Source organism: Prunus avium, chromosome 1 (genome assembly GCF_965620075.1).
Source record: "Prunus avium chromosome 1, drPruAviu1.hap1.1, whole genome shotgun sequence".
NCBI lineage: Eukaryota > Viridiplantae > Streptophyta > Magnoliopsida > Rosales > Rosaceae > Prunus > Prunus avium.
In genome coordinates this window covers 47561526-47694655 of record NC_142284.1, presented here as the reverse complement: position 1 = coordinate 47694655, position 133130 = coordinate 47561526, and the positions used below count along the sequence as shown (strand labels likewise).

Below are 133130 nucleotides of genomic sequence, written 5' to 3'. Positions count from 1 at the left end.
AAATCGAGTTTAGGAAAATCCTACATCCATGACAGATACAACTTCTATAGATATAAACGTGTCATCAATCTAATAGGGAGAAATATAATAGCCAGAATATTTTCCAACAAGTGATGTGAACACCACAGTGAATTTTAAGAAGATTACCCAGAACTGCAAGTATCCTCCATTGAACAAAAAGTCCAAGCAGATAAGCCAGCATTATCCCAATGGTTACAGAGAGCTACAGAACAAGGATTAAAGTTTAAATCATCTGATGAGAGATATATGTTAGTAACTACTAACAGAAACTCATGATAAAAATAAGCTACTAAACAAGGCCAACCTGATTGACTGAACCCAAAGCACCTCTTAAGTTTTGGGGTGCTATCTCAGCTATATATACAGGCACCTAGCAATGATCAACCAAGTCAGTACTCTCACAGTTACTCACCACACATAATTCCAAAGACATCACTGAAATAACTCAACACTACCGTGTACGAGATTATTCCCACGCCAAATCCTTCCAACAGTCTTCCCATGTAGAGAAAAGAAGAATCCTACAAAAAGAATTAAAGTTGATGTAAGACAGCATATTCCTGACTGCATTCTGTTCATGTCTAGATTCCTATAAACCGGTACAGTCATGAAAACTCACTTTGGCAAATGATATAGCAAGCCAGCCGATAACATTAGGAATGGCAGCAATCATTAAAGACTGCAATGAATAAAACCCAGTCTTAGAATTAAACAAAAGAACGTTAGTCAAAGATGCTACGCTTAATAAGGAATAGAATTAGTGATCAAATCCTACCCCTTTGCGACCAATATACTCAGCAATCTGACCGCTGGCTATAGCTCCTACCATGGCACCCACATTCGATAAAGAACCAAAAAGAGAATACTGACCCAGATGATAATAGTTAGAAACTAAAACCAATCAAAAAAACAAATCCAGTATGCAAATACACATTAAAAAAAGCTGAGATTCAAACCTCTGACACTGTGAGTCCAAGATCCTTGGTGATTGCTGATTGGGTCGGAGAAGAATATCCAGACTGCAGGAACGAAAAATGTGATTCGTAAACAGATATGAATAGAGGGAAAGTATAATCAAGCTCAATATTCTCATTTCTTGAGCTCTCTGCAATCAAAAAGCTCAACTTGTCCAAAACTCAATCAGCTCAGGCTCTCTAATTACGAAAAAAACAAATTGAAGAAGAAGAAGAAGAGCGAGCTATGCTTACGGTGAAGCCGAATTGGATAGGACCCAAAGCGACAATCATAACACAAGCCACCACAGAAATGGAGCTATCTCGAATGACCTGGGACGAGCCCATCATACTGGATTGCCTGGAACCCATGCGGTACCAGCTCCCAGTGTGCAGGAAGGGCTTCCTGAGATCTCTCCCCTCTTCATTGTCTTCCCTGAAACTCATTGTGGCCTCTGCGATCAGAGAAACAGAGAAAGTTCACTGCGCGCAAAACGCCCCAGAGAAGAGAAGACGGTAAATAGAAGATGAATAAGGGAGCCTACAGGCTTACTCTATGATTATAGTGTCCAATCGTCCGTTTATCGTGTCCTGCACTGCTGGCCTGTAAGTCCAGCTCCGCACCTTGCCGTTACCAACAGATTCGTGCTGTGACTGTGCAACCGAGCTCACCTTCTGCCACGTCGGCACCACATATTATAATTCGTGTGGATTAATATTATAGTTCATGCGTGTTCTTATCTTATGATTGTCTATCTGTAACTTTCTATTTTTTTGATGAAGTCTATCTGTAACTTTCACCAATGAGTTGTTTTAATGTTTTTTTTTTTTTCAATACAAGCGATAGTTTAAATTTTAAATTAATTTAATTTACAAAGAGAATAACTCAAATTTGAATGTAAAGGCACATGTCTATTGTTATGACTAACTGACTTAACTTAAATATGTCTTTTTAATAGTTTTAAGTAGACGTCAATTATATAGTCTTATGCTTTTTTAAGAAGGATTATGATTTTTATGTATAAAGATTAGGTTTTTATATGCTAATTAAATGAATATGTTGTTAGCATGTTACTAGTGTGTGTGGTTGTAGGTAGGCTCGTGGGTCTCGTTAGCCACTATCACCATCCGTCCTTTGAGTTTGGACAACTTGTACATGGTGGTAGAATAGTAATCAATGATAAGTAGTACCGTCCTCTTTTTTCAAAAAAACTTACTTATAATGAGAATAACACTATTTTGCTATATTCGGTCAATAACACAATGACACGTGCAAAATTTATTCTATGTATTATTACATTATTAACCAGAGATATCTCATCGAATGAGAGTTTCTCTCCTCCTCTCCTCCTCTCCCCCTCTTTCTCTAGTATTGTTATTGTGGACAATTCTTCTTCAATAATTATTTAGGCTTTTGTTTGTACCAGCTTTCAGTTCCTTTTGCTTTATTGACCACCTACCTACCAATTGGTCCAATTCAATCAAAACTGAACAAAAAAAAACCCACGTGATTTTGGACGGTTTTAGATTATCTACTAATTTCAACCTAATTGTTGTTTGCTTTATCAGAAATCTCAACACACCCAACTTTTAACTTATTGACAAATAATACATCTACTATAATAAGATGCCTGCTATCCCTTAAAAGAAAAATGAAAAAAGCAGTTGTATATATACCTAACAGTCCTTAATCAGTTTTAGTCGCAAACACCATTTGTTCAGAATCGCAATCACAAGTCTTGTTGAAAACTTTGAACTCTGTCTCGTCATCCTCCGAGGTCAATCACTCAGTATCTTTTCTTTCATGTTTATGATTAAGGGTTTTTCATATCTAAGGACTCAGTGCTATTAGTTGTGTAATTATTCATTATATGTTGCAATTTATTTAGTTAGGTTTAAAACCATTAAAAAGACCAATTTGGGTTGGGTCTGTTGATATCTCGTAATCTTTTTATGTTTTGTTACTGAATTGGAACCATGATGAATTGAACCCATCTTGGGTTGGGTAAGCGATGATCTAAGAATTGGGAGAGGCCCAGACCGATACATACTTCATCAGGCAAACTTTCAGTTTATACTGGGCTTTACAAGGCCCAGTCAATAACTTTATTGCGTCATGTTTTGTTCTGCCAAACACGTTATAACGGGCCTCAGGCCCAAAACACAAAATAGAAGAAGAAGAAGAAAATAATAATAATTAATGTTGTACTGCAACTGGAGTAAAGGTGTCAAACAGGCCGTGCTGGGCCGGTCCGTCCCATTTAAACTCGTGCTTTTAACATTTTCGTGCCGTGTTGGGTCGGCTCATTTAATTTATCGGGCCGTGCCGTGCCGGCCCATTTAATAAAATCATTGATCCCGGCCCGGCCCAAAGCCCATGTCCACATTGAAATGGGGCGAGCCGGGCTCGTGCTGTGCCCGTGCTCGGGCCATACTCGGGCCTAATAACAAACCCATTTAATTTGAATTTTTTTCTCTTGATTTTTTTTTCCACTAGATAATTCAAATTATAAACATTAAAAATATAATTAGAGGCAAGAAATGATGAACTATTTGAAAATATTACTCAATCCAAAATCCAAACAATATGAAGGGACGGAGGGCAAAAAGTGTCCAACTCCACAAAGTCCACTTCAACTTTTCATCTTTAAACAACTTATTATTTTATATGTGAAGAAATGTCTTGCTTTGATTATAAGAGGAGCGTATATGTCATATTTATTGATTAGATATCAAGTCCAATGTTGTTTAATTGTTTAATTAATTTGTAGTTGATATGTTTAATTAATTAAGGACCCAAATAATTTCCCTAAAATAAAAGACATCAAATATATGTTTATGATTTTTTTTAAAAACATATAAACAATGACATTATATGTCAAATTATTGTATTTTGACTTTTTGAGAAGAAAAAAAAATGCTAAATGAGCCGGGCTTGGGCCATGCTTGGGCTCGTGCCGTGCTTGAAGCGGGCTGGGGCCAAGCTCAGGCTATGTCAAGCCATGAGCCCGCCCGATCCATTGGACCTATTTTTTGATTCCGACCCGGCCCAAATTTTTGTGTCGTGCCGAGCACGGCCCATTAATATTCGTGCTCGTGCTCGTGCTCGTGCCTTGCTGGGCCGGCCTGTCCCGTTTGACACCTCTAAACTGGAGGAAGAAAGAACACAATGATGAGTCACGCGCTAAAATGGAGCGTGAAGCATAAAAATCCCTAATTGGATTTCATTTATTTGGTTTTTATTCCATGAGAGGAGGATGATGAACTTTTTGGTTACCGGAGGAGGAGAAAACGGAAGCCACCTGTTACTTTATTAAAGGACTCTCGCACTCGCAGTGAGAGAGAAAGAGAGAAAGAGAGAAAAATAAATTTATTTATATAAAAAAAAAAAAAAAAAAAGACATACGAGAGATATTGATTAAGAATGGAGAGTGAGTTTGTCCCTTAAACTCAATAAAACTTTTGTTTCCCAGTCAATTTCGTAAAGAAACTTCAAACTACAGTTCCTTCTTCTCTCTTTCTGCACACAAACACTACCAATTTCCGATGGCTTCAATTCAATACTTCTCGTAACCCACCTCCCTCTCCGCCACCGCCACCGCGCATCCCCACAACCACCCATATTTACACTCAAGCCACCCATTGAATTTGAAATTGATACACACTCCTCCACTCCACATATGGGCGAGCAAACCCAGGTCCAGACCCAAACCCAAACCCAGCCCCATACTCCGACTCCGACCCAACCGCCGCACCATGACTCCATCGACGACACCACAATCGCAGAAGTGAGCCCCACACCCACCCAACTCACCAATGCTCCCTCCCAAACCTCATCGCCCCCTTCCAAAATCCCCTTCCGCCCCCGAAAGATCCGCAAGTTATCGCCCGACACCTCCGACCCCAATTCCTCCCAACAAATCGTCGCCTTACCCGACAACCCCAAACCCCTTCCCGCCGCCGCCAAGTCCGCCAAGTCCAAGGCCGTCCAGCAACGCACCCTTTCGGCCCCGAAAATCGCAGCGCGGCCGCTTTCCTGCGAAGGCGAGGTCGAGGCGGCAATCCGCCATCTCCGAAACGCCGATCCGCTCCTGGCTCCGTTGATCGACCTCCACCAGCGGCCGACCTTTGACACCTTCCAGACCCCCTTCCTTGCCCTAACCCGTAGCATTCTCTACCAGCAACTCGCATACAAGGCCGGCAATTCGATCTATACGCGCTTCGTCGGTCTGTGTGGCGGCGAGGCCTGTGTCGTCCCTGAGACGGTCCTCGCCCAAACGCCTCAGCAGCTCCGCCAAATCGGGGTTTCGGGCCGTAAAGCCAGCTACCTCCACGACTTGGCCAGAAAGTACCAGAACGGGATTCTATCGGACGCGGCGATTGTAAATATGGACGACAAGTCGCTGTTCACAATGCTGACGATGGTCAATGGGATCGGCTCTTGGTCTGTGCACATGTTCATGATTTTCTCGCTTCACAGGCCAGACGTGCTTCCGATCAACGACCTCAGCATGCGCAAAGGCGTTCAGCTTCTCTACAATCTTGACGAGTTGCCTCGGCCGTCTCAGATGGAGCATTTGTGTGAGAAGTGGCGGCCGTACCGGTCCGTCGCGGCTTGTTATATGTGGAGATTTAGTGAATCCAAAGGAGCTCCTTCGAGTGCCGCGGCCGTGGCGGCTGGTGCGACTCTACCGCCACAGCAGCAGCAGGAGGAGCAGCAACAACAGCATCCGCAGCACCCTCAGCAACAGCAGCTTATGGATTCACTCAGCAGTCTTATTAATATTGGGTATAAATTTCAATCCCTTTCACTTAAATTCAATTATTGGTTTATGGGCAATTCCATTGAGTATCCGTTTGTAGTTTAATTGCAAATGCCGCTACAAGATGATAGCTTTGTGAATATTTCTTTTGTTTATGTGAATTTTGGTTTTTCTAGATTAGAAGCAGTCTATCTGTGCCTGAATGTTTAAACCCTTGTAGTTTGCTTAGTTCATTTCTTGTTTTGGTCGTTTGTATATACACTCTTGTTTAGTGTTTAGAATGGCATTTCAAATGCCCTCTGACTGTTATTCTTCTTATTGAAAGCTGGGTTTGTTTGCTTGAGATGCTGTTCTTACTGAAATTGATATCCCCTTTGTTGACATAGTGCTTCCTTTCTCTGACGTGTGTCGTCCTGTGTGGAAGGATGCTCTGTGCATGTTTTTTCCTTAACGTGTTTTTATACTTGCATGTTATTCTTTCTAACATTGTGCTGAATCACAGAGTTAAAGGAAAATTTCTTCCATTGAAATAGAAGATAAACATGCCCTGTTACATAATGATAAATATAAGAAGAAACTAAGCACTCTTAAACCTTTTCCTATTGAGACCCCGAACCTTTTCCTCCACCATTAGTCTCTTAATATGTTGTCTCTTCATCTTAATCTTAGAACACCCAAAGAGCATACATAGGTTGTTTCCCAATCTGTCCATGTCTGCTTAGTTGCTCAGAGTTCTTCCCAGGCTATGTAATTAAGAAATATGTTTGTAATTTCCAATCAGAGCTTTAGTCATCCAAAGCAGTAAGTGTATAGGAGTAGTAGGCTAGGTGGTGTTCCATGACACTTCCACAGCTGACTCACTTAAGTGCTACCAGGTAAAGCCATCACTACTGCCAGCAGATCTTTGTAATTTTTCTCTGCTTTTGATGTTTTTATGCTTCTGACTAAGATAAAGATATGGTATAGTTGTGCAGCTCTCCAGTTTTCTTTTTTACTATTGGTTTGTTTCTGAATAAATTTCTGAGACCCCAAAGAGTTTTTTGTGTTGGTATATTCTCCTTACCGTTAAAGGCCACAAGGTGAACACGAAAGTTGCTCTAGCTTAGGTTTAGGTAATGGTGAGGAAGCTGGATGATACCAGCCTCCAGGCACAATAGGAAACATTATGTTTACCATTGATTGTTGGGGTCTTGTTTTGTTCAAATTTAAATCTAAGCAAAAATGTCTTTGTTTATCCCTTTATCTGGTCAGCAAGTAGTAGTGGTAGATTTTTCTTGAATCAATATTACATAATAAACCATATATTTGCAGTTTTTCACTGGGTATGAAGAGATGAGCTTTTTGGTTGCTTACTGGATATTTGATTGTAGTGACCATCAATTTCTGTCATTGTTGGAGTTATGGAATATGTTATTTTGAGTATGAGCTTTGGATTAGTTTAGTAGTAGATCCGGGTGAGAACTAAATAATTAATTTGTGGTCTTATTTCAGCAAATCTTGGGAGCTCATATATCATAAATTAATACTATTTAACTTTTTGATAAAATAAATGTTATATGTAAGAGTTTTAATGGTTTTGGCTTTTTATGGAAGGAATGGTGCCTGCATTCATGGTGAACTATCCTTTTCCATGTCATGTGATACAGGGCCTGTACCTGGGGACCTTGATCGGGAATGGAATTGAGAAGTTAGTCCTTCAGTCATGTTTATTTACTCAGCTTGAGCAAGTTCAAGAATGGTTCCTGTGTGGAAATCTTGCTGCTAAAAGCTCTGGCATGCAACCCTTCAAGGATGAGACTGTATTGAACCCTATTCAGTAATTATTATGCTTTGGGATTAAATAAACAGTGTCTATGCAATGCTCTAGTTTTATTGTCTTCAATTTAGAAAACATCGATAAGTTGGCGATGAGATTTCTTATAGGACTTGAGAGAATGCAATGCTTCAATGCCTTTACCCGTAGATTGAGTAACCGTAGCGTAGAGGGAAGCCCTTCACCTTCGGATGTGGCTAGCACTCTTGGTGAGTGTGGTTCTAATATTTGAAACCATATTTAGCTGATTTTGATTGCCCTAGTACCAGACAGCCTTCCTGCGTTTTTGTTCTTTATGCATTATGTACAATTAAATTTCAAATCATAAGCTTAAAGGGGTTTTTGCAGTCTGCTTCTTTGTTTCATATGATCTTCAGTGAGGAGTCTCTTTTGGATTCAGGCTTCTGACCTTGCCAGTTTTAAAATTGGAGGACGATCTCAATGAGCCTTTTGAGCCATTTTTTTATTTTTATTTATTCGATTTTTTGATGATATCTTTGGTTATTTTCCTTAAACTGCCACTGTGCCCAACTGTCAGCACTCAGCAGCAGGGACCTAGTCACTAAATCAGCCAAGTTTAAATGGAGATGAAGCCCAAGCTCATCATTTTGTTAAATCACGGACCAGATATAGGAAGTTTATTTGGGCCACCCTTTTCAGAAAAAGGTTCTTGTTGTAAGGGTTGCTGGGCTGACACTGCGATTTTTTTTTAATTTCTACTCAACATCTCCCATAATCCCAATTTTTATTTTTTTTTTATAAAAAAAAAAAAAAACCTAACATCACATGTCCATTACCTTCTCTCTACTTCTTCTTTTTCTTTTTTCGAATGTGAGATCCTCGAGGGGCTTTTGATCTGCAGATAACATGGAAGTACTTTCTGTATTTACGTTGGATTTTAGAAGCTGAGGTACATTGGAGCAAGAAGAGGCCGTCGGTCGAGAGTATTATTGTAACGGAAAAATACACGTGTATGATGTTGTGGTGTTATTAGATTAGTGATTGATTCGCATGTAAAGTATAAAGTGGAAACTATTGTAAATTACGTGAAAATTTGAGGCATATTTGCCAAATTTCATTCAATAATACTTCCTAGTATCAGCCTGCTATAATCATCACAACAAATGACAAATCTAGCCTTTTCAATTTTATTTGTCAACAATAAATGATTTCCTCGTCTTGATGACATGATCAATGGATAAAGCCAGAATCTTTGCAATCATCGGCAACCAACCAGCAGTGTCTTGGAGCCGCAACATACACATATGCGAAACAAAATATCTGCCACTCTCATGCATGCAATGTTTTTTTTTTTTTTTTTTTCTCGTTCTAATTCTTTATGTCGCCCATTCTAATCCTTTTTAGGAATTTATTATATCATGGATCAAGCCAGCCATCAAAACGTTAATCCAAATGTATATTCCTCCTCCGATGGGATATTCATTTAGGGGGCGGCAGATTATATGCTTGAAGTAAAGTTAATTAATTCAGAAACCACAGTTCACAGACAGCACCATGAAAAAATAAACATGAACTTCCACATCAACTATGGGATCTGCGAGTCTTTTCTTATTACAGTTGTAGCTCCAGAATGTGGGATATCCTAACGAATATCTCTTATTCTCGATTTAATTTCGTCGTTTTATGCACCACGCCCAACATCAAAATGCCTCATCTCTAAATCATTATACCAATATAAAATGGTCTCAAAATGCAGAAACTTGGTAAAACAGCACAAACCCAAAACCGAAAACACACCACCATGATGAACTACGAGAACTATGATCCTTCCTATCCCGACCAGCCTGTGGTGGACCTCTACCTACAAGTTTGGGCTAATCTCCCGGCCTTCCGGTCCAAGCCAGCCTTCGTTTGGGTCGAAGACAGCGCCGCCATTGATGCTAAGTCAACCCTCACGTATTCTCAGCTCAATGACTCGGTGCAGTGCATTGCTTCTCAATTGCTCATCCCACTTCAAAGAGGTGACACTGTCGTCATCCTCTGCTCACCTGGGCTTGAACTGGTCGAGACCATTTTCGGGTGCCAAAGGGCTGGCCTTTTGAGCGTGCCCATTTCCCCACCTGACCCTTCTTTCACTAATCAAAACTTCCACCACCTTATAAGAGCCCTCTCCCAAACAAAGCCTAAAGCTGCCATAGCTCACCCCACTTACATCACAAGCATTAACCACTACATATCCTCCTCATCCTCCAACAAAAAGCTTGTTCATATGTTGCAAAGTCTCCACTGGATTTCCACTGTTGACATCAAAGCTAAAGATAGAAAGTTACAACATTCCCAATTGGGTCCTAAATTTTCACCATACAAAGGCTGCAGAGCAGAGGATGTGTATCTGGTTCAGTACACTTCAGGAGCAACTGGGATCCCAAAGCCAGTGCTTGTCACAGCAGGTTCAGCTGCTCACAATGTTAGGACAGCCAGGAAGGCCTACGATCTTCACCCGAATAGCGTGATTGTTTCGTGGTTGCCTCAGTACCATGATTGTGGCCTCATGTTTCTGCTGTTAACAATTGTGTCTGGTGCAACAAGCGTCTTGACATCACCAGCTGCGTTTGTTAATAGGCCAAGGCTGTGGCTCGAGCTAATAACACAGTTCAAAGCTACTTGCACTCCTGTTCCATCGTTCGCGCTGCCGTTAGTTGTCAAGCGAGGTGGGATTGACAAAGGCACCTCGCCTATACATCTATGGAGTTTACAGAATCTCATTATTATAAACGAGCCGATTTACAGGGACGCGGTTGAGCAATTTGTAAATGTGTTTAGGACTTTTGGGTTGAACCCATCGTCCATTTCTCCTTCTTATGGCTTGGCAGAGAACTGCACGTTTGTTTCAACAGCTTGGAGGAGACCATGCAGCAATCACGTTCCCAACATGCCATCATACAACAAGCTCTTGCCAAGTGCAAGGCTCGGGCAAAATGACGACGAACTGGTGGACATGGATATCATTGTCGTGAACGACGAGACGCATGAAGCAGTTGAGGATGGGATTGAAGGAGAGATTTGGGTTTCGTCTCCCAGCAATGCCTCTGGTTACTTAGGCCACCCTACAATGACTCGTGAGGTGTATTATGGAAGACTTAAGAACAAGGTCAGTCGGTCCTTTTTACGAACAGGTGATAGGGGTGTTGTGAAAGGAGACGAAAGGTATCTTTTTGTGATGGGTCGATGTGCGGACGTGATCAAACGTCAAAACCATGAAGAAATCCATCCACATTATATAGAAGCAGCTGCTTATAATAGCAGTCCGTGGTTTCTGAGAGCGGGGTGTTCGGCTGCGTTTGAGATTTCAAACACAGTTGTGGTGGTTGTGGAGATGCAGAGGAATGAGAAAGAGATTGGGGTTTTGAGGAAGATATGTGAAGGAGTGAGAAAAGGTGTGGCTGAAGAGGAGAGAGTTGAAGTTGGGATGGTGGTTCTGGTTAGAAGTGGGAGTGTGCCTAAAACTACTTCAGGTAAAATACAAAGATGGGCAACCAAAGACAAGCTCATTGGAGGCAAAATGAGCGTTTTGATGGAGATGCGGTTTGGTGATTATGGTGACTCTTTTTCAAGTTTTGGGATAATAATTGGTGAAAGTGAGGGGAAAGGTGATTACGGGAGAGGAAGAGGAGGAGGGAAGACAAAAGTGGTGGTAGGTGAGGAGAGAGAGGACATCTTTCTCTCATTCTCATCAAACGGTCCACTTCGTCCCTCATTGCTCTCTTTTTTGTGAGAAAGTGAAACCCATTTACATCCGAATGATAAAGTTTGATGAACCAACTAAGAGGTTGATGATCAGTTTGAATAAGTTCAAAGTAGTATATATATAATTACAACAATTGTAATGTATTTATCTTGTATTTGGGTACGTAGAGACGTTCCTAGGAATTATATATACACCATGTCAAGTGTCATAAATAAATTTCTCTTTCCAAATGAGAGTAACAAATTTCAAACCAACAAAAGAGAGTAAAAAGTCAGTAATCCTAATATTAGCAGTGCGTCTGTAACTCAAATGGTTAATAATATTTACTCATAAATATGAGATTTTGTGTTTTTCTTATATATAAAATATTCTCATATTTTCTCCACACACACACAAAAACACTTGGAATATTGGGTGTGATGTGAATAAGGAAGCCCTTTTTAAAAATACATCATTATCAATTGAAAGGCTATAACCTATAGTGAGGAGTTTAGAGTGAGGAGCTTATTTGAGGGATTCAATCCGATCATTAACAAATTGTGAGGAAATCAACAGACTTAAACATTTTAAATGGTTTGGTAGTGGGATTGAACCCCTCAACTCCTCCTGCCCTGTTTGGTGGGCTAGACTGATTGAGATATCTCCGATTAAAATGAACATGAATCCTAACCATTATTTGATGGGCTTAAATATATTCCAGACGTGGGTTAAGAATGAAGGCTATGTCGTCACTTTCAGCCTTCTTCCCATTCCATCCCATCTGGTTTGACTTTGACATGAGATTATTATTTTTTTTTCCTGTGTTTTTAATCTTGATATGAGTTTGATTTTGGGTTTGATGTTATGAGTTCTCTTCTCCATTTGATTTTGTGAGTTCTCTTCTCACTGAGAGAGGATGCTACAATTTTGTAACAATGGTGGCTCTTTTTACTATTGTTAATAAATAAATAAATATATTGATATATTTTTTTTAAAGGAAGAAGTTAATTATTATTTGTTGTTTGGCGCAAGAATGAACGTTACTGGACTCAAAACCTAGGGCCTGTTTGGGAGTGCTTATGAAAGGGCCAAAAGCGTTTTCTGATAACTAAAAGCGCTTTTGACAGCGTTTGGCAGAAAAGTTTAGAAGTGCTTCTGGGTCATAGAACGCTTCCTGGAGAAGCACCTGCTATGTACTTCTTCAGAAAGCACTCCCAAGTGCTTTTCCACAAAGCACTTTAATTTTTTTATGAAAATTCAAGATTTTTATAATAAAAGCGCTTTTGTTAGAATCGCTTATGAGCAGAAGTACTTCCTAGAGAAGCAGTCCCAAACGAGCCCGTAGTTAATTCAAGCCAACCCAATTCAATACTTTAAAGCCCATCTTATTCAGTTCAAGCCAACAAGTCAACCCACCAAACGAGATCTCATTGGGCTCAGTTGATGTTGTATCTCCCAGGTTGACGGGGATGGAAGGATGGGCCGTTGACCCCAGATAACCTTTGAAAAATCTAGATGATGCATTACAGCTTTTGTTTAACCAGATGAGTTGAGTTGGGCTTTAGCATTTTTAAATATCGCGGGCCACAGTTGTAGGACCCCTACCCTACCCATTCACTGTCAGAACTACGAGGCCCCCAAAACGTTGTGGTTTGTACGGTCGTATTGCGCAACTCCCATTTGAACTTAAAGACGTGCCTGACCTGTAATGGAACCTACGTATATTACGATGTCATCTCTGGTCTCACAATTCTCATTTCTAACCCAACCGCAACCACCAAATAAATTGGAGTTATATATTCACGGACTCTCATGCTTGCAACTTGCAAGTACGCTATTATTAGGGTTTTTTTTTCATGTCCTTTTTTTTGTATTTAAATAATCACAATTCTAACATGCCTAGCATAATGGGATAAAGCTTCTCTTCTCTTTAAAAAAAAAAAAGCATTGACTTCTGGACACCTGGAGCTAACCCACTGATAAAAGAGTGAGACAAAAAAAAAACTTAGAATTAAGATATGTCATGCAAATGTTTCAAAAATGTTGAATTTCGGAAATAAATGTGACACACTTATAGCACATTATTCTTGGGGGGATTGAATTAATATATAGTTCTGAAAATTTAAAATGCCATGTGGTATAATGTTATTGGGTATACGAAATTATTCATTTATCCCGGAGGAGGTGCATACATGCAGGATTAATTTTTTTTATTTATTTCTGTGTGTTTGGGTAAAAATGAAATGAAAATAAGCAGAAATTGGTTGAAGGTGGAATATAATTGGTGGAAGGAAGCTGTAGACTGTAGAAAGAAAGTGATGAAGAAGAAGGCAAGAGAGAGAAAGAAAGGGCATCGATTGCATGACACAGAAAGGTACCAAGCAAGCAAAGACTCTTTGATTTGGTTGGGGCAAGCAAGCAAAGCAAGCAAGCAAGCGTGATTTGTCTCAGAGGGTGTGCAGAAGCCGCACGTTAGCCCTTTCCTTTCCTTTCGTTTCTTTTCCCTCTGATGCAGCAACAGCAGCAGCATCAGCACAGCAGCATCATATATATGAAATTAAATCAATGAATTAGATGAGATGAGAGACACACACAGAAGAAATAAAAAGTTAAAAAAAAGAAGAAAAGAAGCAACACGACAAGGCCACTACTGTGGACCATCAACTTTTCACTTTTACCCATCTTTGTTAAGTCATTTTTGCATGGATTCGAATTAAGAATAGTTAACCTAAATTACCCTTAATTAAATTGAGTGAATCTCCTGACTTAGAGATTAGGGGTACGTAAGTCTAGTTTTGTTGGTATATGCGTAGGATTAAGGAAGCAAAAGCGCTATAGCTAGCCAGCTACGTCGCATCAAAGGAGTAGTAGTACTGAGAATGGGGTATGTATGTATGTGTTGGGTGGTTTATGGGGAGAAGGGTGTTGAGATAAGAAATGGAAAGGGGCAATAATGAAGGGTGAGGGGGATGGGACCCACTTGGCAGGGCGTGGGAGAGGTCTGAACATGACGTTGTCGGTTGTTTTGTAATCTGCAAACTTGCAATTGCATAGAAAAGCAGAGAGAGAGAGAGAGAGAGTTATAGTGTGTGTGACCAGTGTAGTGTACTACGAACCCCCCCTCGTCATTAACCTCTCTCTCTCTCTCTCTCTCTCTCTCTCTCTTTGCACTACTTACTTGGTTGGACTCTTATCCTTCCCGCTGGCCTCACCACAAGCAACCAACCTGTCTCTTGTTGGAAGCACAGAAGCACAGAAGCACAGAAAGCACCAATATCCCAAAGGACCCAACCCAACCCATCTCTCTCTCTCTCTCTCTCTCTCTTTTTCTGCTTATTATGCTTTTGATTTTTACCTGTCTGGAGGCCATTAGAGACGTTCAGGCAGTGATGTTTAAGGTGCTCTTTCAGCTACTTAAGTCTTTCTCTCTCTGTCTCTTTCTTACAACTGTGAGTTAATTGGTTTCATTTTAGTTTTAATCTCTCCTTTGTTTTGTATTTTGAGACTCATATGCAATTTCGTTTCTCTCTCTCTCTCTCTCACAGAGCTTGGGTTTTTAACAGCAACTGTTGAAGATTACGACATGGGGTTTTGGTGGGATTAGCACCCTAATATATGTATATGCTCGAATCAGATATCTGAAACTGGTTGGGGACAATACTAGGAATACGATATTAAAAGTTTAGCTCTACCTTCTTTTGTCATCTGTATTATTTAAACATTTTCTTTCCTTTCTTTTTTTTTTGGGAAATTAATTAGAGGAGAGCTTAGCTAGAGAGAAGCCTCAGAACCCCAAGAAAGTACAAGACTGGGTTGAGATCAATGAGATGCTTTTTGCCAGCTTTCCATATTAAATAACATTTTTGTATGCATCAGTTATGGATTTTAGAGCACAACCCCAAGATAACGAAATGAGGACGTCAGGCTCTTTGAGCTACGCTTCTTCTGCTCATCATTTAAGTACCAAAGAATCATCACCCGCAGCAGCAGCAGCAGCAGCAGATCATCATAAGAGAAGGGTTGGGATTCACAATGGCAACAACACTTACGCTACCAGCCCCCATCAAACCCTAGACCACCACATTCAACACCCACACCCACCTTTGCAACCCCTCATCCGAGACCCAGATCCAGATCGAGCCCTAACCGGAACCCCAGTTCCACCAACTGTACTCGCCAGTGGTGGGCCCAAGTCGACTTCAAAGATCATCCGCTACAGAGAGTGCCTCAAGAACCACGCCGCCAACATAGGCGGCAATGTGTTTGATGGGTGCGGCGAGTTCATGCCAAGCGGTGAGGAAGGAACACTGGAAGCTCTGAAATGCGCCGCATGTGATTGCCACCGCAACTTCCACCGAAAGGAGGTGGACGGGGAAACGACGGCGTTCAGCCCCGGGTCCAGACGCTCAAGCATAATGCTGAGCCCTCTCCAACTCCCCCCGCCTCTGCCGTCTCCTTCGTCGGCTCTCCACCATCACCACCACCACCACCAGAAATTCTCAATGGCTCCGATTATCCAGCCGATGAATGTGGCATTCGGGAGCGGTGGAGGAGGGACGGAGTCTTCGAGCGAGGATCTGAACGTGTTCCAGTCGAACAATGCGGAAGGGGGATTGCCAATGCCGCCGTTTGCGATGTCGAAGAAGCGGTTTCGGACAAAGTTCACGCAGGAGCAGAAGGAAAGGATGATGGAGTTTGCAGAGAAGGTGGGGTGGAGGATTCAGAAGCAAGATGAGGAGGAGGTGGAGAGGTTTTGCGCGGAGGTGGGCGTGAAGAGGCAGGTGCTGAGGGTTTGGATGCATAACAACAAGAACAGTGCCAAGAAGCAGAGTGATATTCTGACCACCCCCACAACAACAAGTCTGTCTTTTGAGAATGTTGAAGCTGAAGAAGAAGGAGGAGGGGAGGGAGGGAGGGACAACAGCTGAAGATACAGATCAATGGATGATTTGATGATAAATTAATGGTTTGATTGGCACTTAATTGGTAGGGGATGAAGGGTGAGTGAGATTTTGTATAAATGAAATGAAGAGGCCTAGCATAGCTAGATCAGATCAGATATTTGCATGATTATTATTATCATTATTACTATTATTATTATTCTTCAGTGAAGAAGAGACACCTTCAGTTATTGTTTTGAATATTCAGCTTTATTTTCTTCTTTAACAGGAATATCCTGTGCTAGTTTTCCCATGCCAAGGAATTGTGTTGAAACCTTGAAATGGTGATTATGAGTATGCATTGCCAGAAGTTTGGTAGGGCCCAGTCTTCTGCGTTTTCTGTAATACTTGGCGTGTTGACTTTAGACATGGTTTTATTTATTGGTCCTTTCATTGAATTTTACAGGTCCAATATGAGTTTAGAGATACATGACCGAATGAGGCCTGGCCTTCTTTTCTTCGTTGGGCTATTTCCTCCTCCTCTGCATAATATTTGTTACATTTCCAACTTTGCCCTCTACACATAAACACTAAAACAAGATTAAATAGGGGAAAAAAAAAACAAAACATCCGTTAATATTTTTCTGGTAAATACTAAATATCTTTCTGGTAAATACTAAATATCTCGAGGTGTCTCCACACTTGAAAAGTAGAATCCCCCATTCGGAGTTCAGTTTGCTTTTGACTACAAAATGCTTCCAACGGATTATTCTTTAATATTTTTCTCTTTGTAGCATCATACTTAAATAACTAATTAAAGTGGATAAAACTAGTTGGTCAAGAAGACTCCGAATCTGTGCCCCTTCACACCTAAGCTCGAATCGAATCCCCATTATCTGATTTACTGTTCTCTGTGGCAATTTTTTATAAAAAGAATATCATTTGATTGCTGCCCAAGGAAAATGTGGAAAATGTTAAATGGATGGGAAAACCAAGAAAAGGAAAAAAGGCAACGTCATTTTCTAGATTTTTCCTTTCTCAACCAAACCATCCTTAAGTTAAACCCAACAAATCCCATTTTCGCCCTGTGAACCCATCATCTATCCACCACTACTATTGCAGCCGCTCAATCTTTGTGTCTCTTTTAATGGCTGCCTCTGTTAACAACATTGCAGCTACATTTGCAACAGTACCAAAAACATCCTCTAGTTCATCGTCGTCTTCTTCAAATCCTCACCAAACAAAGTTCTCTTTTTCACTATCCCACAAATCCGTCTCAACCTCTTGGAACCTACACAAAACCCTCCCTAGGTCCCAAAGATCCTCCCTTCTTAATCTCTATGGCCCACCGGGCCCACCCCCGAATGGCTCCATCTCCACCGTCCATCCCCGCCCCCTGATTATCACCCCAAAACCAAGCAAACCCTTCTCAGTTTGCATAGGCGATAAGCTCCCAAACGTAACCCTCTCTTACCTCGACCCAAACGACGGGGCCAAGCTCATCTCTCTCTCAACCCTCTGCAGAGGCAAGAGAGTCGTTTTGGTGGGTGTTTCGGCGCCGTTCTCTCCGCGTTGCACTCGGTTCGTGAAACGCGTTGAATCGGCGAGAGGTAAGAGCTCGGATTTGATCGCCTGCGTCGCGGCCAGCGACGTGTTTGTGATGAGGGCGTGGGGTGAGAATCTTGCCGTTGGTGGTAGGGTCATGATGTTATCCGACGGACGTGGAGAGTTGGGCAATGCACTTGGTGTCTCTCTCAATCTCAACACGACCACTAACGCTTGTTTGGTTACCTTTAACGGTGTGATCAAAAGCGTTGAGTTTGACAAAGAAGAAGGTAGTCTCGTTGCTACCAAATCCATGGCCCACTGAGAGCTTGTGGGCCTGAGCCCAAAAAGGCAAAATTTTGTGGCAGCGTTAATCTTTGGGCCCTTCGCGCCACGTTTTTCGGGGATTCATCAATTGTCATTGTGTAGAATTTAATTTTGACGCATTAATCCGAATTGCGGAGAGAAAAACTTGAATTATTGGACAACAAATTTAGAACCTCGTGATTCGTGAGTTGCATATATGCATTCTTTAATTACAAAATAATTCAATCTTTGTTTTACAGAGAATAATACATGGAATCTACTTTCTCTAGCCTCAACCCATCTCATGTGAGGCCTGTGTCCAAATAGCATTACTCTTAAATTTAATATTTCACCCCATGCGAAACAACGTTAAAAAAAACAAAAAAAAGTAGTAATTTCGGGTTAAACAATATTTTTAGATTATTCTGATTCGGGTGCCTTTGCGTGACCTGTGTCGTCTCGATCATCATCCTTGATACCCATATCCCTAAAACGACAAGCACCCGCAATTAGTAGCCATTAAATAGAGACAATTATAACTATAAATGTTTTGTATAAATAAATAAGACACCAGAAACTTACTTGAGTTTGCCGTTAAACCAATCAGTCCATGTTGATGTGGTCTCCCTAGCTTCCTTGAAGGCATCAGAAGTAGATTCTGATAAGCCTTCTGCTGCGTCCTTTGCCGCTGAAGCAGCATCGGTGATACGATCCTTGGCATTTTCCATGAAGTTGTCATCACCCAACACCGTATGGATTGACAGAAGCACCACCATTGCAAAAATCAACACAAACACGGTCTTCTTTCCCATGTTTTTTCTGTTTTCTTTTTGTTTTCTGTTTTTTTATTTTTTTTGTTTTGTTTTTGTTTTCCTAGTTCCTCCAAACAAAAAGTTTTATGAAGATTAGGGTAGAAATGGTCCTTTTTTATACTTTAAGGTGACGGATCCTGAGGCTTATCTTCAGTCAATGTTTACGGAGAAAGTGATCAGAAATGCTAAATTTAGGCTGGCACCAAACGGAAAAGCTCCCATTTTAGAAGTGAATTGTAAGAAAGCCGATAAACTCGAGTGGGGCGTTGTTGGAGAAAAACTTACCTATATTGAGGATACTACTATGATGCTATTCCGAGCCAATTATTCATTGCCGTGTATTTTAATTTGATATTTTCTATTTAAACCTCACACTTCTCTTAGTTCACCCTATGTTCTAAGTTCACCCCATCTTTTAATTTAAATTTTCACAATTTCTAAGAAAACCCCACTATCTTCCTAAATTATCCTTAAATACACCCCAAACTTAAAAAATAAGAAATAAAAGAGATTTTATATTTAAACCCCACAATTTTCTTTGTTCCTAGCCAAAAAAACACAAACAAATAGAACCCTAAACCCAAAAATTAATACTTTCTAGAGAAAGAACAACTTTACCTCTCTCCAATAACTGTAACTGGAATTCCAACACTTAGGTAAGCCTTTCCATCAACTCCCACATATATTTAAAGAGGTAGGCTCGTCTATTTTCTATGTCTTTAAAAGAGAAGAGTAATCAAACAATAGGATGTAGAGGAGTTTGTATTTTTCTAAAACTTGATATGAAGAGTGGTGGGGTATGTGTATAGATGTACTAGGGTTAATTATTAAGTTGGATGACCTTTTTTGTCTTTTTACACAATGATAAAACTTACAGCTTAATGATTTAAGTATTGAGGTGAACAAAGAGAAGTACGGGTTTAAATAGAAAATCGCTTTTAATTTTTCGATATGACAATGCATGATAGACCCGGCATCCCCGTTACACATAAGTTTTCTTTGGGTTACATTAAACAGCATTGGTGGGTCTGGTGGGCCCAGCCCAAAATAATATGGTAAGGACGGCCCATTAACTTTTACTGCTTTTGTATTTTTACAATTTTGTTTTCACGCTCCTCAGCATCTGGGGATGTAGCTCAGATGGTAGAGCGCTCGCTTAGCATGCGAGAGGTACAGGGATCGATACCCCGCATCTCCATTATTTCTTTTTTCATGAATAAAAGCGAAGTAGACGACAGTAGTAATGCTGTCGTTTTTCTTTTATGAATCTCTCAACTCCCTATTCTTGAATTTCATCGTTTCAAATTTTCAAGCCAAAATAGACGGCCTCGATCGCTGTATTTAATAAGCAACAATTAAATCGATGGTTCGACTTTCAGACATCGTAGTGCCAGATTTTTTAATATCCAAACCCAAAACGAATTGTTTTCCCGCCTTTCCTTGAGCCGATCTGATCGTACATCTCTTAAAAGGAAACCGGATCGAGCTGGCGATTCAAACCTAATTGCTCTCTTTCTTGCCGCCGTTCCTCTCCGAAATTTCAAAATGATTTTGTTTTTCTCTCTAGATCGCCGACTATCTCAGTCACCACTTCTTTCTTACATGCTATTGGAACAATTGAACTTTCTTGATAGCATGCGTTGCAGTCTTCCAAAGGACCAGAGGTCAGTGGACGAAGCTCGCACTTTGATATTATTGCCGATTATGCATTTGATTATGATATATTGCAGATAAACTTATCTTATTATTTGCTTAATCATATTTAATCCATTAGTTAAATCGAAAATTTTAAATTTCCTACAATGCGTACAATCTTATCGAGGAATTGCTTGACCGATGCATTGTCTGTGGATGTGTTAATTAATAATTTGTTGTTTTACTTTTCTCTCTCTGGGGTCGGATTGTTGTTTTTAGAAAATCAAGCACAGCATACAAAACAAAACACATAATATATATATTTCCTTGCAGAAAATCATTACAATAAGTAAACATTTGAAGTAGGAGCAGAGAAACACATCCAAACTTGGTACTTGGTAGGTAGGAAGGCAGAATAACAGAGCAATCCATTTTGTCTTTTTACAAGTCTTCTGGGCCGTCGCATCAGATCTTTAGGTTTTTCATAAGCCTGAATGGATTACAAGGAATTAGCATTAGAAGTTTAGAAAATTCTCAATTACCAAGTAAGCATAGAAAATCGTGTAGATAATATGAAAGTCCTAGTTGCTTTTGCAACAATTAGCATCTTTTAAGTTTGACGTAGTCTATTAGATTATCCCAAGACACCATTATCTCGCTAATCGCACCCATTTAGACATAATTAGCCTCTTTATGGTGGGAGCTTCATTTTGAAGGAAGATGCCCTATTTTTAAAAATATCTGCCGACGAAATACATTGGTTACTGTAGTGTGTAATTGTGTGTGATATAAAATTATAAATATATGATGAACTACAAAAGCTGCCAAGAGGTTTAGCTAGATCCAACAGTCACTGTCGACTGCGAGCAAGCCCTTGGGATTAATGAAAGAATGTGATAAGTAATTAAAAACAAGAGTTCGGCGTCACACAAACACAATGATCCTCATCTACATGTAGGAAGAACCGGGTGACTATATTCAATTACTTTAATCATAGGGCCATGTGCATATGAGATCCAAAACAAGTAAGGATTAGATTCCATGTGGGCTTTTTCTTAGGAATTGAAGTTGAATATAGTATGGGATAATGGATAGATATACAAAAGAATTAGAGGAAACATATAAAATTTCTTGGGGAGGAGACTCAACAGTGTCTTAATTTAGAACTGTCGATCCCAAAAGAGGAAAAGCTGGTTAATGATATTATGGAAAGGATACGGTGGGACTTGTTACCAGCCGTTTAGATATTTCAGCTAATAGTGCTAGAATTTAACTTAATATTCTGCTCTTCTTTGGCTTTTTAGCAGCTCCTATCAGTACCATTGGTTTAAGCTTTTCATGCATTGCCATTTTTTGCCAGTTTTGCCATTTCCATCACTACATGCAATTGTACCTGGCTCTAATATTCATGTAAGTTTGTAAAACAGATTCATACTTGGACATCTCTTCTGGGTTCCTAATTTATTTATTTATAAGTCTTGGACCTTACTGATTGATAACTTGGTAGTTGACAATGTGACCGTGAAGAATCCCCCAACACGTTTTCTAAACTAGGATGTCCTAGATACCACCGAAGGGAGAGACAGCATGGATTACCTTTGAATGCTTAGAAGTAAAGATAATTGCTAAAACATGAAAACATTATTCTTACCTTTGCTCATCACCAATTCCTCTGCTGCTGCTGCTTCCAGAGCCCTTATAATTGGGTATTGGGACTTGGCCAGATTCTATATGCATGAGATCCTGCACCAGAATCTCATAGTGCCTCTTTACTTCCTCTACAGATTTTCCACCCACAGCCTTGGCCACATTATGCCAGCGGTCTTGTGTGTCCTTGTCATACACAGCCAGAGCCTTCTCAAATAATTTGTTCTGCTTTGGTGTCCAGGAGGAGTTCCTTGAGGAAGAGAGAGATGCCATTATTCAATCTACTCTTAGGGGAAGATATGAACCAAAATTTTGAACTGGTAAGGTCACTGAGCTGCTCTCAGAGGAGCTAAGCCAGAAGATGAAGAGGAAAAAGTATGGTGAGAGTGGATAACGTGTATGGCGTTTGGAGTCAAGTTAGAAGACTGAAGTCAAGGCGATGATGGTATGGGCAAGAGGTTGCCATGCTCCTTATAAGCAGGAGGAGAGACTCGTGGGGCTGTGCAAGTTGGCGAATATTATAGGGACAAAACAAGATGTGATTCGCTTCCTTGATCAACGCTAAGAAGGACAATAAGCGAAAGGAGCTTATATATTTCACAAGCTCATTATATTATCTCATCATCAGAAAGTGGAACTTTTTGAGAATTTACAGCCTGGTGGGGATTAGATCCCAATTCTAAGTCTACCCATTAACGTAGATGCGCTTACAACATGAACCTCCACCCTTCGTTTGAAACCCGCAACAAAACAGGCACGTAAGAAGATACTCTGTCTTCTCTTAGACTTAGTTAATATAATGATATTATTGTTTATTTGCTAGAAATAAATAGACATGGAAAGATGGTAAGTAGGCATGGCATCTAGAAATGTGCTACGAGTTTAGCTTTCATCTCATAAGAAGTAGACAACAAAGATGACGAATATGATTTGAATGAAAACAAGAAGAAGAACATCATCGTCATGTGCATGAAGGAAATTGCTGAATTTTTTTTCTTTGTCAATTGCTTGTTACATTTACTCTTCCATATCTTTTAACATGTCAGAATCGAAGAGCAAGTTTCAAAAAAGCAGTAGTGCCTCACGGGAGGTGGGGCCTCCTATTAGGTAACATAGAAAATAAAGGAGAGTGAGATTTGTACGTAATTGAATATTGGAACTTGGAAAATCTTGTTTCAAAACACCTTCTGAGCAACATTCCAAAATTGTATTTTGCGGGGTGGACAGCTGAGAATCACCACCAGGGTCAACCAAGTGTTGCTCTTTAGATCCTGTGTCAGTTTTGTGTAGGAGGGGCAGTTTACTAAGTAACTTCCTGCAATAGTCAATGTCAATGATCTATGCAATCTTTACTTTTTTCCCTGGACAAGTTTTCTTGCCTTTACTATACGCATTTAATAGTGGGGGTCTTAGAAACAAGTGGTCTGGTCTGGTCCACTTTTATCTCTCATTGCCACATCTCATATATCAAATACCCGATCTACCCTTAAGTGTTAGCAAAACAAAATGTAGAAAAGCGTACTTTTCTTCTCAGCCAACCCACCAAAACAGCATCTCCTCTAAATTTCTCAGCCTTTGTCTAACAATTTTATGTGTTAATTAATAATTAGTTACAATTATTGATGTAACTAATACACTTTAACAGTCGCACATTCCAATGAAAAATGTGATTCCTCTGACATTACTTATTTTCAATTACTTCTTCAACTTCTTCACCTACTTTCTCCTAACTCCTTGCATAAACACCAATCTAATGTAAGTTATAATTGAGATTTTAGTTATTCCTACTTCACTTTCTTTTGATTTTAGCACCTAATGTTGTGTTTGTCAAAAAGAGGTAGACATCCAATCACCACCGATTTAAATTTAACGTGTGTGCGCTTTTTGGGGTTCAAACTCTTCAACATGAGGGAGTTTTGTTTTTTTACTTTTCTTAGCCGCATCAACATAGTGGACTCTAATCAATGTTAGGCGCAGGCCCTAAATCATTGTTGGAGTTGGAAAAGTTGCAACGAATCAATCTAATGACTTGCATGTTTTTCTGCTAATGGTTATGGGGGCTTCTGTATTTTGTGTTTGACTTGGTTTGCATTATGAACATGGTGCAACAGGTTATTAATCAGCAGCAGGGGTCTAATGAGGTTTCTTCCATTTAGACAACTTGCTCGGATTCTCGGCTTGAGATGCTGCAAGCATCAAGGAGGGGCCCGGCCAAGGGATAACAACATATTCAGGTAAATGTGCTTGAAATCTTTATACTAAAAAAACCACCAAATCTCTTGATACTTTGAATTTTTATTATCTCAAGTCCACTTCAGCGAAAGTTGTGATTCTTCTTAATTCTTGTGGAATCTCTATTCTTAGTTTTCTCCCCACCTCTCCAAATTGTTTGACTAGTACAGTAGGGTCTCCCCCTAGCTCTAAGAAATGTGCAAAAATAGATAGTTTCTTTTTCACTCTCTAATTTTTTATGTTACACTTCAAAATCAATATATTATCATGTTAAAGAACTCGCAAAAAGGATGAAGGATTAAAAATTACACTCGAATTGTCATCTTGCACTTCAAAATCATGTAATTTGCGGAAAGAATGAAGGATGACAAAGTGAGAATGGGAATAACATTTCTCTATAAATATATAGAAAGCAAATGTTCCTTTCACAGTCCATGACTTTTGAGGACCAAACTTTTGACATCTTAATGTTATAGTTTGGTCTGAGGACTAGGACCTAGCCGAACAAGAACCAATGACTTTTCAGGAATTGGAATCCAGCTTCCCCACACAAGGTCCAATCATCTACCACCAAAAAGCTTTGAGCATGGAGGACCACTCTAAGAGGGGAATTTTTGAATAAAATCCAGAGGTCATTTGATTGCTGAATCTACTTGGAGAAAGAATCCCGTGTTGATAGAAAGTTCGTAAAGATAAGGAGTGGACGCTAGGTTCATTTGCCAGCCAATAGGAATTGTGCAATCTTGTGATTGACAGAGGTGATGATATATGCTTTATGGCATGCCGAACATAATCAGTCTGACCCTAAGGAATTGAAATTGAATCTACAACTTATCTATGGTTTTATACCAGATAGAGTATATAATGAAATGTTGCTTTCGAAATTGGAGGCAAATGGGATCATGAATATTGTTTTTGTGCACTTATATTCACTGTTTTTATTCCGTGGCCCGACTTCTTGTCGAAGACAATGTTGTGACACTTACTGTTTTTTGTCTTCCCGGATGGTGACTGCGACTTACTAGCAGGTTCTTCAAAATCACTGGGCTCATTGATATTGAACTTGGGCTTCGCTTTGAAGTCTGGCCAGTGATTTTTCAAATTTGTATTGATGTTGTGTTACAATAATTTGATGAACATAAAAACTTAGATAGATCATAGGTTCTAATAGTATTTTCCTCTTATGTACTCGTTCAGTTGCTTTAATTCCCCAGTTTGCTGCTCCACTACTGCTCGAACTACATCTTTGATTGAAATCATGCCAACTATCTTCCCATCTATAACTGGAACATGCCTTATTTGATTCTCTGTGACATAAAAAATTGTCATTTATTTTCACTTCAATTTCTATTGGTAGTTCTTACAGAATAGAAATTGCGGCCTCGGTTGCTTTACCTGTCATAAGCTGCATTGCTTGGAGAATGTTTGTGTCAGATGTCACTGTTATTAATTTGTTCTGTTAAAAGGTAAACAGTTTGGTTGAATTTAGAATGAAAATGGTTGGTCAAGGCGTCCAAGTAGAGTAATTAGTCTGTAAGTTAAACTTAAACTGACCTCATTAGTCATAATTTCGCCAACTCTAGTGTGGTTGGGCGACCTTTCCTGTGCAATTATCTTCCTCAAATAGTCTGCTTGGTTTATGCCACCATCAATAGAATAGAAGAATCAGATTAACTTTGATTTTATTGTTGAATCAGAGAATTTGATCCAAGTTTCTGTAAATAATTTTACCTCTTTCTGTGATGATCCCTGCAATGTATTGTTGCTCTCCTGGCTTCAGTACCACTAATGACCCGACATTGTTTTTAGCCATCTGCAATTTCACTCTCATATTTAGTTAACTTTAAAATGAAATTCATATTACAGATACATTCTCAGGGAGGGCGTACATTTTTGACGGCATCAATTACAATGTCGTTTGTGTGGCACCAGAGCCAAGGTCCAGTTTGTTCACCTTTTGTCATCAGAACATCTGCCACAGTCACATTCTCTAATCCTTTCTGCTGTGCAGGTGGAGAGGTAACCCATTTTAAACTTGAAACTATCTTTTCAATTCCAGCAATTTCTCTCCCCTGCGCATGCTGTAAAATTGCAGCCTTGAGTATTTCCTGGCAAGATCGAACGGCTCTGGAAATTCCTTGCATTATAATTCCTGTTTAAGGAAAAATTGTATTTAAAAAAGAAGAAAAATTTCATGAAAACTTCGAAGTACATGTGGAAAATTATTGATACAGACCTTGGTGGGCAGATGAGAAAGCTACCTCAGAATTGATTGGAAGCTCTGCTTATGATGGAGCAAAGGGTATGGAGCTGCCTCATGTATAGGAATTCACTGTAGCAGCAGAAGATGTTGATGTACGTAATCTCTTCCTTGAAAATGTGTTTTCATCGTATTCTTTTCTTGAATGGCTGCATGAAGGAAACTTTGTTTTATTTTTTAAAATTATTTTACTTCATTTTCAGGTTACTTGCCCAGGTGATTTGGAAAGCCAGCTCCCTCAGCAATGCCTATAGTAAGAATTCTTCATCTCAATTTTATCAAGGCACCGATAGTTTTTTGTTTTTTGTTTTTCATTCCAACTTGAGTTCAAGAAGACGAACTCACTGCCCTTGCCCTCTGGTCTAACTCGCATTTGCTAGCAAGTATCACGTGGACTGCGACTTTGCTCTTTAAAACGGCAAGCATATATACTTTGCATTCCCTTTTGGGGAGATCTGCCCAAAAGTGGAGTGAGATTCCAGTCCTACTAGAGGAGGAAAATCTGCCCAGGGAAATTGCATATTTCCAATAAATCGTAACTAAATATTTGTAAGAGAGGTAAGGTAAAGAAGCAAAAAATTGGAGAAGGCATAAACCAAAATTAAACAAGTCCCAGAAAGTTTCCAAGGTATCAGATACAATTTCAATATATACCAGCCCCTGCCTTCATCTTCTTCAACAAAGCCAATCCTCTCCTTCCAAACCATACATGGCAGACAAAAGCAAACCGTCTCGCTTTAGGTTCCCTTGGCGTAAGCGTGGTTCTCAGCGTGGTTCTCAAGTAGAACCAGAGTCACGTCCGGTGGCTAAAGCCCAAAACCCTGCCCAGACAACCACCAATGTCCCTGTTGAGCGACCGCCATTTCGGCCTGCAGGAATTGCCCCTGTGAAGCCCTCTCCTTCCCAAGCTGAGGCACCATCAAGAACCGAGCATCCTCCACCATCACCATCTCCATCTCGTGCGAATGAGTCCCGAAAACTATCTGGTTCAACAACTGAAACTCAAATTCAGGTTGAATCTTCTCCACCATCACCATCTCGTGTAGCTTCTCAACCCTCCCAAGCAGCATCACAAGTATCATCCCCTCAGACTCAACCGCAGCCCATCGTTCCAGAGACCTCTTGGCTGCCTTCCTTTTCTGCTCAACCCCCATCACCTGCCTCTCAAGCAGAACCAAAGGAAGCAATACCTCAACCAAATGCAGAAATCGTTACGTCTGAAACTATTTCCAATGCTCCAAGAGAAATCACTGTTCAAACTCATCCAGCTTTGGCAGAAGCAGAAACAATTGCTTCACCTGAGAAGGTTGATCCTGATACCATTGGTGTAGATCAAAAGCAGCTTCCAGAATCAGAGACAGAGTCAAAAGAGGATAAAAAGGAGACGAAAGTAGTGCACGTGCTGACCAAAGAAGAAAAGACCAACGATCCAGGTTATGGAGAACCAATGCAAGAAGCAGTCATTCAACTTCATGCTGCAGTAACAGGCTCAGGAGAGCACACTCAAGGGCCAGTTGGAGTTGCATCGCAAGCAGAGGAACAGCACGAGAAGCAAGAAACTTCAGAGAGAACGGAGACTTTTGCCACCACCAGCTCCAGTTCGAAACCGATCAAAACTCCAAAAGACAGAAGCACCTCAAGGAAGTCTTTTCAAACGATAGTTTCGTCAACTGCAGAACAAGCTCCCCCACATAAAGAAATCGGAGAAGATGCTTGCAAACTTCATAAGCAGGCCACTGGGAACCAAATGCTTGAAAATCTAGTTAGCGTCATCACCCTAACTGGTGAAAACAGGGGAGCATCAATACACTCAAGCTCAGAACCAGCCAAAGAAGAAGAATCCGTTCACATACGCCGCAGTTATAAGAGCAATCCAGATGACAGCCTTGAATCCACTACTGATGAAGAGGTAAACAACAAGGATAGAAGTTTCGAGGACGGGACGAGTCAAGATGATCAACAAACGAGTGCATATATCAACAGCAATGTACAGAGCATCAATAACGCTATTGTGTTCAATAGTTTTGTCACAGAAGGGAACCCCGGTGTTGAGGCGGTTTTTCCTCAAAACCCTGCAGAATCACACAACGCTCAATTCACCAAAACTCCTTCTGAGAAGCTTACTCATGAATCCACCGTCAGACGGCGATGCCTTAGAGGGCTCTTCTTGGAACCAAGTGACTCAGACCCAGATAACCCTGAGAAGCCTCGACGTCATGGCTGCCGCTATAGTTGCGGGGGAAAGAGAACAGATACTGAGATTGGGATTCTCTAACCATGTAATATCACCTTTATAAGATCTATATTTTAAGATTGAAAAAAATTTGGGGGGGTGGGGAAGAGTAATGTTTACATGCTTGGAGAAAGTTGCAAAAAAGTGCTTTTGTGCATATAAATAAATTGGCAACTTACATTATGCTTTATGGGTTACTGCCATTACACAAACTAGTGCGACTTCAATGAAGGCACTTTCTGATGGACCAAAAGGCACAACCTAAAGTGCTTTGTTTCACGAAGTATATTTACAGTCAAATCTAAGGGAAGACGAACATGATAGTCACATGATGTGAATAGACAGTAAATCATTCACAGGCTGGTTTCGTGTCAAAGCTGCTCAAGCAAATTGCGAAGGCTTGGAAAGCAGAGAGAGGGTAGCGATAATCCATAGTGAAAATGTCTTTACCGATCTTCCCGAATTGCAGGATTACTTTCTCTTGTTCAGCCAATGAAACATTATGGCAAGGCTCTGCAGAAGCCACCAGCTGGAAATTCTTCACGGATGCCACTGTAACACGACCCTTAAAGTTTAGACACCAACACTGCAGCTGTTCATGCCATCGAGGAGATTTATTTTTCAAAATGAGCGGATCCTTCATGCCATGTTCCAAATCCGGCGTGGGGCTACTAGAGCCCAAGTTAGCAAGTGGCTTCTTCCCTTGCGAAATGGACGATGGAGGGCATTTCTGGTTTAAGCAAGTTGATAACTCTGTTGGAGTTGGAGCAAAGCCCCCTTCTTGAATTGCTGTTATGGGGATTGATTGCATGGTGCATTGCATTCTCCTTGGGCCCCTTGTTCGGAGGATATTGAGTTCATAAGATACAGAAGCAACACTAAAACAGCCGGCAGGTAACCTTGGAGATACCTGCTTTGAATTGATTCTGCGATGTGACCCACAATTTGTTTGGATTACTGGGTTTTGTGGAGGCTGACTGTCATAAATGGTAAACTTGGACCCCAGAAAATTAGACCTGTTCAGCATTTGCCAATAGATTGAATGAAGAAAGAATGAGTCATGGCTGTAACAACCAAGACCAAAAAACAAAAGGAAGAAAAAGAACGAATCATGGCAATGATAAAGATCCATTTAGGTAAAGCTTGCCTTAGTTTTCCAACATAGGTATTGCTTGCTCGAGAAAATTCATCTGCAACCAAGGATATCACAAAACCTGTACTAGTTGCCCGTCTGATCTTTCTCGCTGCCAGCAATAGCTTACTCATATCCCCAGACAGAGCTGTAGATTCATAAGAGATCATTAGTAACCGGTTTACAAAATTCAAGGATACCCTCATGGTGGAATTAGTATAACTGAACTATTAAAATCACACTAATTTCTAAAACACAACTAAGGGGAGAAGCAGCCAAACATTTACCGGGGCTTAGACCAAGATACAGTCGATATGTCGAGGTTTCTCTTTCCCTCTTAATAAAGCACTGGATCGGAGCATCTCTTGGACCCGGCTAGTAGATATACGCAAGTAATATGGAAAGTAAATAATCTTCAGTCAGTTCGTGATAGAATGTAAGAACCTGAAAGGAATCTAGTTTTATGAGAAAAATACCTGCTTCAGTGAGATAGGGAAGGTAAGCCAGCCACATTGCTCTGGAGTCTTGACTATCTCTTTTGTAATCTCCCTCCATGACCTGCAAACCAAAGCACAGGCAACGACATCTCTCCGAGCAGGCCAGGAGGTCTCGCTCGCTTCCAAGCGTTGAATTATGTCAAGAAGCAACTCGGGGGGCAAGTTTGCCCATTGGCTCTGTTGAACCAATTCAGGTGATGGCAATGAAGATAACGAGTGTTCAGGGGCAATGTGTGATTTTGCTCGGCGACGCGTTTGCTTTCTCTCTGCCCTTCTTGATTTTTTCCCCATGTCATCTCTGAGCTCCAGTAGCTCGTGAAATATTTTTTTGAGTGACATCACTGACCGGACTAATAGTAACACCACAAGGAAAAATTTGGTTTGAAAAATGTCACTACAATTATGACCAGAATTCAAATGTTGAAGCTGATATATTGTTTGTAAGTTTGGCAGATCTAAGTATAGAAATTACCTGGAAGATCGGCTTCAGAGTTTAAAATGTAGTGGAACGTTGTCTTCTTCAAAAATCACAATGGAAGGACTGCAAGTTTGGAACTTTACTGTTGCAGCACAACAATCACTCGTTTAGAAGGGGGAAAAAAAAGGAATTTGATCGATGGCAATGCTAGCAATTAAAGTCGACATTTTCTAAGCGTGAGGAATGCAAACAATGCACATCAGAAACACAATGAAAATCAATGGCGACAGCGCCAATAGCAAATGTTTCACAATCCTAGCCTCAAATCACAAGAAGAATGCTGGTAACAACACCGAAACTGCAAACATTCGAGATCAGAAAAAGCACGAAAAATCCCTTTATCTCATCAAAACTCAAAATACTTGAGAGAGAGAGAGAGGGAAATGGTACGTACCAAAAGTGGGGGCAAATGCGTGTGGAATTTTTGGAGGTTTCTAGGAAATCACCAATGTCTCGGACAAAAACAACCGGAGAGAGAGAGAGAGAGAGAGAGAGAGCATATGCTATATACTAAATGGCCATATGGGCAAGGCCAAAGAAGCACAATGCTAAAGAAGCTGATTGTGATTTAGGAATTTTATATTGATTAAATCCAAAGGAAAAGAAACGAAACGAAAGCCTCTCTTTTTAATTGCATTGAATTGAATTGTCGTGGATTTGGCGATCGGAAACAGAGTTGGTTGCAGCAGCAAGCGCGCCCTTGCCACTACAACCATCACCACCTGAGCCACCGCTGTCCGGCCACTCTCCTCACCCCTGCCTCTCCCACGCAACAACAACAAAAGCTCTCTTTACCTCTTTACTTAGATGAGGAGGCCTTCCTCGTCTATTAAAACGCCTATTTTCTTAACCACCTCCTCTTTTTTCTTTTTTCTTTTTTTTCTTTAGCCGCTTAAACTACTGGGGCCGATTTCCGTGGATGCGTTCTAAAAAAAATTATTTGGAGAGCATAATGCATCCTCTTATTGAAAGTGATGATAATATATTAAATTCACACGAATTACACGGATGTTAAGGCTCGAACTTAGAACTTTTACTAAAGGAGCAATTGTTCCAAACCATTATAATAGTGAATCTCTCTAATCTTAAAAAGGAGAAATTGAGTTTTTTTTTTTTCCTTAAAAAAAAATGGAAGAGAAAGTGAGGTTAAGATATCTTGAATCATTTTTAAGACATGAAGTGAAAGTAAACCTTACGTCGAGAATAAATAAACTGTTCACTATCAATTCAGGTTGTTAAATTGTCATAAGCAAAAGTGATTATGTTTTTTCTTTTTTGATGGAAGGAAAAGTGATTATGTTAAAGTCAGGATAAGAACATCAATCAAACCTTATTATTATTTCATTTATCTTTTTTAAAGAAGAAGAAGAATAGTAATCAATTGAAATGGCCAAGAAGAAGAGCCGGGCCTCAAAGGTGTCGACAAAGAGCCGAAAGTACACCTGTCACCCACACGTGCGAGCAGTGCACGTGGTGAAGTGGGGACCAGGAAGACCATGTAATCTTAGATTTATAGTCATAACAATAAAAAATAAAAGATAGATCTTCGGCTTATTTTCTACATTTTTTTTCTTAGATACGATGAGTTTGACGCACAAGCTTTATGTGGTGTTGATAGTACTCAGTTTAGGATTTTGCTTCACGAGAATAACTTGTATTGGATATCATTGTTTTGTTATTCCCAGTAATTATATTCTGTCGTAGATAATAAAATATAATTGCATAGAAATAATACTATGCTATCCCCGTGACATGCAACTCTTTCTCCTCACCCACCCAACCCTAAGTGTGAGTTTGATGGAGACTAATCAATATAACAAGCAACGAGGAACAATACTGGGGAATTGTGAAATTTGTGAACCCAGAAATTGTTGAGAGACGAGTCGGTGTCAGGCTGTCAGCAAGTCACACTTGCACGTGCTTATGCCTGAATCTCTTCGCCCTTTTTACTTGATTCTAGACTTTCATTTCATGCATCAATTTTCTAAATACACTGAATGTTTCTCATCAAACTGACTCCCTATGCTTTCAGCTTCGAGTAGGCAAATTAAATATAAATAAATACTTAAAGAGCAACAGGTCTTGTCTTTCACTTTCAGATAAGATAGTCCTAATAGAATGTTAATGGGATCTAATCTAATCTAACTTCTTGTGTTGGTGGAACGCATAATTGGGCATGGTCCACTCACCTAACTCATTTATTAATTTCAGTTTAAGCAGTGCAATTATGATAACATGTATTATTAAGCTTGTTAATCAAACATTTGTAATTAGTAAAGTGGAAAACAAGGAGATATGACAAAAAAGTTTTTGAGTCGTACCTAAAAGGCCTCCAACTATATGACCAAATTTGTTTTGATTAATGTGAAATAAGATCAGACCAGTGACCACAATTATATCCGATCACATGGATTTGAAATGTGTGGAGCCCTTATGCATGCCTATATGTTAATTATTTTTTAATGCTAGCCATGATTGTTGGACTTTGACAAGCCCAAGCTGGTTCATATCTGGACCGATTTTAAATGAATTGATTGGCATCTTTCGACATGGATAAGGTTTGCCCATGCACCCATGCCCCCCCTCCTTCCCTGTGTTCCATAACATCTAGTACCACATTTGGAACATCAAGGAGCAATGCCAGCTAAATGTGTTGTAACGTGTTATGTTTTTTCTTTTCTTTTTGGACACGAGTGATATTAGACGAGGGAGAATCTAAATCATGTAAATGAATAGCTACTTTTAATAACTTGAGTTACAAGCCACTCGAGTTTCATCTAAATAATGAATTGAACTCACCCTTTGTGTTCTGAATCCAGATAATGAATTAGACCAGGCCATCGTCTCAAATATTTGTTTCTTCATTCTCCTAGCTTTGTTATGGCCCAAAAGACAGAAAGAAACGAGGTCAGAATGGCTCACCTGACCTGAGGACCAATATTTAAGCGCCTCTGAGCGACAAAGTTATTGGAGCCATCAGATTGATCCAATGGGTGAGAATCTTAATAATAGTTTCTAACCCATAAGACCCGTGGCACCTTCTACAGTGCACCAGGTGCACCCATGCACCATTTGTCCTTTATGATGCTCCCATATTTTTTTAAAAATTGGTTACCGGTTATACAAGTTATCAAGTTTCCACTTTTTGAAAATGTAATTGCATAAGGGTCATGCAATTATGCCCTTCCTGTTTGGCAATTGGCATATGATTGGATAGTGATTTACAGTAGTTTGGATATGAGAGTACCATAACATTGTAAGAGGATCCTAAAACTTATAAGTTACAAGATTTGGGCAGCTGTTTACAAGTTTTTGAACTATGATTACAACATTAGGGTTCACCTAATTCATAGTATTGTAAACATCCCAGTTTACAAGTATAAGGACCCAGTTTACCATCCGAATGTTCCTATTTACCCTAATATTGTACTACATGTCTTTATCTTTGTAAATTACGATGTTACAAGATTAAGGATGAGTTTTACAATGTTCTGGAATATAACTATCCATAAAAGAGTAATAAAAGACCTTAGTATTGTAAACATCCGAGTTTACAAGTATAAGGACCCAATTTACCATCCGAATGTTCCCATTTACCCTAATATTGTACTACATGTCTTTATCTTTGTAAATTACTATATTACAAGATTAAGGATGCATTTTACAATCAAATGGAACATAACTATCCAAAACCGAGTAAAACAAGACCTTAATATAGTAAAAGTTTGTGTTTACACATATAAGGACTCAATTTACTTTCCTAATGTCCCTAGTTACCTTAATATTGTACTAAACGTCATTCTCTTTGTAAATTACGATATTACAAGATTAAGGATGGGTTTTACAATGTTCTGGAACATAACTATCCATAAAAGAGTAATACAAGACCTTAGTATTGTAAACATCCGAGTTTACAAGTATAAGGACCCAATTTACCATCCGAATGTTCCCATTTACCCTAATATTGTACTACATGTCTTTATTTTTGTAAATTTCGATATTACAAGATTAAGGATGCATTTTACAATCACATGGAACATAACTGTCCAAAACCGAGTAAAACAAGACCTTAATATAGTAAACGTTTGTGTTTACACGTATAAGGACCCAATTTACTTTCTCAATGTCCCTAGTTACCTTAATATTGTAATACATGTCCATCTCTTTGTAAATTACGAAATTACCATAATAAGGATGGGTTTTACAATCTCCTGGAACATAACTATCCTAAATAGAGTAATACGAGACCTTAATATTGTAAACATTCATGTTTACAATACTAAGGACCCAATTTACCTTCCGAATGTTCCCCTTGACCCTAATGTTGTACTACATGTCTTTATATTTGTAAAGTTCGATATTACAAGATTAATGATGCATTTTACAATCATATGGAACATACCTGTCCAAAACGGAGTAAAACAAGACCTTAATATAGTAAACGTTTGTGTTTACACGTATAAGGACCCAATTTACTTTCTCAATGTCCCTAGTTACCTTAATATTGTAATACATGTCCATCTCTTTGTAAATTATGAAATTACCATAATAAGGATGGGTTTTACCATCTCTTGGAACATAACTATCCTAAATAGAGTAATACGGGACCTTAATATTGTAAACATTCATGTTTATAATACTAAGGACCCAATTTACCTTCCGAATGTTCCCCTTGACCCTAATGTTGTACTACATGTCTTTATATTTGTAAAGTACGATATTACAAGATTAATGATGCATTTTACAATCATATGGAACATACCTGTCCAAAACGGAGTAAAACAAGACCTTAATATAGTAAACCTTTGTGTTTACACGTATAAGGACCCAATTAACTTTCTCAATGTCCCTAGTTACCTTAATATTGTAATACATGTCCATCTCTTTGTAAATTACGAAATTACCATAATAAGGATGAGTTTTACAATCTCCTGGAACATAACTATCCTAAATAGAGTAATACGAGACCTTAATATTGTAAACATCCATGTTTACAATACTAAGGACCCAATTTACCTTCCGAATGTTCCCATTTACCCTAATATTGTACTACATGTCTTTATCTTTGTAAATTACGATATTACAAGATTAAGGACGCATTTTACAATCATATGGAACATAACTGTCCAAAACCGAGTAAAACAAGACCTTAATATAGTAAACGTTTGTGTTTACACGTATAAGGACTCAATTTACTGTCCTAATGTCCCTAGTTACCTTAATATTGTACTAGATGTCTTTATCCTTGTAAATTACAATATTACAAGATTACGGATAGGTTTTACAATTCTATGGAACAATTTACAACGAATTGTTTGTCAATTGCATTATTCGTTTGCAATTTCCAACTAACTGTTTGTCAATTGCATTATTCCTTTGCATTTTCGATCTAACTGTTTGTCAATTACATTATTACCTTTTCATCTTAGGTGAGGCAATCTATCAGTGCCCTTTCCATCTTATGGTCACTTCCTTTGGAATTAACTAATTGAACCCATTGAGATAGAACAATACACCAAAATGAATATATATATATATATTCCTCATGCATCCCCATAATGTTGTAAATCACCATTTTACAAGGTTATGGATCCTAAAGCCTAAAGCCACTTGGAAAAGCCATCACACCAACTTGCAATCTCGTATAAATTTCCTTATTTTGCTACAACATATCCATATTCAAAACAATAAAACTTGGGTATCTTTATATAAATCCGAATAGTTTTAACCCAAAAAAAAAAAATTTAAGAAGAAAAAGCGCTTAACTTTATTTATGTCTATCCATTATAGCTTGTAATTGCGCAATTGGAATGTAAATGAGACTGCTTTGTTTGTCATTTGCAAGACACGAATGCAAATGACACTACCTATTTGTCAGTTGCATTGACAAATCACATAATGTATTTCCATTCTCAAAATTGAAAAAGCTGCCAATAACATAAAGACTTGGGCTTTTTCGCTGTTTTACTGTCTCTGCTTTGTTTGTTCTTGCTAGTTCTTTTTGTCTTTTCCCTTAGATTGTATTTAAAAGTGAAATCAGAGTTAGGTAATGGGAAGGATGGTGTACCATTTGCTTAGGGATATTTGAGATGGGATTCTGATAAGCATTCTGTTACTAGCCCAATAACTGTTATCTTTGCCAACAAGTGAAATTAAAATAGGATCCCAGTAGAAGTTGTCACAAGCTTGCAGAGAATAACAGAAACAACTCAAGCCCCCAAAACATCATCACTACATGAAAGTTTATGATTCCAGGAAAAAGAAAACAACTAAACAGCCAAAATATAAGTCCTATGGACCATGACAACTTCAAACTAAAATCTAAGTGCGTATCAAGGAAAAGAAAATCAAGATCAAAGTAATAAAACCGAAAGCTTGTTTCTAGTGCCAACGAAGGGAAGGACTTTGGTAGCATATATCAATTATTTAGTAGACCGAAACCTAAATAACAATAGAAATAGAAAGAAAAAAAATTTAACTACATTCCACCACATTAAAAAGGACTGGGACTTAACCACATCACTCTCATCTTCAATTTAGCCCATGCCTTACGTCACCAAGCTCATACAAAATTCCTTTATTTTGCTACAGCACAGCCACATCATGTTGGCAATTGACAAACATGCACTATGTAATTGCCATTATGTTCTTTCCTTTAAAAAAAAATGAATATGTAAGTGCCATTCTAATTTGCGGAAGCCGGTCGTCTAAGTGGTAATTGCCAAACGACCACTGTCATTTAATTTAGCTTCTCTTCCATGATTTAAGTACCTAAAAGTAAAAACAATAGAATTTAGCATATCAATTAACTTTTACTTTCATTGCAAGTGTTAATAACTTAGTGACAAGTAAATAACAAACATTGTTGGACACAAGGTAATTGAAAAGCAATTGTATTTACAAAAATCAAATTGACAGACAGGAAGCAGGTAATTGAATATGTGAAATCCAATTGTATCAGTGGAATTCACAAAAACAAATTGAGAAAACTAAACATACTCTCAACAATCAATCAAATGGGCAAGAATTTACTTAGCACACAACTGGATTAATGGAACATAAAAACAAAATGATGCATATTATGCAAACTTGAAACGTAGTTGGATTTACAAATATCCAATTAGTAGACATGAAATAGGTAATTGACAAATAGAAACAAGGGCATCAAAAAAGGCATCAAAAAAGGCCCTCCAACCCATTTAAAGATATAAATTTTGAAAATAAAAGTCATTTCTAGTTAATTGACAAATACTGACAATGATAAACTGATAGAAGAGTTGGTTCCAAAAACACAACCCAAAACTACTCAGATATTCAACCCAAAGAAGATAATTAAAACCCAATTATCACAGTTCAAACCCAAAACACAAAGGTTGGCTGCTTATTCATGAAATTATAAACCAAATTCGAAATTCGAAATACAGCTGAAAAATTCAAACATAACATCATTTTAAATTTTAGTGTATCTCCTCATCAACATATATATGTGCTGTGTACAAAAGTTCTCAACTTCTCATAATTTCTCTGGGCATATATGAAGTAAATCCTACAAAATTCTCACCCAATAACAAGGATTTTTCTTTTTCGATAACATAATTCAATTCTCATCATGTCGCACAATTCAATTAAGTGCGTCAAAGGTTGGCCATGTTTTTTTACAGTGACTTGAAGTCTCAAAAATTAGAGCTCCGGTGTGACCATGAAAAAGAATATTAAAGTCCAAAGTGGTCTAAGAAGATGAATAACATAAAGTCTCAACCATCTGTGTAAAAAAACTTAATCACAGAATCCATATGTATCAACACATCAAGCACAACAAGGGGAGCAAGTTTATACCTTGGCTCAAAGTCCAATTCGATCAGGAAGTGGCCAGATTTTGAGGAAAACCCATACTGACTTCCTTATTTCACAATGAAAGGAATCACAACTTTGTTAGATTCAGACACCCACATCCACAAACAAGAAACCTCAAACTAGATATTGTCTTTATATAATTTCAACACAGCCATTAAACTGGACTTACAGCAAAAAATTTGAATATCTTTCTAATCATTTTTTCTCCTTTAAGACTTACTTTTTTTTTTCTCTTTCTGTTTTCCTAAGAGACTAAAGTGCAAATATGATCAAGTTTTCATACAAATGTGGCTATTTACTATTGAAAGAATATTAATCTAAAATGACCAACTATGAAATTTAATATACAATAAAAGTCATAAAGGCATAACTAAAATTGAATTGCCTTAACCTTGAAATTTTTACAACAAAAACCATAATGGCAGCTTCAACAATTACGCAGCTTCTCCTATTAAAAACACTAATTACTTTATACAAAGGGAAAATGTAATCTTATAAAAAGAAAAGATTAAAAAGTGATAAAAACTCTAAAATATGAAATGAAAGCTGACACAAGAAAAGAATTCACATTAATCTTTTAGAAAAATAAAGATAGTCATCAAGCTAATAATTGTCAAGATATATGAACTCAACAACACTATAATTTTTAACAAATAAAACCATGTAAAGAATACACACCAAGAACGAGATACGGTAGAGCATGCGCCATGACCTTGCCCCAAACATCGAATAAAAATTAGTTTCAATCTCCATCACCCACCCAAAAAAAACTCAGTTCTAACACAAATAGGCACTAGATCTAACATTAAAACCTTCAATGACCCATAAATTGCAGCCATATATGACAGAAATACTGATGAAATTGATAAAATCTTACCTTTTCTAATGAATTTCAGTTTTGGAAAGGGATTTAGGTGTCTAGGATTAGGGTTTTATGTTGGAGATTTGGGGGTTTTGGTATGAGAGAAGCAGAATGAACCCAGAGAGGTAGCGCTTGACAAGAGGGAGAGAGAGAGAGAGAGAGAGAGAGAGAGGGAGAAAGAGAGATGGGTTTTGAGAGGGCTAGCCAAGAAAAAGAGGCAAAAGAAGGAAATTTTCAGAGCGCTAGCCAGCGAAGGAGAGAACGAGAGATGGGGTAAAGAGCAGGTGAAGCTTGCCATCATCGTCGTCGTCGTTGGTTGCTTGCTGGATGCTAGAAGAAGATGAAGGGAGTGAAAGAGGGGGCTCAGTTTTTACGGGTTGGGGATTTTCCTTCAACCTGCTGAGAAGGTTTTCAAGTTATATCATTTAATGGTGTAGATCTATCCTTATTGTTTTGCCTAAATCTAACGGTCAATATCTATTGGCGCATGGATGCGCCAGGTCCACCGTAGAATTTTCCTAAGACCCGTTTCAGTAATCTTTCAATTCTTTTCAGACCAAAAAAACAAAATAAAAGCAAATAGGCTTTGAGCCAATTCTTTTCTTGCAGCAGAAGGCACAAATCGATGAGTGAGAAGTCAAAGCAAACAGGTGCTCATTGGTCCTCAAAAATGGAAAGTTCCCATGGAGAGGCTGAATCCCAATTAAATGGGGAAAAACATAATGTTTCAACTTTTTCTAAATCCAGAAAGTTTTAGCTACTTGAACTCCTAGCTCTGCATGGATAGCAACCCTATATATACCTAAACTATGACATGCAAAATTCAACGAAATCTTATTATTGGACATATATGGCCATGCTCTTCTTCTATGCTTTCATGGTGGTGGGTGTGCTCTCTCAAGCACACCCAACCCCACCAATTTCTCTCACCGTTGATCAGTCCGGCAAAGGTGACTACACCAAAATACAAGACGCCATTGACGCCGTGCCGTCTAACAACGTCGCGCCTGTGTCGATTTGGGTTCGACCTGGTGTCTACCAAGAAAAAGTTTACGTGCCTGCAGACAAACCCTTTATAAAAATGAGTGGCACAAACGCAGAGCAGACCATAGTAACATGGAACCAAGCTGGATGGATAAATCAAACCGCAGTCTTTGCTGTGTGGGCTTCTGATTTTACAGGACGCCAACTCACAATACAGGTATATATACATTTCTCTTCTATTGAGGAAACCAAACTGTATTGTTTTCAAGTTTATGCATAATTTTTTTATAAACTACGAATTATATATATATATATATATATATATATATATATATATATATAGTTTTAAAACATATAATTAATTTTACTTAATTTGAATTGGTGGGTGCAGAATACATACGGAACCGGTGACAAAACAGTGGCACTAAGAGTATCAGGAGACAGAGCAGCATTCTATGGGTGCAAAATTTTGTCTCATCAAGATGCCTTATTTGACGAGATTGGCAAGCACTACTACAAGGGCTGCTATATTCAAGGAGACACTGATTTTATATTTGGAAGTGCTGATTCTCTATATGAGGTATATATCTACGTAACAGTTAATTAATTAAATATTAATTAGTATATATGTAGAATAACTAACTTATTAATTTGCAGAATTGTCACTTGCATACACTTTCGGGTCAAAACGGAGCTATAACGGCCCAACGACGAACTTCTCCTTCAGAGGAATCTGGGTTCACCTTTTTGTGGTGCAACATCACCGGCGTCAAAACGGCACTCCTGGGAAGGCCATGGGGACCATATGCCAGAGTCGTATTTGCCTACACTCAAATGTCAAATGTGATTCTGCCACAAGGTTGGGACAGTTGGGGGCTATCACCCTACGACTTAAGGTATATATTTTTGAGTACTTAATTTTTTAATTACTCTATTTTATTTTATTTTTTGATATGTTTTGTAATTTGGTTTTAATTTAATGTGTACATGCGCATGCAGTAACGTTTTCTATGGGGAATACAACTGTTTTGGACCGGGAGCCGTGACAACACAAAGAGTTAATTGGGCACACAAGCTTACCACCAGAGAATTTGCGCACTTCATGGCTCAGGCTAGTGCCCTTCGGCGTACAATTATTGGTAGCGACGGAGGAGGAGGGCAACATGGAGCTTCCACTCCCATTGGAGGAGAAGGAAACAAAGCCCAGGAGAATGAGAGAAATAGACAAGGCGCTCCACCTCAAGCTCTCATTGCCACCGCCGCTTCCACTCCTATTGGAAGAGGAGAAGGAGAAGGAGACGGAAACAAAGAGACAGAGAATGGGAGAAAGAGCCCAGAGCAGGCTCCCGCTTCAGCTGCAGGGCTCACCTTTGAGTAGTGGTTCTCGAGCGGGTGCGGCGCCTATAGTTATACGAAGATTCTTATATTCAATGGATTTGTACAAACTTTTTTGTAAAGCCCTTTTTTTAATAAACTCAACAGGTTTAGGAACTGACTTGGTCAAGTTTCATTCGTTGCGATTATGAGAATTATGAATTAGACCAGTTCCATATAGCCCTAATATTTTTAGGCGGCGGCAACTGAGCCGCCTGCTCGCTCAATAACGTAATGTGCCATTAACAATAAAATTTCACACAAATGACCTACTTAATCTACGTCTTAAGCTACCTCAAGACTTGTGTAACATCAATAATTCAATACGCCGCCATTATAAGATTTTCATATTACTGTTTATATATATATATTATCTGATCAACTTCACCACCTCACTCCTTTTTTTTTCAAACATTTGTTTCTTCAGTCTCAAGTAAAAATCTCCTGCTGCCGGCTTACTTCTTCTATCACTGGCCGTGGAAATTCCTTGTAATTATCTTCCTCCTCCTGGCCTCCACTCGTTCCTTGCAAAAGTGGTTCTAATTCATCAGACTTTATTGCCAAGGAAACGGCCCCACCTTCCTTGGCATTCACCTATATAATCAGGAGCAACCATATTCTTCAATTCATCCATTCATTCATTCATTCATTCTATAATTAATTATCGACCTATCTACGCAGAGATAATTAATTTTCATACACCTTTTGATCAAAGCAGATATAGTCTCTAATGGCGACCACGATGATGATCAAGTGCTTCTTTGCCATAATATTGCATGCTTTTGTGGCTTTTTCTCAAGCAGAAGCAGACACAACCCAGGGGTCAACAGCAATTCTCATCACGGTTGATCAGTCGGGCAAAGGAGATTACAAGAAAATACAAGATGCCATTGATGCCGTGCCGATTAATAACGTGGATCTTGTGTTTATTAGGGTTAGGCCTGGAGTGTACGAAGAAAAAATTAGTGTGCCCGCTGACAAACCCTTCATTACAGTAAGTGGCACCAAGGCAAACGACACCATAATAACATGGAACGACGGTGGAGATATATTTGAATCTCCAACTTTCTCTGTTTTGGCTTCTGATTTTATAGGCCGGTATCTCACAATTCAGGTATATTTAAAACGCATGCTCATGTTGTTGTATGAAATTATATCAGATAGTCTTTTTTTTTTCTTGGTAACATCGACGACACGAAGGAATTTTTTATATTGAATCTAATAATGTTTAATTGTTCAATATTCATTGCAGAACACTTATGGAGCGGTTGGCAAAGCAGTGGCGCTAAGGGTGTCGGGAGATAGAGCAGCATTTTATGGGTGCAGAATATTGTCTTATCAGGACACCCTACTTGACGATACCGGCAGACACTACTACAACAGCTGTTATATTGAAGGAGCTACTGATTTTATATGTGGAAATGCTGCTTCTTTTTTTGAGGTAATTAACAATATATATATATATATATATTTGGAGTTAATTTGGTAAAGGATTAGTATATAATTTCGTTTAAATTAAATTTGCAGAGGTGTCATTTGCATTCAATTTCGGGAGGAGCAGGAGCCATAACAGCTCAACGAAGGATGTCCCCTTCGGAGGACACAGGGTTCACCTTCTTCAGCTGCAAAATCAGTGGCGTCAAAACGGCAGTGTTAGGAAGACCGTGGGGTGGCTATTCAAGAGTCGTCTTTGCCTTCACTTACATGTCCAATGCCATACTTCCACAAGGTTGGGACGACTGGGGAAACTCACTCGACCAAAGGTATTTTTATTTTTGTTTTTAGTTACGGTTTTAATTAATCCTTAATTTCTTACTCAAACGAACTCACTCTTCCTAATTTGGTTTTAATTTGATGATGTGTACGTACATAGTACGGTTTACTATGGGCAATATAGATGTTCTGGAGCTGGAGCTGCAACATCAAAAAGAGTTGAATGGGCACGTAACCTTACGAGTGAAGAAGCTGCACCCTTCTTAACCAAGGACTCCATCGATGGCAAAGCTTGGATAAGATCAGCCCCAACCAGCTTCAAGAAGAAAGCATTTTCTACTAAGACTTAATTCAATTCCCAATTGTGTGGAAATGTGTGTTTAGTTTTATAAACAAATTATTTATTTGTAAAGTTATCTTATTATCTCATATGTATGTATGTATGTATATTGAAATTCATTCATTCATTTGTTGACTCGAACATGTTATAGTGAAAATTCGTTACTTATGTTGGGGACATTCCTACTTCCTGCAAATCACATCTTAACGTATATACGAAAATAATTTATCAAAAACACAAAAAAGAAAAATCTCTACACACATATCAAACTGTGATTAGCAAGAAAATAGGAGTTCCTACTTTCAAAAAAGGAGGCAAGTATTTTCCTTACATGAGCGTCCTGTTTGTTTTATTGAAAGAAATAAAAAATTGCCAACTTTTCTTTTTCTGTCCCCTTGGATTGGGTTGGAATTTGAATGGATATATATGTTATTTATTCCATCCAAACTCCGAAATTAGAAATGACCATACCGACACATACAAAAAAAAGAAAAAAAAGAAAGGGAAATAGGATTAATCTTGCTCAATCTTCAAAAAATAGTGACGGGACGCCTTTATTATATGCGAAACTGTGGGCTGATGCTGTACATCAATTGGCGTCTAGCTAAGCTGATACCAAAATATTCATTTTCTTGGGGATAAGAACAGAGTAAAAGATATACATGGTCCCAACCATGAGCAAGACAGCTGCAGTCACCTTCAAAGTCTCAAGTCACATACACATTTTGTTTCTGTATATATAAGACTAATTTGTGAATAAATTAATTTACAGCAAGTGAGGAAGTGCTGATTATTCACAGGAAGAAGAGTAGAAAGTCATTTGTGTTTAGTTTTAAAGCAATCGGAGGAAATAAATATATATCATCCATGGGTTCACTCATGGCAGGATGGGACTCACCCGTTCTAAATTCCAAACCAGGTAATCTCAATTTGTAATTAACTTAATTTTGAATTAATCCATGGTATATGTATTGTGTTTTTCAATTCATTCACTCAAGCTTTCTTTCTATTTCTATTTCTATTTCTATTTATATTTCTGTTTCTTCAGATGTGTGCAAGAGGAATCAATCACTCACCAAGGACGAGATTGAAGCTTACTGGAGAGCCAACAATGAATTACATCATACCACCACTATTCAGGTTTATGTCAATTTTCGCTTCTTTTTTCTTTTCTTTTTTGTGTAAAAATAGATAACAAAAAGCTGGGTGCTTACTCATGCATGATTACATATACAGGAAATCAAAGCTGATGCTGAATCGGGAAGAAAATTACAGAAATCAAACTCTTTTCCTGTAGCCAAAACTAAGGAGACAGATATTGATGAAACAAAGGCTCGCAAAATCAGAAACAACAATGGCTGGTAAGCTCATCAACTTCTTAACCCACCCAATTATTTAATTAAAGAACAATTAGTAATTTTATGCTTCCTTCCTTCCATGGTGATGGTAGTACAGGTGGACTTTAAGCAATTGGGCATTTCTGAATGAACCCCCTCTGTTGGAAGGCACTTCCAACACGTACGCTTCACAGTTCCACGTACCCAACTGGGCCCCCAAATCAGACACTTCCGACCAAATTACTACTTGATCTGTTCCTACCAGGCTCAAGTCTGCAAGCCCATATTATTCATGGGCTCCTATGCCACTAGCTTTGATCCGTCACCTTTTTTCTTTTTCTTTTTTCGTATATGAGATATGAGTTTGTTTGTTGTCAACTTGTCACGGTTGGTCGGTTGAGTGTTTCTATGGCTTGTACAAATTTTGAGATGATACTTTCATGTAAGCTGTGTTTTATTTAGTTCTTTTATTGTTGTGTTTTTCTGGAATTTGCTTTCCGTTAAGAACTTCATATTTATGCAATGTGTTATTAATTAGAGCTTCTGTGTTTGAATCTCTCTCTCGTCCTATTTATGCTGGATTGCGGCGTTGTAAATGATTTTTGAGGCCCAACAGACCTTTTGCCTGAACTAGGCTGCCGGTTGGATATACTCTTACATTATTTGGTTTGAGTGAGCTTGAAGGTCTTTTTTTTTAATTTATCAAAGAAATGATTGTTTTGTAAGTAGTTGAATGCAAACAAACATGATCATCAAGGCATTCTTAGCCTTCACACTATAATCATTTGCAAGTGGTATGATAAAAATTGTGATCTTTATTGAATAAAAATATCACTCCAAAAAAGGAGCTGGGTCCTATTTTACACAATGATAATTTAATTCAATCCCTATTAATAAAAAAATTATGAACGTTTACCATGTCACCGGCAGGATTCATTCTAGAATGATAAAATGGAAAGAGTCCAGGTTTTGCCCTCCACCAACCCCCATTTTGAACAGATATAAGTGGGTAATGATGACTTTTCACGTAGCATTGTTGGCTTCTAAATGAAGAAAAATTATAGAGGACATGGATATCTCAACCAAAGTAGTTGATGGTGGGGGAGGATAATAATTCTCCCAAAGTCGAATTAAAAAAGTGGTGAACAGTCACTCCCACCGTACGACTTCCACCTAGAAAGCATGATAGGTTATTATATAATTTCCTCCATAAATTCTGCTCATGCGCAGCCTCTGTTTAGATCATAACTTGAAAACACAAAATTTTATAAAAGAAGAAGAAGAAGAAGAAGAAGAAGAAGAAGAAGAAGAATTTGATCATTCTAATTTGCAATGGCTGAGAAGAGCAAGGTTTTGATCATTGGAGGCACAGGCTACATTGGCAAGTTCATTGTTGAAGCCAGCGCAAAGGCTGGCCACCCAACCTTTGCTCTTGTCAGAGAGGCCACGGCCAACGACCCTGCCAAGTCCACCCTCATTCGCAATTTCAACAACTTGGGTGTCACTCTGCTCTACGTACGTTTATATTATTTTATACATCACTCTATGTTTGTGCTTAATTATGTTTAGTCACTTAATTATATATGGTAACTAATTTCATAGCTGAGTTTGTTGTGGAATTTGTGTGCAGGGGGATCTTTATGACCATGAGAGCTTGGTGAAGGCGATCAAACAGGTGGACGTGGTGATATCAACTGTAGGTCACTTGGTACTTGCTGACCAGACCAAGATCATTGCTGCCATTAAAGAAGCTGGAAATGTCAAGGTTGGTTGGTGCCTGCCTCTAAATTCTAATTGCAACTACTCAATGCTCTCACATATGCCTTACATTAGTTAGTCAAGACAATGAGTCCGTCCATTTGCATTCAAGTTTGAATGCCGGTTGATTTAATTAGAATTTGATTGATAAATATATATGTTTTTTTTATGCAGAGATTTTTTCCGTCGGAGTTTGGAAACGATGTGGACCGTGTGCATGCAGTGGAGCCAGCTAAGTCTGCATTTGCAACCAAAGCCCAAATCCGGCGTGCCATAGAGGCGGAGGGCATCCCCTACACTTACGTGTCCAGCAACTGCTTTGCTGGCTATTTTCTGCCCACTTTGGCACAGCCAGGCGTCAGTTCTCCACCCAGAGACAAAGTCATTATCTTAGGGGATGGAAATCCAAAGGGTGATTATCTCAAATTCCAATTGCATTCACAAATTTTGACACTCTTTCTCTCATTTAATTTTCTTTCTAATTTTTGTTTTTGTTGCTGCAGCTGTCTTCAACAAGGAAGAGGACATTGGAACTTATACCATCAGGGCCGTTGATGACCCAAGAACATTGAACAAGATTGTCTACATCAAGCCACCCGGAAACATTTACTCATTCAATGAGCTTGTTGCCTTGTGGGAGAAGAAGATTGGCAAAGTCCTTGAAAAGGTCTATGTTCCAGAGGACAAGCTTCTCCAGGACATCCAAGGTCAGTAATTTAAGGCAATGTTTGAAAACAATGAAAAGTTTGCTGCCATTGGTGTTAGTTAATCTGTGATTAAATATTGTTGCAGAGGCCCCAATTCCAATCAATGTGATATTAGCAATCAACCACTCAGTGTTCGTGAAGGGAGATCATACCAACTTCGAGATCGAGCCATCGTTCGGAGTGGAGGCTTCTGATCTGTACCCTGATGTCAAGTACACCCCTGTGGAAGACTACCTCGACCAATTTGTTTAGAAACTACTAAGACACTGCTGCTAAGCTGTTTACTGAATTATCTCAGAACAATAATAATTTAATTTTAAGTACGTGATTGTTGTTTGAGCGAAATAGAAAGTGTTTGTGCCGTACGAGTTTCCTGTCTTCTTAATATCAACACGAACCTGGATGGAGTTTGTTTGTGATGAAACATAAATCTACTTCTACATCAACAAAGTGTTTTATGCATTTACATTTGTGGTTGGTTCTGGTTTTTTGAGAGATGCCAAGCACCGTCATTGCAATTTTTCGATGAAACCGGAACACCGTGACTTGGACACAGAACAGAACACCAATCACAAGCACAGAGATGGTTGTGGCATGGGTGGTCGCATTTTCATTACTGCACTATCCCTTATATTAGAAGCCTATTTACATTTGGTAGTTCGAATTGCAGCAAATTATGATACCAAGTACCAACACAATTAATTGAGCCTTTTGTCTTGCTTAGGAGACAGCCCCAGTGTCAGGAACTCCCAACTTACACAATGACAAAAACATCCATTATTCAATGTCTTTGCTCACATCACCAATGTTGTTTGGTCAGCTAAATTATGCTTTAATTTTCCTTGTACAACCTAACATCCCAGAAAACGAAATAAACAACATTATACTTGAAAAACCAGTGCACTTTTTTTCCTTGCATTGACATGTCACATTTACATTGTTTCTCCGGGAGATAACCGGAGATCCTCAAACCGAAAAGTCATGAGCTCTGTCTCGGAAGCAGCTTTCATGCATCAAGAAAAATCTAAACTAAAAATACTCTGGTCTTGAATTTTGTATAGTTTGGACATTTAGTATGATGCACTCACGTTAACTTGAACTTGGTATTTTTGATCACCAATCTCAAAGATTCTAACAAGCCCTTTCCAAGATTGGTTTCTCTAGTCTCCAAAGCTGGTTTCAGGTCTGAAGTTGGAGTTGGTGCAGGTGCTTCTGTGGGTGCTCTGCTTCTTTGATATCTCATGATTTCTATCATTCTTCTAGCCTTGATTCCTTCAATTTTCTCACCTGCCAAACATGAAGCAGAAGAGAAAGAGGTTACAAAAATCATTTCAAAGTGTCAAGAAATCAGAGCACAACTACAACAATAAAACAAAATTTTCCATCTCTGGCACTATATCTTACCATTTGAATCCAAGTAGGGTTTTGAAGTCTCTGAGAGGAAAATGAGTGTGGGGGTGATGAGAGTGAGGGCAGCCCAGAAGAAGAATATCACAACGTAGGTTCTCCCACTCATTTGTTGCCCGTTTGGGGTGGAGGAAAAGCTGGTGGTTTAGTGGGAGGAAAATATTATGTTTTGAGGGTTTTAATGGAATGATTGGAAGTCAGAAAGAGGAAGAGAGAGGGAGAGAGAGAAAGACAAGAGGAGGGGAGAAGACCCGAAATCATTAGCTGGCCATGCCCAAATAATTTTGAGATTATAAAATACAAAACTTATTTTCACATGAATTGTTTGATAAAACAAAGTCAAGTCAGAACAAATTAACAACTACACTTGCACTTGTGATTTCGTTGTTCAGTTGTTGGAGGGTTGTTACACCAATTAGGTGTATGAATTGGACATCTATCTGGCATCTCAAAGCCTAAGTAGTCAGAATCTCCCACAACCCACCTGGAAATGGTTTTCCTAATCACAAGCACAACCCCCTTGCTTACAACCTCCATTTAATACCATGATAATAATATATGCTCAGAATCGCCATTCACTATAGCTCATGTAAAATTCTCAATTGCAAACATTTTTCTGTAATAAAAAGAGGGGTCTGCTAGAATAGATCACCCGAATTTTGTTTCGTCAGCAAGCAAAGCAGAAGAAGAATGAAAATACAGGAAAATATCACGACAACACATTAAATCCTATTAGTATTAGTAAGCAAAATTCAACATGTCAACGAACTTTGCCGAGTGTTAACTGTTAGTATGAAATTGTGTTGGCATTTCCTAGAACTTAGTATAGGTTTGGAAGTGTCATTTAGCTAGATGGTTGAAGCAAAATTGTTGTACCTGATTTCCAGAAACTGCAGGATGGAAACAGCTCAGCAATCCCGAAATTCCAGAATTGTGACTTAACACGTATGCGACATTTGATTTGAAGGGTAAGACATGTCATTTTTTATGCACTCATAATAAGAACCTTTTTTGGAATCTAATATGATTTTATTCCCCTTATCTTCCTTGATTTTAATAAATTAGAATCCATTTAGGAGTGCATCTCATTAAGGCATATTTTGCAATATCTTTTAGGGCTTCTTAGATATAGGTCCATTTTCATCAAGATATAATGGATGTAGTCCACATGCTCTCTCTTTTTAATTGCAGTCCAGTCTCACCAATTAAGCAATTAGTATGTCCATAATTTTTTAAAAATTTACAAGATATGCCACTATCATAAATGGAATTTTATGAAAACATTCCTAAAATTCAGTGTTTCCTTATATATATGTGTATGTGTATGCATTTCCTTATATATATATATATATATAATGCATTTTCCTTGTATATATATGTACCTGCCTTACAGGTAAGTGTTTTTTTCTTGGGTTTTCTTAAGCAATTTTTTCTAGAGCTTCATATTTATATACATACGTACATGTCTTCCATGTAATAGTGTTTTTTTTTTTTCCAAAGAAATTTTGTATGGATTTTTATCTCAATTGAGTTTAAAGATCCATACCAAGATATTATATGAGTTCAATTACCTGGGCTAGAGGGTATAACCGTATAACTACTTAGACTAGAGGTAATTTATGGATTTAATTACCTGGACCAGAGATAATTTATGGATTTAATTACCTGCATACTGCATATGAGGTGTATGCATAGGTACCTTACCTATTGTTAAGGTATGAAGTTTTTATAAACTCTTATTACAAATTCTGATGTTAGTATACCTTGGGAAAATTTCAGAATTCAATAAATAGATTTGCAATTAAATTCAAATCAAATATGATAATTAATGTTCTACAAATCAATAACTTACCAGTTTTACGAATTCATAATTTACCTTATTTATGTTTTAGGTGCATAACTGGAACAAAAAATAAAAAAGAAATAAAACTAAATATCAATAAATTGAAAAATGCATGTAATCTTATGTGGCGCAAAAGTCAAAGGACTTGGATCAACAACAATTTCTGCGTGGATTGCACCCAATATCTCTCCTCATAATTGGACTTATGCCAAATTTTCTATATCTTTTTATTTATTATTTCTTTCTTTCATGAATAAATCATTACTTATATTTTAAGTAACTTGCTTGGAAATCATGTTTTTAATTATATCACATTATTAAAGGTGGTGTTATAATATTCTTGGTAACATGGAAAGTGTTCACAAAAACTTAAAACATTTGAACACTGCACTTTTCCTAAAAGCTGGTACCACCTAGTTTCAGTCTGTTGCGGCAGGCTTCTTCCGTGTACAGATACAAGCGCACTTTAGTTCATATATGCATCTGCACACTGCACAACAAACAATGTGTTTGTGACTGACTATTCTCAAATCAACAAAGAACCATCTTCACTACTCAAGTTATTTTCCATTCAGCTCTATCATGCGGCCATGCCTTTGCCTTTCCCCACACAATATATTTGGTCACTCTGTTCTTACTTTAGATCATACCCAAAATAAAAACCCGAGAGCAAAAAAGGAAGTAAAACAATTCCTATATAATATAGGACTAGCTTTGACAAAAGACGATCAAACATTCTGCTAATCACAAAAGACGATTTTTGTTATGGAAAATAAAACAGATTACGAAGGTAGGTTTCATATCTAAATTCTAAGCGGATCTGTGCAAATTTCTAAACTCATTTACTAGTTGAGATCGAAGCGATTTGTTCGTGTTTATCTGTTTCTGAATCCCAATTAAAAGAGGAAAAATATTCATTGTTTAAACTCTTAGCTCTGCGTGGAAACTTTTCCTAAATCCATAAGGGAGTTGAAAGGAGTAACTTGGCCAAAGCTTTAGCTACTTGAACTCCTAGCCCTGCATGGATAGCAACTCTATATATTCCTTACCTAGGACGTGCAAAATCCTACGTATTATTATTATTCGACTTATATGACTAGTGGTATCAAGCTCTCTTCTGCCATGCTCTTCTTCTTGTTCTATGCTTTTATGGTGACGGGTGTGCTCTCTCAAGCACACCCAACCCCACCAATTTCTCTAACCGTAGATCAGTCCGGCAATGGTGACTACACTAAAATACAAGACGCCATTGATGCCGTGCCGTCTAACAATGCCGCTCGTGTGTCTATTTGGGTTCGACCTGGTGTCTACCAAGAAAAAGTTAATGTGCCTGTAGACAAACCCTTTATAACAATGAGTGGCACAAACACAGAGCATACCATAATAACATGGAACCAAGCAGGATGGATAAATCAAACCTCAGTCTTCACTGTGTGGGCTTCTGATTTCAGAGGGCGCCAACTCACAATTCAGGTATATATATAGAGTCTTGATTTTATAGAATACGAATTTTATATATATATATATATATATATTGTTTGAACACATAATTAATTTTACTTAATTTGAATTGGTGAGTGTAGAATACATATGGAACCGGTGACAAAACAGTGGCACTAAGAGTATCAGGAGACAGAGCAGCATTCTATGGGTGCAGAATTTTGTCTCATCAAGATGCCTTGTTCGATGAGATTGGCAAGCACTACTACAAAGACTGCTACATTCAAGGAGACACTGATTTTATATTTGGAAGCGCTGATTCTTTATATGAGGTATTCATCTACGTATTCATTCGTAATTAAATATTAATTAGTATATATGGAGATTAACTAATTGATTCATTTGCAGAATTGTCACTTGCATACACTTTCGGGTCAAAACGGCGCTATAACGGCCCAACGGCGGACTTCTCCCTTAGAGGAATCTGGGTTCACCTTTTTGTGGTGCAACATAACCGGCGTCAAAACGGCACTCCTGGGAAGGCCGTGGGGACCATATGCCAGAGTCGTATTTGCCTACACTCAAATGTCAAATGTAATTCTGCCACAAGGTTGGGACAGTTGGCGGCTATCACCCTACGACTTAAGGTATATATTTTTGAGTGCTTAATTTTTTAATTACTCTATTTTATTTTAATCTTTGATCGGTTTTGTAATTTGGTTTTAATTTGATGTGTACGTGCTCATGCAGTAAGGTTTTCTATGGGGAATACAACTGTTTTGGACCGGGAGCCGTGACAACCCAAAGAGTTAATTGGGCACACAAGCTTACCACCAGAGAATTTGCACCCTTCATGGCTCAGGCTAGTGCCCTTCGGCGTACGATTCTTGGTCGTGACGGAGGAAGAGGGCAACATGTAGCTCCCACTATGGTTCGTCCCGGCAGCGGAGGAGGTGGAGGACAGCAACATGGAGCATCCACCACTCCCATTGGAAGAGAAGGAAACAAAGCGAAGGAGAATGAGAGAAATAGACAAGGCGCTCCACCTCGAGCTCTCACTACCACGCCCGCTCCCATTGGAGGAGAAGCCGCTCCACCTCGAGCTCTCACTGCCCCGCCCCCTCCCATTGGAGGAGAAGGCACTCCACCTCTGGTTCTCACTGCCCCGCCCCCTCCCATTGGAGGAGAAGCCGCTCCACCTAGAGCGCTCACTGTCCCGCCCCCTCCCATTGGAGGAGAAGGCACTCCACCTCTAGTTCTCACTGCCACGCCCCCTCCCATTGGAGGAGAAGGCACTCCACCTCCATCTCTCACTGCCATGCCTCCTCCCATTGGAGGAGATGGCACTCCACCTCTAGTTCTCACTGCCACGCCCCCTCCCATTGGAGGAGAAGGCACTCCACCTCCATCTCTCACTGCTACGCCTCCTCCCATTGGAGGAGAAGGCACTCCACCTCCATCTCTCACTGCCACGCCTCCTCCCATTGGAGGAGAAGGAGAAGGAGAGGGAAACAAAGAGAAGGAGAATGGGAGAAATAGCCCAGAGCAGGCTCCCGCTTCCGCTGCATGGCTCATCATAGAGGGGTCGAATAATGATGTGGAACGGAGTAGTGGTTCTCCTCGAGTGAGTGCAGCCCCTCTAGGTCTTCTTGGGGCCTTTTCTCTTTATATTTTTACAAGGTTCTAATATTCTAGATTTGTACAAACTTGTTTGTAAAGCCTTTTTTTAATAAACTCAACAGGTTTAGAAATTGAGTTTTTTTTAGTTTTCTCTTCCATTGACCGAAGAAAAATCTTGTAATTTCTTGGACCACTGTGTTTTTATATGGTGCCTGTGTGTCGCTTTATACTAGTAGTTTCATTCGTTGCGATGATTTCTATCATTCTTCTAGCCTTGCTTCCTTCAGTTTTCTCACCTGCCAAACATAGCAGAAGAGAAGAGGTTACAATAATTTCAAAGTGTCAAGAAATCACAGCACAACAACACGGTGAATCCAAGTAGGGTTTTGAAGTCTCTGAGAGGAAAATGAGTGTGGGGGTGATGAGAGTGAGGACAGCCCAGAAGAAGAATATCACAACGTAGGTTCGCCCACTCATTTGTTGCCCGTTTGGTGGGAGGCAAATATTATGGTCTGAGGGTTTTAATGGAGAGAGAGAGAGAGAGAGAGAGAGAGAGAGAGAGAGGAGGGGAGAAGACCTGAAATCATTAGCTGGCCATGGCCAAATAATTTTGAGATTATAAAATACAAAACTTATTTTCACATGAATTGTTTGATAAAACAAAGTCAAGTAATAACAAATTAACAACTACACTTGCACTTGTGATTTCGTTGTTCAGTTGTTGGAGGGTTGTTATACCAATTAGGTGTATGATTTGGACATCTAGACCATCTGGCATCTCAACTGGGAATTTTTTATCAAGTGGTTTCGTCAGCAAGTAAAGCAGAAGAAGAACGAAAATACAGGAAAATATCACGAAAACACAGATTCATGAAGAGTGAGAATATATATTTATGCAAGATAAGTTGCCACTGCACATTAATCCTAATAGTAAGCAAAATTCAACATATCTATGGATATTCCTGAGTGTTAACATGGAAAGTGTTCAGAAAAACTAGAAACACTTGAACACTGCACTTCTCTCGTTCACTTTTCCTAAAAGTTGGTACCACCAAGTTTCAGTCTGAACCACCACTACTTGTAGCAGGCTTCTTCCCTGTATACCTCTGTAAGAACCACCAAAGGGAACAAGTAAATATGTTGCACTTACAGAAACTCTCAAATAAAAAATAAAAATTTCAACCACAAATTTCGTTTCAAAAGGCGTCGGCGGAGGGGAGGAGATGGTTTAGGTGATCAACGGGTAATGGTGGCTGTTCAACATTCTAGAGCTCTCACCTGCTTCCCAATGCTGAATGGTATATATTTGTACTTAATCATGTGCAGAATTTGGCGCTTCATTGTAAGAACAAAAAGAACAATCCAATAACAGAGGAGAATAGGCCAGAAAACAGGGACATCAAATATGGAAAAGAAGGTCATCAGAAATGCCACACAGAAAGCCTTTGTAATGGAATACCTGAAACCACATAAGCAAAAGAATAAATCCTCGATTCTCTATTAGTAGCCGTAAAAACCCACCAAACACATACCAACAAACACATACACGCACACTTTAGTTGCATACATGTATGCGCACACTGCACAGCAAACAATGTGTTTGTGCAATGACTATCCTCAAATCAACAAAGAACCATCTTCACTACTGAAGTCATTCCATGCCTTAACCCACAAAATATATTTGGTCATTCTGTTGTTCCTGAGGTGCAATCAGCTGAATGTAAACGATCACGTTGACTTATCAGGCTTCCTACTAAGTTCACACTTCTTCCATTCTATATAAGTAAACACTTTTTAAATACGTACACATAAGTAACCAAACATTTTAAATTAGCTATAACACCCACTTTAGATCATACCCACACACACACACACAAAAAAAAAAAAACCAGTGCAAAAAAGGAAGTAAAACAATTCCTTATATAACTAGCTTTGACAAGGGAAGTTCTTCAATTACCAGAACTTGAACTCGGGTAGCCGGCGGATGAATGGCTTAAACTCATCTGAACCTCTTGTTGGCAGTGAAGCCCCATCCAAGGCTTCAAGCTCTAGATCAACCTTTGGTGAGAGAAACCCAATCAATAGATTCAAGATATAGATTCCCAGGCCGTATGACACAATGTAAAACCCTTGAACATAGAAAACTCGGAGCACATAAATGGCTGCTACAGCAAGAGTCCCCAGCCACCTATGGACAGGGTTAGGAGTCGAACGGTCCAAATAGTACTGAAATGTCCTTGAAAATTCGTCTCTCCACTTGGCAAACGGCGCCACAGCAGAGCCAGCATCAACCCCCACTCCTTCCATGAAATATTACCCTCTAATTTCCTGAGAATCCAAACGAAGCAATAGTTTAATTTAAAAGATTACACTTGGTCTGGTTTCTAAAAATCAATTGTGTATGCAAAAACCAGATTGATTGCAAGGCCAAACAGTTCAACTCACGCATATATTAATGGAAAATCTCACCCAGCTCCCAAGTAAATAAATAATTTCTGGAACATAATTAATTCGGAAAACAAAACCCTAACTAATATCTCAAACCCATTCTGTGATCAAACATTTTTCTAATCACAAAAGACGATTTCTTCATAGAAAATAAAAGATATTACAAAGGTAGGTTTGATTACTATGTCTAAATTCGAGGGAGGGAGAGATAGAAGACAGCTTTACCTCGAAGAAAAGCGAAGTACCAGATGAGAGAATCTACTTTTTATATCTAAATTCTAAGCGGATCTGTGTAAATTTCTAAACTTATTAACTAGTTGAGGGCGAAGCGATTTGTTCGTGTTTATCTGTTTCTGTTTTTCCAGAAACGGAGGAAAACCAGGAAGGGGAAGAACCTCGCACGCAGTCTCCAATTGCGCCCGCGCGGTTAAAGGCGCCGAAACGCACCGCATAGTGCCCTACTCATTAACCGCTTCGTGCCTGACTCATTAACCGCTTCGTGCCTGACTCATTAACCGCGTCTTTGAAAGGCCATTTGGTTTAGCGGCTAATTCAATGGAAACACGGGGATGTTTTAGTAATTTCGAAACCGGGAGTATGAAAATCCCATTCTACCCTCCCAAGGCTTCGGGATATTCTACCCTACGCCTTCCAATTTGGCCATTTCCTTGTTTCTCCGGCCTGCTTCACATCAGACATACACAGAGACTCAGAGAGAGTGGCAGTGAGTGGAGCTGTTGGTAGCTGGTGGAAGTGACAAGAAGATGGGGACTTTAGGAAGAGCAATATACACCGTCGGATTCTGGATTAGGGAGACAGGTCAGGCAGTTGATCGCCTCGGCAGCCGCCTCCAAGGCAGCTACTACTTCAAAGAGCAGCGTACGTCTCGCCTTTCCCTAACCCTAGATCCATCTTTTATGTTAACCTTTGAATTTCGGATTGAATTTTTCTTTACTAATTTATGGTCTGTTTGGTTCTCTTTTCGGGTTGATTTAAACATCGCAGCTGTAGAATTAGTATAAAGTCTGTGGCTTTGCTTTCAGTTTTACGTGATTGTTTTACATTGCCAATTTCCTTCTAGTTCCTGGACTATTGTTCGTCGGTTACGGATATTGTCTTAAATGTAAGAATGTGTGTCACTGCCCACTAGTGGATTACTATCAAGCGAGTATTAATTTAAAAATTAGTTCAATGGGCATTCGTGGAATCGTGAAATATTTATCATTTTTGTAAAATCAAGAAAGGGGAGGAACTAAAAGAATGAAAATGGACAAATTTATAATCTGCATCGGTAGTTTAGCTCACCTATTTTGAAAAGCTAATATGTTGTAGCATAACATGTCCTTCGTTTGTTTACATGTAAGATTCAGGGTTCTCTGGTTTTGCTTTCTTTTTTCCATGCAAGAGGGTAGTGATTATGTTCTTTCCTGTAGTGTCTCGGCATCGGACTCTGATGAACATATTCGATAAAGCTCCTGTGGTTGACAAGGATGTATTTGTGGCCCCAAGTGCCTCCATCATTGGCGATGTTCAAGTGGGAAGAGGGTCTTCTATTTGGTATGGATGTGTTTTGAGAGGTAAGAACTCCTTTTGAGGCACAGTAATAAACGGCTCATGCATGATTTTCTAATTACTGTGGGACTTTTGGAAAACAAAAGTACATTCTTCCTATGCTGCCTTTTTTTTTGGTCGATGAGCTGATGATCTGGGCATCATATGTAGAACCTCTTTATTCATTTTCATTTGTTAGGTTATACATACATTTTTTGCTGATAACCTCTTTGCATGCTCGTTTAAATTGTTACTGATGCACTTTGCATAATCCGTGGATTTTTATATCAAATGATCTTCAGGCAAGACGATCAATTTGGAGATGAAACTAGAAATAGGCTTCAGCTTACTACTTACCTTTTATTGGGGAAATATGCAGTGTCAGCTGTTCTTGTTTGTCTTTCTCATAGTTTAAACTTTATACATTTGTGTCCTGTTTCTCATTTTATATGGAGGTTAGCAATGATAAGAGTAGTGCCTGCCTTTGAAATTGTCTACTTAAAGTTACTGAACTAGTTTACCATGTAGTTTGGTAGTTTTATAGCATGGTAACTGGTTAGATATAGGACTTCACCAACATGTAGTCGATTGATTGTCTGTGGAAAATTCTGGTTTGTTGTCCATTTAGGTAGATGGATATAAGTTGTTTTGGTCTATGGAATATTTATAGTGGATTTTGGTGGTAATTTGTAAAATTTATTTGCACGCAGGTGATGTGAACAACATCGTTGTTGGATCTGGAACTAACATACAGGACAACTCCCTAGTCCATGTGGCTAAGTCTAATTTAAGTGGGAAGGTGTTACCAACCATTATTGGGGACAATGTTACTGTAGGTGAGTTAATATGCTGTCGGAGATATGTTTTATGTGAATTAGCCTGATGGTAGTCTGATTAATTTTCTATAAATTGTGAAACAAAAATTTGCATTGAGCAGGTCACAGTGCTGTTATACATGGCTGTACTGTTGAGGATGAGGCCTTTGTTGGTATGGGAGCCACACTGCTTGATGGTGTTGTTGTTGAGAAACATGCCATGGTCGCGGCTGGAGCCCTGGTGAGACAGAATACAAGGATCCCCAGTGGAGAGGTATGTTTAAAATCCCTTCTACTGACCCTCTTTATCTATGTATTTGCAAAGGATATTGGAAGTCTTAACAAGCATGCAAAAGAAGTAGCTGAGAATTTGGATCTATTGCAGTTATCACTATCCATATCACTGACCCTGAACATGTTTTACTTTGTTTTCAAAAGAATAAACAAAAAAATGTGAAATTCTATGAGTTATGATTGTGCCTGGACACAGTTAAGAATTCCATACGGCCTTACTTCTATCAACATGGCCTTGTTATATTCTAACATCTAGTTAAGAACTCTATTGAATGCACAAGCTTAACCCAATTATACCATGTTCAAGGAGGGTGACATAAAGTGATACAGGGATGAGTGGTGTGGGAGTCTTATGTTCTTTTTTTTAACCATTCTCATGACCTGCCGCCACTGATCAAAATTTCAAAGTTTGATCTACTGTATTGATACCCAAGTGCTTCTCATTTGATTTTTGTGGGGGTTTCAAATTTTACAGATTCTGGTTAAAGAAGTTGAGTTATACTAGCAAAATTTCTGTTCTTTGATGTCCATTTTAGAAATAAATGGGGAGGTATATAAATTATTTTGATATCTGGCGGTTGAGCAATCCTGCGTAAAAACAAAACCCTTATTAATGTTTTTACCGAGCTGGAAATAGTATGTTACGATTTCAGATTCAGCTTTCTCCAGCCAGGCTAAAGTTGGGCTTTCCTTTCTGGCAGCTAATTGAAAGCAATAAAATACATTTGTGAAATATATATTGCAGGTATGGGGAGGTAATCCAGCAAAATACCTGAGGAAGCTCACAGATGAGGAAAAAGCCTTCATCTCCCAGTCAGCCACCAATTATACCAACCTTGCACAAGTCCATGCAGCTGAGAATGGGAAGTCCTTTGATGAGATCGAGTTTGAGAAGGTCCTCCGCAAGAAGTTTGCTCGAAAGGATGAGGAGTATGACTCAATGCTGGGTGTTGTTCGTGAAATTCCCCCAGAACTTATTCTTCCAGATAATGTATTACCAGATAAAGCACCAAAGGACCAAAAATGATTTCGTTAGTTGTTTTGTTTTTCCTCCTTCAACTCAAATCTTGAGAGATTTGGCGTCAAGGAATATTTGTTGTTAAGTGCAAATACATGGAAAAGGTATCATTTCCTTTCCCAATAATACCCGACATGTTTTAGGGGCAGAACTATGAGTCTTTTCTAGCCATTGGATCAACTCTTTCCGCGTATTTTTTGTTCGGAAACAATATTTTCTGCTTTGGCAGTTTGTATGTTGATGATGTTTTTAACTTCATTCTTGTATCCAAGGTACCTAGTTTCTCGATGACTTGGTTGATTTGCACATCCATCTATCTAGTAATGACTCATATTAAGGCATAACATGACACATCTCTTCCTGCAAGCTAACATTTGGCGCAGCTATTTTGTTTCTTGGTCATTCTAATGTCCTCGCATGAAATGAAACATTATACTCAAATAGACGACACAAGAGAAGATGAAATAACAGAGTTGTGGTTGAGCCTCTTGTAAAAGCAAGTTATTCCATCCAACAGCAACCTCTCAGATGTATAAGTTGACCAGCTAAAACCCTAATCCCAAGCCTACTAGCCTAGGCACTAAGGCAGCCACACACATGCATGATTATATTATTTTTTTTGGGTTTGTGCAGGAAGGAATGGTGTCGAAGCAAAACTTGAGCCATTAATTTTGCATAAAAATTAACGGATAAAGAGATGTAGATGACACGGTAATAATGCAGATTGCAGATAAAGTTCTGGGTATATTGTATTGTATTGTATTGTTTATGGTCCATTATCGAATCTTTTTGGAAACAATTATTGGCTGATCGGAATCTCAGAAAGCTGAAATCCGTGATTTCAGTTCAAAGTGAAAGAAAAAGCTGTCTCACCAATCATTCAATTGAATTAAGGGCGCCCGAGATAAATGAGGAATCCGTCCAAACTGCTGTTTGTTTCTTCGTTTTCAATTTGGAAATTAAAGAAGAAAAAAAACAGACGCAATGGATAATCAAAGTTCGTTTCTTTCGTTGTTGGTGCCCGTGTTGCTTGTGATATAATAAAGTAGAGAAAAATTCAATTGGATCTGGCCAGTTGCTTCAAGCCTCACCATTAGCTAATTTAGTTTATACCTCCTAGTACATACTATTGAAAGTTTGTTTGCGTGTATACACAAACGCACGAATACAAACCATACACTTTTTCTCCTTAAAGCCACATAGAAAGGTGTATAAAACATGTCACATGGAAGTTTTACTCGCTCCGGAAACTAAGCCGGATTTATGATGTGATGTAACATCTGTCATTTGGATGGGTGGTGGTGTAGGGAAGCTCCGCGCCTATTAAAACAAAACAACCAGTACGTATGATTTGATTTTTTACTATTTTTAGTTTCGTTTTGGATTCTTTTTGAATGATACGTTGCTATTCTAGTCTAGTATTAGAGAAACTCAGGTCTTTCTGAAAATGGGGTACGTCTCTTCTCAACTCTAGTTCATGAATTATGAACATTACCATATACAAGAGTAGAAACTTGAAATATATAATGCTTTTGGCTTCCAGACTTTCAGTACAGGAACATCATGATCAGAGGGACTTCAAATCTTTATGTGGAAATTTTTTTAGTTTTTTTTTTAATGTGGAATTTCTTTTAGTTAAGAACAATATAATACAGAATCTCCACCATGATGATAGACCCTACCCTCCGTATAAAAAAAAAGATAGACCCTGCCCTACTCTTTCCGTCCAAGGAATAATAAAGGGCCCACTTTGTATAGAAATAAAAGCTAATAATATGTTAATGAAAAATTAGGATATGTTAATGAAAAAGTTTAACAACTTTAATTTTATAGATCTCTGTTATAATTAAGAAGTGCTGCTATTTCCACTCATTTGTCCTATTTTCCCATTCATCTTGTTTTCAAAATTTTAAAGACAAATTTACCTCTTTGCAAAATAATTTATATAAATTATAGCTCCTAAAGTATCTCTACTATTGGAACATCGTGTTAAAAGATGGTAATTCTAAATTCTAATATAAGGCCGGTTTCTTTTAGGTGTATCGCTCAGGTGGTCATTTGGAAACTAAAGAGATGGAGGGTGCTAAAATATGTTAGGTTCTTCTTTTATTCTTTTCCATAAGGAGGTATATATAAGAGTTTACATGAGAGCTTTACAAGGAATTAGATCCAGTAAAGGATTAGGAAAATAAATCCCCTAATTAATCAAAGGAAATAAATCTATAAAATAGGAAAGTAAATCCCCTAATTAATCAAGGAAATAAATCTCCTTGATTAATTAGGAGACTCACTTCAACACTCCTCCTCAAGTTGGTGCATATACGTCACAAATTCCCAACTTGGTAAGTGAGTCAAGAAATTTGTAGCACCCAAGTCGATAATCCATGCAATTCAGGCGGAGTCTTTGGCGACCGGTCGATAATCCATGCAATTCAGGCAGAGTCTTTGGCGACCGGTCGTTTGCTTCAGGTGTCCGGTCGTTTGCTTCGGGCGACCGGTTGTTTTGAGTCTGCAATAAGAGAAGTAAAAAAAAGTGATATGAGAATGTGATGGATTTTGATTGGAGGAATTGATTTGAGGAGTTTGATGTATGAATTTGATGTAGGAATTGGATTTGAGAGGTATGTGTATAAGATTTGAGGAATTTGATTTGAGTATGATTTGATTATGAGAAATTTGAGATAAGGCATTTGAGGACTTTAGATTTGAGGAATTTGGATTTGGGAGAATTTGGAAACGATATCCATGGCAGCGGAATGATTGAAGAATAAAAGAAAAAAGATGTGTTTAGGGTTTCGGGATAAAAGTATATGAGGATTCGGGTTTAGGCCTGAATCTGAAACTGGAAATACGAGGAATACGATATGAGGGATGTGATTTTGGGTAAGAGGAAGACGATATGAGGAATTCGATTTAGGATACAAGGATACGATACGAGGATATGAGGAATTTAAAGAACACATAAACCCTGTGAACACGGCTAAGAACACAGAAACCCTGTGAATTCGGTTAAAGGACACAGAAACCCTGTGAACACGGCTAAGGAACACAGAAACCCTGTGAACACGGCTAAAGGACACAGAAACCCTGTGAACACGGCTAAGGAACACAGAAACCCTGTGAACACGGCTAAAGGACACAGAAACCCTGTGAACACGGCTTAAGAACATAGAAACTTCTCTTCAATTCTCTTCTCCCCCTGAAGAGAAGGGTATGTCGGAGTCAAGAAAGAGGCAAAATCTCCATGAGAATAAGAAACATATCCTTTTACACTCCCCCTCCCCCCTTGAAGAGGAGGGGAGGAGAAATTTTGATATGAGAATTTAGAGACAACCGAGGATCGATTGCTCTGATACCATGCTAAAATATGTTAGGTTCTTCTTTTATTCTTCTCCATAAGGAGGTATATATAAGAGTTTACATGAGAGCTTTACAAGGAATTAGATCCAGTAAAGGATTAGGAAAATAAATCCCCTAATTAATCAAAGGAAATAAATCTATAAAATAGGAAAGTAAATCCCCTAATTAATCAAGGAAATAAATCTCCTTGATTAATTAGGAGACTCACTTCAACAGAGGGAACATCATTTTATCGCAAAGGTACAAATTGCATTGGATTATTTCTATTTATTATCATGGAAGTGGAATTCCTAGATGAAAAAAATAATGATACATTAAATAATGCTTCTGTTTTTTGCAATCGTTAACAGCATCAAGTCAAGGAAAATGGAGGATCTTAATGCATTAATGCATGCAAATGGGGTTGAAGGCTTGAAGCATGCTTTGAATGAAAGCAAGGGGCATGCTGTATGGACATGGGACTAAAGGGGGTGTCTTTTGGGATTTTATCTGGAATTGTGATTGAAGAAGAAGAATAGGAAGAGGTTGTTGGGTTGGTTTGGGTTATTTTTTTAATTTTTTGCTTTATTTTTTAGTTTTGTTTGAATTAATAATTAAATTGTATTTTAAAAATAATATTGTGCGGAAATATAGGAATTTGTGTTTTTTCAAATGTATATGGTGAGTGGAAATAACATCACTGTAATTAAAAAAGATAACAACAAAATACGAAAAACAAAAATTCGTCAATATATATAAACTTGTAAAAATAATGAAAGAAGTCCTGAATTTGAGGGCAATTTAGGGAGTTAAAAAAAACAAGAACAAGAACAAGGGTGTAGGCCCCGCTCAAGCTTTGGACTGCAACCTTGCAACTTGCAAACGGCGCCTCCCCTGCTTTGGTTGCAGAGTCTATAAATACATGAGATCGACAAAACTTCAAGTGTGAAGAGAGAGCGAGAGCAAAGTCCCAATTCCCAAAGACCAGAGCCAGAGGGCCGAAAATGGGAGCAGAAGCCTTGCCCGTCACCGCCAACTACAACAACTACTGCAGCGGAGGCGAGGCTCCTCTGGTATTGGGACTACAGGCATCCGCCCTCGTCGACCATGTGGCCCGCGTCGATTGGTCCTTGCTCGATCAACTCCCAGGCGAGCGCGGTGGCTCCATTCCTGTAACCCCTTTATGACTTTATAGCTTCTGTCTTCTTTTTTCTTGTTTTTAGCTACTTGGGTTTTGCCAATTTTGGATGGTTTATTGCTTTTATGCCCAATTTGGAATTCACGGGTTTCTTAGTTAGCTAGTACATAGCATTCATTGATGTCAAATGAGTTTGGTGGTGGGTATTTAATGTTGCTCTGTATTCTCTGTGCAAGCAAAAAGTTAAGACTTTAGCTTTTGTCACATACTGTATGGTGTAGGTTGCAATTGAAGAGCTTGAGCACATACTGGATGAGGTGAAGACCCATATTATCTCATCCCCTGATGATTCCTTGCCCATGAAAACAATAGCCGGGGGCAGTGTAGCCAATACTATCAGAGGGCTGAGTGCTGGGTTTGGAATCTCCTGTGGAATAATTGGTGCCTGTGGGGATGATGAGCAAGGCCAGTTATTTGTCAGTAACATGAGCTCTCATGCTGTGAGCCTCTCAAGATTGAGGATGAAAAAAGGACCCACAGCTCAGGTTTAGCTAAATATCGTATTTTTTTTGGCATTTGAACATTTAGCTCATAGATGTTAGGTGCTGAAGCATTGTAAGTAAATGATGTCATACAGTGCGTTTGCTTGGTTGATGTCTTGGGCAATCGTACAATGCGTCCCTGTCTCTCAAGTGCTGTGAAACTTCACCCTCAGGTGCATGACTCTTTCTATGTCCGTATATGCATGCATATCTGCATGTCTGTGTGCATGCTTGTGTGTGTGCGTGTGTGGTGTGTGCCTGAGCTCTTTGACAATTTCTTCGAATGAGCTTACAAAGAATTATTAGAATTATGTTATTCAGGCAGATGACTTGACAAGAGCGGATTTTAAGGGCTGTAAGGTTAGTTTCTTCTCTACTCGCTAAAATTTAAAGTTTTACTCCAACAAAGTGTAATACCATAATGCGCTTTAGACACACAATCATGTGTGAAACTTTGACCTCGGAATCAGTAATAGAGTTCTTGCCATAAACTTGAATTGTTTGGCAAATTTGTAGCCCTGTAGATACAACTGTTGATATCTCTTTTTTCTTGTAGTGGCTGTTGTTGAGGTATGGTATTATCCATTTGGAAGTGATTCAAGCTGCTATACTGATTGCCAAACAAGAGGGTCTTTTTGTGTCCATGGACTTGGCCAGCTTTGAGGTATGAGTTTTTCTTTTCTTTGGTTGAGATTCTTTCATTTGGAACAACGGACTTCTCCAAATTTGCTTTTGAAACTAGTTAAGTTTGAGAATGAATAATTTAAACCTGTATGATAAGAGTATATTTTCCTGCTACGTTCTTTTTTTTTTCTTTTTTGGGATAAAGCCCAATCATCCAACAAACAAGAAACTAACAGAGAATACCGGTCTAGAAAACCCTATACAAATGGGGCTATCTAAGATAGTACAGCCAAGATCGAAGTCCATTCCAGTGCTAGCTAAAGCATCTGCTACAATAGTTATCTCCCTGTAAATATACTTAAGGCCACACGACCCATCCCTTTAAAGAAACTCCTGCTACATTTGATGTGATATCAAACTCGTTTCTTAAATCTCAATCCTGCTGCAACAGCATTGATGTAGAATCTCGTGTTTGCTAGCAAAGTGAAAACGCATTTTTCTGTTTGGCCTTTAACCTTTCTTTTTCTTTTCTTTTTTCCTTCTTGAGGCTGTTTAATATCAAATTTTAGGTCTCTGTCTATTATCTTATATAGTCTTTAACATTACCCAGATGGTTCGCAACTTTAGATCACCTCTTCTGCAGTTGCTGGAGTCAGGGGGCATAGACCTCTGCTTTGCCAATGAGGATGAAGCAACAGAGTTGCTAAGGTGGCTTTCATTTGGTTGGAATTGTAACATGTTGAACTGTTCACCCAGTTTTGATGAAATAAAGTTGACTCTACTAAGACTGGAGGAAAAATGTTTTACTTTTCTTCTACCATTAGGCACCAATTTGGCAGATGTTCTCTTTTCTATTTTTCTTTTTTGGGAGCCGAAGTTGTAATATGGTGTTTAATTTCTCTTATAGAGGCACTGAGGGTGAACAAAAAGCTGATCCTGAGGCTGCACTTGAGTTTCTGGCAAAACATTGCCGGTGGGCAGTGGTGACGTTAGGCCCCAATGGATGCATTGCAAAGCACGGAAAAGAGGTCAGTCACTTAGTAACAATTATCTCAGTGTTATATTGATAAAGTTGATTAACAAGGGTATGTTATAAAAATTTTGGTTTAATATGTCAGATTGTGAGAGTTCCAGCCATAGGGAAAGCCAATGCCGTGGATGCCACAGGAGCAGGAGACCTGTTTGCAAGTGGATTTTTGTATGGATTGGTGAAGGGACTATCTCTGGAGGAATGCTGCAAAGTGGGATCATGCAGTGGCGGATCTGTTATTCGCTCTCTTGGGGGCGAGGTCACCCCTGAGAATTGGCAATGGATGTACAAGCAGATGCAGACCAAGGGCCTCACTCTTCCTGATATCCCCAAATGATTTTTTAAAATTTTTGTTATTTTATCAGAGAAGTGATTATTTTGAATTCCATGGCCACTAGCCCTCTATATATCTTTTAAAAACAAGGGGCAGCTATGGTTGCGTTCTGAGGCTGACTGGACCACCGCATACGATAGAGAATATGAGGAGTGGATCCTGAATAGTTCGAGGCTTTATGCTCTTGAATGGTTTGTGTTGGTTTGCTATGTTTAGTGATTTTGCAAATTTTTAACCGTTATCATAATGTTGCCTTCTCTTTCTTCTTTTTTCTGTTTTTCTCTACCCGGGGTTGAACAAGTGTCGAACGACCACTTAAAATTTCAATAATGGAATTTGAAATCAATTGTAATAGCATTATAATTAAATGGTTCAATTTAAAATTGAAAGTAAAGCAAAGAGCGTTTACCTCTACACCAAACTTTATATGTTTGACTCTCTCACCCTACACCTCTTGTATAAAAAAAAATTTATTGAAAAACAGAACTTGAAAAGTAAAGGTAATACCACATTTCTTCTCTTAAAATCTCAGTCACAAATAATGCTAACGAGTAAACTACCGCTACTAGGTGAAGTGAGAAGCAGCTACTTGAGAACGGAACTTCACTAGTGTGACAAATGCTACGTAGATCGAGTCAAATGTTTTTGTGTAGCTCAAAAACCTGCACGAAATATAAATTGTTTGCGGATGAACTTAAGTTGCAGAGCTCGCAAGATTTTTATCTGTTATAACATTAAGATACCCCAAGCATCAGTGTTATGTTAAGCCCATACACGGGTGCATCCAGAAGTAAACCATTCAAAAACAAACAGTGTATAACAAGGTTGGGCATAATCGATAAGTTCAATATATCTCAACGGTAGCTATTGAATGTAAAGTTCATCTAACCAGAGGCCACCGTCAAAATGTTCTTGCTAATGAGGCAGGTAACTTGCATAACCTCGTAAAGTTGTAAGAGAAAAGAAAAAGAAAGGGCAAAGGTTCAACAATAAATTGTTATCTTCCACAATACCATCCATACTCTTAAGAAACATATGCTAGAAAACCTCACTGAAAGGGTGGAAAGACAACAGATTCTAGCATCCTCAAATATCCATTGGAGCTACATCTGGTTCAGCAACAGCACCCTGGCCAGCACCATCACCAGCACCATCACCAGCACCAGCTCCCTCTTCTGCAGCTGCTCCAGGCTCAGTAGCAACATCGGGTTCAGCAGCAGGAGGCTCGTCCTGCCCCACGATCTCAAATGCATCAATCAACTTCTGAACAGTGTCCTGATCCAATATATGGAAAGGCTCCTCGACTCCTACCACAGCAATTGTGCATATGGAACTTCTCAGCTTTTCTCCCTGCAAGGTTTCCCTTGTCGCAATGAGGGCATCCTTGATCAGATCCTCCCGTGAAGAGTTCGTGAAGTTCTCAAACCTGCGTTCCAAGTATGTCTTAGCAGCTTGTGAGCGAGATCCTATTGCAAAAGCCTGGTATTCAAAGTAGTTTCCACTCGGGCAGTTATAATATAGGTGTGCTCCAGACTCATCCAAACCACCTACTAGTAGTCCAACACCATATGGCCGTTTCCATGAGCGTTGAGTACAGACCTGAGATGAGGAAACATCTCTAAATGGACATATAAACAGTGGTATACATGTAGAAGATAATTGATTAGAAAGACCAAACATAAATATTGAACAGACATTAACCAAACATTAAGATTGAAGAGACATCAACCAAATGATAAAATTGAAGAGATATCAATAAGATTGGTGGCTCTTTTTGTGGCAGTTCTGCACAGTTTTGCCTCAAATCAGTAGGATTCAAGGGACAAATAGATTCAGCATATAATAATACCAAAAGACCAATATTCAAGCTAACACAACTGATTTCAAAACACAGCAAAATTAAAATTTGTCAATTCCTGAAGAATCTCAGGGTTGCCCGTAGTTCAACTTCAACTTACTAAGAGGTCACTGAAATGCAAATTGTGATGAACTTGACATTATATTATCATTTAATATGCAAAATATGCCAACTAACATGATAATACCACCATTCTACTGAATTCATCAATTTGTACTCTTGTGGACATGATCATATCATTTATATTATCAATTTGTACTCTTGTGGACCATCCACATTAGAATACCACAAAGTTAAAGCTTAGGAGATTTGAGCGGAACTCACGTTTTGTATGTTTCATAAAGCTGTGCGATGAAGGCAGAAAATCTAACTACAATATTCAAAAATTGTAATATAGAAGATACATGTGCCCACGTGAATACATGCACCACAGAGCGCGCACGCGCGAGAGAGAGAGAGAGAGAGTTCTTATCTCAGTATACAGTGTGCAACGCAAATAAAATACACCTTTTTGATAAGTTGTATTAATAGATTATTATAAATAAACCCAATCCTAGACATGTATTTATAAAAAAACCCACGCACTATTTAAACATAGAAACACACCCAAAATCAACCCCAAAATCAACAATTGTATATTTTTTGGGTGTGTTTATAAATGGGTTTTAAGTGTGTGTAATGATGGGTTTTGGGTGTGTTTATAAAGTGTTTTGGGTGTTGGGTTTTTTTATAATTTCAGCCCCCATTTTGGGTGTTTTAGTGAAACTCCCTTGTATTAATGCACAATACACAGAAATAAAATTTCAAAAGTTCACCAAGCCTACTGACCTACAAACAATAGCTATAACTCTAAAAAAACAAGCCTACTTATTAATTATTGGCAAAATGGGATCCAGAAACAAATAAGACTATGGAATATGTATATTAACTATTCAATCCAAACTCTTCCACACATACATTTCCCAGGCAAGTCCGTTCTACACCTTTCCAGTAAATCCTCAATTTCTTTTTCCTTTCTCGCTCAAGTTAATTTACTTTGCTTGGGTAATTTACTGACAGAAGCAACTAGAGTGTGTCAATTATTTCCTAAAGGTTCTGAAATACCAGCACTCAATGAAAGAAAAGAAAACAATTTGAAGTCACATTAACAACACAATCTAAACCCCAATAGCTTATCCTATCCACCCCTCCCCCAAAAAAACCTCACTTCAACATATGCTACTCAAAGAAATTTGATCTTTAACTTCGCATGATTGATACCCAAGGAGACCTATGACACAAGGGAACCGTAAGTAGCTAACTATATTGTTAAAACCCTAGCCCAACCACTCATTTCCTTTGAGCAATCCTAGGGTTCTAAATCTTTGGTTTCCCAGTAAACTCATCCCTCAACTTAGACTAAAGCGCCATACTTGATTTAGTTGAAAGGAAGTCTACAATTCTACTGGAAATGAAACACCAAATTCATATACCAATTTCCCTCCTTTAAGTCTCAATTTCCCAGAAACCCTGAGAAAAGGAATAAATTTCCCACAGCCCCACCTCCAGCAAAGCCCTAACCCCCAATTCCCCGATCCAACACCCAAGTCACAAACCCACTCAAACAAAACCAAAAATTTACAGAAATGAGCAACAGAAACAGATTCAAAATTAGGGCTTGAGTACGCAACACACCTGAGCCTTATCGGCAAGCTGAACGACCAGTCGTCCGACGGGGAGCGGAGATTCATAAGTGTAGTTGTAGTTGATGCACTCCGATCGCATATATCGAGAGAGGACACGACCGTCGGCGGTAAGGCCGGCAATGGCGACGCCGATGTGGTCGTCGACCTTGAAAATCTTCTTCTGATGAGAAGAAAGCTCGGAGTTGGCCTTGTTGACGCAGGCAAGCACCACGTGGGTCTTGGATCGGAGCCCAATGGCCGCCGAGCCTTGCTTCACGGCCTCCATCGCGTACTCCACCTGGAAAAGCCGCCCGGCTGGGCTCCATGTCGTCACATCTGTGTCGTACTGGTTTCTGAACATCTTTACGGCGTCGTTTCTTCTCTCTTGACGGCTCAAATAAACAGAGACTGCTCTTAACTTGCTGAAAACCTCTGGGTTTTTTATCGAGCTTTTCTTTTTGTTCAAGGCAAGTGAGACTGTGACTTTCCTCTGGTGGACAAAGCGAAAGAGGGGTTTTTGTGTTTTCTTTTCTCTTGCTCCTACTTGGTTAAAACATAACAAATAATAATGAAAATGAAAATGAAACAAAATGAACAGAAGCCCAGCTGGCTGATTGGGCGTTAAGCCCAAAATTGGGGTTGGGTTGACAATAAAGCTAGGTGATAAATCTAGCCCAGGAATAATGTCTAGTCCAGTTAAGCCCAAAATGTAAAGTAAGTCCATGGGCTACCAGTCCCATTAGGCCTTATTTGGTGGCCCATCTTGAATTTGATTGGAATTGAGTCCAAGCCATTCTTTATGAGTCTCAAATAATTCTATAGTGATGGCCTTATATATGGCCCTTAGATGATGCTCTATTTTTTAGCCGTTCGATCAAATTGGTTAGTCTGATCAAACGGTTAAGAGATAAGACATTACCTAGGAACCATATATAAGACCCTCACTATAGAATGACTCGTTGAGTTTCACCTCTCTATGTGGGACTTGTAAAGAACAATATGTCAGATCATGTCCAATTTAATGAGCCCACTTCTAGCATACCAAATAACGGCCACATGTTTGTCGTATTTTAATTGAAATAGTCCAGTTTCATTCACCAAACATGACTTTAATGAATTAGGAAGGCGTCGTTTTGGTTTCATTACATTTCCTCCAGCATAGGGGATTTTGTTTTTTATTTGTGAAATTCCATCAACCAAGCCTGCTCTACCGAGTTGGGAGTCACTAAGCTAAAAGCAAAAGCGAAAGGGGAAAAGACACAGAATATCTAAGCTAATACTAATGGAGAGCCTTATGATAATCACATGCTTTATGCTTTTGTGTGTCCTGCTGCATTATTCAAGTTATGACTGATCTAAGATTTTCATAAGATTCTTCCCCAAAAACTTGTCTCCTCAGTCCAAAGATATGGAAATTGCATATAATACAGGTTTGTTTACTAGTTGTCGCTGGATTGGATATTACTTGCTTTTGCACATGGACGTGCCATGTTGGCCATAGATGATGCGCTTTTATACAAAGTAAAAGATGAGTAGAATCGTTAAATGTAGGGTTTTGGGTAATTGAAAAACTTGAGCGATTTACTTTTTCGTCTTGTAAATTAAGATAACTACTCATATGCGTAATCATTCACAAACTTAACACATATTTGTGAAAAACGATTCACATCATGGAATCACTCAAAGTAAATGGTACAACTCAATTTTTTAAGCGAAAAAAGGAGAGAATGAATTTGTGGATCACACATTTAACATCCCCATTGGCATTGCTTGGCTTTGTAGACATGACCGTTAGGTTCCAGTCATATTCAAATGATTGCTTGTACTAGTAGTACGCAAATAACCGTTGGATTTTATAGTCACATTCAAATGAATAATGAAAACCAATTAGAGAGGAAAATGTGCTTTTGTATCCATCATTTCATTCTTCTTTGTAAATCAACAAAAAAGAAGTCCGAGTTTCATTGATTACTGAATTATAAGGCATCCTACAACTATTCACTTTTAGAATAACTATTGTGATGTTCTCTGCCTGCAACAATAACTTTTTTCTTTATGCGATATGTTTAGTTGTTGGTAACTTGTGGACCTAAAATACTAAAAAGTTATTTATCTCATTTAAATATTTGAATTATTGGGAGTTCCTTTTGCCCTTTTTCTTTCCTTTTCCTTGATATTATTGGTTTTGGGAGATGCATCGAATGTTCTACATGGATCATCCAACTCCCCAAGTTGCCTCTTAATTTAATAAGTCACAATTGAATGTTTTGCACCATAATATTTCTTATATATAATCATTTGGTTTACACAATATATATTTCAGCCTTCAATTGAAATTTACACACTTCCACAATACCAATTTTATAATAATCTTCCTGATCTCAAATTGGAAGATCTATTATGGGATAAGGTGAGGGGATCTACCATCATTAAAAAAAAGAAAAAAAAGAAGAATATATGAAATGAAATTGGGGATATAGAGGAGGATGGAAATATCGGGCGGTGGCCCTGGAAGCTGATGACAAGCAGTCATGAGGAGGATGAACAGGAATAGGAATTAGATAGCTCCAAATGAGGAAATCTGGTAAGTGTTGGAAGATGGATGCATAGTCCTATGGAGTCATAGTAATGATGAGGATTATGGATACTGGGGTTGAGAGACGGAGGGATTGTTACCGCCAATTTTTAAAGAAAATTACAAATATATCCTCTAGCTAATGTGGCTTGCTTTAAGTCGTTAGATGATTTGAATGATTGAGATTTTATGAAATGCGGGTAAATGCATATTCTCTAAATGCAGAGGCTCAGGATACCAACTGGTGTATCATCTCTCTAATAAATGCAGGAACCATTGTATTGGTGGGCACCACCTTTATTAGAGAGATGATACACAAATTGGTTTCTAAAGATGTAGAAAAACTTATATGAAATGGGGATAGCAATGTTTTTCTATCCTCGTCCAATCCAATCACAGAATGTCACGTGGAAAAATTATCACACGTGATATATTGTAATTGGCCAAGATAGCAAAATAGTGTTATTCCCGTTTCATATAAGTGTTTCTCTTAAAGATAGTCTCCCTAGTATGAGAAATTATAGAATACTATGATAGTATGGAGAAACACTTATATGAAACAGGGATAACACTATTTTGTTATCCTCGGCCAACTATGGTATGCCATACGTGATAAATTTTTCTCATGACAAACTGTGATTGATTGAGAATAGCACTGGTGCTATCCCTGTTTCATACAAGTTTTTCTGGATAGTATGACCACGTAGTATATCTTGTACGCGTATTATAATATGAGTAGACGACATGATTTATTTTTTCTTTTCTAAAAACTAATATCAATAAATATCAATTTATATTGTAACACGTGGATAAGAACGTTTCTTCGTGTTAAAAGAGGCTTATCTGCTTAATTTTGTGTGCGCATACATGTTCCCTTCAAATTTTTGATAAGCTACCAAACAGACCCTGCCATGATGCCATCAAAGATTGTGTCACACTTGTTCTACCGATCTTCCAAAAATACCCCCAATTTCTGTTATAATACCAAATATAACCCCTCTGTCGGTGTCGAAGATTTCGTAGTGATGCGTTGGACTGGAAACAGCTTTCTCCCACGCAACGCGACACAGTAAAGAGAGCCAATCAGTTTTTCGATATCAGGGAGTCTCAAAGCTCACTGTTTTCATCACACTCACCGGCTACGCCGGTCACCTCGCCGATCTTTTGATCCAAATCGCCGATTAAATTGAGTTCCGTACTCTGACAGTTAGACCGCATATTTTCCCTAATTTTCCCGGAAAATTCACTCTCATTTCATTTCTCTCATCAAGTATTCTCTCTTCTTCTCCGTGCTCGTGCTCGACTCTTTAGATTTTGCTCTGCAGAGAAAGAACACAGAGAGGAGAGGAGGAAGAAGAAAACACAGTGCGTGCTTCTCACCTGCCAATCAATCAATGGAGTACCAAGCTTCGTCCGTGGCTCTCTCTCAGAAGCTCTCCAACGGTCACTCCATATACGACGGCGTTTTCTCTTCCCCTGCATCTAAGTTTAAAGTCTCGGCTTTCACGTCCCGAGTCGAAGACTACACCGAGATTTTCGGCGGTTCTGGTGCTTCGCGAGGCTCGTCGATCCCACTTCTTGAAGTTCCGGAACTCCATGAACGAAAGGCTTCAGTCGATGTTCGGAGCTCGAAGCTCGATTACTCAAATGTTTTCAGTGGCTTCGGAGATTCGGATTTCGGAGTGCCTTATGAAGAACTCTTTGCGGAGCCAAAGAAAAGGGGAACAAGGTTCATTTACTCTCACTAAGTTGTATTTGAGTCTGCAAGTTCGTTTCTTCTTCTTTTTTTCAATATTTATAATCCGGCATGGAAATGAGTGATTTTTTTTACAATTAAGAGGGCTCGTTCTTTGAATTTTCATTCTTTTTTAGTATTTATGTTGCTGTCATTTATGAATGCCTTGCATTTAAATGTGGAGGGGGATTAAACAAGAAGGTTACAGTTGAAATTGAACCATGCTCTATTTAGTTTAGGAGTAATTGTCCAGAAAATAGTCCAGAGCAAGAATCAAGAGCTGTTCTTTTAGATATTGCGCTGTTTAATCAACTTTATACCCCCTCCCCTTATTGATATCGATGATTACATACACTGGAAATAACCAACAGATCTCATCAAAAAATAAAAACAACTTTTACAGCTGCAAAAATTCACCTTTCTGGTGTGTTTCTTCCTTTATTTTAGCAGGACACCAGCTGAAAGAAGGGCCCCTTCAGAAGAGACAAATCCTTCTAGTTGCGAGGGGAATGGTGTTTTGTCTCATGAAGCATCTTATCCATCATTTGATGGCGCCAAGAAGTTAAACATGTCATACCATAAAAGCAACCATAGAAGCAAAAGTTTTACAGGTGGAACAATGCTCCATGCTGTTCCAGCATATACGTGTTTGGTTGATGAGGTCACTCCTGTACGCGTGACTGAAGCTTATAAACCAGTATCCAACAAAGAAAATGGTGCTTGCCCTGACAATAGTTTAGGTGAGAGAATAATGGACGGCAACCATTCCATGAAGGCCACGAGAGACCACATAGCTGGTGATGCTAGCAAACAGACTTCTGGGGGAGGTGCCAAAGTGCAAAACAATTATGATCAGGAAAGATCCAGTTCAAACGATGAGGTATTTAATGCATGTGAAATTGGGGAAGGACGAACTTGTCCTTCAAACAGGCCACCAATTTCAAGTTTGGTGTCTGAGGACAAGGTTAAATATGAGAAACCAATGGCTTCTACCTTTGGGATTTCTAAAAGTGATTATTTTGAAGGTTCTGACAGTGTTCATTCACCACCGTACTTCGATGAGGAAGTAGACACAAATTCTATTGCTGCTGCCTCTGCAGCTGCTTTGACAAAGGCAATACAGGAGGCTCAAGCAAGGATTAAAATGGCGAAAAATTTGAAGGAAAGAAACAAGGCTGGTCTGCAAAATCATGTCAAACTGCGGTTTAACAATGATACAAAACTTGAGGTGAGAAAGGGTGATAAATTTGTAGACACAGCAAGCATACCCAAAGAGAGGAAGACTCAGGAGTTACATGAAGAAGTGGCTGTTCCTGTTCATGTTTCTACCGGACGAGAACAATTAACTGCAGCATTTGAAGATGTGGATAAGATTTCTGGTGCTAAGGAAGCTGGAGAGGAAACACAGGAGAAGGAATCTAAATTAAGTCAATCAGGTCAGAGGCAGGAAGAAGCTGATGTATCAGAAGCAACAGAACAGTTTTATGAATTTGATGATGCAGCTGAACCTGATGTCTCAGAAGCAGCAGAACAGTTCTATGAATTTGCTGACACAGGTGAACCTGATTTATCAGAAGTAGTAGAACAGTTTTATGAATTCTCTGACTCAAGTGAAACCCAGGCTATGACATTAGAGCATGAAGAAGCCAACACTGCAATAAAAGTGATGCAATTTGTGGATAAAGATGAACAGGAGAAGAAGAAAACAACCATGGAAGCTTTTGAAACCCCACAACTAGGTGGTGAGAGTTCACAAGCAGCTGAAGAAGAAGAAAACAGAGAGGTAGAAAAAATATTTGATGCAGATGGAGGGCAATCTAAGTATGAAGAACATTGCAGTGAATTTGCAACAGCTCAAAAGGCTTTTGATCAGGAAGAAAATGAGAAGATACAGGAAGCTGCCATAGATCATGAAGAGTTAGGGAAGCTTAAAGCTTCCCATGTAATGGAAGAATATGAAGAGAAACCAGCAGAGCTTGAGAAACAAAAAGGAGACAACAAAAGGCTTGAAACTCAGGAGTTACAGGATACTAGACATGTGAAAAGGAAATTGATGGCTCAGGAGCAGGTTGAATTTGAGAAGATAGGCAAGGAGGCTTGCAAGCAGGAAGAACATGAGAGGGAACAAAGAGATGTCCACAGGGAAGAAGACACTGAGAGGAGCTTCAACAAAGATAGTGGCCAAGAAATCATTAAGGAGACGCCTAATGACTTTAAGGATGAGGAAGATTTTGAGAATGAGAGGAAGTCTGAAGGAAATGAGAAGGTTCAAGACACCAGAGAAAATGAGAAGATACTTGAAGGGGCTCCTTGTCAGAAGAAAGAGGATTTAAAGAACCAAGATTGCAAGTTTGAGACAATTAAGATCCTATGTGAGCAGGGTGAAAGTGAGGACCTAAACAAAAAGAAGGGGCCCATTAGTCATGTAGAATACGACAGAGAGGTAGAAGTAACTCTGAAGGTACCTGCACATGAAAATGGTGGAGGTAGAATAGAAGTTACTGAAACTTTAATTGAACTCAAAGAGAATGGGAGCCAGTCAGAATTGGTTGAAGAGGATAACGGCATGGTAGAGAAAGAGATACATGAAACAGAGGGATTGGCTCCAGGTGTCAAACTTCCTGAGATCCTAAAGCAAATGGAAGATGCAACAGAGATCCATTCTTCTGACAGAAATGGAATATCTGCAAAGAGAAATGACATGGGATTTGGCGAAAATCAAGATTACCAGTTTGCCAGAGAGCCCGAAATAGTCTTGAATTTAGGAAAGCATGTTGAAGAATCTGGAGATTTGGATAAGGATATGATGGAAGCTGAAGTTTCTGCGAATCATGAAAAGAACAAGATTAATTCCAAGTCTTCACATAGGAAAAGATGGTCTGATATAATAGACGTTTCTGAAACTCTGATTAAACTCAAGGAGAATGGGAACCTATCAGAGTCTTTTGAAGAGGAGAATGCCGTGGAGGAGAAAGAGATATGTGAAACAGATGGCTTGGCCCTGGGTGTCAAACTTGCTGAGATACTGAAGGAAATGGAAGATTCAATAGAGACCCATCCTTCTGACGAGAATGATATAAATATAAATACAAATGCCATGAACTATTGGCAAAAGCAAAATGACCAGCTTGCCGGAGAGCCTGTAGTATTGTGCAATTTAGAAGAGCATGTTGAAGAATCGGAAGTTGCTGTGAATCAGGAAGAGAGCAAGAATAATTCCAGGTCTTCTCAGAGGAAAAGGTGGTTTGGTGATGGGAAAAATACAGAAGTAGCTCAGCTTTCTCACATGTTCAGAAGAAAAGGGGGAAATGTGCTACTGGACCATGAAATGCGGGCAAGCCTATGTACAAAGGAAAATAAGGAGAAGCATGAAAAACTGGGGACAAACCAAAGGTTAGAAGAAAACGAGGAGAATCAACAAGCAACCCTGACAAAAGAGAGTGAAACCATTGATACTTCGCTGAAAGAAGTTGAACAAGAAAGAAGTGAGAATTGTCAGACAACCTTCACTGCGGAAGAGAGTGAAACCGAGCGTAGTTCACAGAAAGATGCGAGAGAAGGAAAAAACGAGAATCAAGTGACCCTAACAACCCAAGAGAGTGAAAACATTTACGCTTCGCAGAAAGAAGTGGAACGAGAAAGAAAGGAGAATCAACAAGAAACCCTGACTGCAGAAGAGTGTGAAACTAGTGACTGTTTGCAAAAGGAAGTGGAAATAGAGAAAGAGCACCAGATACAAAAAGCAAATGCAAAAGGGAGGGAAAGGGAAAGAGTAAAGGAGAGGAAAGCTGTTGAAAGAGTAATCCGTGAAGCTCGTGAAAGGGCATTTGCTGAAGCCCGAGAAAGAGCTGCCGAAACTCGTCAAAGGGTATTGGCTGAGGCCCAAGAAAGGTTAGGGAAGACTTCTGGACAGGCTAATGATATTTCCTTAGCTGAGAAGGCTTCAAAGGAAGCCAAACTGAAAGCTGAACGTGCTGCTGTGGAAAGAGCAACTGTAGAGGCTCGAGAGCGTGCCTTAGAAAAAGCATTATCTGGGAAGGCTGCCTGCGAGGCAGGAAAGCAGACTAAAAGGTCTTTGTCTGAGAAATTTTCTGGTGCTTCTAGAGATGATGGACTGAAGCCTGGTGTTTCTCCCTTTGTGAGTATTTGTTCTATTACGCTCTATTCTTACCAGGTATCAAGAAGCTTGTCCTGTGGCATCACAAATTAATGGATATTAAAAATTCTTGCAGGATCCAGAGTCTAAAGGTTCATTCCCTTCAAGCACGTCAAGAAACCCAAATTCTTCAAATCACAGTGGTATGTGATATCGCAAAGTGCTGTCATAGCTTTCAATTATATTCCTTGATTTCTTAGTTATAGATATTTTACTACGTAATTCTCTGCAACTTCTGAAAAATTGTGTTTTCCTTAATGAAGATCCTTACTCTGCTGAGAGGTCTGGTGGAACTAATGGTGAATCAGCTCAAAGGAGTAAAGCTAGGTTGGAGAGGAATCAAAGGACGGCAGAACGTGCGGTATGCTTCCTGGTCTTGCTTGGGTTTTGAATATACATTGCTGACCTGTAACGAGCTTGCTCTATGTTTTTTCCAATCTCCTTCAGGCTAAAGCTCTTGCGGAGAAGAATATGCGTGATCTTCTTGTACAGAAAGAGCAAGCGGAGAGAAATGTAACTTTTTTTGTTTATATGTAATTTTTTTTGCTAACACACGAAGTGCTTTCTCACTCTTGTGAATACAATTTTATGTCAGAGATTTGCAGAAGCTCTTGATGCTGAGGTCAAAAGGTGGTCAAGTGGGAAGGAGAGGAATTTGCGGGCACTGCTTTCAACACTACAATATGTATGTGCCAGCCTTTTTTCTATTCATGTTTAGTATTATACCTCCTGCTTCTACAACTTTAGATTGTTTTGGGATATATATTAAATAGCATTTGGATTGTATGTAAAAGTCCTTTCCTCTGCGGAAATTTCTAGTTTTATATTAGCCCATCTCCTAATTTGATTATCTGGTGGAGCATGCTAGTAAAAGCATGAAGGTATCACTCTCTGCCTACTCACCACTTTGGTTTTGTCTAATTTGGAAAGAGCTATGATAACCACGTGGGGAAAACTCGAGGATGTTCAAATGATGCTCTGTTATATGGTTGAATGACATTATTATTTGATTTCTCGTGATGAGAAGTTGAATGTCATTGGCATTGCTTTTAGGTTCTTTTGAGTTCATCTACATTGAAGATTCAGTTGTATCATTAGCTGGTTTTAACTTGATGGTTATATAACTGGCAGATCCTCGGGCCGGATAGTGGTTGGCAGCCAATTCCACTGACGGATGTCGTTACAGCTGTGGCTGTAAAGAAAGCTTACCGTAAAGCTGCTCTCTTTGTTCACCCAGACAAGTTACAGCAACGGGGTGCAAGCATCCAGCAGAAGTACACTTGTGAGAAGGTGTTTGATCTTCTAAAGGTGCGTTGCTGATCTTATTCTGTCCTTGAATTTGAATATGTATGAAATTTAAGGAACCATGCGTTCAAGCTGAGCGATGAGACTTGAAGCTGGATTTAATACATGTAGTATATCTTTCTCTTCTCCTTTGAAATGATATTCTTATGTTCTTTATGGTTTGTGTTGTGTTGTCTCCAGGAGGCGTGGAATAGATTCAATGTGGAAGAGCGGTAGGCTGCTGCGGTCGTTTCATCTCGATATAAATAACATTAATAGGAAACCGATTGTAGGCTGCAACTCAATCAAACAGTTGCGCTGCGCAGGGCTCTTCCGAGATTACAAGCTGCCGGCCGGTGTCAAGCTTATCTTTATTCTCAAAAGAAAATAAAGAAAATAAAGATATATCCTCTTTTGGGCTTGTCTTTTCTTTTTTGGGTCAGTAAGATGGTATTTGCTTTGGGTTGAAGCCGTATACTAAGAAGGAAATAAGCAAATATCCGACCAACTCTTGCAAGAACAAAATGGCATTCATAATTGTTCCTTCCAAGTACTGAAAACTAAACACAACGCGTTAAAGTTTGCATCCGACTGGTTCCGACAACGCCAGAGAGAAAACAGACGAACAACAGTGTACAAACCCAAATGAACAAAACTCTGCACCTATTTAAGCTAAAAGTATCTCTAAAATTAAAACCTCCTCATATTGTTTTTTTTTTTAAAAAAGAAAAAGAAAAGAAGGAACCTTCTTATATTGTTGTGAATACAACTGGTACACAAGGCACTTTCTGACTTCCATTACTAGGGCTCATATGCAATTAAACCCCAAGCAGATGAAGCATGATAGCATTCTGTGCATGCATGCGATTCTCAGCTTGTGGAAACACAATTGAATTTGGAGCCTCAACCACGCCGTCAGTCACTTCCACTCCTCTTTCTGCTGGTAGACAATGCATGAAATAGGCTTTTGGCCCTGCTATCTTCATAAGATTTTCATCCACCTGTAGTAACAGCACCAAATATAAGTCACATACATAATCAAAATTGGCTACCGACTGAACGAATATGGTAAAACCTATTCCATGACACATCCCCTCGGAAACATATAGGTCATGCAAAAACAATCAGTGCCATTTTATTATTATTATTATTTCTGCCAGACGTTAAGTAGAATGATGCATCACTACGCAAGTTTTTATTTGTAGATCAAACCAATCCAAACTGAGATCTCATGACGGCCCCAAACTCGGGCCAAAGCACTGCATGTGAGAGCTCAACAGCAATGGACTCCTGATATGGTAGATTTTAACTATGTAACTTCAAGTGTCAGTGACAGATTTTCTGTTTACATCAGCTACAGATTTCACTTTCTCCTAATACAAGATAGTTTTCCCTTCTTTGGGATTTAAGGATCTAACCTCAAATCTGATAGAGTTTGAATTGTTTATCAAACTTGATTCTAACCAAATTAGAATCTCTGCTATTCTTCCTATTCTACTACTTCAAACATACAAACCCCTTTATATGGAAGCATGCATTTTCTTGCGATGATAACAGATTCATACAAAGTTTACTATGTTGATATACAATCCATTGAAAAGGTTTTGAAAAGCAATATACCTGAAATCCTTGGAAAACTTGATGGCGATATGCAGCCTCCTCCTTTTGCCCCATGCTGGCCCACACATCTGAGTACACAACATCAGCTCCTTTGACTGCTTCCTTTGGATCATTTGTGATCTCAATCTTGCTGATGCCTGCCTGTTGTGCCTTCTCAACTGTTTTCTTATCTGGTTCAAAACCTTTGGGGCAGGCACAAACAAAGTGGAAAGGAATAACCGAAGCCATCAACAACCATGAGTGAACAATGTTGTTTCCATCTCCAACATAGACAACCTGAATTTGTGTAGAATTTTCAATCAGAAAATATAGAATTCTAGGATAACAAATAAAACAGTATTTAGGAAACACAACAGTGGACCGACCTTAGTTCCTTCTAACTGACCAATGTGTTCGATGATAGTGAGGACATCAGCCATAATTTGGCAGGGATGGTTGTAGTCTGTCAAGCCATTGACAACAGGTACAGTTGCATATTTAGCCAAGTCAAGGATATCCTGCAACAAACAGGTAACATAAAAGCCTCACATTACTATCAAGGGGAAACATTCACAAGTTTCCATGATAAAACTTGAACACACGGACACAACATTCGCCATAAAAAATACTCTAACCTGTCTGAAACAGAACTCTAACTAATTTACGCAAAATTATCACCTTTTAACAAATTACAAACATAAAAACTCACCACAATACCTGATGAGCAAAGACACGTGCCATAATAATGTCATTATAGCGAGACAAAACACGTGCCACATCCCGAGTTTCCTCCCGCTTACCCATCTGAATATCATTAGGTCCTAAGTATATTGCATGACCTCCTAGCAAGAAAAACCCGGTCTCAAATGAAACACGTGTTCTCATAGATGGCTTTGCAAAGATCATAGCCATAGTCTTCCCCTTAAATGGGAGATATGTCCTCTCTCCTGATTTTAGAAGTGCCTTGACCTCCACAGCTCGATCTAAGATCTTTAAAATGGTAGATTTGTCAAAATCACTTATGTGCAGAAAATCCTTCATTTCTGCTTTTGCTGGAAAATAAATAAACAGGGAAAGGGGGGAGTCAGAAGACAACTGATATTCCTGAGCCATAAGATCATGCTATAATTTGTTTTGAAGTATCATTCTGGCATCAAGTTACCGCAGTCATCCATTCATCTCAAATGTGGCTCTTTGATTAATACAAATGTGGCTACACAATCACTCACATAATATTGGAAAATTTCTTATAAGCCACGCAGTTCCAGTTGCGTCATGTCTAATTTTCAACCAAAAACCCTAATTTCCAACCAATTTGATATTCACTCACCGGGTACACTTAGATGCCTATATTATCCAAGAACACCACCATTTCATTATTTTCGAGTATGAATAAATCCCAAATCATAATTCAATCAATGTACTATTGCTATGTGTATCACATTTTTACAAAATTGTTTCAACACAGTGTCTAAACCCTTAATTTAAGTGTATCAAGCGAAAGCACAGCGATTATCTTTTACTTAAGCTAGTAAACAGTCAGATTAAGAACCAGAGACGAGCATTGACCTGTTCCATTGTCTAGGGACGAAGGTGCAGAAGTAGCAGAGGAGGTCTGGCACGAAATTTTTGGGAGTGTCGCCGGAGAAGACGCGGAAATGCTGGTGAACTTGCCGGAAAATCGAGGCGATCGCCGGAGATTCTGGCCAGAGAAAGAAGAAAACGGAGAGGAAAGAGAGAGTTTGTCTGATCGGACCAAAAGGTGAGAAGAAATCGCCGCCATTTGCTTTTGGTGGGAACAATCGAGCTTAGCGTATGTGCTTTATTTCAATTTCAGGGATTTTTCTTATAACCACGACGGCAAGAGACCCAAAACAACCACGGGGATTTATACCATAATATTTTTTAACTGAAATTACATATACACCCTCCAAACAAACAAAATTCCCACCATAACCAGCACCAACAACATTATATTATCACAGCATTTCCATCCATTTGCCATGGCAAAAGGTAAGGGGAGACAAGAGTTGTTATTATTCATATGAATAGTATCTGCCCTAGCAATTTTTTTGTTTGTTTTCCACCCATTGTCATGGCAACACAAAGGCAACCACTATTCACATGAGATATGAGGAGATGAATTTGTATAGAGTTTGGCCATGTATTTATATATAAAAAAATCTAAAATTTTGTTATTTTTCCAGAATTTTTTATTTTTAAAAATTTCGTTGTAAACATCACAGCCCTCAAACAACAGCTCGGATTGTTTTTGTCTTTGGGCTTGCTAGAGCTTGGTGGAGCCCACACCTTGCATGGGTTGTTTTATATTGCTAGAAACGGCTTGAAGGCCTAGACCCCTTCTTGCTTGGACCGGGGGTTTAGTGAAAATGCTCTCATGGCACATTCTATGTGACTAACAAAATATTTAAGAGCAATGATTTTGTAATCTAAAATCACATACTTTTTGCAATCTAAAATCACCTCTAAATTACCTTACCTTTGTCTGCCGCCCAAATCTCACGGCCTGGAGTTCCGGGCCGAGAAGATATGCGTTGACACGCGGTTTCCTGCTTTTGGGTGCGGTGCGGTTGCGCGCGGGCGTGCCAACACGGTTTACCGTGCGTCGAGATGTTGATGAGTGTAGGATGGATAAGTGGTGCGCTTGTTTGAACTCGTCTTCTAATCAAACGATTGTAGCCGAGAGAGGAACTAGTCTCGGCTGTTAGGTTCACGGCCTGAACTACAAAGCCATTGAGTGATGGTGTTGGTGGTGGGTTTTGGGCGGTGCTCCGGCGCGTCGCTCAGGGAGCGACGGTCGTATGATATATGGGGTGAGGGAATGAACAACAGAGATGGTGCTCCGGCGCCTTGAAAATCAAGGGTCGTATGATATATTGATGAATGAATTTTCCTTACAGTCTAACACTACTCCTAGGAAAGCAAGTAAAGATATTGAAAGTGCATTACAGGAAAAAATAAGTTGCTCCGTGGGAGGCTTTGGTTTGGTGTTTGAACCCTTTGAATGTAGCTTGAGCCTTGTATTTATAGGAAGAGTTCCTGGAGGAGTAATCGAGGCTGAAAATCTGCATGGTGGAGCCTGATTAGAGCAAGTGGGTAGTCCAATCGACATTTGGGATCGTGAAGTATGGTGGTGTGACCCCATAAATCCCGGTGAATCTCGGCCGCCGCTCTTGATCGTGGGTTTTGAGCTTCTGGCCGTGGAGACGCATTTATTGCTCTGATAGTTGGTGATCTTTTCTCTCAAGCTGCAAGGATTCTTGTGAGAATGTCTACGTCTAATCACTCTGTCTTCTGTCGCCAAAGCCTGACTTCAGTCACTTCCCACCTTCCCTCGTGCATTAAATGCTTATTTGTGGCCAGTGGGTTTGCTGCATTAAACAGGCACTACTTCATTAAATGAAGCATGGGTCCCTACTATCACGTGATGATCTGACTTTAATATTTCTGGCCGCGATTTTGCTCGGCCTCGGCCTCGGCCCGCAACTGAGGCCGAGATGAACATGCCGTAACGTTTTTCTTTTGTCTCCAGGAAGGCAAAGTACCTTGGTGAAACACTGCGTTTCAGTTTTACGAGCAAGTGCCAGGGCCGAGAAAAAGGGGCTCCTTCATCCAGATCATGGCCGTGATTTATTAGGCACAAACAACCTTGTGCACTTCTTGCTTATTTGTTAATTGAAAATGGACTTTAAAACTCAATTGACTTATGAATCTAATCACTCAGACAACATATGATCCCCTTATAATTTATAGCTTCATTTTTCATTCCCCCTCATCCCAAAAGAAAGGATAGTCTCATAATTATAGTGTCGTTTTGCAAAAAAATTAGACTCGTTTGGTTCGTATTTCTTGGGAATAAACTTCCCATGTCTAATCCCACGAGATGAGAATGAATATTCATTCCCATATTTGGGAACGCTTGGAAATGAGTACTAGAAAATATCATTTTCTCTCATTCCCATGTTAGGTTAGTACAGTATTAGAAATGAAAAGTGGTTCAGTTTTTCCAACAATACTTTTGTTTTATTATTATTATTAAAAGTTATAAATATGAAGAGTTGTAATGGTCAAAAATGGTATTTAAAAATAATAACATGGGTGAGTTCTTCCCAAATGGGGAGAAAAAGTTTCCCAAAATGAGCCAAGGGTATGAAGTTCCCTATATATGGGTAGTTCATACCCTATGGCCCCGTTTGGTTCACAAAACGGATTTGAGGGGAAATCACTTCTCATGTCATTTCCCAAGAAATGAGAAATGGAGACTCCTTTCTCATATTTGGTAATCCTGAGAAAGTAACCAAGAAATACTATTTTATTTCCTTTCACGTGTTTAGTTTGTGTAGGAATGTAAAACAAAGTTTGTTTAATTTTCCAATTATACCCATATGAAATCAAATAAAAAAAGAATGTATTTAATGCTATATTGTAATTCTAAATTATTAATGGGGACAATATGGTGGTGAAAAATATGTATTTAATATTGGCTCATTTTCCCATACTTTCTGATGAGGAGGAAAACAAAACCCAAGGGGGAGGAGGGCTTCACTTTACCCTCTACTTTCTCATGTGCAAGATAATGATTTCCCATGTCTGGACTTACCAAACATGGGAAATCAATTGATTTCTCAACCCCAAGCCTCCTTTCCCATGAACCAAATGGGGTCTATAAGTCCAGAATTGCATTCCCAAGAGTGAACTAACTAAACGTGGAAATGCAATTTGAAATATATTCTCAAGCTCTTAAACCTTGAATTAAACGGGCCGTAAATTTAGGCCTCGTTTGGTGGGCTGGCTTGGACTGATTAAGATGGGCTTTAAAGCATTGGATTCCTAGGTTTTGAGTAATGTCCTATTCATTCTTGCATCAAACAACAGACTGAAATTAACTTTTTTTTTTTAATAAATCAAAATTTTATTTTAATGTTTTTTATCAACAATAATTCCAACTTTTTTCCTCAAATCGAAGAAAACCCCTCAAATTTTTGCAAAAAGACTATAACCAGATGCAAAATCCAAATCAAACGAAGAAGATAACTCATATCAAGATTTAAAAAAATTCTCTATTTTGTTAGAATTTTTTTTTCCAGTATCTTTCTTTATCAACTAAAAATAATCTCTTTATCAAATAAAATCATCTTCTTTTTTTTTTCTTTTTTTTCTTTATCAGAACCCTTTTTCTATTATTTAAATTTTATAAGAAGATAATTACAAGGGATAAATAAATTGTAGTTAGCCAAAAAGAAATTGTAATTTGAAACAAAAGAAAAAAAATCAATGGAATAACTTTCAAATTCATTTAAATACAAACTGAAAAAAAAAACATTCAGAAGAAAAAAAAAAGGAAGAAGAAGGAATTATGCAAATTATGGAACCCCAATACCATATCTGAAAAAATCTCCAATGAAAAGGGGGAAAAAACCGAAAAGAAATCAAACCCAAAAACAAAAAAAAAATCAAGGCACTCAACATCGTCAACACATCTCAATATCTAACAACAAAATCGAAAAAGGAGTTCTTTCAAATTGTCAGAGAAGAGGAGAATATAGAAGATAGAGGGGAAGAGAGAGGAGAGAGAAGAAGAGAGAAGAGGAGAAGAGGAGAGAGGGGAAGATAGAGAAGAGAATAACTTGAGAAGAGGCGTGCTTATTGCTCAGTCTCGCCGTGCTCAACTGCTCGGTCTTGCCGAGAGAAGAGAGAAGAGGTGTGCTTGGAAAAGCCTCGGATTCTAAACCCGCATATGGGCTTGAGTTCTAGAGCCATAGCTATTTGGGACATGAATTGCATGCCCATATCCAGTCTGAGATACACTTAGTGGTTGAACCTATGTCCATTTTAATTGAAAATATCCAGTCCAGTCCAGCTCACCAAACAATGCCTTAGTGGTTGATGGGATCCCATTAGAACAAAATGAAATAACTATCAATAGTAAATCTAAATTTTCATATGAATGCTTTGTGTTGCCCCTTGTGTATATAAGATTTAAACGAATTAGGAAATCTTCAATAGACGTTCGTTTAGCTCGTGCATTTACACAAATAACTTTGGTCCCACAAGTCAAATCAAATCATACACAAATTTGGTTAAAAAAAAATAAAAAGCAAAGGCAAACATTTCACACTCATTCAACCAAGCAACTGAATACAAAATATCCTCAATATCATTTCATTCTGGACAATGAGTGGCATACTTTTTAATTAATATATAGCCAGATTGGATCATAGTTAATTGCAGATTAACTTTTCTACATAGCCACATTTGCATACACAAACCCAATAAAGTTTTATTTGAAGCCCTTTAACAACAGAGATCAACTCCAGCCAGAAAAACACCACCGACAAAAAAAGAACCCAACAGACACTAATCCATGACACAAAATGTAAACCTCAACTATTGATCAATGTTTTTTTCTTAACCGGCGACTTTGACATCGACGACGGTGTTGTCGTCAGCCTCATGTTTCTCAGCAGGAATTGGGATCAAACCCTTTGCCCTGCAGGTATCAACAGCCCCTACGAACATGTCCTCCAAGCTGTATTTGAACTCAAACCCTTGGTCCGTCAACTTCTTTGAAGAAAAATGGACTTTGGTCAAGTTCTCCTCAATGTTATCGAACCTGCACGTGCAAACCAATTGGTCCAACTCTCAATTTATTTAAATTCAATTATATATGTAATTAACAATAATTAATCAATTGATGTTGAAGGGTTTAGTTAATTACTTTGTGGGAATATTGTACTCGGGGTATTTTTCTCTTAGCAATTTTGCAATGTCGTAAATTGTAGCATCATGTGAAGAACAAATGTAACGGCCCTCTGCTTTAGGGTGCTCGTACAAGTATATGTGAGAGAGGCAGAGGTCGTCCAAGTGAACGAACTGCCCCCGCTTTATAATCGAATAATGAGATGTATTTCCTGTAATAATTAAGCAATATTTGGTTAATTCATGAACACTAATAATTTAAAAAAATTGCAAAATAAATAATTTTTTTTTGGGGGTACCAGTGAGTGGGGAAAGTCCGGTGATGAGGCTTGGTGGCATGGATGACATGAGAAATGGGCCAATCACAAGAGTTGGGATAATGGTAATGAAATCAATGTTGTTTTCTTTGGCAAACTTCCATGCAGCTTGCTCAGCTAGAGTCTTGGAGACGAAGTACATCTGAGGAGAATACACCATTACATCAAATCCAGAATTAACGATTTGATTAACATGTTTTTGAAGTTAAACAATGGATGTAGTTATTATATTCATGTGTTTAATTGCTTACCCAACCAGTCATTTTGACAGAGCGGCAAAATTCAACATCGCTCCAGTTGGTTTCGTCGTAGGATGGCCTCTGGTGCTCTTCGACGTTCACGGTTCCTGCAGAGGATGTAAACACCAGCCTTCGAACTGTCTTTGCCTTGAGGCATGCCTTCATGATGTCTAGCACCCCATTTATTGTTGGCTTGATCACTTCGTTCTGCCAAACCACAACTTGTTTTAACTTTGTTTAATTTTCTCTTCATTTTAGTATAATGTCATCTAGGGCCATCAAGAACAAAATAGTAAATTTAAATTATATAATATAACCATTGACCACTGACCACTGACCACTGACTTGTCCTGTCTGAAACAAATGAAAGAAAAATGACAAGAAAAGACTTGGTCTGCTGCCTAATTGCATTATTTATATCTCCAAATGCTCTAAATCCTAATTCCGGCTATACCATTAACGCCGCCGTCGTCATCCTCCATTTTTAATTGAAATTATGATGAGACATAAGAAATAAGGCTAATGCATACCTCGGGGTCTTTGGACTCAAAATCCATAGGAGTGGCGACATGGAACACTCCGGTGCAGCCTTGAATGGCTTCATCAAAGCTTCCCTCGTCGGCCAGGTCAGCCTTCCACAGCGTCAAGTGCGTCTCGGCCTTTGGCAAGTCCAGCAGATGCTTCACCTTCTTCTGATTCGCTGTTACAAACAAAAAATATTAATCACGAATCATTAAGTCGAAAGCAATATGAATAAAATAAAGTGAAAAACGAATAAATTGTAGGGAAGGGAAGACGGACCAGGGTCTCGCACGGTGGCTCGAACAGTGTAACCGCGCTCTAAGAGTCTCATGACGAGCCATGAGCCGATGAAACCGGAAGCGCCCGTCACACAAACAGATTCAGACTGTGATCCCATATTTGAATCAAATCAAGTATGTGGTGCTTGGCTGGCTTGCTTATTCAAATTATATAGACAAAAAGGAACAAAAGTCGATGCTCAACTTTCCCAAACTTGTATCCTATAAATACTTTCTAATGGGGGGACTCACAAGTTGGAGTTTCGTACGACTCCAGCTAACAGTTAGCAGCCCAACACCCGGTTTTTCTGTTTCAGCTCAGCTTCCGAGTCATCACGTGGTTTCCTAACGTTTGGTGCACGTGCGTGGTAGTTGATTCATTTCTCGCTTTGTTTTAGCTACTCAACTCTCCTCCCTCTCAATAATATACATTTATACTAAATTAATTTGGCGATAGATTTGAATTGAGTCATAAATTTTGCTGTATGTAATTGTATCTCCAAAAAAGTGTGGTGTGGTGAGAGAGAGTGCTTGTTGTTGTGGGCAATGTTCTTTTTTGGTCGGTGGTAATTACACCCCGGACGAATCAATCTCATAGTCATACTCATTCTCTCTCCTATCATACCACCCAAATCAAAGTCAAAGCCCATCTTTTCAACAACCAGTTTGGGCACTCTTTCCTAACATCATTCTCATTTTCTGCTAATTCTTCCAATTGAATTGGTTGTTTATATTCATTTGGTAAATCTTCATCTAAATTTTCAAGTGAAGTATTAGTTTGTTTAACAATATATTTATTCAAAGATCCTCTTAAACTTTGAGCAATTTCTTCTTCTTTTTTTCTTTCTTCGTCTCTTGAGATTTCTAGAAAGTTGTTTCTTAGGAAACATTTTTTAATTTTTATAATAAATACAACACAATAAAAAATAAAACATGGATATTGAGCATATTTTCTTCAACTTGAAACTTCTAATTATAAAAAACAAGAATCCCAATCAAGTTTTCTGTTGAATCAAATAATAAATAATAAAAAACAGTTAATATAGATATGTATTACAATTTACAAAAATTTCACATCTAGATTCTATAGCAATAATAAGATGATTATTCAGTCCAAAAATTGAAAATTACGTTGCCCATGGCCCATGAAATTGGTCGTTGGGCTTGGACTATGCACTCAATAGCTGAGCGTGGGGTGACTTCCGATTTGTGCTGTTTGATTTTGAAGTTTAACAAAGAAAAATTCCTACAAAAGTCTATATTATATAGTGGGTTTTAAATTTGTGTAAACTAAAACATATAAATTTCAGGTAGCTTCTATAATGAGGAGGTTGAGTGAGGAGCTTATTTGAGGAGGCTCATCTCACCATCAAAAGGGGTGTGGACCCCCCAATGCACCCCCCCCATGTGCTTTGTTTTTAGTTGTTGATGGTGAGATTTCACCTCCTCAAATAAGCTCATCACTCAACTTCCTCATTTTAGCCTCTCCATAAATTTCATACGAGGTTTATAGCTTAAGTAATCCCGGACCCAAGGTCATGAGTTGGACTCTTCTATCACCCAATATTACATGTATTATGGGAAAAACCAAGACAGTCGTGATTTAGATGGCTGGGCCCAAACAAAGCTAAAATAAACCAAACCTGGGGCTAGCAAGGCGCATATGTTTTCTCTAGAGGGCTGACTCTCAGTCCATAGAGTTAGAATTGGCCCAAAACTTGTGTCTAGTGGACAATCAATAGCCATCGCAAAAGAAGCTTTTTTTCTTTTACTTTTTATAAAAAAATAAAAAATAAAAATTTAAGGCTAACATCAAAAGACCCCCTTTAAGTTTGATGTCATTCTCAATATGGAACTCGGGGTATCAATTTTATCAATTTACAACCTAATATTTTCAAACTTGTCCAATTTTATCCTTCTGTTAAGTTGATTGTGTGGTCAACTGACGTGGTTACCTTAGAAACCAAAATTTTAAGTTTTTTTTTTTACTTTAAAAATCATTTCAAATGTTTAGAAATTAATTATACAAGCTAACCAAAAAACATAAAATTGAAAATAATAAAATAATTTCTAAAATTGTAAGTTTGGTTTTATTTTATTTTATTCAATTTTACGTTTTTTTTGTTAGGTTGATAATTAATTTCTAAAATTTTAAATTATTTTTTAAGTAAAAAAATCTTAAATTGTTGGGTCTCACGATGGCCACGTGAGCAGTTAACGAATGACCACATAATCAACTTAACGAAAGAATAAAATTGGACAAGTTTGAAAACATTGGGGGTGTTGTAAATTGATGAAATTGATACCTCGGAGTTCATATTGAGAATGACCCTAAAACTGAAAGGGGTGTTTTGATGTTAGTCCAAAAATTTAATAGGTGGTCCGGTTTGTATTGACTTGAAAGGATCTGTCGTGCCGTACATAAAATTGGGTGGTTGGTTGGGGTACATGATATTGCAGGATAGATAGCCTCTTATTCACCTTCACCGGAGTTACAGAATCCCAAAATCAGAAATGGGTCCTTAAAATCTGAGGCAGGTACCAAATATTATAATCTTCTTGTTTTTACCGGTTCCACCACGTGTGTGTGCCTGTTTTATTTTTCTCTCTCTAAATGTTTCGAAGCAAGCATGCATGCATGCATGCATGAGTATCTATGTAAAAGGCGCATGTCGCCCCGTAAATGAAGCCACCCAGCGTTTCGGCCATTTATAATTTTATCAAACCATACTGTTTTTATTATCGCAAAAGAATAAAACAAAAAAAGTTAAAAGGGATAAAAACACAGTAGCCTGTCTGTCTGTTTAATTAAGGTTCACGTGCATTGATTTGCTGCTAGCTAACAAAATGGATGGCAAAGCTATAAGCGTGGGGGCAGCTTTCACATGTATGTTTCAATACTCTTACCGACGTAACCCTGCAGCTTTCTGAGTTCCTATCCCATGCAAACTGACTTTTTTTATAAATAAAAAATATTTTTTTATATTTTAGCAAAAGGGGAAGCAAGCAAGCAACGGACCAAATTTCATTTTTCTATATTCTTTGCTTTGCCTTTGCTCATTGCATGCAGCATTCGCAATTAAATAAAATTAAAATTGTGTGTTTGAATCCATTTTATAAACTCACTCAGATATCAAAACAACAAAAATATGTGATCTGATTAGAAGCTTCGTCGTATGGGGACCCTCACTCCTTGTGGCATATTAGTATCCGTTAGATCATTTTGTTATTAATAAGGAAACACCACGCGTCATTTGTCGTCATATCCATCCTCCTTAAACCACGGTTCTAACCTACCAAACGTCGCCGTGATGTCTGCTAAGTGATTTTCGCTTTTTCTTTCGGCAGGGCACTTTGGTCCTCCTTCGCCCATCAATTCAATTCTGAGGTTTTACTAAAGTCTCTACTTTTGTTTTTATCTTACTCGTCTTCTGCCAATTGAATCACATCATGGAATGTATCACGGTCTAGCGTAACTGGATTTGAACATGGCACTAAAGTCCGACCGTGACACAATGACTGCATCATTATTTAACAGAAAAAGTGCTGGCATCACTGTAAGAGCAACATGTCAGTGGCTCTCGAGTTTTACCCAAGGTTGGGTTGGGTTTGCTTACAAATTTACTTCTGCTTGTTTTGAAACATTCACAGTAATCTTGCAACTTTATATAATCATGGACGTGTTGATTTTTATAATGTCGGGGACTGGACGTCCTCATTCCACTCGGAAATGGAAATCCAGTCCAATCACACCAGTCAGACGTTACTGCCCTTTCTCATTTTAACTTTCAATAGATAGATTACAACACAAAGAAAGGGCATGATCGGGTTTTCACTTTTGTTTGCTCCAGCAGCAAATGAAGACAGGAATTAACTGCAGCCGCAAGTAATAATCCAACTGGGAAACTTGTAGCAAAGTACAGCTACACTACAGTACAGTGCACTTTCCTTTCTAAACCGCCACAAGTTTATTATAAATTTCCTTTCTTTTCATTTTCTTGTAATCTGAATTTATTAGAGACAGAGCAAACAGAGGAAGCGAAACAGGAAGAAAGAAAAATGAAGCGTTGGGGTGTGGTTTTCTTTGTTCTTCTGCTTATCCAAAATCAAGGAATTTTGAAACCAGTAGAAGCAGAAGATGGGTTTGTGAAAACCAGAGGACTTCAACTTGTCTTGAATGGAATCCCTTACTATGCGAATGGGTTCAATGCCTACTGGTTGATGTACGTGGCCACAGACCCATCCCAGAGAGGCAAAATATCATCTGCCTTTCAAGAGGCTACAAAACATGGCCTCTCCATAGCAAGAACTTGGGCTTTCAGCGATGGCGGTTACAGGCCTTTACAGTCCTCTCCCGGCTCCTACAATGAGCAAACTTTCCAGGTTAATTAGCCATGAATTCAATTCTCCTTGCATTTTGTTTTATAATTTGTTTGGTTTCATTATTAAAAATCAAGTCTTTTTATTTTTTTTCAATTTGAGTCTGAAAGTTTCCGTTTTTGGCTCAAAGGGTTTGGATTTTGCGATATCTGAGGCGAAGAAGCATGGGATTAAGCTGATATTGAGTTTGGTGAATAACTATGACAACTTTGGAGGCAGAAAACAGTATGTGGACTGGGCTAGAAGCCAAGGGCAGTCTATAACATCAGAGGACGATTTCTATACCAATTCTGTAGTGAAGGATTTTTACAGAAATCATATCAAGGTGAATCAGAATCAGATTCTCTCTCTCACTCATGATCATGAATATTTTTTTTGATTTATTTGTTTTAGTTTTGTCATTATTACTATTAGTATTTGCTTTTGGGAAAGCAGTGGTTGGGTTGAATATAAAATTGAATGTAAATAAAGATTAATAATTTATTTGGCAGTTGTAGATTAAATGTTATCAGTTTTAGTTGGTTGGTTTTCCTCTTCTAGTATAATTCATTTGATAATGAGAAATAATTTATATTAATTGATTGCCAATTTGGCAAAGAGTAGGTGTGAAAGGTTGAAAATCGTGGTAGTAGTTTCGGATTGATGATCTCAGACTAATTTTTACTAATATGGCGTTTTCTGATCTTGTGTGATAGACTGTACTTACGAGGACAAACAGTCTGACTGGAGTTGCTTACAAAGATGAACCAACCATAATGGCTTGGGAGCTGATGAATGAGCCAAGATGCACTTCAGACCCATCAGGAAAAACCATTCAGGTCTGGTCTGGGAAACCATCTCTTTCTTTCAATTTTTATTTTATAAATTTTGTTCCTTTCATTTAATCTCTTCGGCTAATACTTGATTATGTTCCACAAGTCTTGAAAAGCGATGTTAGGGACGTTTTCTTGTCCAAGAATTTGTATCATGGTCATTGGTGCGCCTCACAATTTTTTATTTTTTTTAAATACAAGCGACATTAGGGAATAGGGTATTCGGACACAGGACATGACCTCGAGTGCGCCCCACCTTATTTCTTGAGTTGGTCGCTTACCCATCCCGCTAATCAGGCCCAACTTTTTCTAAATTGAAGAGAAGCCTAGTGCGTAATGCTCCTCATGCTTGCATAGGCATGAGTTCACCAATTTGACAAGCTTAACACACCACAAGGAATTGTACCTAAATCTTACACTGGAAATTTATAGAAACAAATAAATTAATTAAAAGAAGAAAAATGAAATGTTTGAGCTTTGCGTTTGTTTGTTTAACAGGCTTGGATAACCGAGATGGCATCTTACTTGAAATCTATAGATGGAAATCACTTGCTAGAAGTTGGTCTTGAAGGGTTTTATGGAGCATCGAAGCAGCAAACTAATCCAAATTACTATCAAGTGGGAACAGATTTTATTGCAAATAATCAGATCCCCGGCATTGACTTTGCTACTGTTCACTCATATCCTGACCAATGGTAAAGGTTTCATGAAGTAAGTTTCCTTTACAACTTAATTTAAAAAGATACCGAGTTTTCTGAATTGGGTTCTTTTGAATGATGCGCAGGTTATCTGGGTCAAGTTATGAAGACCAAGTCTCTTTCTTGAACAATTGGGTGAATGATCATATCCAAGATGCACAAAACATCCTCAAGAAGCCAATTCTCTTTGCCGAGTTTGGAAGGTCTTTGAAAGAGTCAGGTTACACCACAAACCAACGGGACCGAGTTTTCACCACAGTCTACTCGGCCATCTACTCGTCGGCTAGGGGTGGAGGTGCAGCTGTTGGTGGCTTATTCTGGCAGCTTCTGGCTGAAGGAATGGATTCTTTCCAAGACGGGTACGGCATTGTGTTGAGTGAGAGCTCCTCAACAGTTAGTTTGATTTCTGAGGAGTCTCAGAGGCTTATTAAGATTCGGAAGATGTATGCCAGGCTGAGAAACATTGAGAAGTGGAAGCGAGCAAGGGAGATTAGAAGGGCTCAATGGTGGTCTGGGAACAAGGTCAATGATACAGGAAACTGAGAAAAGAGAATTGTATTTAAGCAACAATCCCAAAATGTACTTCACTAGATATATAGATGAAAGATACAGCTTTATTAAGTAACAAGCAGGTTTAGTTACATACATCAAAGCAAGTTGTTAATTTACATAAATAAGTGTTCCGGCTACATTAAGTTAAAGCTACGAGCGAGCTTCATCAAGGTACTGTCACTGTGGCTCAATCTGAACAAGTACCCCTTTGTAAAATTGATGGATTTAAATGACAGTTCCATCTTTAATAGTTGCATTCTTCAGTACGACTGTGATTCCAGACCGAATATAAAATCCTTCATCTGCCCTGTCTGCTTCTTCAACTCCCTGGCAAGTCAAAGCATTTTGTCCAGCAATGTTTTAAGTAAGAAATAATTCAGAGTTCTTTAAGTTTCATGAAATTTTAAGTCTTAAATTTCAAAAAAAGGAGCACTTACATCAGCATTTGTGATCATTACGTTTCTTCCTATCTTCGCATTCTTGTCGATTATGCAATTCCTTCAAGCGAGATTACATGCAAAATCAGCATAAAGAGCAAGAATTCTTTTCAGAACTTAATAGGCATGTCTATAGCTGATAGTATCTCACCAGATTTTGGTATTTGATCCAACACCAACTGGAACCTTTCCTAGAGCTACAAGAGATGCAATCTCAGATTCAGTTTGGTAGTAGTCTGCACCCATCATCATAGTATCCTGAAAATCGATTTTTCATAACCAAATATAATCAGTGCATCAAACCATTATTTGCCCACTAAAAGTTGGTAAAACTTGTGCAAGTGTGCACAAAGCAAGGGGTGAAATTGCAATCCCTTGAAGTAATTTTAGAAAGCAGTCATTTGCCTAATATGTTCGAAGGCAGGGTGTATGGGGATCATTAAAAACCATTTTCACATGAATTTGCATCATAGAAACACCAATACACTTTTGTCGCCAGTGAATTCCCCAGCGTACAATATTATCCAATACAATCAATGAATCTAACTGTCACTTGAAATATAACATAAAAAATGACTTCAAAATTGGCATATTGGCATCTAAAAGCATGTTACCAAAGCATGTATAAAAGGTAGCTCACCTTAAGTTCTACACCAGACTCTAAACGTGAGCGCACACCCACAATAGAGTGTTGAACACTACATTCTCGCAAGAAGCAACCATGGGAAACTATTGCATCTATAATCTGCACAATTCAATTTTCCATGAGATACAAAAGTACAGCCTAAGCAACAAAGTAATTTAAGCTTACAATCATACCCTGCATTTTTCAACTTTTGTAGGTGGCAAGAATCTAGGAGATGTGTAGAAAGGTGTCTTTGGATCATTGAATTCAAACTTTGGAGGCTGCATGAAAGAAACTATGTAATCAGTTTGCCAAACCATTTCCTCATTTTCAAGTAATAAAAGAGAAAAAAAAACCCATGGAGTTTTGGCATACTCCTAAATACATTTATAGTTAACCAAAAGCAACTTCAGTCCAAAGTATATGACAATATTTCCTGAATGAAGAGAGAGTTCTAACTCCTATTGCGAACAATGTCACTTCATCCCTACTCATGTACATTCTTAATTCTTCCTTTTTCCTACAAATTATCACAATAGCTAACCAAACTAAATTGTTAGCTCTGGCTTCCTTCAGTTTGCACATATAACTCCAAATGGCTCAGGGGATGACAAGTGCCTTAAAGATTGAAATAATAGTACAGTAAAATTGATTGAGTAGAGGTATCACCAACCTGTTCTGTGAGGGCCAAGTTTGCATCAAAAAAAGACTTCACAGTTCCAATATCCTCCCAGTAGTCATTGAATAGATATGCCTGATCATGTAAGAGCATGTAACTTAGTGACTCAATTGCCAAATCAGTGGCCAATAAAATTAACATATCAAAACCAGACTTTGAGAAAATATTTCCATATTAATATCGGAAGAGAAAAACTAAAAGGAAAAATAAAGATGAAAAAAACTATAGTCTGAAGGGCTAACTCACCTGGACATTGTGTTCCCTCACAGCTGATGGAATAATCTCAGAGCCGAAATCATTACAAGAAGGGTAGCTCCATCTTAATAACTTTAGTAGGACATCAGTTCTAAACACATAAACACCCATTGATGCAATATAAGGAGATTTCATAGCCTCCAGCTCAGAAAGCCCTAGAATACTGGTGTCAACTTGCTGCAGTGTGTAAAAAACAATATTTAGGGGAACGCTGTGGTACATCAGCTGGAATGAAAATAGATATGAAGTCCTTTGATAACACTAAATCTGGGAAAGGGAGGAAAACACTGAATACGAACAAAATAAGCATTTTTAATTACCATTGCTTCTAGGTCAGGGCCTTTTGGTTTCTCAGCAAATTGGATTATACGTCCTGATTGGTCAATTTTCATGAGTCCGTAATCCGATGCCCGTCTGCATGACAAGATCAATCCACAACAAAGACAAGCATCTGTCAGTGATTTTCCCAACGTGGAATCAAAGAAGCAGAGTTTATTTGTAGTGTTATACAAGTGAAAAACATGCAAGAAGTTAAAAGGTCAGGAATCTGTTGCCAAATGCAAACATGAAATAGGGCATAATAGGATGTAGTCAGCACATTTACATATTGAGCATGTACCAATACTCAAGGGACCCTTGAAACAGTAGCATACGAATATGGAAAGATGTGTACCTTTCATCCATGGGAATGCATGAAACTGTGATGTCGGCATTTGTATCAATATGCTTCTGTAAGAATAATGGCCATCAGTTAGAGGGATTTTAGAGAGTTGTAAACTGTTGTATTAAAAAAAAAAATTATTCCACCATTAAGTATCACCTGCACAAAATCCAGATAGTCCATCCGGTAAAGATGATCACCGGATAAGATCAGTATATGCTCAACATTTTTGTTCTTTGCATCCTGCACGGATCATCCAAAAGCCACTTTACTTATTTCCATCCAATTCTTGAAAAATAGTTGTAAAATCGAAGCACCCACCTCAAAGACCCATATAAATTGCCTCACAGCATCAGCTGTTCCTTGAAACCATTTCTTCCCAGCTTCTCCTGGCGTTTGAGTTGCAGCCAAAACCTATTGCTTCCATATATTAGTCTTTGAATTATTAAACTTTTTCATTGTTAATTGCAACAAGAAAGCAATATGGGTTCAACAGACAAATCGTGAACTACACAAGAACATAACCAATCATATGTACAGTACGCTGGTCTAACATAATTTGTGTATACATAAATAATCTTACCTCCACAAATCCATCTCCGAAATTCATACCATCTCCAAAATTATAAGTACGAGCAAGGTGACGATTGAGGGAAAAAGAGTTAAATTGTGTTAAGATGAATATCTTTTTTATGCCACTGTTAATGCAATTGCTCATCGGGATATCAATCAGCCTGTAACACCCTCCAATTGGAACCTACAAATCAGAAAACATCACTGTCAAATTCAACTCCAAATCTTATGCAGTTCCTTATATTAGTGCCTTAATATTGGATAGCCTGATTCTGTTGTAATCATAAACTTTCTTAGGTACAAGTTGTAATTATAAATCCAACTCAACCAAATGCATAAATTTTCCATTTTTCTTTTCTAAGGAACCATTTTGCAATGTGAATAACTTCGATGAAACAGGAACTAACAGTGATCTCTTACCGCTGGCTTGGCTCTTTGGCTGGTGAGAGGAAACAGGCGAGTTCCAGCACCTCCACCCAAAATGATAGAAGCCACATTTTTGGGGTCTGCTTTTGGAGTCTCAAAAAGTGGTGCCTGAAATGTCTGAAATCAAAGAGAAAATGCAAGAGTGTTACTCAATACCAACATCAAACTCCCAAGGTTTTGGGTACTCAAATATGAACAATTGCACACCGGATCAACTTACCACACTGTCTTGGTTGATATCTGTAAGAATAGAGTGAGCCACACCAGGCTTAAGCTTTCTAGCTGTGCTTTCAAATTTAGAGCTTTTCAACAACTGAGCACTCAAATCTCTGCTCTTGGAACCCACCCTGACACTCTCACCCCAGAACCCACTACCTTGGTTCCTAAGACCCCCTTTTCCGACTTTAAGCGGATGGGCATTGGCCCTCATGGTCGCACAGCAAGAATCCATGGTTAAAAAAAGCACACTGCTTTCCAGAGATTCTATATCCTGTAATGCAAAAATGAGGAATCTTATATGAAAATGGTTTCCCTTATGCCTTTATGTAACAGAAAAGCAAAGCAAAGTACTTTCACAAAAAGCCCCCCCAAACATTCAGCGTCACAAAAACAAAGAAGCACCCACCAGATCAGAGGCAAAATCAGCAATTCCCGGATCAGAAAATTGTATAAATAGAAAGAACCAGAAGTACCCCAGATGCCAAAAAGATGAAAACTTTAATACAACCCTGGTCTAACGTTTGGTTTATGACCACCAAGAGCTGAAATGGGAGGGTGATCAAAAGTGGTTGAGGTGGAGCCAAAAATGGCAAGTGGAAGAGAGTGAATGCCGGATTAAGGAGGGTGACTTATGATGAAGGCGGTGATTTTGGTGAATGAATGCGTGAGCGGTCACGGAAAAACAAAAAAATCTTAATATTAATGACTTACATATATTAGTGTGCACTTCTTTGTTGCCAACTAGTAATTCTCTCTTCTCAGTAAATGCCACTGTGATCGAGTGTTTAGGCTTTCCAACTCAATCGGGTTTTCGAAAGAGTCCTTCCCATGGTCTTAAATATCGGAGGTATCGGAAGTATCGGAAGTCAAAAAACACGGAAATATCGCAGGAAATATCGGGATATTATCGGTATCGGAAAAAATTGAATAAAAACCACGGAAATTGTAAGAAAAACTTGGAAATTTTTATTGAAACTTTGTAGGATGTTTATTTAGTCAATTATCTATTAGTTTATCACAAAAAATTGGAAGGAAATGCATTGCATGATGGATTTAATTGATTTAAGTTGATTATATAGCAAGCTGGCAAACACCGTAAGTGTAGAAATATGTAGTAATTAATGAAAGAAGATTAAACACACCATAATCATTTATATATAATGAATTACTACAATATTTTACACTTTATACATTGCATGGTAAGATACATGAGTGACTTAGTACCACATAGAGTTCCTATGAGGTTCAAAATTTTCACTATCTTCATCATCTCTATGTGTAGAGTAAGTATATTTTGAAGAGTAGTCATCAAATGATAAATCCCCAAAATAGTTTTCCATGTAATTGTTAACATGCCACCCATATGGATCCGAGATTGGTTGACGTTGTCCATAAGCAAAATCATTTGAAGATTGAGTCTCGGATTCTTTCCATGTGTCACTTGATTCCATCCCAACAGGAATGAGATATGAAGGGTAGGGAAATGGTTGGTTATGAGTATAACCATAGTTACTACTTCCTACTCCAACAGAGTCCGAAGTTATAGATAACGAGTCATCTTCTTGACTTGACAATGTCCCCTCGCCTCTTTCTCTACGAGTATAGTTCTTCCCTATGGCACCAATTCCTGGTCCTGCCCGCGCTACTGCCATGGTAGGGTAAGTAAAAGCAGGTGAGTGGTTGAATGGTAGGGTAAGTAATGTAAGTTGAAAAAACGTTGGTGAGTTTTATATTTTATCCATTTTGTAAACCAAGCCAGGAATCCAAAGCTAAGTTTTATATTTTATCCATTTTGTAAAAGCATGTGAGCATTCTGTCGGCTAGACATGCTTTGTTTATTAGCTCAATGAGCTACTTTTGTATTACTCTAGGAGACATGCTTTCCGTAGAGTACCCAAATCAGTTCAATGAGCTACTTCAGTTCTCTACATTTTTTGAGTTTCATATCGGGATATTATCGATAATATCTCGATATATTGACCAAATCATTCATAAAAGTGTTGAAAATATCTTTCCGATATTATCGGGATAATATCGATATATTGACGATAACTATATGGTTAGTTGTTAAAATATCGGACCCCCAAAAATCAGATATTATCGGGATAATATCGGGGATATTATCGATATTTAAGACCATGGTCCTTCCTTTCCTTGAGCGAAAGTCTTTCCATTTCAACCCCATTTGCGTTTCATTTTTTAAAATTACATTTTGGGTTGTCTAAAATCTTATTTAGTGTGCCAATGGGTCTAACCCAATGAAACAAAACATTGACTTGCATATTATTGGAATAGATACTTTATTAAAATAATAAGCATCATAAAAGTGTACAAAAGATAGCACTGAAAACAGCCAATACTATCCAAAACCCAAACATGAGAAACATGAACAAATGAGTGATCTTTTTAAGAAAAACTCACGCCGGAACAACTCAATGGAAAATAAGAAAAGAGAAAGAAATAAGAGGAAGCCTGAACATCTCTTCAATCTGCTGGACTGCACTAGAAACTTGCATATATATAATAGTGTGTGTGAGGAACTCCTTCTTCTTTCTAGACTATTGCTTATATTCCAAAATAAATAAATAAAATCTTATTTAGTATGCAAAGCCTACATCATTTACATGTCAAGGTGGCTTTTATTATTTGATAAAGACTTGCATTTCTTTAATTTAATTGAACTTTTTTCAATGTAGGAAGAAATTCTAAACTTGAAATCATTTAAAAAAAATAGAATGCGGCATTAAAAAAATTACCCCAGTTTGGTGGATGACAATTTATGTAGTAGTAGCACCATTGTTAATCATTTTGAACAATATGTCTGGCCATTCTCATCATCTTCTAAAAATATATGTTGGCAGTTTTTGTCTGTCCCGCCACGTTTTTCCAAACAAGAAAACAAAAACAAAAAAGAAAAAGAAAAACAGAAATGAGTATATAAATACTGTACTATTGTTTATAGGAAGGTTGAAACGTGAGTAGCGATGTGGACCGTCGATAGCTTAAGGGAGGTGTCGTGTAAAGTGTTGAAAGGGACGATACAGATTATACATATGGGGGATTGTGTACCGCGGAGAGATACATGGCCACCACCACTCACCGAATCCAACGGTGGATATGATGCGATATCTCATAAAATATCTTTCATTGGTCGGTCAAATATATGAAACCAAAAGTGAACATGACCATTCCTAGTGCCTACCTTGGAATGGAGAAAGACATAACGTAATATCGTATGTCCAAATTCACGGTTGTATTCATTCTTCTACCCTTGAATTGAAATCTCATAGCAAATTCCTCTTGTCTTGATTAGTGACATTTTCTTTTATGTCGGAAAAATAAACAAAGAAGAAGAAGAAGGTTAAGCTCTTTTTCTAGAACGAGACACCTGCCTTGCCTGCCTGCTTCTATAAGAAAAATTGGTATAGAATTGCGCGGGGGTAATGAAAACGAGACACCTGCCTTTGCCTGCTTCTACTTAGTACTTGCCATGACATTATTGCCTCACTCACGAGGCATTTTTCAGGCTTTTGTTTTGGATTTGTAGTTTGTCAATCAATTCAATTGTGAACACATCTTCAAATCAAATCCTTCAATCAGATGGTGGCACGTGATATCATTAGGAGTACCAAATTGACATCAAATAAATATCAATTAGAGGCTGCCAATGAGGTCTTAACTCACTGGTAGAACGGTTGGTATGCAGGCTAGTAGTTTGCGGTTTGACTACGACATCGTGTGTGTCTTCTTCATTTATAAATGTAGTAAAAACGACATTAATTTGCATACTAGTGATTTTAGGTTCGAAATCACATAGCACTGTAATAGTGTAATAGTATTTGTGTGTGAGAAACTCCATTTTCTTTGTATTATAGAGTTACTAAAAAGAATCAATCAGAGGCTGCAATGCACACCAAACATTCAATTTCCCGTAAGGAATCATTCATCACTGAATATTGGAAACAAGTGCGCCACAAATTTCGCATGAGATGGGACCGCTTGTTTTCAAAGTATTTGATTGAAAGTTGAATTAAATAGTGCAGAGCAGAGCAGACCCACCAACATGAACATATATAATAATAATGATAATAATAAAAACCCAAAAAATCTCTCCTATTGGGTTTGAAGGCCCAATCCTAATTCAGTTCCACAGCAAAGGTCAATCCCAATTTACTTCCCCTAAAAAGGCCCAATCCTTAATAAAACAGAAAATGACAAAGCGAGCCTATAATGGCTCATCTTCAATTGTAGGGGTAATTCAGTAACTTACTTGGGTGGAACCACATAAACCTCATCTTCAATTCATCAGTCATCACACTGCATCATCCGCTCCGTCGTTTCGCTTCTCTTTCTACAACACACAGAAATGGCGCTCAATTTAACCAACACATTCCTCCAAGGAAGACCCTGCCCCCCAGTCCTTCCTCCCAAGAAGGTAAAATTACCAAATTTCCCAGATTGAATTCATTTCATTCAGCAACCTAGGCTTTACGAATTTAATTTTTGTATTTCCAGGTTTGTGGTGGTGGTGGGCTGGGGAATTGCCGGCCTGTAGTGACGTGCAGGAAGAAGGAGATACACCCGCAGTTTCACGAGGACGCGAAGGTGTACTGCAAGGGGGAGCTGGTGATGACGACCGGTGGGACCCAGAAGGAGTACGTGGTGGACGTGTGGTCGGGCAACCACCCCTTCTACCTCGGAAACCGGTCGGGCATGCTCGTCGACGACGACCAGGTAGAGAAGTTCAGGAAGAAGTACGGAGAGCTCACTCAGATCATGGAGATCCCCGTGCTCAAGGGAGAGATTATTCTGCCCTCTAGGCGCAAAGCCGCTGCTGGTAAAGGGGGCAAGAAGAAGTAGAAAGAATGCTTTGATTGCTTCTTCCAAGTAAGCTTGTAGGTAAATTTAACAAATTGAAGCTTGAAAGCATGTGTTTTTATGAAAATGGAGTAGAATTCAATGCCTATTCTGCGCTTGTTATGTTAATATCTGTCTTAGTTTACTATTTACTTGCATTGTGGAGTGGTGTATTGATGAGAATATAATTCATTGTTTTGGGGTCTCACGCACCATTTCCAAGTTGAAAGCTAAACTAAGCTTGAATCTGTGTAAAGAATGCTAGTTTCCCCTGTGTATAGTGTATGGATGACTTAAGTTCAGAAAAGGAGAATATATAGCAAGGTCTTTTTAATCAGAGTGTACAGTATAGATATAACTGGTACATTGATGGGACTTTGAGATGGTGCTGAGGTTAAGCTTAGAATACATTAGGGCCCTTGATGAATATCAGAATATTTGATTCCCGGGCGGTTTTAGTGACGTCTGTTGATGGTTTTGTTTGGTTCAACGGGGAAGAGAAATCTTGTACCCGTGAATATTGTTAAGAAGATGATGATATTAGCCTCTAAATTAAAACTTGGAACCCGATTCCTTCGATTCGGGAGCTCATGTTGTACTGGAGATCTCACAGCAGTGCTGTTTTTTCTTCTCCTTTTCATGTCTTTGTTGGATTCAAAGCATTGATGTTTTTTTTGTTCCCCTTTTCTTTTCCGCCATGAATTCCTTTAAGTTACAGGTTATCTACAGTTAAAGCAGGGAACCAAACAGAAGTAGTAGTAGTAGCAGTGCTGTGCTTATTTTTTTTAACAAAGTGCAGCAAAAAGTTACATTGAGGATGTTGTTTTCAGCTGACCAGTGTCGTGGCTGACTTATTTAGTGGAAACTAGGCTCACTCTAGCGTTTCTTTGTATATATAACTGGATATATAAGAAAGCTTGAGGTTCGAGATGCTGCTGACTGCTGCTGTGGTTGATCACGAATCAACATCTAAAGTAGCAGAAGCATGCAAACCCTGGGAATTGAGCGTGACAAGCTCCACGCAAAGCACCTTCCCAGTTCCTGCATTGACGGTTGCAGTTTCCAGTGTTCCCACAAAACCCTGACCATGTTTTACTACGCCTTTGACAGATTCTTGCTTCCACCATTGCTACTTCTGCATCTCACGAGTCGAAAACAAATGCTAACATAGTAAGAATTTGAGCATGAATCATATCACACACACCCCAAAACAGACACAAGTTTACGAAAGAAAGGAATAATATATGACCAGGCATGCGTGACAAATTCGGCTGCATCTGCTTGAATTCAAATACTGTTCGTCATTGTTTTTGCTATGTATCTAATCCAAGGGACTTGCCTTGATTTTTGACAACTTAGCCACTCCAACTTTGAATAATCACGACATGATATGTGAAAGAGTACCAGCAGCATTGTGATATAAAATGGCAACTAAAAGATTTTAGGCTTTTGAGAGTTCTTTATTGGGAAAGATATGAGCCTCAGGCGATCTTCAGTAGTGGGCCAAATCCAATTAGCAGGCAGAAGAGGCCAAGTGTTGAGCCAAACTTAACCTAATTCATGGGTGGGCTATTTTCGGTCTGCTGATGTTAACTAGCCGTTATTATTATTTATTTCTAAAAAATCCAAAATTTTAATTTTAAAAAAATTTCTACCTCATTTCTACACAATTTCCCAAATTCTTTTCATCATTCCTTCTAATTTCCCACCTTCTTTTCATCATTCCTTTTACATACCATCTTTACTCTTTTCATCATTCTACCTAATTTTCCACAATTTTTTCATCCTTTACATATTATCATTCCTTTCTTTTATACAAAAATTGTCCCCCTAATCTAAAATGTAATTTAAATAGGGTCTAAGTAGTAGTTTAATTAAATTAACCAATATATTTAAAAAATATACTAAAAATTAATAGAATATTGAGGGGATTATGATTTAGCCATGGACTACTAAATACGGTAAAAATATAGCCCATCGTTGTTCTTTAAAAAACTATAAATAGTGAGTTAAATTTTATGAGTGGGATATGTTTAGCCATCTACGGCGGGAGAGGCCTTGTACTCACTCTATTGCTTCTCTTGGGGCCCGTTACAAACTTACAGCGGAATTCACTGTAGTTGTTTTTTATTTGGTCAAAAAAATACTTGTATTTAAAAGGCCACTGACCAAAGCAACAAAAAGAAGACGCATCACCCATGAATGAAGAGACATATGAGTCTCAACCGGAAAAGGAAAAAGATGAAGAGAAATTGCTACCCACTTCTCGAGTGCCTCTTTTTATCTAGGCCTTTTTCTTGAAAGTTCATGTGCCAATATTTAATCACGAAAAATTTGATAAAAGCATAGCAACCATTTTGCCATGGAGTGTTGCGTCCCGTGGAATTTGGTTAAAGTGCGCTAATTCAACAAGTCTTCAACCAACCAACTGAATTGCCACATTATTCATGATAGTCTAAACTAAAGCGATGGTAGAAATTAATTAGCTAATTACACCAACCATGAACTAACTAGTTCATAGCATCATGTGATTTCTAAATTCTCCTTTCTAATTTTTTAGGGCAGGAAAGATGACCATGCATCAGATAATGATTGGTGGCTTAGGTGACAGGGACACAGTCACACAGGGGAGGTCGGAATTTCGATATCAAATCGGAGAGTTATATATATAGAAAGATGAATTTGAAATTGAGTGCAAAAGAATATGCTCACTCCCTTGACCATTTGGCGTGACCCATAAATGTGAAAAAAGGAATTAGAATGATGGGAGAGGGTCACGTGAAATGGCTACAATGACTTGGGCTAAAATAACTCTCTGAATTCCGGAGTACTTGTTCTTTTATTTGCATCCGTCAATGTTTCATGAGCTTCTTACCAAAAACAAAATTAAAAACCCTTTCATGAGTTTCTTCGTCTCCCTCCACCTACCCTACTGGTTTGTCTTGTCCCCCAATTTTGTTTACTCTTTTTGGTTGTGGATGGTGAATGAATGAGTAAAAAATGTTCGTACAAGTTCATAAAGTATATTTTTCCAAGTCGGTAGTTGTTTTTTTATTTATAACATAACATTATTAGACTACATATCATTATTGTTATTTCTTTTTATCAAGTTAGACTAATATATTAATTAATTAATATTAGCATAACATAATCGGAGGGGAACACAAAGGTATTAACCAATGCATCATCATTCATGAGTAATGACCAAACCATTGGAAAAATATACATACATAATTCTTTTTGAAAAAAATGCTACGTGGGAAGCCATTGGTATACTCTACTACTGGTCCATGGGCCATGTGTGCTTCCGCTGGGTCCCAGTCGTGGTTGGGTTGGGTCTCTAGACTCTCTACTACGAGTCTACTTTACCCCCTTACTCTTCACAGAAAATACTATGTGGGGTCCGCTGTACATAATTATTATTCTTATTCTATACACGAAACACTATTTACTTGCTCTCCCTGTTTTTTTATCCACAAAAGCAGAGTTTGGCAATTTTTGAACCCAAAATAAAATAGGAAAAAGCGCATGAAATGATTATAATTAAGAGGAGGAGCTTTATAAAAACGGCAACATATCAGTCTCAATGTCCATGTTTCCCTCTCACAATTTTTACACAGTCCAATAGAAAAACACAAGTACACATCATACAGAATATTTGATTCTCTGACACTCCAATTCTTTCTTCTTCTTGCTCTGATTTCCCGGAAAATCTTCCATTCTCTCCGTCCCTTAATTCCTTGCCTGAATTATTTCTCAACCCACCCCCAAAACTCCCCTATAAATACAACATCTCTATGCGATTTATTTTCGTCGCATCCGTTCACAAAACACCCAAAAATCCTCCACACTTCAATTTCCTTTGTCATCTGGAAGCCAAGCCATGGATTCACACCACCAAACTTTTTACAACGTGACGGCGGAGAAAGCCATTGCCTTGAAGAAGTACCACCGCCACCAAAACGTCAAGTCGGTTCTGACGGCGTGCGTCGCTCTCGCGCCTCTCTTCTTCACCCTATCCCGCTCCTCCATGCTGCTTCCGGCCGCAGCACATTTCTTCGGCGACGTTTCCCGCGAACTCCATGTGGTCTTCTATAACCGCTTCTATGTTTTATCGCTCGTCTTGGTGCTCCTTGTCTCAATTTCCGCTTTGTACCGCCGAAACGACGCCGACGATGACGACGACTACGCTCGATCACTCGATTTCTACAACGAGTTCGGCGTCAACAGCGTGTATTGCCAGAGTGTCGTCCTCGGTGAGGGAGTGTATCCGGAAACAGAGACGAAGGCGAATTGCCGGAGCACCTTCCTCGGTGAAGGAGTTCATCCGGAAACAGAGACGAAGGCGAATTGCCGGAGCATCGTCGTTGACTCAGGGGAGTGTCCAGAAACAGAGACGACGGTGGAGGAGGTGTTGTTGGAGGTTGAGAAACAAATGGCATCGTCTGATGAGAATGCGGTAGCGCTATCTCCTTCAGTTGATAGCCAGGAACCGGTTACTGAAAGGAAAAGCAGTTGTGTCCCTCCGGTTGCTGCAATTACTTTGGTGGAGAAGGAGAAGCGGTACCGGAGGACTCAATCGGGGAGTTTCGACAATAAGAGAATGTGCGGGTCTGAGAGTAGTGAAAGAGTTATGCAGCGATCTGAGACACAGATTCACCGGAAAAAGATGAGTTGCAGGGAAGAGTCGACGAGGCGATGGAGCTCTGTGGAGGTGTTGAACGACGAGGAATTCAACCTTAGAATACAGAAGTTCATTGATGAAAACAAGAGAAATCAGCGCGAGGAAGAGATGGAGAGCGAAAAGCGTAGGAAAGAAGAAGAAGAAGAAGAAGGAAGAAAAACCGAGTATATCAATAGTTTATCAGAAGAATTCATTAATAACATGAAGAAGAGTCAGATAGAAGAGAGCAGGAGAGAGGCAGAAGAACGAAGAAGAAGAAGAGAGGGCAACATCAACATGGCTGTTTTATCTAGTTAAGTTATTTATCATCAGTAATTAATTAACTGATGCTCCTTTGTTAACTAGGATGAGGTGATTTGAGTACGAATTAGTATTTCACTACCCTGCAGATTATTATTGTCTCCAATCTCAACGATTTACAAGTAAATAAAATCTGATCGAGTTTGGCTTTTTGACATACAAACACTCATGTGCAGTTCTCTGTTCATTTGCAATTTCAGAATTTATCTTCTTTTTTTTCCTTTTCTATTATATAATTATAATATGAATGAATGATTCCACAAAGAATTTGTTGATTAAAAATATCTATTTATCCATGCACTCGTGATCCTAAGTTTGATCCCTTTTTCCGATATCGATTGTATCAACAACAACAAAATATGAATGAATAGTTCCAAACTCCTTTCTGCCAAAGGATGACCTATTTGCTTTTTCTTCTACTCTCAGATTCTAACTTTTTTAGGACAAACAATTGGTAATCCAGGTTTTGCTATACGTGCGCTACATGGGTCCAATTTGGTCAGTTTTGATTAGCCAAGTTGATACACAGATGTGTTTTGATCAGAAACAGAGTACCTAATAATATTATTAAGAAACCAAAAATAGATATTTATAAAAATACCCAATCCTAGACATGTATTTATAAAAATACCCAAGGATTATTTAAACATAGAAACATACCCAAAATGGGTTTTGGGTATGTGTGTAATGATGGGTTTTGGGTATGTTTATAAATGGGTTTTGAGTGTGTGTAATGATGAGTTTTGGGTATGTTTATAAAGTATTTTGGGTGTTGGGTATTTTTATAATTTCAGCTCTCATTTGGGTATTTTAGTGAAACTCCCAACAAAAAATGGGGCACTTGGAGATCCCTTTGGATTGGGTGGTGTGATGATCTACTTGTGTTGTGTTGGCATTTGGCATATGCTTTTGTTTTTGGGGTCAAATATTTGGTATTTGCTTTATGTGCATGGTCGGGTGTCAAAGTTATGCTAAAAGCTAGCAATTATCCTGAGGGAGGTTTTGTCATTTTTTCCCGCATGCTTGGAATGTACGATTGGTATTTGCTTCACCAAAACTAAGGGAACAGTCAACTCTTCTGCATGCCTTGTGGCTTCTTGTCCACAGTCTTTGACAAAGCAATCTAATTACTCTTCTATGTACGGGGAGGGAGGAAGTGTAAGGAGGCGGACACATTATCTTTAACAACATGTCTAATTGAAAAAAATACCAAAACAACCGTATTTGCTACCAATTAATGGCAGTGATTCAAGGGAAGAAGCACCGTGCATAATTGGTTTAACGACCATGCATATATGTTTGAAGTCCCAATTCCATGACTTTTCCAAGAGCATGATGGCATCAATCAATCAATAATCAGCCAATAATACAGAAGATGATTTACCATTCAATTCTTTAGGGGACCTCAAATTCAAAGGGATGAGATCTTCTTCTGGAAGAAAAAGTCGCTTTTTCTTGTCGACTTTTATGCATTGTATAGAATTAAACTATTGATGGGTAATTGCCCCATGTCTTCCATTTGGGTCTCTCATTTGAAGAAAATAAGAAAAGGGAGGGCTTTGTTATTTAGCGGTGGTTGCACAAAATGATTGAACTTGGATGTGGAGTTGTGTTCTCGTATTTGTTAGGACTTAGGAGGAGGGACTTCTTTACAATGAAGCAGGTTGCTCTCATCCACTTGATATTTGCATTCTGCCCAAAAAACATTAAGCCAAAAGCTGTAAACGCCTTTTCTTGTTTATTAGCGCACACATACTACCAATTTTTCTTCTCTTTTGAGACTTTCTTTTAACTACTACTTGTTTATTATTCGCTGGGCACTAGCAGTCTACCCTCTACCACCACCCCCTACACTCGTGGTGCTATATATATATATATATATATATATTTCAATTATTTTGTTTGGCCAACCCAAACCCACTCCATCCGTACAGTGATGGCATTAGCCTTGTGAGCCTATCTATCTATGAACTAAATTCGACAAGAAGAAATCCTTGAAATTAAAACAATATGATGGAACACAGGGCACGTCCACGTATGTATGCATTCATCTTTTATTTTAGGAACAGCAACAAAAACGTTAAAAGTCCAACTTTATTGATCTGAAACCGATAATGTTCGTTGTATAAAATATTATTGTCTTCTTTTTTCTTTCTCTCGTTTGGTCTAAATATCTTGTAGCTGTCTGTGTATAAATTTGAGCAATAATATAACAATAACTCAGCTGGTCCATCAACATTTTGTAATGGATATAATATATATAGTTGTTTGAATTAACTCAGTTTTTTTTCTTTTCTCAAATCTTGGGTCTGTGGTTAGGGTTCATCTTCAACACTCTCAACACGTCTCTGCATGTGTGGCCGTTAACGGGAAGCCTTGTTCTTATACCATAAAGGAAATTGAGGTTCCTTTCACCCCAAAATCAATTGGTAATGGGGGAAGTAACCCAACTCCTTATAAACCGAGACTAGATCCCTTAATTTTTCAATGTGAGACAAATACTCACAACAAATAGTTGGTATCGCAAATAAATTGAGGGCTTTAATTAGAAAAAGAGCACACACTAGATTGCGTTTTAAGTTGGTGACAACTGACAATTAAAGGGTGCTTTATTCTTTAAACAAATGGAGAGGCAGAGCCGCAGAGGCATTGGATTGGCGTTTAAGTCAACATCATAAACACTGGAATGCGTCCTAAAGAGAAGAAATATAATCCATGTTGCAACCTGAAAATGCAACAAATCATACTTAAAACAACGAATTTAGCCCCACCTAATTAACAATTGGGTTTAAGAAATATACCAAAATGCCGAGTCTTTATGCCAAGTTGTGTCAATGTTACAGATCATCAATATAAATTGTTTTTATTAGCTTATGCTTAGTTGAATGACAAATAATTAGTTTAATGACTTTCAATGTCATTGTCTGAATTTTAAACAAATTTGTATTCTTTTATTAAAGCAGAGCAATGAAGAAGTATACTCCCGCCATTCATGGCGGGCCCCATTAATCACCCAACCCAAGGGCAGGGGAAGGAGAAGGAGAGAGGGAACAACAATATAATAATTTTCTTTTCTTTTTTCTTTATTGCGTTTGTTATTATTTGAACAATACGTACATATGAAATTATTGAAAACTACTTGTAGAAAACAGAGAGAGGGAGAAGCGATTGAGAATGTTAGAGAGAGAGAGAGAATAAGTGAGAAGAAAGTTGATTTGTTAGTGGGAAGTGGATTGTCTCTATCCATGGATTTTAAAACTAAAATAATACGTAATAATTCAACTGTTTCTATAACTTTTCCATTGTGTTTGAAATGACCTACAACAATTCATGTCGTTTTATTTTATAGAATAATATGTTAAAAAAATCTCATGAGGGAAATGAACAAGAAACTTTTTTAGAAGGGCAATGAGTGAAATAGAAAGAAAGAGAAAAGATCCAACAAAAGGTATACCAAATTATCACGCCTTTATAGCCCACAAAATGATTTTTGTTATAATATGGATGTATAAGTTAAGGGTGTCATCCATTTGGGTTTATTGGTGCGGTTTAAGGCACATTGGCTTTTACTATTGGAACAAAATGAAAATCGGATGTACAATATCAGAGGGGCCTCAGGGCTTTCAGGACTGGCTACCCTGTGTAGTGTTTTAGTCAGTGTCTTCTTTTTTTTTTTTTTTTTTATAAGTATAAGCGATAGTCTAAATTATAGGAGAGAGAGATTTCTCTTGCACATACACAACTATAATGTTGTGGGGATTCGAACCTTGGACATGTAGTCTAAAAACTAAGAGTCTTTTTTATTGAGTTAGACCAAGTTGATGTATACTTGTAGTCTTTTAGTTAATGATCTCAAGCATGGCCAGTTTGTTTTTATCAAAAAAATCCCAAAATGGAAGACAGATCAGAGATTCTACCAATAGTCAATTTTTTGGGTACAAGTTCTAGAGTCAAATTTGGTGGTCCTTGTCGTTTGCCCTATATTAGAGGGTTTTCTTTCTGTCCAATTCGAAAGGGTGTGAGCTTTTGTTCCATGAATTAAGTTGAAAAATAAGATATATTGAAACTTTGCCTTCATCTGATCCAAAACCAGAGTTTATTTAGCCTGTTTCTTACAATAAACAAAACATTTGGTCTTAGATTATTTGAAATTTTTCCCAGAGATCATGGGACTAGCAGACAAGATGGATATAACATTACATCTATATCATATTAAGGGATAACATTCTCGGTGATACACGTTACGGTCACTGGACAACCACTTCTTAGTTTTGAGAAAAGTCCCCATTTTTCAATGCTGACATCTGGGTTAATCACCTTCCACCTGAATGATTTCAAATTTCATCAATCAACGACTATCTATCATTTGTTAGTACTAATGAACGGTAGCCTTAAATCACTACCCGAAAAAAACAACGCTCTCTCACCAAATCTCCCCCAACCAATGTAATATAACTTCTCCCGTCGAGCTGTTGTTGGGATAGACCTCTCCCAACGATTTTTTTTTTATAAACCTTTCGGACGAATTTTTTTCGGTTGACGAATATTGTTCTGTGCTGCCGACAAATGTTTTTGCCGCAAAAGACATATATTTTTTGCAGTGTAATTTAATGAGACAGAAAAGAAGAAAATGAGATCATGTGACCTGTAAGTAGTGATGAGACGGTGGAGAAAGACTAACATCATGGCCTTGGCCATATTCATCCCCAGGCATGTCCTCCCTCCCATCCCAAAAGCCAAGAAGCTGTATGGAACTTTCGATTCATCCTGCAGTTTGTGACAGACAAAGTCGAATTATGCAACTTATCTTTAGACATGTACTTTTAACAAGAATTGAGGTGAATGAATTTGAGGCCAGCTGCATTCATGCTCACGTCAAATCTTGACGGATTGAACTTGTTGGGATCATTGTAAACCGTAGGATCAAGGTGTACTGATTTAGCATCAACGTTCACATTCCACCCTCTCTTGATCTTAAATCCTATTGCAGCAACAGCAACACAAATCAATCATCAAGTTCAATTTTGTGAGCTATAGAATAATTGAAACGCATAAACTATGTTTCAATGAAACGAACCTTCCATCTCGCAATCCTCGAGAGCTAGTCTTGGAAACCATGGCACGATGGATGCCAACCTTAGGGATTCTTTTACCACCTTAGAAGCATACGGCATGTCGTTAATACTTTCCAGTGTCAGAAATGACTTGGAAGAAACTTTTCTAGCCAAGTCAAGTTGTTCTCTCTGTTACAATAAACAAGTATACAAGATTACCAGTCTACAAGCGTTTTCAAACCAGAAGAATTAAAAGAAGAAAATACAGAACAAAAAACTTCCATGCTTTTTCCCTTACTAGAAGAGTGTCAAGGACCTCTGGGTTTTCATCTAAGAATTTGACCATCCATGTCATTGCACTGGCTGTTGTATCCTGACCTGCAATAATCATGGTTAATATATTATCTTGGATCTCCTCATCTGTTAGCCCACCGCCATTAGTGGTTGCTCCGTTGCATGCTTTATCATCCTCATCCAAAAGCCGTTGTAGAAAATCTTCACCATTCGCTTGTAACCCTCTTCTCCTTTCACTCATTGACTTCCCAATTATGGCCATGATTTTATTTCTGGCCTAAATGAAATGATCATACTTGACAAAGGTTAGTTTTTGAGCCTACAATCCCATCTATGAGCTCTTATGCTTTAATTTTGAAGAGTTATTTACCTGAAGGCCTTTGTAAAACCGAGTCCCGGGTAACCTGAGAGGTAATGCAAGCATTGCTTCACAAACATGAGCCACCTCCCTCTCTAACACCTCTAATTCATATCCGCTTTCCACGCTTATCAACATCTTGCACATAGCTTTGCAAGTTATCTGCTCAAAATGAAATTTACATTAAACACCTTATTAAATAAGAATCACAAACAGAACAAGTTTTGAATGTTTGCTTTGGCTCAATAATCTTATTGAGCCCATGATATAGTTATAAAAGCTGATTGTTGGGTTATTTTTACAATTAATTAAAGTTTTGGGCTTCGATCCAGAACTTGCAATCCTTAATGTTTGTTTACCTTAAGTGCTTCATCTTGTATAACCACAGTGCTTCTGTGTTCCCAGCCCCCGAGAGAATCAACAGTGAGTTGATCAAACTGTTTGATGAAAACTGATAAAGAACTCGTGGAGAACAAATTGGTTAGTTGGCTACGAATTAGTTTGTGGTGTTGGTGAGAAGCACAGAGCAGGCTTTGATTTCCCACTAGCTCACCAATTGACCTTATGTATCTTTTACTGAATTTCCCCGAGTCATTGTTTAAGATGGCCTTGGCTGACTCTGTGCTCGAAACAAAGACGTCTGTCTCTCCAAATATGTTGGTCCGGAAGCAATTTCCGTGCCTGCATTCACAGCAAACAGAGTAACAAACTAGCCGTGTTACAGTGAGGAGACTTATAAAAGACTCAAGAGTTGAAGGGGTAGGTCATGAACAGAGAGGGAGAGAGAGAGAGAGAGGTGTTACCGGAGACGGCGAAGTCGGACAAACTCATAAAACCCTTTGCCACTGTTAATGGCAGCCATGAACTGTAGGGTCTCTCCAATCAACGGCAATCCTTGACTGCCTGGAGGAATATCAGCCGTTGATTCTTGATTCTTAGACTTGATAATATGATAAATCAGACATGACAAGGTTCCTAATACTACTATGACAGCGTAACAACCAAAACTATAAGCTTCCTGATAAGGCAAAATGGAAGGCATATTTTTCCTGCAGCTACAAAATTTTGCTCTGCAGGTTGGGTTGGTAGTAGAATGATATGAAAATTTTGTTGTGCAAAAATTTGAAGAACATTGAAAGAAAGACATCTACGGTGGAGGAAAATTGAGTTTGTGTTTTGGCCGACAGGCCTTTATGGCTATCTTTGTAATTATTAATTTTCGAAATTTTTGAGATGAGCTTCAATGCTTCATTCATTGAAATTGAACAAGAAGCCTTGGCCATCATTACTATCACTTTGGCACTAAAACGTTATCATGGTGCGCTGCCATAGAAGGCGCCCGAGTGGTTGATGCTGACAAAAGTAACCCCACCACCCCATGCCTTGGATTGGAAAGGCACAAAATGTCTCTAGAGACTTGCCAAAGGTAACGCAAAATGACTGTGAACTGAATAAAAAGAAAATTAAACTTCTCCATTATCTTATATTACATGAATAAGATCATTGCTTTCTGATGACTGAAATGACCAAACTGGTATACTTGGTTCTAAACTTTGACAAGTGATCCCCCAGGAGCTCTGCGTACTTTCGAAACAGATGATCCATTATATCTTTTCCGAAATGAGATTCTAGCATTGACTCAGCGACGACTCTTATGCTCTTGGCCACTCGCTGCCCACCAAGGTATTAAATATCGATAATATCCCCGATATTATCCCGATAATATCTGATTTTTGGGAGTCCGATATTTTAACAACTAACCATAGTGTTATCGTCAATATATCAATATTATCCCGATAATATCGGGAAGATATTTTCAACATTTTTATGAATGATTTGGGCAATATATCGAGATATTATCGATAATATCCCGATACGAAACCCAAAAATATTTATATACATGGTATTTGTGAAAACCATTTTACTCCTTCAACACCTTAACCACCACATCACTTATGTTTTTGTGAAAATACTAAAATATTTATATATATACATGGTTTTGTTTTGAATTCTTTTTGCAAGAAACAAATTTTCACATGAGATGAGTAGTAACTATGGTTATACTCATAACCAACCATTTCCCTACCCTTCATATCCCATTCCTGTTGGGATGGAATCAAGCGACTCATGAAAAGAATCCGAGACTCAATCTTCAAATGATTTTGCTTATGGACAACGTCAACCAATCTCGGATCCATATGGGTGGCATGTTAACAATTACATGCAAAACTATTTTGGGGATTTATCATTTGATGACTACTCTTCAAATATACTTACTCTACACATAGAGATGATGAAGATAGTGAAAATTTTGATCCTCATAGGAACTCTATGTGGTAATAAGTCACTCATGTATCTTACCATGCAATGTATAAAGTGTAAAATATTGTAGTAATTCATTATATATAAATGATTATGGTGTGTTTAATCTTCTTTCATTAATTATTACATATTTTCTACACTTACGGTGTTTGCCAGCTCGCTATATAATCAACTTAAATCAGTTAAATCCATCATGCAATGCATTTCCTTCCAATTTTTTGTGATAAACTAATAGATAATTGACTAAATAAATATCCTGTAAAGTTTCAATAAAAATTTTCAAGTTTTTCTTACAATTTCCGTGGTTTTTATTCAATTTTTTCCGATACCGATAATATCCCGATATTTCCTGCGATATTTCCGATACCTCCGATATTTAAGACCTTGCTGCCCACTAGCCACCATGTCATCAGATAAACTACCACCAGCATCCCAATCAATTTCAAACGCCTCCACACAGTCCATTACGAATGACCCTTCTTTCTGTACCACCAATTTCAATTCCTCTGCACATGGGGCATAATAGGGAATGTTGAAGGCATCAACCTTTTCCTCTTCAATAAGACCCTGCACCCATATGCATATAAATATATAACATATTATGTTAATCAAGTAAAATAGCCATGATGAAACTAATAAATTATTAAGACATATACCTCAGAAACCAGGGTCATTAATGCATGGGCTAAGAGCTCCCACTGGTCGCAACTCTCTCGAGTTGTGGGATCAGAGGAAGGCCTGCCCAGGGCCGTCCCTGAGATTTTGAGGGCCCTGTGCGAAACTTAAATTGGGGCCTCACATAATCTAATACGAAAAATACTATAAATAAAAATTTGCCATAACTTAATGTCATAAACAATTTTTTTTTAGAACTAAAAGTCACCATAAATAAACATGTAATGACTAACTAAGTCGTTTTGTATATCCAGAAACGTATTTTCTAGTAGGTGGCATGTTTAGATTACAAAGAAAAATTCCAAAACCCTATAACCTGGAAGAAAACCCCAACAAGAAATAGATAAATATTTCTAAAAACTATGTTCTCATATAACCAATCATCAACATGATAATAATTTAATAAAATAAGTCATGTAATATATAGATTGAAATTTAGATACATATCTGAATTTGAATTGAGATTTGAATATGCCTATTTGATTTTGAGTGGTCTTTATGAATTTAGGAATTAGGGTTTTCTCTTTTTAGTGTTGAAATTCTTGAAATTGAAATAATAACAAAAAATTTCAAAGGATTGAAAAAAGAACCAAGAGAGATTGATGAATGATGATGATTACTTACTAGAAAATCATAGTTTAAGAGAAAGAAGAAGTAATGAAGCTTTTTTTGTTTTGTTTTGAATGAAGAAAGTACTTTTCTTAGAGGAGAAAACTTTTTTTTCTTTCTAAGAACTATAGGGGGGAGTAGAAAGTCTTTGGGGGATATATATACTCCGTTTGGTGGTTACCTTCGATGTTTCCCTTTTTTTAAAGGTGTTTCTATTTTTTTTATTTATTTTATAATTATGTAAAGCTTGTTATAATGCTATAAAAAAAAAGAAGGTGTTTCTATTTTTTTTTTTAAATTTTATAATTATGTAAAGCTTGTTATAATGCTATAAAAAAAAAAAAAAAAAAAAAGGCAATTGATTTACTTCAATAAGAATCGAACTCTGGCTCTCTTAAGTAGAGGCGCGCTAGAAAGCCAACTCGACCACATACGCTTTTATGCAAACAATTAGCATGCTATAGTATATATACATTTCTTATAATAATAATATATATATAATATAAAGAATTTTTTTTTCGGTGCCCTCAAGAATCGGGGCCCTGTGCAGTGGCGCCACTTGCGCCCAGGGCCGCCCCTGGGCCTGCCAATGAGTGACAACACCATTCGTCCTCCGCCAACTACTTCTTCAGCGCGGGACTTGAGAAATGATGAAAAGTCTTCGTGAAACTGAAGTGAATATGCGTCCAAAACGCATTGAGGGCTGGTCTTAGAAATGTAAATCTTTCCCTTGTTCAAGGCCGAGCCAGCTGCCTCCTCCGGGGTGTTGCTGAGGGCAGGGGGGACCCGAGAGAGCCAGTGGATACTACAAGAAGAGTGCACAAAATGCAAAGTCTTGGCCGGAAACAACCTACCGTGAAACGAACCGGGCACGGCAGAAACAAAGACCGACCCAAATTCAGGACCTTTCTCTTGTTTCAAGTTGTTGTAGAATGCAGGGAGTGTCATAAAAATGACGTTGAAGTCGTTGCTGAAGAGGTCATTGAGGTACACTCTGAACTCTGTTGTTGATGATGGGGACAGTTGGAGGCCGAGGCCGCTGCGTTTCGCATGTATGGCATCCACGATGTAGGAGATGGGCGGTAAGGTGTTGGGTCCAGATGAGCAACCCAAATCGGCAATCCCCATGCTCTCTATATTATTTGAGCTCAATATTTCTAGCACGGCTTCATGAATGATTGGCTTTGCAACCGATAATATTTTGCCCTACAAAAATAAAATTGAATTATAATGAAATGATCATAATAATATGGATTGAGGAGCTAAGAAGTTAATGAATTAAAGATGGAAAGCCAATAATATAATAATTCTGTTTAATTAATTTGTACCTGCACTTGGGAGTTTTGAGCATAACTAGTCTCGCCGTCTCCCTTGTTCATGTGAAGTATTTGGTTCACCTCCATCTCTCTCTCTTCTCTCTATCCTGACCAGTACCTACCTACTCATCAGTAATTAAAACCTTCACGTCCGCTGCTGCTGCTTATTTATATATAAGCAACTCGTCCATGTTGTCGGTTGTCATGTGTTTCATTTTTCAAAACCTATGACTTAAAACAATGGGAAATGTAACCAATTGAATGTAGCGCGTGTGTGTATATACACGCACATCAGTAGCACTATGTACCTGGGTGCTTCTCCGTTTCGAAGTCAAACAATACGGATTCGTTATGGAATTGAATTTTTAACCGTTATGGAATTGAATTTTTGACCGTGCGATTCTCATCCTGAGTTGAAGGAAAAAATTGGTGTTGTCGGAGAGAAAGAAAAAAATAAAAAAGCCAACTAGCCAGAAGAGAGAAGAAGAAAAAAATCACCAGATGACAAGAGAAAGAAGAAACAAAAAAAGAAAGAGAGGAGAGAAGGAAAGGAAAGAAAAAATAGAAAGAGGATAGAGGAGAGAGAGAAGAGTGAACTCAGGATGAGAATTGCATGGTCAAAAATTCAATTCTGTAACGAATCCGCATTGTTGGACTTCGCAACGGAGAAGCGTCCAGGTACATATAGTGCTACTGATGTACTTATTTGGTTTGAAATATAGAAGAGTCATAATTTGTGAGATGTCGGCAAGAGTGTAGTTACACGATCTGCCCATGCATGCTGAATATGATCACTGGAGAGTGTTTTTGAAGCTGGGGAGCCTTTTGCCCTAGCAAATCCAACGGGTGGAAATGCTCTAATAATAATAGCGGCTGCTTCAATTCAATACATGCTTCACCATGCTCTGTGAAAAAGCCGTTGACGGTGTTTGCAAATATTTGGGCCTAAAGCCCATAAGATGAATAGAAAGCCCATTTACGAGTTAAAAAGGGTCCTTTGATTATTTAGCAGAGTAATGACATCATGATTTGATAAATCAGATATGACAAGGCACCTATCACTTTGTAACAGCCATTGCCATCAAAAGCTCGCATGCAATGCAAGTGAAGGATGTTTGTTATAATATTAGATAACGCCGCACCATGCCTTACGTAGTGACTTGCCAAGTGGGTAAGGGAGAAACATGTCCATTTTCATTTTTGCAAAAGCCATATATCCAGGGAGTGCTGGTTAGACTTTGTTAATATATTAATTTTCAATCAATAATGCCTTGCATATAATGGAAATTTCCTATTTGCTTTGAATTAACAAAATTCGTAGAAAATAAATGAAATACTATTACAAACATAAGCATCTTTAATACCACTTATTTTCAATATATTATATAGGGAAATTTGCATAAATACCACCTGAACTTTCAGGTATGTGCGTCATTACCACATGAACTTTTAATTTTTATTTTTAACCACCTAAACTTTGTAAAGTGTTGCAATCCACCACCTACGTCTAACTCCGTTAAAATTTCCGTTAAGTTTAAGGGTATTTTTGTCAATTAACTATAACAAAGAATAATTATATTAAAAAACAGATTTTAAAAAAAAGTTAACCTAATTACACCGCCTTCACCCTATCCCTACTCCTACTTTTCCAACTTTTCCAACGTCAATTCGCTCCACTGCAAAAAAAAAACCTACACTCCCAAAACCCACCCTATGCATACACCATACTCTATATTCATCTTTGTCTCTTGGCATCTCTTGTGTGGGTTGTTGAAATTGAGTAGCAAATTGAGGATTGAAGTAACTGATATGGATAATAACTTCAGATACGCTGGGGAGCCACCAAATTATGGTAAGCTCCGACAATTACGTATTTATACTTTTTAGATTGTGAGTAATTGTTTGGTAAGGGGTGTGGTGATTGATATGTTTGAGTTTGTAACGTTTTATGGTCAATAGTGGTTCTAAATTTATGTGTTTTTCTGAATTTCTTGATAGTTTTTGACTTTACTGTAACTTTAAAAAATTTATTGTTGTTTAATCTTGTAGTTTGCTTTGTCTATTATGATATTTTGCTTAACAATTAGATTGCATCGAGTGTTTGTGGGGCTATGTCGAATATGTCAAATTTTCACGTTTATATTTTATGCTGTGACTCTCACATCACATATATATGTACTTCAATAAAATAAAAAAACGTTGCCTTGTTAGTTCAACAAAAAGGAGCAGCTCCTAATATTTGTTATTTGGTTTATGAAGATAGTTCTGAAAAATTATATGTTTTGTTTGTTATTTGCATGTATAAAACTAAATTCACATGAAAATTACGATCATGTATAGTGTATTACTGTGGATATATATGTTAAATTTTTGAAATTTTAAAAATAGTGGTAACTTTTGTTTGTTCAATGTTCTATACACAGAGGGTTTAGATCCAGCATTGTGGACTGCTGAAATACACCATGGTGGTCAACTTCAAGACAAAGGTAATGGATACAACTTTTATTTTGGTGGTAGTGTGGTTTGGGTAAACAACTTAAATCGAGACTACATGTCACCTTTCGATTTTGATGATTTTGCAAAGAAATTGGGGTATCAAGAACGTGTTGGATACTACTATAGAGTGCCAGAGGGAGTAAATGGGGTGGAAAGTAAGTTGGTTTGTATTACAAATGATGAGGTGTTTAATAACATGTTTGATAACTTGCTTCACAGTAGAGTTGTTGTCATTTATTTCTCTCATGGAATTTCTTGTGGGCTTCTTGAGAGTCAGACATCTATTAATAACCATTATGTGCAACAAATAGATATATTTCAAACTGAGAGGCAGCAAAGTAACTCACTTCAGCCAGAGAAATCTCCTCAATCAGATGTGCTAGAATTTAATTGGGTGGATGTGGATGTACAAGAAAAGGAAGCAACCACTGAATCTGATGATTAATTTATTGATTCTGATTATGAGCAAGATGAAGAAGGGCTTGGTGTATCATTTGAGCAAAATGAAGATGATGTCATATATGACCAAAATGTAGAAGGTTCTAACAAGGAAGATATACAAAATGAGATTGGACTAGAAGAGCAAGAGTTTGATGAATACAATTCAGAAGATCTTAAAAGCCTAGATGGGAACTCATCTAGTGATGAAGAACCAAATACAGTGAATAGGAGAAGGATGAAGAAGAAATTTCCAAAATTTAAACAATTCAGGAGAGAAACTGATATTAGAACCATAGAGTTTCATTTGGGGATGGTTTTTGCAAATGCCAAGGAATTCAAAGAAGCTGTGAAATGGCATTTCGTTAACCATTGCAGGTCTTACAAGTTCAAAATAAATGATTGGTATAAGGTTAAGGCTGTTTGTAAAGCCGAGCCATGCCCTTGGTCTGTGTATGCTTCTTCTAATGACTTGTCTGACAGACATTCCCCTTTACATGTTAAAACATTAGTTCCAAATCACACATGTGGAACTGATGAAAACAATACAAGTGTGACTAGTACTTGGTTGGCTGAGAGATATGTTGACGATTTATCCATTAATCCAAAAATAGATGTCAAGACAATGAAAGCTATGGTGAGGAAAGATTATATGGCACAAATCTCAAGGTGGAAAGCATATAGAGCAAGATCAATAATAAATGAGAAGCTTGAGGGTTCCTACCAAGAGCAGTATTCCATACTTAGAGATTACTGTGAAGAGCTTAAGAGGTCTCCTGGAAGTACAATTATGTTGAAAACAAAATTGGAAGGTGAGAAAGTCAGATTTCATAGGCTATATATATGTTTTGCAGCCTTGAAAACGGGATTTATTGAGGGTTGTAGACCTATTGTGGGTTTAGATGGGTGTCACATAAAAGGTCCACATCCAGGGCAACTTCTAGCTGCTGTGGGAATAGATGGGAATAATGGAATGTATCCCATAGCCTATGCTATTGTTGAGATTGAGAATAAGAGCACGTGGACTTGGTTCTTGGATTTATTTAAGAATGATGTTGGGATCAATAATGGGTTGAGTTGGGTGTTTATCACTGACAAACAAAAAGGTTTAATACCTTCTGTAGAGACATTATTTCCTAGTGCAGAGCATAGCATAGGCATTGTGTTAGGCACCTTTACAACAACTTCAAAGTACTACACAAGGGTTTAGAATTGAAGCAAAGGTTGTGGGCAGCAGCAAGGGCAACAACAGTGCCTTGGTTTGATGTTGAGATGAGTAGTTTACAAAAGTTGGATGATGAAGTATATAAGTGGCTTAAAAAGGAAAATGCACACTACTGGAGCATATCGCATTTCTCTGAGCACCCAAAATGTGACATTTTGCTAAATAACTTATGTGAGGCATTCAATAGTGCCATACTAGATGCAAGGGATAAACCTATTTTGACTATGTTGGAAACTCTGAGAATGTATATGATGTTGAGGATGGCTAAACAGAGGGAAGCATGTGACAAAGGGCATGGTGATATTGGGCCAAGGATCCATACGATCCTTGAGAAGAATAAGGTAGAAAGCAGTAAGTGCATTGCTCATTTGGTAGGACAAAAAATGTATCAAGTGGTGCATATGAGTGGGGTTCAATTTGCAGTTGGTCTGGCTAAGCACACTTGCACATGTAGAGGGTGGAATTTGACTGGAATTCCTTGTGGACATGCAATAGCTTGCATTTGTAGAAGGCATGAAGATCCTGTCAAGTATATACATTCATGCTATAAGAAGGCATCATGGAAAAGGGCTTATGGACCTTTTATTCACCCTATAGCCAATGAAGAGCTGTGGGAACACACTAACTTTCCTCCCATCTTGCTCCCTGTGTATCATAAGCAACTTGGGAGACCCAAAAAAGTGAGGGCAAGAGAGAAAGATGAGAAACCAGCAGCACCTACTGGATCTAAGCTATCAAGATCCTTCCATGTCAAAATAAAATACTCCATTTGTGGGGAGCATGGCCACAACAAGAGAAAGTGCGATAAAAGAGGTGGTGCCAACAATATCAATAAGGTATTTAGCTTGATTGGTTTTCAAACATATCATTTGCAATCACATGATATATGTTTATAATTACTGAATTTATTTGTAGGCAAAAAGACCAAGTGCATCAAGAGGCCAACCAAGCACTATCAATAAGGTATTTAGCTTGATTGGTTTTCAAACATATCATTTGCAAGCACATGATATATGTTTATAATTACTGAATTTATTTGTAGGCAAAAAGACCAAGTGCATCAAGAGGCCAACCAAGCACTATCAGTGAAAGAACAATTCAACCAAATTTAGCAAATACATCAACATACCAACCAAGCTCTAGCTTGCCAATGGAATCACAACCCGTTTCTTCTGTGACAATTTACACAACAAGGAAATTTAGGCTCAAGTCTCCTGCTAAGAAGACAAAGATTTAAAGATCATAGATGACTTAATTGCTTGGTTATATTTCTGTTTTCTAATTAATTTGTAGTTTATTATATAGGCATGTCCTGTATAAGGACTGCATGCACTGGTGTTTTGGTACTTGAATTTAGACATTCCTAGAACTTGTTTGTCAATTGCAGATGTTTCGTACCTTTTTGGGATATTTATATATACTAGGAATGCAATTGATTCCTTCCCAAAACCCATGATGAAGTTACAAAATTTAAATTCTAGCTTTGATGTTAAATTTTTTGAATTTGCTGGATTGAGGGTGAGAGAGAGTAACTGTAGTCTGAATTTTTTTTTTTTTGGATATGCAAACTTCCATTGAAATGAAGGACAAGCCTTTGAACAAATAGTGCAAGCCATGAAATGAATGCAGGAAGGCTTTGGCCAAAAAAAGGAAATACAGGAATGCAACAAAATCAATGGGCCATTGCAATTTGATATGATATTTGGTGGAATAAAGACAATGGAGTAGAGAGAAGAGAGAGAGATATGGAGGTTAGCTTTATTTTTTTGTATTTTTAATTCTATTTTTTATATATAATTATTCTTTGTTATAGTTAATTGACAAAAATACCCTTAAATTTAATAGAAATTTTAACAGAGTCAGACGTAGGTGGTGGATTGCAACACTTTACAAAGTTCAGGTGGTTAAAAATAAAAATTAAAAGTTCAGGTGGTAATTGTTGCATTCCTAAGAGGACACAAATTAATGTGCAAACAACCAATTAAAAATACCCGCAAGTGCACGAGTCTATTGAAGTATAGATTATACAAGTACGGGGTCGATCCCACGAAGAACTTGTCGGCTTCCTATAAGTTCTAATTTGAGTACATAAAGAACACTTAATTGACACACCACAAATGCACAAATACAAAATGGAAACTAAAAATGAGTAAAGAAGTGTAAAAGAAATGAAACAACACAAGAAAACTAAACAAAAACACAAACAGCATTTTCTATCACCCTTTTATCACCCATTTATCACCTATGAACAGTGCTAAAGCGACCGGTCTTCAGGTAAAAGCGACCGGTCGTTTTTGGGCAGATTCGAAACTCAAAATTTGTCTTCAAAAGCGACCGGTCGTCAGGTAAAAGCGACCGGTCGTTTTTGGGCAGATTCGTTTTCTCTGTTTTTCAGTTTCGACCTCTGTCCAGTGTTTTGCCTATAACTTTCCAACCGTATGTCCAAAATTCACGTTCTTTATACGGTTGGATTCAGCACAGAAAATGCAAGAACACAGCGAGGACCAAAAGTCCAAAACAATTACGGAAACAAATAAAATTCAGTAACAAAGACACATAACGTGTCGAACACGCAACTCACACACACATTTGGGGGGGGGGGGGTTTTGATTTGGTTCAAGTGATCTATTTCTATTGCATGTAAGTAAATGGACTTCGAATTTAAATGAGAATGGCAGAGATGAATTATCAAGATGTGAAATCAAAATGTAACAAACACTAGGGTTTCGGAATCCACCCTAAACAATTCTACCCATGTTCATGAATACTCAAATGATGAACTCTAAACATGTTGATGAAAATGTTCGCAATCAAGACCATGGGTCTTGGCTCAAGACGCATTGATCCTCTCTAATATACGTAAAGTGCATAGTTCGTGCTACAATACTTGTGCCCTCCCCATAACCGAACCTAGGTATGGTTCGTACTTCGATTCAATTACAAGGAGAACCCATTAAGTTCAAAGAGAATATGAACATCACAAGAATCCTAATAGCATGGTGTTTACATTAGGTATTCAAGAAACCAATTCACATGGATGATTCTTACTTCATCCATTTATTGCTTAGGAGAACATGAAGATACACATAATCCCAACAATCTCAAGAAGCATGCTTTCAAAGATGGCCAACCAAGGAAAAACACACATCAAGGATAGATTAATTTGGTGAATTGGAATTCATCAACAATATCTAGAAATTCATACACTCAAGCATCAAAACAATAAGGTAATCATGTTTAGGGCTTCAACCTAAGCCCTAGCTATGGAGTTTAGTTGCTCATACTTATTCCAAATACAAACTCAAAATGAAATTAGAAAGAGTTTACAGATTTTCAGAAAATGATGAGAGCTTCAAGATCATCAATGGTGGAAGTCTTCTTCTCCACTTTTCTTGGCTGCACCTTGGCTTTCTCCTAGCTCCAAGCTCTCCAAAATCTGCTCTCAATTGTGTAGAATTCAGAATTCAATTCCTCCCCCACGTTCAATAGCTCATCCAAATCAGATTGCAATTCCCTTTGCCTCCCTCTCTCCTCCTTTCCAGCTTTTACTTTTAGTATTCTAATGCAAAGTCTTCACCCATTGTCTTCTTGTCCCCTTGCAAATGATGAAGCCTTGTCCTCACAAAGATGCCAAATGCTTCAGAAAATATCTCATCTACTAAGGTAAATTCTTGTTACCAAGTGTTATGGTAACAAGAAATTAAGATGACACAAAGGAGGTAAAAGCTGGCCAAATCCGGATTTCCAGAGCTGTGGTAACATGCTGGATTGGTTGGATAGGCAATACTTGTCCAATGGAGCTCAAATTTGGATATGTTGTAGTTAACATCCATTGGAACAAGTCTCATGAAGATCATGACCTCATTCGAGCACCGGAGCATGTTGATCCCAGGCCAAGAAGTTGACCTACGAAAATGAACAAAAACAGAATTTATCACTAATAATGCACTTTTAGCTCATTTTCATTATAACCAAGGTAAAACCTATTAAAACACAAAAAAGAAGTAAAAAGCTATTAAATGGCAAGAACTAACTCAAAATAAGAGGTGAATAACATGAAAAATCATGTGTAAAAATGAACCGAACAAACTTCCCAAACTTATCTTTTGCTAGTCCTCGAGCAAAACAGAAATTAAAACAAGACTCGAAACAAAACTTTCCGAACACTTTCTAAGGAGAGAGCAACTCATGCAAACGACTCAAAAGTTTTCACAAGAAAAACTCAGTTTACACATTATTCACAAGGCGGCAAAATTCATAACACAACATGCTCAAGTGTAGTAGTGTGATGGCCAAATGGAACTCATTCTCCAATTTCAGTTTTCACACAACTTCAAAAATCATACCAAGCACAAATGTAACTTCAAATCTCACCAAAGTTGTCCTCTCACAAATGAATCACTCGGAAGAGGGTTACAATGCATCACTCAATAATAAATATGAGAATAGAGTTAAACCATACGGGACTTAACTCAAAATTAGCAAGATGAAAAACATGCATGAATATGATCTCAAGAAGGATGCTAAACACTTAAAAGCTGAAAAATGTGTGCAAATCAACCACATGACATTTAGGATCAATTTAGGTCTTTATTATAGGTTGTAATGGGGCTAAGGGTGTAAGGTGAGTAAGAAATGAAGGATATGGATACAACAAAGTCCAAGGAACTCACAATGTAAGAGCATATAATCGTTGACTAAAAGACTTTGAAACATCACGCTTGAGATTTTCACTCAGTTTTTGGTGATCAAATAGACCACAAAGCCTTATACCTCCACTAATTATGATTCACACTCCTTCCTTCCATTTGAACAACCAAGAAACATGGAATTGAAATTGAAACCATTGCCACTTAACCACGACTTTTCTCTTTTCTTTCACCCTTTGAGTGAAGTACTCATTTTTATTTTTATTTTTTCTCTTTTTTTTTTTTCGAAATGTAATAACAAACTTCCCAAACTTAGCATGAAAAACACATCTAAATTAAAGCTCACGAGTTCCTTAGAAAGGTAAATTCTTGTTTTTCAGGCTAGGGCTAGAAGTAATAATTGGTTACTTGAAAGAAAAGGCATACATATAGGCTCAAGGTGGTTAACAATGGAAAATCATGCTTAAGCATGCATAGGGTTAGCTTGAAAGGCACAAACGGTCCAAAGAGGGCCTTAATATTATTTCTCAAATGTCATGTAATCAAATTGCACAAGAATGAGTGACTTTTAAGTGCTCAACCAAATCAATGAATAATGAGATCAAACAACAACTCAGATGACAAGAAAAGTAAGAATATGTGTATAACACTCATGAATTGAAGCACAAGGCTCAAAGCTCACATTATATGGTTGTACAAGTCTAATTCATGCTTGATACAATTCTTTGGATCATGCAAGTCCCTCAACTAGAGAATTATGAAACAAATGACAAGTGCGTAGAGGGTTTCAAACATATCATGCTAGAACGATGCCATTTAGTGAATAACAAATTATTATTTTTTTTTAAAGCATTTTCAATCAAGTCATTTAAACATTCATCACAATCTCATCATATATGTCCGGAAAGTGACTTAAGAACAAAAAAGACTCAAAACAGAAAAGAAAACAAAATAAAAGAAAGTAAGAATTTAAGTGAAACGAAAAAGACTTGCTATCCCTTCCCAAACTTAGAAACAAACATTGTCCTCAATGTTAAAGAATTCAGGCACCAACAACGTTATAACAAGAATTAAAGGGAATAAAGCAAGTAAATACAAGAACAAACACGAAAAACAACTACAACACGGTTGCAAAAACAAAAACAAAAACGAAACCAAACAGAAACAAATAAAACAGTAAGCCCTAACAACAGTCTTACACATGCAGAAATCCAACCCAATGAAACGCACAAACCAAATGAAAGCCCAACCCAAACGAAAGCCCAAAAGCGAAGAAAGTAAATAAAACAAAGAAACCAAGTCAGAAGCACAAAGAGCGAGGACTCAGTAAAATAGAAAAAGTGGGCCCTGAAGTCTCGACACCTGTGAGTCACGGGAAACAAAGTGAGAGACGTGTCGACAAGCAGAGGTCTCTCTCACGGTCCCAAGCCAGAATTATTGGCTTCATAGGAAGGCGTGACGACTTTCGTTTCTCAAAAGCGCTGAAAGGCGAAACTGTAATTAAAGGGGTTGGGGACCAGGTGAGGTGACCTAAGGGGATAGGCCGTAAGGGCCGCGCAAAACGCAGAAGCGCCGTGTCTAGGGTTACGTAGAAACTAACTCTATAAAAGAAGAAGAGAAAGAGTTGGGGAAAAACACACAAACGCAGAAACACACAACAGAGAAAAGAAAGAACAAAAGAAAAGAAAGTTCAAATGGCTTCTTCCTACCCATTCTCGCTGGACCTCAACCTAGCTCCACCGACTCAGACTCGGGGCCAAGCAGTGGCACCAGTGTGGATGCCTTACTTTGCCTCTGCACGGGGGCACATGACAGTGAATGACTCGATACTGCTGGACAACGATGTTGCCCTTGGAGTTGCTAGAAATCTAGTAACTCCCAAGGATATACGGGTGCTGGGATCAAGGGATGACAACCGGGTCGTGAGCGATGCTCTGGCACTAAGCGTGCAAAGCTCGGCAACAGTCGCAAGTGTGGGTCATCGCCTAATTGCGAAGTCCCATGAGGTGGAGGTGCTAAGAGGTCAGTTGGCGGCGGAGCGAAGTATGGTGGAGGAGTGCCAGAGTATTATTAAAAGTTTAAAAAGGGAAAGGGCAAGGATAGTGGAGGTGAATCGACACCAGCTAGAGGCGTTGCGGGAAGAGAACAAAAATCTCTCAAAGATGGTAAGCGTTTACGCCCATGACATGAGAAAGCAGCTGGAGGACCTGGACCAACCGGGTAAACGCAAGAAAACAGATCGCGAGAGTAGGTACGCTCAAGCTAAGAGTGCGATCTTTGGGAGCTCGAGTGATGAGCCCCAAGAGGCTGTGCATGAAGCCCCGGAAGAGGATAGCCATAGGGCTAAACTCAAAGGTCCAATGGTCGAGACACCGAGCACTGTGAAAGAATAATTTCTAATGTATTAGTGGTGTGCCTGGTTGTCTTTGCCCTTTCCGTGTATTTGTTTGTTTTTTTTTTTTTTTAAATTTTAAATTTCTCGTTTCCGGAAATAAAAGAAAAGAAAGTTGCAAAAGACAAAGAAGAAAAACAAAACGCACTTCCCCAAACCGGAATAAAAGGAATGCGACAAACGAAAAAGACACAAATCACACTTCCCCAACTGAAATAAAACAAAAACGACAAACTAAAAAGAAATCAAAACATAATGCACCAGAAAACAGGGAGGAAAAGAAAGCAAAGCGAAAGTAGAAATGCTTCCCCTTTTAACCGGACGCAACCGCAAATTGCGCAGGAAATGCAAAGTGGTGTCGGCTCCCTTATGAGCATATGGCTATTTAAACCACTTCTCGGTTGAAAGAAGGAGCATCCTGCATTTCAACCTGCAAACTCAAGAAAAACCATCAAAAAGCCCAGACAGAAAAATCAATGGCATCCCCAGATATGCTTGTTGATGACCTTAACCTTGAGTTGTCCCTTGCACCACCAAATGGCCAGACACGGGCTCCTCCAAACCATATCTTCCCAAACTCCTCATACCACCATGGCTCGGCCTCAAACTTCTCTGAGGTGGTGCCGCGTAGGGCAGTAATGCCGGAGGGCATGACTGTCAGCAGACTTACAGTTGCAGATCATCTGCATGTGGCGCAGAGGTCTGACCAGATGGCAGTGGACGAGTCCCACAACCTAACCGTGCTCAACGCGGTCTCGGCCACAAATTTGGGCATGCGCCTACTGGCGAGAACACGGGAGTGCGGGGCACTGAGTGAGGAAGTGGCGGCCCTGAAAGCTCTGGTGGCGGACCTGCAGAAGCGGCTCTACAGCGCCAACCAGCATGTAGAGATGCTGCAGAAAAGGAACGAAGATCATGTAGAGCTGCTGC

The 133130-nt window shown here is 38.4% G+C and overlaps 28 protein-coding genes, 2 long non-coding RNA genes and 1 other non-coding gene across 39 annotated transcripts in view; 16 read left to right on the top strand and 15 right to left on the bottom strand.

Moving 5' to 3' along the window:
• The window catches only part of ERDL6 (Major facilitator superfamily protein), a 5203-nt gene extending 3662 nt beyond the window's left edge, over positions 1-1541 (bottom strand). For both annotated transcript variants that reach the window (XR_015833086.1, XM_021976231.2), the window contains exons 1-7: positions 1230-1541; positions 978-1040; positions 797-886; positions 641-700; positions 477-542; positions 326-391; positions 148-223 (exon numbers count right to left, since the gene is read on the bottom strand). Coding sequence is in view for 1 of the 2 variants with exons in the window: in XM_021976231.2 (XP_021831923.1) it covers positions 148-223; positions 326-391; positions 477-542; positions 641-700; positions 797-886; positions 978-1040; positions 1230-1421 (613 nt within the window). In the remaining variant the exon portion in view is untranslated. The remainder of the gene's footprint in view (positions 1-147; positions 224-325; positions 392-476; positions 543-640; positions 701-796; positions 887-977; positions 1041-1229) is intronic.
• A 2742-nt stretch (positions 1542-4283) lies between these two features.
• On the top strand, positions 4284-7900 carry LOC110771871 (DNA glycosylase superfamily protein). Of its 2 annotated transcripts, none has more exons than XM_021976232.2 (2): positions 4284-5763; positions 7331-7900. In XM_021976232.2, the coding sequence occupies exons 1-2, from the start codon at positions 4655-4657 to the stop codon at positions 7419-7421; spliced, it is 1200 nt and encodes a 399-aa protein (XP_021831924.1). In that variant the 5' UTR covers positions 4284-4654; the 3' UTR covers positions 7422-7900. The 2 variants fall into 2 exon arrangements, with proteins under 2 accessions (XP_021831924.1, XP_021831925.1); XM_021976233.2 differs by having other exon boundaries at positions 4285-5763; positions 7384-7900.
• Positions 7901-14319: 6419 nt separating this feature from the next.
• On the top strand, positions 14320-16576 carry HB33 (homeobox protein 33). 2 transcript variants are annotated; one of them, XM_088247340.1, is made up of 2 exons: positions 14320-14636; positions 14784-16576. In XM_088247340.1, exon 2 carries the CDS (start codon positions 15117-15119, stop codon positions 16164-16166), a length of 1050 nt encoding a protein of 349 aa, XP_088103466.1. In that variant the 5' UTR covers positions 14320-14636; positions 14784-15116; the 3' UTR covers positions 16167-16576. The 2 variants fall into 2 exon arrangements, with proteins under 2 accessions (XP_088103466.1, XP_088103467.1); XM_088247341.1 differs by having other exon boundaries at positions 14320-14687.
• Positions 16577-16822: 246 nt separating this feature from the next.
• On the top strand, positions 16823-18258 carry LOC110771878 (peroxiredoxin-2E-1, chloroplastic-like). The gene has a single exon (XM_021976239.2). The coding sequence runs from the start codon at positions 17266-17268 to the stop codon at positions 17986-17988; it is 723 nt and encodes a 240-aa protein (XP_021831931.1). The 5' UTR covers positions 16823-17265; the 3' UTR covers positions 17989-18258.
• LOC148297933 (uncharacterized) lies at positions 18156-18844 on the bottom strand. Its single transcript, XR_015833013.1, has 2 exons — positions 18552-18844; positions 18156-18456 (listed from the first exon to the last, which is right to left on the bottom strand). It is a non-coding gene; the product is annotated as an uncharacterized LOC148297933 (long non-coding RNA).
• Positions 18845-19906: 1062 nt separating this feature from the next.
• Positions 19907-19979, top strand: TRNAA-AGC (transfer RNA alanine (anticodon AGC)). Its single transcript has one exon. It is a non-coding gene; the product is annotated as a tRNA-Ala (tRNA).
• Positions 19980-20715: 736 nt separating this feature from the next.
• On the bottom strand, positions 20716-22626 carry LOC110771879 (protein RADIALIS-like 6). Its single transcript, XM_088252738.1, has 2 exons — positions 22068-22626; positions 20716-20906 (listed from the first exon to the last, which is right to left on the bottom strand). The coding sequence occupies exons 1-2, from the start codon at positions 22334-22336 to the stop codon at positions 20882-20884; spliced, it is 294 nt and encodes a 97-aa protein (XP_088108864.1). The 5' UTR covers positions 22337-22626; the 3' UTR covers positions 20716-20881.
• A 2545-nt stretch (positions 22627-25171) lies between these two features.
• Positions 25172-26604, bottom strand: LOC110771867 (Cystathionine beta-synthase (CBS) family protein). The gene is made up of 6 exons (XM_021976225.2): positions 26532-26604; positions 26185-26447; positions 26027-26108; positions 25850-25923; positions 25691-25751; positions 25172-25602 (listed from the first exon to the last, which is right to left on the bottom strand). The coding sequence occupies exons 2-6, from the start codon at positions 26437-26439 to the stop codon at positions 25460-25462; spliced, it is 615 nt and encodes a 204-aa protein (XP_021831917.1). The 5' UTR covers positions 26440-26447; positions 26532-26604; the 3' UTR covers positions 25172-25459.
• LOC110771862 (oxidoreductases, acting on NADH or NADPH) lies at positions 26556-30978 on the top strand. Its single transcript, XM_021976220.2, has 2 exons — positions 26556-26650; positions 26759-30978. The coding sequence occupies exon 2, from the start codon at positions 27265-27267 to the stop codon at positions 28828-28830; it is 1566 nt and encodes a 521-aa protein (XP_021831912.2). The 5' UTR covers positions 26556-26650; positions 26759-27264; the 3' UTR covers positions 28831-30978.
• Positions 28923-30756, bottom strand: LOC110771864 (tubby-like F-box protein 5). The gene is made up of 4 exons (XM_021976221.2): positions 30397-30756; positions 30208-30295; positions 29936-30068; positions 28923-29804 (listed from the first exon to the last, which is right to left on the bottom strand). Exons 1-4 carry the CDS (start codon positions 30754-30756, stop codon positions 29138-29140), a joined length of 1248 nt encoding a protein of 415 aa, XP_021831913.1. The 3' UTR covers positions 28923-29137.
• A 6292-nt stretch (positions 30979-37270) lies between the features above and the next one.
• LOC148297932 (uncharacterized) lies at positions 37271-40126 on the bottom strand. Its single transcript, XR_015835962.1, has 3 exons — positions 39627-40126; positions 38732-38795; positions 37271-37666 (listed from the first exon to the last, which is right to left on the bottom strand). It is a non-coding gene; the product is annotated as an uncharacterized LOC148297932 (long non-coding RNA).
• A 335-nt stretch (positions 40127-40461) lies between these two features.
• LOC110771875 (putative pectinesterase 11) lies at positions 40462-41973 on the top strand. Its single transcript, XM_088249010.1, has 4 exons — positions 40462-40812; positions 40987-41175; positions 41253-41491; positions 41595-41973. The coding sequence occupies exons 1-4, from the start codon at positions 40462-40464 to the stop codon at positions 41971-41973; spliced, it is 1158 nt and encodes a 385-aa protein (XP_088105136.1).
• Positions 41974-42693: 720 nt separating this feature from the next.
• On the top strand, positions 42694-44032 carry LOC110771865 (putative pectinesterase 11). Its single transcript, XM_021976222.2, has 4 exons — positions 42694-43083; positions 43222-43410; positions 43497-43732; positions 43843-44032. Exons 1-4 carry the CDS (start codon positions 42700-42702, stop codon positions 44030-44032), a joined length of 999 nt encoding a protein of 332 aa, XP_021831914.1. The 5' UTR covers positions 42694-42699.
• Positions 44033-44764: 732 nt separating this feature from the next.
• Positions 44765-45898, top strand: LOC110771868 (DNA polymerase epsilon catalytic subunit A). The gene is made up of 4 exons (XM_021976226.2): positions 44765-44941; positions 45071-45162; positions 45259-45383; positions 45478-45898. The coding sequence occupies exons 1-4, from the start codon at positions 44890-44892 to the stop codon at positions 45608-45610; spliced, it is 402 nt and encodes a 133-aa protein (XP_021831918.1). The 5' UTR covers positions 44765-44889; the 3' UTR covers positions 45611-45898.
• Positions 45899-46532: 634 nt separating this feature from the next.
• Positions 46533-48274, top strand: LOC110771866 (phenylcoumaran benzylic ether reductase Betv6). Its single transcript, XM_021976223.2, has 5 exons — positions 46533-46874; positions 46990-47124; positions 47292-47529; positions 47621-47824; positions 47910-48274. The coding sequence occupies exons 1-5, from the start codon at positions 46692-46694 to the stop codon at positions 48074-48076; spliced, it is 927 nt and encodes a 308-aa protein (XP_021831915.1). The 5' UTR covers positions 46533-46691; the 3' UTR covers positions 48077-48274.
• Positions 48275-48529: 255 nt separating this feature from the next.
• LOC110771869 (uncharacterized) lies at positions 48530-49494 on the bottom strand. The gene is made up of 2 exons (XM_021976228.2): positions 49229-49494; positions 48530-49111 (listed from the first exon to the last, which is right to left on the bottom strand). The coding sequence occupies exons 1-2, from the start codon at positions 49338-49340 to the stop codon at positions 48909-48911; spliced, it is 315 nt and encodes a 104-aa protein (XP_021831920.1). The 5' UTR covers positions 49341-49494; the 3' UTR covers positions 48530-48908.
• A 5480-nt stretch (positions 49495-54974) lies between these two features.
• On the bottom strand, positions 54975-57069 carry LOC110771873 (protein RER1B). The gene is made up of 4 exons (XM_021976234.2): positions 56808-57069; positions 56092-56462; positions 55413-55593; positions 54975-55240 (listed from the first exon to the last, which is right to left on the bottom strand). The coding sequence occupies exons 2-4, from the start codon at positions 56439-56441 to the stop codon at positions 55193-55195; spliced, it is 579 nt and encodes a 192-aa protein (XP_021831926.2). The 5' UTR covers positions 56442-56462; positions 56808-57069; the 3' UTR covers positions 54975-55192.
• Positions 57070-57251: 182 nt separating this feature from the next.
• Positions 57252-60551, top strand: LOC110771577 (gamma carbonic anhydrase 1). The gene is made up of 5 exons (XM_021975901.2): positions 57252-57461; positions 58016-58159; positions 58844-58969; positions 59071-59222; positions 59988-60551. The coding sequence occupies exons 1-5, from the start codon at positions 57347-57349 to the stop codon at positions 60267-60269; spliced, it is 819 nt and encodes a 272-aa protein (XP_021831593.1). The 5' UTR covers positions 57252-57346; the 3' UTR covers positions 60270-60551.
• A 3907-nt stretch (positions 60552-64458) lies between these two features.
• LOC110771570 (pfkB-like carbohydrate kinase family protein) lies at positions 64459-67514 on the top strand. Of its 2 annotated transcripts, none has more exons than XM_021975892.2 (8): positions 64459-64771; positions 65019-65282; positions 65375-65452; positions 65586-65639; positions 65836-65943; positions 66514-66611; positions 66811-66931; positions 67022-67514. In XM_021975892.2, the coding sequence occupies exons 1-8, from the start codon at positions 64604-64606 to the stop codon at positions 67268-67270; spliced, it is 1140 nt and encodes a 379-aa protein (XP_021831584.1). In that variant the 5' UTR covers positions 64459-64603; the 3' UTR covers positions 67271-67514. The 2 variants fall into 2 exon arrangements, with proteins under 2 accessions (XP_021831584.1, XP_021831585.1); XM_021975893.2 differs by having other exon boundaries at positions 64464-64771; positions 65601-65639.
• A 544-nt stretch (positions 67515-68058) lies between these two features.
• Positions 68059-71321, bottom strand: LOC110771563 (proteasome subunit alpha type-1-B). Its single transcript, XM_021975883.2, has 2 exons — positions 70800-71321; positions 68059-68866 (listed from the first exon to the last, which is right to left on the bottom strand). The coding sequence occupies exons 1-2, from the start codon at positions 71148-71150 to the stop codon at positions 68354-68356; spliced, it is 864 nt and encodes a 287-aa protein (XP_021831575.1). The 5' UTR covers positions 71151-71321; the 3' UTR covers positions 68059-68353.
• A 3140-nt stretch (positions 71322-74461) lies between these two features.
• AUL1 (auxin-like 1 protein) lies at positions 74462-81256 on the top strand. 2 transcript variants are annotated; one of them, XM_088250872.1, is made up of 8 exons: positions 74462-75093; positions 75550-79237; positions 79332-79398; positions 79519-79616; positions 79703-79768; positions 79851-79940; positions 80387-80563; positions 80741-81256. In XM_088250872.1, the coding sequence occupies exons 1-8, from the start codon at positions 74759-74761 to the stop codon at positions 80774-80776; spliced, it is 4557 nt and encodes a 1518-aa protein (XP_088106998.1). In that variant the 5' UTR covers positions 74462-74758; the 3' UTR covers positions 80777-81256. The 2 variants fall into 2 exon arrangements, with proteins under 2 accessions (XP_088106998.1, XP_088106994.1); XM_088250868.1 differs by having other exon boundaries at positions 75547-79237.
• On the bottom strand, positions 81051-84015 carry OTC (ornithine carbamoyltransferase). The gene is made up of 5 exons (XM_021975882.2): positions 83708-84015; positions 82856-83190; positions 82525-82656; positions 82160-82435; positions 81051-81540 (listed from the first exon to the last, which is right to left on the bottom strand). Exons 1-5 carry the CDS (start codon positions 83919-83921, stop codon positions 81358-81360), a joined length of 1140 nt encoding a protein of 379 aa, XP_021831574.2. The 5' UTR covers positions 83922-84015; the 3' UTR covers positions 81051-81357.
• A 4279-nt stretch (positions 84016-88294) lies between these two features.
• On the bottom strand, positions 88295-90417 carry DFR (dihydroflavonol 4-reductase). The gene is made up of 6 exons (XM_021975874.2): positions 90216-90417; positions 89945-90114; positions 89427-89621; positions 89158-89317; positions 88878-89070; positions 88295-88772 (listed from the first exon to the last, which is right to left on the bottom strand). Exons 1-6 carry the CDS (start codon positions 90331-90333, stop codon positions 88568-88570), a joined length of 1041 nt encoding a protein of 346 aa, XP_021831566.1. The 5' UTR covers positions 90334-90417; the 3' UTR covers positions 88295-88567.
• A 3788-nt stretch (positions 90418-94205) lies between these two features.
• LOC110771555 (mannan endo-1,4-beta-mannosidase 7-like) lies at positions 94206-96906 on the top strand. Its single transcript, XM_021975873.2, has 5 exons — positions 94206-94597; positions 94725-94919; positions 95290-95412; positions 95905-96101; positions 96191-96906. Exons 1-5 carry the CDS (start codon positions 94274-94276, stop codon positions 96645-96647), a joined length of 1296 nt encoding a protein of 431 aa, XP_021831565.1. The 5' UTR covers positions 94206-94273; the 3' UTR covers positions 96648-96906.
• Positions 96701-101374, bottom strand: LOC110771554 (glucose-1-phosphate adenylyltransferase large subunit, chloroplastic/amyloplastic-like). 2 transcript variants are annotated; one of them, XM_021975872.2, is made up of 15 exons: positions 101243-101374; positions 100533-100802; positions 100307-100429; positions 99897-100070; positions 99635-99727; positions 99473-99556; positions 99326-99381; positions 98973-99066; positions 98644-98829; positions 98392-98472; positions 97913-97999; positions 97734-97838; positions 97245-97351; positions 97094-97154; positions 96701-96983 (listed from the first exon to the last, which is right to left on the bottom strand). In XM_021975872.2, exons 2-15 carry the CDS (start codon positions 100761-100763, stop codon positions 96882-96884), a joined length of 1584 nt encoding a protein of 527 aa, XP_021831564.1. In that variant the 5' UTR covers positions 100764-100802; positions 101243-101374; the 3' UTR covers positions 96701-96881. The 2 variants fall into 2 exon arrangements, with proteins under 2 accessions (XP_021831564.1, XP_021831563.1); XM_021975871.2 differs by lacking the exon at positions 101243-101374 and adding an exon at positions 100938-101217.
• A 3433-nt stretch (positions 101375-104807) lies between these two features.
• On the top strand, positions 104808-105517 carry EMB2184 (Ribosomal protein L31). The gene is made up of 2 exons (XM_021975829.2): positions 104808-104966; positions 105047-105517. The coding sequence occupies exons 1-2, from the start codon at positions 104898-104900 to the stop codon at positions 105389-105391; spliced, it is 414 nt and encodes a 137-aa protein (XP_021831521.1). The 5' UTR covers positions 104808-104897; the 3' UTR covers positions 105392-105517.
• Positions 105518-106350: 833 nt separating this feature from the next.
• PDF1.4 (defensin-like protein) lies at positions 106351-106693 on the bottom strand. The gene is made up of 2 exons (XM_088249004.1): positions 106684-106693; positions 106351-106523 (listed from the first exon to the last, which is right to left on the bottom strand). Exons 1-2 carry the CDS (start codon positions 106691-106693, stop codon positions 106351-106353), a joined length of 183 nt encoding a protein of 60 aa, XP_088105130.1.
• Positions 106694-108947: 2254 nt separating this feature from the next.
• On the top strand, positions 108948-110480 carry LOC148297931 (uncharacterized). The gene has a single exon (XM_088247357.1). It carries the CDS (start codon positions 109272-109274, stop codon positions 110367-110369), a length of 1098 nt encoding a protein of 365 aa, XP_088103483.1. The 5' UTR covers positions 108948-109271; the 3' UTR covers positions 110370-110480.
• Positions 110481-112889: 2409 nt separating this feature from the next.
• Positions 112890-117337, bottom strand: CYP722A1 (cytochrome P450, family 722, subfamily A, polypeptide 1). 3 transcript variants are annotated; one of them, XM_088251073.1, is made up of 8 exons: positions 116882-117336; positions 116438-116759; positions 116091-116240; positions 115725-115997; positions 115450-115615; positions 115247-115353; positions 115018-115139; positions 112890-113097 (listed from the first exon to the last, which is right to left on the bottom strand). In XM_088251073.1, exons 1-8 carry the CDS (start codon positions 117223-117225, stop codon positions 113034-113036), a joined length of 1548 nt encoding a protein of 515 aa, XP_088107199.1. In that variant the 5' UTR covers positions 117226-117336; the 3' UTR covers positions 112890-113033. The 3 variants fall into 3 exon arrangements, with proteins under 3 accessions (XP_088107199.1, XP_021831531.2, XP_021831530.2); XM_021975839.2 differs by lacking the exon at positions 112890-113097 and adding an exon at positions 114411-114696 and having other exon boundaries at positions 115743-115997; positions 116882-117337; XM_021975838.2 differs by lacking the exon at positions 112890-113097 and adding an exon at positions 114411-114696 and having other exon boundaries at positions 116882-117334.
• A 241-nt stretch (positions 117338-117578) lies between these two features.
• On the bottom strand, positions 117579-121087 carry LOC110771596 (putative jasmonic acid carboxyl methyltransferase 2). Its single transcript, XM_088247499.1, has 5 exons — positions 121013-121087; positions 120268-120890; positions 119057-119138; positions 118776-118967; positions 117579-117755 (listed from the first exon to the last, which is right to left on the bottom strand). Exons 1-5 carry the CDS (start codon positions 121085-121087, stop codon positions 117579-117581), a joined length of 1149 nt encoding a protein of 382 aa, XP_088103625.1.
• A 4296-nt stretch (positions 121088-125383) lies between these two features.
• Positions 125384-126396, top strand: LOC148297930 (uncharacterized). Its single transcript, XM_088249000.1, has 3 exons — positions 125384-125995; positions 126075-126122; positions 126202-126396. The coding sequence occupies exons 1-3, from the start codon at positions 125384-125386 to the stop codon at positions 126394-126396; spliced, it is 855 nt and encodes a 284-aa protein (XP_088105126.1).
• Positions 126397-133130: the final 6734 nt, after the last annotated feature.

Coding starts and splice junctions, on each gene's coding strand:
- LOC110771862 (XM_021976220.2), top strand. CDS start 27,265: ATGGCAGACAAAAGCAAACCGTCTCGCTTTAGGTTCCCTTGGCGTAAG.
- LOC110771864 (XM_021976221.2), bottom strand. CDS start 30,756: ATGTCACTCAAAAAAATATTTCACGAGCTACTGGAGCTCAGAGATGAC. Junction 30,296..30,396: donor TCCCTATCTCACTGAAGCAG/GTATTTTTCTCA, acceptor TATATCTACTAG/CCGGGTCCAAGAGATGCTCC. Junction 29,805..29,935: donor ACCTATGTTGGAAAACTAAG/GCAAGCTTTACC, acceptor AATGCTGAACAG/GTCTAATTTTCTGGGGTCCA.
- LOC148297931 (XM_088247357.1), top strand. CDS start 109,272: ATGGATTCACACCACCAAACTTTTTACAACGTGACGGCGGAGAAAGCC.
- CYP722A1 (XM_021975838.2), bottom strand. CDS start 117,225: ATGTCTTTCTTTCAATGTTCTTCAAATTTTTGCACAACAAAATTTTCA. Junction 115,140..115,246: donor TCAATCCGTCAAGATTTGAC/GTGAGCATGAAT, acceptor CACAAACTGCAG/GATGAATCGAAAGTTCCATA. Junction 114,697..115,017: donor CGTCTCATCACTACTTACAG/GTCACATGATCT, acceptor GAAATCATTCAG/GTGGAAGGTGATTAACCCAG.
- DFR (XM_021975874.2), bottom strand. CDS start 90,333: ATGGGATCACAGTCTGAATCTGTTTGTGTGACGGGCGCTTCCGGTTTC. Junction 89,318..89,426: donor CTGTCAAAATGACTGGTTGG/GTAAGCAATTAA, acceptor TATTCTCCTCAG/ATGTACTTCGTCTCCAAGAC. Junction 89,071..89,157: donor CGGACTTTCCCCACTCACTG/GTACCCCCAAAA, acceptor TAATTATTACAG/GAAATACATCTCATTATTCG.
- LOC110771866 (XM_021976223.2), top strand. CDS start 46,692: ATGGCTGAGAAGAGCAAGGTTTTGATCATTGGAGGCACAGGCTACATT. Junction 47,530..47,620: donor AGGGGATGGAAATCCAAAGG/GTGATTATCTCA, acceptor TTGTTGCTGCAG/CTGTCTTCAACAAGGAAGAG. Junction 47,825..47,909: donor GCTTCTCCAGGACATCCAAG/GTCAGTAATTTA, acceptor ATATTGTTGCAG/AGGCCCCAATTCCAATCAAT.
- OTC (XM_021975882.2), bottom strand. CDS start 83,921: ATGGCGGCGATTTCTTCTCACCTTTTGGTCCGATCAGACAAACTCTCT. Junction 83,191..83,707: donor GTCCCTAGACAATGGAACAG/GTCAATGCTCGT, acceptor TTTATTTTCCAG/CAAAAGCAGAAATGAAGGAT. Junction 82,436..82,524: donor GTCAGTTAGAAGGAACTAAG/GTCGGTCCACTG, acceptor ACACAAATTCAG/GTTGTCTATGTTGGAGATGG.
- LOC110771555 (XM_021975873.2), top strand. CDS start 94,274: ATGAAGCGTTGGGGTGTGGTTTTCTTTGTTCTTCTGCTTATCCAAAAT. Junction 94,920..95,289: donor TTTACAGAAATCATATCAAG/GTGAATCAGAAT, acceptor CTTGTGTGATAG/ACTGTACTTACGAGGACAAA. Junction 95,413..95,904: donor CATCAGGAAAAACCATTCAG/GTCTGGTCTGGG, acceptor TTTGTTTAACAG/GCTTGGATAACCGAGATGGC.
- LOC110771865 (XM_021976222.2), top strand. CDS start 42,700: ATGGCGACCACGATGATGATCAAGTGCTTCTTTGCCATAATATTGCAT. Junction 43,084..43,221: donor GCCGGTATCTCACAATTCAG/GTATATTTAAAA, acceptor TATTCATTGCAG/AACACTTATGGAGCGGTTGG. Junction 43,733..43,842: donor GGAAACTCACTCGACCAAAG/GTATTTTTATTT, acceptor GTACGTACATAG/TACGGTTTACTATGGGCAAT.
- HB33 (XM_088247340.1), top strand. CDS start 15,117: ATGGATTTTAGAGCACAACCCCAAGATAACGAAATGAGGACGTCAGGC.
- LOC110771867 (XM_021976225.2), bottom strand. CDS start 26,439: ATGCAAGGAATTTCCAGAGCCGTTCGATCTTGCCAGGAAATACTCAAG. Junction 25,924..26,026: donor AGGGATCATCACAGAAAGAG/GTAAAATTATTT, acceptor TAAACCAAGCAG/ACTATTTGAGGAAGATAATT. Junction 25,603..25,690: donor AGCAATGCAGCTTATGACAG/GTAAAGCAACCG, acceptor TTTATGTCACAG/AGAATCAAATAAGGCATGTT.
- LOC110771868 (XM_021976226.2), top strand. CDS start 44,890: ATGGGTTCACTCATGGCAGGATGGGACTCACCCGTTCTAAATTCCAAA. Junction 44,942..45,070: donor CGTTCTAAATTCCAAACCAG/GTAATCTCAATT, acceptor CTGTTTCTTCAG/ATGTGTGCAAGAGGAATCAA. Junction 45,384..45,477: donor ATCAGAAACAACAATGGCTG/GTAAGCTCATCA, acceptor ATGGTAGTACAG/GTGGACTTTAAGCAATTGGG.
- LOC110771875 (XM_088249010.1), top strand. CDS start 40,462: ATGGCCATGCTCTTCTTCTATGCTTTCATGGTGGTGGGTGTGCTCTCT. Junction 40,813..40,986: donor GACGCCAACTCACAATACAG/GTATATATACAT, acceptor TGGTGGGTGCAG/AATACATACGGAACCGGTGA. Junction 41,492..41,594: donor CTATCACCCTACGACTTAAG/GTATATATTTTT, acceptor ATGCGCATGCAG/TAACGTTTTCTATGGGGAAT.
- AUL1 (XM_088250868.1), top strand. CDS start 74,759: ATGGAGTACCAAGCTTCGTCCGTGGCTCTCTCTCAGAAGCTCTCCAAC. Junction 75,094..75,546: donor CCAAAGAAAAGGGGAACAAG/GTTCATTTACTC, acceptor CCTTTATTTTAG/CAGGACACCAGCTGAAAGAA. Junction 79,399..79,518: donor AAATTCTTCAAATCACAGTG/GTATGTGATATC, acceptor TCCTTAATGAAG/ATCCTTACTCTGCTGAGAGG.
- LOC110771869 (XM_021976228.2), bottom strand. CDS start 49,340: ATGAGTGGGAGAACCTACGTTGTGATATTCTTCTTCTGGGCTGCCCTC. Junction 49,112..49,228: donor ACCCTACTTGGATTCAAATG/GTAAGATATAGT, acceptor CATGTTTGGCAG/GTGAGAAAATTGAAGGAATC.
- LOC110771871 (XM_021976232.2), top strand. CDS start 4,655: ATGGGCGAGCAAACCCAGGTCCAGACCCAAACCCAAACCCAGCCCCAT. Junction 5,764..7,330: donor AGCAGTCTTATTAATATTGG/GTATAAATTTCA, acceptor TTTTTATGGAAG/GAATGGTGCCTGCATTCATG.
- LOC110771577 (XM_021975901.2), top strand. CDS start 57,347: ATGGGGACTTTAGGAAGAGCAATATACACCGTCGGATTCTGGATTAGG. Junction 58,160..58,843: donor GTATGGATGTGTTTTGAGAG/GTAAGAACTCCT, acceptor ATTTGCACGCAG/GTGATGTGAACAACATCGTT. Junction 59,223..59,987: donor CAAGGATCCCCAGTGGAGAG/GTATGTTTAAAA, acceptor TATATATTGCAG/GTATGGGGAGGTAATCCAGC.
- LOC110771596 (XM_088247499.1), bottom strand. CDS start 121,087: ATGGAGGTGAACCAAATACTTCACATGAACAAGGGAGACGGCGAGACT. Junction 120,891..121,012: donor CTCAAAACTCCCAAGTGCAG/GTACAAATTAAT, acceptor TTATTTTTGTAG/GGCAAAATATTATCGGTTGC. Junction 117,756..118,775: donor GTGGGCAGCAAGGTCTTAAA/TATCGGAGGTAT, acceptor TAATACCTTGGT/GGGCAGCGAGTGGCCAAGAG.
- EMB2184 (XM_021975829.2), top strand. CDS start 104,898: ATGGCGCTCAATTTAACCAACACATTCCTCCAAGGAAGACCCTGCCCC. Junction 104,967..105,046: donor CAGTCCTTCCTCCCAAGAAG/GTAAAATTACCA, acceptor TTGTATTTCCAG/GTTTGTGGTGGTGGTGGGCT.
- LOC110771563 (XM_021975883.2), bottom strand. CDS start 71,150: ATGTTCAGAAACCAGTACGACACAGATGTGACGACATGGAGCCCAGCC. Junction 68,867..70,799: donor AGCTTGCCGATAAGGCTCAG/GTGTGTTGCGTA, acceptor TCCTCATCTCAG/GTCTGTACTCAACGCTCATG.
- LOC110771879 (XM_088252738.1), bottom strand. CDS start 22,336: ATGGCATCTCTCTCTTCCTCAAGGAACTCCTCCTGGACACCAAAGCAG. Junction 20,907..22,067: donor GGAATTGGTGATGAGCAAAG/GTAAGAATAATG, acceptor TAATCCATTCAG/GCTTATGAAAAACCTAAAGA.
- LOC110771878 (XM_021976239.2), top strand. CDS start 17,266: ATGGCTGCCTCTGTTAACAACATTGCAGCTACATTTGCAACAGTACCA.
- LOC110771554 (XM_021975872.2), bottom strand. CDS start 100,763: ATGGATTCTTGCTGTGCGACCATGAGGGCCAATGCCCATCCGCTTAAA. Junction 100,071..100,306: donor GCCAAAGAGCCAAGCCAGCG/GTAAGAGATCAC, acceptor TCTGATTTGTAG/GTTCCAATTGGAGGGTGTTA. Junction 96,984..97,093: donor TAATGATCACAAATGCTGAT/GTAAGTGCTCCT, acceptor TTGACTTGCCAG/GGAGTTGAAGAAGCAGACAG.
- LOC148297930 (XM_088249000.1), top strand. CDS start 125,384: ATGTTGGAAACTCTGAGAATGTATATGATGTTGAGGATGGCTAAACAG. Junction 125,996..126,074: donor GTGCCAACAATATCAATAAG/GTATTTAGCTTG, acceptor ATTTATTTGTAG/GCAAAAAGACCAAGTGCATC. Junction 126,123..126,201: donor AACCAAGCACTATCAATAAG/GTATTTAGCTTG, acceptor ATTTATTTGTAG/GCAAAAAGACCAAGTGCATC.
- LOC110771873 (XM_021976234.2), bottom strand. CDS start 56,441: ATGGAAGGAGTGGGGGTTGATGCTGGCTCTGCTGTGGCGCCGTTTGCC. Junction 55,594..56,091: donor CTACCCGAGTTCAAGTTCTG/GTAATTGAAGAA, acceptor ATGTGGTTTCAG/GTATTCCATTACAAAGGCTT. Junction 55,241..55,412: donor CATTCAGCATTGGGAAGCAG/GTGAGAGCTCTA, acceptor TGGTTCTTACAG/AGGTATACAGGGAAGAAGCC.
- LOC110771570 (XM_021975892.2), top strand. CDS start 64,604: ATGGGAGCAGAAGCCTTGCCCGTCACCGCCAACTACAACAACTACTGC. Junction 64,772..65,018: donor AGCGCGGTGGCTCCATTCCT/GTAACCCCTTTA, acceptor TGTATGGTGTAG/GTTGCAATTGAAGAGCTTGA. Junction 65,283..65,374: donor AAAAAGGACCCACAGCTCAG/GTTTAGCTAAAT, acceptor GATGTCATACAG/TGCGTTTGCTTGGTTGATGT.